The sequence below is a fragment of the Salvelinus namaycush genome, chromosome 24 (genome assembly GCF_016432855.1).
Source record: "Salvelinus namaycush isolate Seneca chromosome 24, SaNama_1.0, whole genome shotgun sequence".
Taxonomy (NCBI): Eukaryota; Metazoa; Chordata; class Actinopteri; order Salmoniformes; family Salmonidae; genus Salvelinus; species Salvelinus namaycush.
The window spans coordinates 1644034-1763823 of NC_052330.1; the positions used below are offsets into that span (position 1 = coordinate 1644034).

General features: G+C 41.8%; 2 protein-coding genes and 1 pseudogene across 10 annotated transcripts; 1 reads left to right on the forward strand and 2 right to left on the reverse strand.

Moving 5' to 3' along the window:
* Positions 1-5164: 5164 nt before the first annotated feature.
* On the reverse strand, positions 5165-67362 carry LOC120019590 (pumilio homolog 2-like). 9 transcript variants are annotated; one of them, XM_038962908.1, is made up of 23 exons: positions 67221-67362; positions 65078-65444; positions 54824-54892; positions 54589-54694; positions 53298-53485; positions 52503-52666; positions 51930-52239; positions 51730-51823; positions 51386-51493; positions 50629-50762; positions 50347-50464; positions 49403-49546; positions 48806-49087; positions 48389-48613; positions 47256-47523; positions 46936-47065; positions 42258-42392; positions 41707-41844; positions 41118-41243; positions 36406-36477; positions 27936-28057; positions 25223-25415; positions 5165-7763 (listed from the first exon to the last, which is right to left on the reverse strand). In XM_038962908.1, exons 2-23 carry the CDS (start codon positions 65429-65431, stop codon positions 7632-7634), a joined length of 3612 nt encoding a protein of 1203 aa, XP_038818836.1. In that variant the 5' UTR covers positions 65432-65444; positions 67221-67362; the 3' UTR covers positions 5165-7631. The 9 variants fall into 9 exon arrangements, with proteins under 9 accessions (XP_038818836.1, XP_038818835.1, XP_038818834.1 ...); XM_038962907.1 differs by having other exon boundaries at positions 50356-50464; positions 50629-50771; XM_038962906.1 differs by having other exon boundaries at positions 42264-42392; positions 50629-50771.
* Positions 67363-68364: 1002 nt separating this feature from the next.
* Positions 68365-70010, forward strand: LOC120019591 (rho-related GTP-binding protein RhoB). The gene has a single exon (XM_038962912.1). It carries the CDS (start codon positions 68555-68557, stop codon positions 69143-69145), a length of 591 nt encoding a protein of 196 aa, XP_038818840.1. The 5' UTR covers positions 68365-68554; the 3' UTR covers positions 69146-70010.
* Positions 70011-107295: 37285 nt separating this feature from the next.
* On the reverse strand, positions 107296-110922 carry LOC120019238 (annotated as a pseudogene).
* Between the last annotated feature and the right edge of the window lie 8868 nt (positions 110923-119790).

Genomic DNA, 119790 nt, shown 5'->3' on the forward strand with positions numbered 1-119790 from the left:
TTAAGACTCCATAAATCCACTAATTCCAATATATCCATGACATTCATGATTTCCTTAAGTGCCTGAGGGTGATAGTTTGTAGTGTGATTTCCTTTACACTCCATAGAGGTATTTAAAACCGTATTAAAACCCCCCACCATAATAATAGAGTCTAGTGTTGCTTGTAGAGTTGATAAATTCTTATATATATTTTCAAAGAAGCTTGGATCATCATTATTTGGACCGTATAGGTTAATAAGCCATATCTGTTTATTGTCCAATAACATATTTAAAATAATCCATCTACCTTGAGGATCTGTTTGGACAATTTGCACATCAAAATTACTGTTAATTAATATCATCACCCTTTTGAATTTCTATGCCCATGGGAGAAATATATTTCGTCCTTTTTCCACAAAACTTAATCTAAAATTGTTGAATGAGTTTCCTGTAAACAATAGATAGTATATTCATTCTCTTTTAGCCTGGTAAATACTGATCGTCTTTTCTTATTATCTGCTAAGCCATTACAATTATAACTGGCTATACTTATTTCACCACTTACCATAATGAGACACAGGTTTCAATTCTATTTATCAAAATATATGTTTGTAAACGTACCATTAAAAAGTAACATGATGATTGAGTATCTATATAGCTGTACCATGATATTTGCATTGCTACTAAGTTAACCTCCAATTTGTCCCCCCTATTCCACCCGCTAAAAGCCCTCCTCATCCCGAGTTGGGCTGTCATCCCAATGCCCGGCAGACCACCCCCGACCACCCGGATCCCATAGCCCCGGAGAGACCGGGACTCATCCTTCGAAAAGAGTACACAGTGCCACCCACAGAACAGAAGCAGATCAACCGCCAAATGCATTTCCATCGCCCTCACCTCGATTTGTACTATATATAATTATCTATTAATATTTGTAGTAATGTAGGCAATTCATGCAAAGGATTTTTACCTCTCACCAGTCTCGCCATTACCAAAATTACATTATGGCAAGCAATTATTATATTAGAAAACAATTATTGTGAATCATCCTATATTGTCCCTAACATCTTTTACTCCCTCGCAACAGTTGTGGGATACACACACACACACACCCACACACACTCAATCCCTTTTCCCCCACAACAACCATAGACTCAGATTCTCAACAGTTGCACCATCCCAGAGCCCAAATCAAGAAAGGTCTTGATTTACGAATGCATATACAGTTGCAGCTGTATGAGAAGGCCTGAAAAACTGCGCAAAAAAATGAAACGGGGAGATTTGATTAACCATTATCACGTCCTAGATGATGGAGGTCAGATATACTCCCACAACATGGTCCCAAGTAGTGACCATATTCCCAAGCATCTCTGTGCACTCAGACCTTTGATTTTGTACCAGGGCCACAATGATATGCCCCTTTCCTTTCTCATATTAGTCCTTTACCCCAAACGACAGATCAATTTATTGGAGGGGCAGAGGGACTGGTCCAACTCAAGTTGGGGACTGTGAAAAGACCCCTCGTGGCAGGGCTGGTGGGGTAAGTGTGTGTGTCAAAGCTGTGTGTAAACTGACTAGGCAAACAATTTGGGATTTTCAACATATTAATGCATCTTAAATAGGTCTTTCCTTGCAGCATTCGACCACACAACTGGACAATAATCAAGATCAGACAAAACTAGAGCCTGCAGGACTTCCATTTATTAAAGTGGCCAGTGATTGGGTCTCAATGTAGCCAGTAGCCTCTCTGAGTCAAAACAACAAACTTTCCAAAACAACAAACCGAGCTCTCCCTCGTTCTGCGTGAATGGAATCAATGGAACGGTATCAAACATATGGAAACCACGTTGGACAATTATCTGAACCATAGACGGTGGGATCTGAACGTGAACATAAGGGTCAGTATTCATAAAGCAAAGTAGGAGTGCTGATCTAGGAGGCAAAACTGATCTTAGATCAGCACTTCTACTCTGAGATGCTTTATGAATACGGGCCCAGACAGACACACAAAATGTGGGCTGCCAGACAGCTGTATTGTGCAATACCATAGCTTGCTGCTTTTTTCAACATATATTTTTATGTTCTTGAAAGCCTGTCTGAGAGCTGATCCTCCATATACTATCTCATAGGCCTAATGATAAAATACATAGAATTTCAATGGCCTACTGTGAATACTTATAAAAGATTAACAAGCAATCGATCACAAGGTATTTCATATTTCACACTGCATATATTTATGCTTAAGCCTATGTTCATTCAATGCAACGTCATAGCAGAGGTGACAGAGGAATGTCCACAGCTCAAATTTACATTCATAACATGTAAATCACTTTGGCTGCGTTTTTTACTTCATTTTAAAAATTTATTTTGACCAATCAGATCAGCTCTTTTGCCAATAATTGGGTACAAGATCAGAATTGGGCTGCCTGTGTAAACGCAACCACTGACATTCATGAGAAAAGTATCCCAGGCTACTCACCAACGTAGTTATTGCAGGTAAACATGCGGCTATGTTATACAGTGGGGTAAAAAATGAAATCATTATTATATGTCGTCTGCAGTGTTTTTCATACAACTGTAGCTCTTAAAGCATATTTTCCATCTCATAGTAGTACAGGTGTGAGGTAAACCTACCTGTGGCGGGATTCTTAAAGACCCGCCCTCTGTTTACAGAAGCACAGGCATACAGGTAACTGCCAAAATAATGGAAACACTTGGAGTAAATGAGGGAGTGGTGTGGTTAATTACGGCAGTTAACATCAAATCATGCTTAGGTTCATCCATAAAAATGCTGGGCAGGTCATTATTTTGGCCTGCCCACCATTATCTACCCACCAAAAAGGAAACGCTAATTACCTGCTAATGTGTTTATCATAAACTATAAAATGCCATGATCTGGACGAAACTGCCGAATCGAAGCAAAGGTAAGAATCTCTGGATGAACTATCTAATATTAACTAAATATAGTAATGAATAAATTGGTTACATTTCTTTAACTGGACAATTCTGTGAACTGTCTTGTGCAAGTTTTTAATTGACACAAAACCTGTTAGCAAAGGTGTCAGCTAGAGATGACGTGCAGGAGCTGGCAGAGATTTGTAGTTTTGCATGTTTACTTGATGCTAATTAGCATTTTCGAATCTGAAAGTAAATATAGCCGAATAGTTTGACAAAAATCACCTTGTCCAAGAGAGATTTACATGGTTATCAAAATGTCACAGCAGGGCAAGCCTACACGAAACACAGCCCCCTTCTAAAATCCCCAATGGGAAAAATGACTGGTGGAAAAACAATTGGAACCATGTACGTTTTTGATTTTATGGGTATAATGACACCTCCACTGTGGGTCTATGGGGCATTGAAGCCAAATGAAGTGGGTTAAGATTGCATCTCATGGCGACAATGTGCACAGTTTGAGCTACTCCAGGAAGTGACGTTGCAGGCTAGCTCAGTGACACTCCCCCCCTCAAATCAAATCAAATCTGCAACTGCATGATTGTCTTCAAATGTTTTATGTATTTACACAGAGATTGACATTTTTCCATTCACTACAATGGGGGATGTTTTCTGGAAACAACGTCTGCAGAACTACGGTCAGCCTTGAACTTCCGTGGCTTCAATGAGAGGGGGCAGTCTTCCCCCTGCTGTGCACCGATAGATGACAACGCTCACATCCACAGGGCACGAGTGGTCATTGAATGGTTTGATGAGCATGAAAACAATGTAAACCATATGCCATGGCCGCCTCAACCCAATTGAACACTTACAGATTCTAGACAGTTGCCGTATTCGAGAGGAACACTTTCGTCAAGTCGGTGACCATCTTTGGCCACCACCTTTCAAATAGTGATGGGTGAAAAAATAAATAGTTATATAAAATCGGGATATTATTTTTGACTATCGTTTTAATATTATTTGTGCATTAGTTGGCTGTACCTGCACCAAAACGACAATTTTTCCTTCATAGCTTGTTTCCCATCTTTTTAAAATAGGGGAGACAATTTGTTTCCAGCACTTTTATTTCCATGACTGCTCAAAATTAATGTCCTCATGCTCTCTTGTCCCTTTATAGAAGACATATGGTTAGCAATATGTTTGGGACAATGAATCGCAATAATCACAGTATACATATAGAATCGCAATACATATCGTATCGGCACATAAGTGTTGTGATATTTTTTCGTGAGGTCCTTGGCAATTCCCAGTCCTACTTTCAAAGTGTGTTGCATTATGGGAATAAAAACTGTCTGACCTTCACCTACATGTCAACTGCATGAACTTTACAAAAATCATGTGATCCAAGGTCATGTAGTATTGACTGCAAGTTTCTGCAGTAGCTCTTCAACTTCATCCTGCAGCCATCGCCTGCATTGTGTACAGCTCTATTGTCAACCAATCATTAGGGTGTTCGTTTGACCCACACGAACGTGACCAAAGACGTGACTGAAACAGGACCCAACTTTGCCCCAATTAGTGTATAGAGTATACTTACAAATGAACATGATTTGTGGCAGTCTCTCACCAACTGATTGTAAAACATTCATACATACAGTATATTTTCAGTTTGTTAGTGTGATATTGGGGGGGGGGTTTGAGGCACCGAGCCTTGCTGTTGGAAAACCGCATCAGTGTCAGACTGTCGCAGATGCACCTCCCCCAACTTCTCTACTTAGTTGCTTTCGCCTTACCAGTCAAATGAGTGCATCAACAAAATACCAAATGAAAGAATTTATCATGGAACAAAAGTAAAAAAAGGTACAGATAAAAATCTGTCATTCTGCCCCTGAACAAGGCAGTTAACCCACTGTTCCTAGGCAGTCATTGAAAATAAGAATTTGTTCCTCACTGACTTGCCTAGTTATGTTAAATAAAAAATAACTGTAGTACAGTGATCATGTCACCGTTATAGACACAGGGTGAGTCAGACAACTATTCTTCCTTGTAGATATAGGCTATATCGTGCAAATTAAAAGTCTGTTCTAGGGAATGTGAACATTCAGCAACCCGTTAGAAACTCCTTTATGAAACAACTGATAATGAAGTAGGCTAACTGGTGACAGACAAACAGCATCTGCTGCTCGAAACAGGTTCATGTCAAAACAACTTCAAGTCCAATTCATGTACTGCAGTTTGCACAACAACTTCAGAAACAAGATATGGAAATGAAAAGCACAGAACGAAGTTATCAAATGTTAGAACGGTTTAATCATACATAGTCACAATTCTGCTTCCCCCCAAAAAATGAGTATTTTTTTCTTCATCTAACATCTGGAAATGTACATAAGGCCACCTGAAAATGTACATGACTTTGACAGTGTGACAAAACTCATATGTTCATATTTATATAATTGACAATATCTTACATTTCTTTCACTTACAAGGTAGTAGCTGTTCCAAAATACAGCCCTCTTCTGTACAAAAATAATTCTGTCATATCCTGTGAAGTTTTCCATGGTAGCAGAGAGGACCGGAAGCAGCCTCATTTTAAGTACAGAGCATTGGTGTTCCTTTTAAACTGTCACATGTCAGAAAGACAATATCAACAGGAGATGTTATACAGCTCCGCATACAAAACAAGGCCAACCTTTTTCATAACAGATTAAAAACAAAAAACAAGTCAGATTGTGAAGCCATAAAAATAGTTTTAAAATAACGCTTGATCAAATAAAACTGTATACATTATATTTTAGGGGAAAGGAGTGATGAATATACACACATCAAAATGCACATTTTTGCAATTTTTTCCCCCCCAAAGTGTAAAAGACATCCCATTTACAGCATCAACGTTTACAAATGTACAACTGTACAGACGAAATAAAAGCATCACTACCAATTTAGCAAGGCCTGTCAAACATCACAACTATAATTTTTTTTGTCAACTAATAAACTTACACTTATTAACTGCACATATACTACATGTATTCTACAATTATTCATATGAAGCAAAAAACAAAAGCCAATACTACTAGTATTACAGATGAGTTGTATAGCTTTTTAGACGGCCCCAATACCCAAATCGCTTGCATATTCAGACTGCAAAAACCAAAAAAGAAGAACGAAATTAAAACCACCTCTATGACGGTCTCACAATCCTATAAACAAGGATCCTTTTCTCAGCTCATCCCCAAATCTATTCTCAACTTTACACACCTGGAATGAGCCACTTAAAAATAATAATAATAAAGTAGTCCTACTGCTCTGAACTGCAGGTGGTGAGGGTGCCATCATTAGGCCAAAGCCCCCTACCAAAAAAAGCAACAATTTAATATTTACTCATACATAAAGACGCTATACATTTTTGCTAAGCTACTTCTATGCAAGAGATGAATATTCAGTACATAAAGATACCTTTTCTAGGGCAGTGTTCATCTCAAACTACAAGATGTCCCACATAACATGATAAAGAAAAATCATTCCAAGTTATAAAAACCTGTCAAAGCATGCCTATGCTTAACCTGCTCCCACCCATAACCCCCCCCCACAAAGCCCCGCTACGGTCATTTCATGTAAATATTACAACCAGGTTAAACTTTCACTATACAACCCGACCTCATGCTTTGCTTCTGAAAAAGAATAAACGTCTTACGTAGCCGTGTCCGGTGTAGCCCCCAAGTAGCCATTGAGTGGGCGGCAAAACATTTTTTGCTTAAGACGGTATAGGTGGAGTATAGTGGAATCACTGCCTATGGATGCAACAGTGCATGTTTTGATTTCTCAAAGTACACCGTTTAGTAACGATGCCAGTCATCAACTGGAGCCAACTAATCAAATCAAGCCAACAGCAAGCTGTTCACCAACAGCGTGAGACGGAGAGTAGGCCTTACACCCCGGTCTGCGAAAAAACAGACGCAACAAAATCGAGACAATCACGAGCAGCCAACTGGATGACACACCCCCAAAAATGTAAGCACAGAGCTCTCCAAAGCAAAGTACTTTAGTTGGTCCAATACAGACCAATGGGTGACTAACTCATTGGCACGAAAGACATAGTAACCGGTGGGAAAGATCGGTTTCATAATCTATTCATACTATGCAGTGCTATAAGTAGAAATGGATCCATCAGCTGTTTTTGCATTGGGATCATTGTGTGGTAGTAGAAAGACACCTAGGCTTTTAATTAGAACAGCTAATAGTAAGTCTGGGTACAAAAACAAATGGAAAATTGTTTAAAAGGATCACTCAAATTTGGCCTTATAAAGTCACTTGCTGGTGTAATTGTAAGAATTGTACATTTTCAGCAAATGCGGTTCTCCTTTTTCCCTACAAAGGGATTTACAAAGTAAAAAAACAAAAATGTACAAGATTATATACCAAAAACCAGCCAGTTATATCTATTACATCATAAACAATGGGGGCGGGTTGTGCTTTACCCGCAAGAGATTGCCTGCAAGACAGTCTGCACCCCCCCTCCCCCCCACCGGCCACGTAGGGGACCAGCTCCGAGGATGGCATTAGAGTGTCAGGGTCAGATGTCACAACATTTCTTAGGTGAAGTTGAATAATTTTGAGTGGTAATTCCCCCAAAATGGGGGACACAAAGGGTATGTCAAAGGTCAGCCCTGATGGAGCGCCTCTTTACAGAACTAGAAAAAAGGGGGTGGGGGGGCTCCTACTGTGCTCTTTAGTCAAGGGACACGAGAGGGAGGATAGGTCTACATGAGGCCGTTGGTGGGCCCGCCAATGGGCCCCAGGTCAGAGCCACTCTTCATGTAGTACTTCTCCAGCTTGGCCAGGATGTGCTTGCCGTAGGTATATTTGCGCAGGGTGGCGATGTGGGGTCGGATCTGGGGTAGCAGAGAACAAAGATGAAATCATTAACATTTATAGTGGTACTGGCCACACAGGTTTAAAAAGTCCTTGTGAACTAAGCCACCTGCCTCCCACTTAAACATTGTCCTTGAAGGATTCTAAGAGATTAAAAAAGTGATTGGACAGCAAAAGTCAATCTCGCCAACATTCTACGTAACAGGACAACACAGACTGTGGATACACATTCTTATTAAATGGAGTATTGTACATTTGTAATGAAGGATCAATGTACATTTTCCGTGAAATTGTAATGTATTAACGGAGCAAATGTTTTTTGTGTTAGGACTAAACCAACCGATGTGGGACTTTCAGGTCTGTTTAGGGAGGCAAAATATTTCAGATTTTAGGGAGGCAAAAGTCACCAATTACACACACCAATATATATTTTTGTGGAATGAATATAAAAACCAAACTTCTTGTGCTTAAAGAATCAGACACTATAAATTATTTGTGTAAACTTGAGGTTTACACAATTAACATCAAAATACTTGTTCAGTTAGACAAATCTAAGGCTATCTATGTCAGTGGTTAAGAACGCAGAAGTGTTTGTGCTGAAGCACCACAAGTACACTAATAAACACGAGCTGAAGGAATTAAACTGTCTCAATCTGAAACTGTACAGCTCACAAATTCAAACTTTGCAGTGAAAAGCAGTTCGTAATGTCGCCACTCGATGTCCGTGTCAACATTTGTATTGATTCGACTCACAAGTGCTTTACAACAGCAAAAGGTAATGTATACATAACAAAAAATATAAACGCAACATGCAACAATTTGAGTTACAGTTCACAAGGAACTCAGTCAATTTAAATAAATGAGGCTGTAATCTACAGATTTCAACTGACTGGGCAGGGGTGCAGCCATTAGCTGCTGCCTACTCTTCCTAGGGTCCAGCAAAATTAAAGCATTACAATACAGTGTGCCCTCATGCTCCTACTCAAGCAATACCACATATCTACAATACAAAATCCATGTATACGTGTGTGTAGTGCGTATGTGATCGTGTGTATGCATGTGTGTGTCGTTTCAGTCCCCACTGTTACATAAGGTGCATTCAGATTTTTTTTTAAATCTAATTTTACTGCTTGAATCAGTTACTTGATGTGGAATAGAGTTCCATGTAGTCATAGCTCTGTGTAGTACCGTTCGCCTCCCACTGTCTGTTCTGGACTTGGGGACTGTGAAGAGACCTCGTGGCGTGTCTTGTGGGGTATGCATTGGTGTCTCGAGTTGTGCAGACAGACAACTCGGTGGATTCAACATGTCAATACCTCACAAATACAAGTAGCGATGAAGTCAATCCCTCCTCCAAATTGAGCCAGGAGAGATTGACATGCATATTATTGTTAGCTCTCTGTATACATCCAAGGGCCAGCTGTGCTGCCCTGTTCTGAGTCAATTGCAAAATTTTCCTAAGTCCCTTTTTGTGGCACCTGACCACACGACTGAACAGTAGTCCAGGTGAGACAAAACTAGGGCCTGCCATGTTACTTCTGTTAAGGTAGAGCAGTGCTTGTACCCATTGTTTTCGGTGCATGTGACAATATTTTTCTCTCCAAAAGTTGACTAAGGGTTGGCAACAGGTTGATTGGTCGGCTCGTTGAGCCAGTAAAGGGGACTTTACCATTCTTAGGTAGCGGAAAGCACATACTTTCTAGTAGGCTTAAATTGAAAATATGGCAAATAGGAGCGGCAATATTGTCCACCATTATCCTCAGTAATTTTCCATACAAGTTGTCATGGGTGGGCATAGGCCAACCCACTGGGGAGACAGGCATAGGCAATCAGAATGAGTTCTTCCCCACAAAAGGGCTTTAATACAGACAGAAATACTCAGTTTAAATCAGCTGGCAGGTCTGACGATCCCGCAGGTGAAGAAGCCGGACGTCGAGGTCCTGGGCTGGCGTGGTTACAAGTGGTCACAAGTGGTCTGCGGTTGCGAGGCTGGTTAAATTATCTGGAAACAACTCGTGGACATTCTTGCAGTCAGCTTGCCAATTGCACGCTCGCTTCAAAACTTAACACTGTAGCATTGTGTGACAAAACTGCACATTTAGAGTGGCCTTTTGTCCCCAGCACAAGGTACACCTGTGTAGAGATCATGCTGTTTAATAAGCTTCTTGATATGACACCTGTCAGGTGGGCGGATTATCTTGACAAAGGAGAAATGCTCACTAAAAGAGATGTAAACACATTTGTGCACAATTTTAGAGAAAAAAGCTTTTTATGCCAACGGAAAATTGATTGGATCCAATATTTCAGCTCATGAAACATGGGACCCACACTTTACACGTTGCATTTATACACCAGCCCAGGACCTCCCCATCGGGCTTATTCACCTGCGGGATCGTCTGAGACCAGCCACCCAGACAGCTAATGAAACTGGGTTTGCACAATTGAAGAATGCTTGACCGTTTGTACGGACAATCTATGGCAGTGGTTCTTAACCTGGGTTCGATCGAACCCCAGGGGTTCGGTGAGTCAGTCTCAGGGGTTCGGCGGAGGTCAAGATACACATCCGACTCATATGATTCGTGATGACACGCCCCGCTTGGCCATCATTGGCTGCAGGTGATCACGCTACATCACTTGGCCTATCTGTGCTGCAGGGAATTTGGTGCGCTCAGTAGTCGACTTGTGACTGTCGTGATGGTACGTCTTGTGATTTCTTTCTTAATATTTTAATCCCTTCATACTTACTATGTCGAGCAAAAAAAGAAAGTGGTCGGACGAATATGTACAATATGGATTCACATGTATAACGGAACGTGATGGGAGTCAGCGTCCTAACTGCATGATTTGCAATGCCAAGTTGAGCAATTCTAGTCTAGCACCTGCAAAACTAAGAGAACACTTCCTTAAGCTGCATGGAGATGGAAAATACAAGAACACAACGCTCGCTGAATTCAAGGTGAAGAGCCAGATTCGATGAAAAGGCTACTCTGCCTGTTCTCGGCTTTGTACCCATCAACAAACCGATCCTCACAGCATCGTACGAAGTTGCTTACCTGATCGCAAAGCAGGGCAAACCACACACCATTGGTGAAACACTCATAAAACCATCTGTGTTGAAGATGGCGAATATCATGCTGGGAAAAGAGGCTGAAGTTAAGTTAACCCAAATTCCTCTTTCAAATGACACCATCAGCGACAGAATAGAGGACATGAGCAAAGACATCTTGGCTCAAGTAGTTGCAGATCTGATTTCAAGCCCGGCAAAACTCAGCCTTCAACTCGACGAGACCACAGACGTTTCCAATCTAAGCCAGCTTGCTGTATTCGTGCACTATGTGAAAGACGACGTGATAAAGGAAGATTTTTTATTTTGTAAGCCTCTTACAACAACAACTAAGGCAGCCGATGTGAAGAAACTTGTGGATGACTTCTTCAAAGACAACAATCTTTCGTGGGATATGGTTTCTGCAGTTTGTTCGGACGGAGCTCCAGTCATGCTGGGAAGAAAGTCTGGTTTTGGTGCGCTAGTGAAAGCCGATGCACCACACATCATTGTTACGCATTGTTTTCTGCACAGGCATGCGTTGGCAACAAAAACCTTGCCTCCAAAACTGGCAGAAGTATTAAAAATTGTAGTGGAATGCGTGAACTATGTGCAAACTAGTGCTCTGAGGCACCGCATCTTCAGTGAGCTGTGTAAAGAAATGGGCTCTGAATTCGAGGTACTTCTGTACCATTCTAACGTTCGGTGGTTATCCCGGGGACAGGTGCTGAATCGTGTTTTTGCCGTGCGTGTGGAATTAGCCCTGTTTTTGCAAGAGCACTGTCATGCTCTTGCACTGTCATGCTCTCGCTCTTGTCATGCAGATTGCTTCAAAAATTCTGAGTTCATTCTCATTTTAGCGTACATGGCTGATATCTTCGCAGCTCTCAATCATCTCAATCAAAAGATGTTGAGTCAACATCATCGAAGCGGAGGAAAACCTGAAGGCTTTTCAAAAAAAGCTACCGTTATGGAAACGACGAACAGAGAACGATAACTTCGCAAACTTTCCCCTGCTGGACGACTGTGTAAGTAAGATCGAAGATGTATCTGGAATCGGAGACATTTCTGTACCCGCGGAACTGAAGCAAGCAATTGCCATGCACTTAGATGAGCTTGCAAAGTCTCTCGACGGATACTTCCCTACAAGAGAGTCATATCCAGCATGGGTGAGACAGCCGTTCACGTTTAGTGTTGAGACAACAGATGTCAATGATGAATACCTCGATGAAATCATTGAAATTCAGCAGAGCCAGGTTCAACAGCAACTCTTCAGAACAACAACGCTTTCAACGTTTTGGTGTCAACAAATGGTAACGTACCCTGTTATTGCTAAGAAAGCTCTGGAGATTTTCATACCGTTTGTTACAACATATCTTTGCGAGCAATCCTTTTCGAGGATGCTGGACATAAAAACGAAGAAAAGGAACAGACTTTGTTGCGAAAATGACATGGGAGTGGCACTTGCCAAGGTGAAGCCGCGCATTTCTGAACTGGTCTCTGAAAGGCAACAGCAGAAGTCACACTGATTTGCAGTAAATATTCATTATTATGTTTTTGTGTGAAAATCATGTTTTGATGATTTTGTTCTTTGAACACACGGTGATGTTGATGTTGATGCACGGTTCATTTTGTGCACCAGTAAAATATATACCTATGTTTTGAATTTGAAAAAATCATATTTTATTTTTCCAATTAAGAAGGGTTCGGTGAATGCGCATATGAAACTGGTGGGGTTCAGTACCTCCAACAAGGTTAAGAACCACTGATCTAAGGGAAGCTGATCTGTGTGCTAGTCGTCCTCACCAGGGTCTTGACCTGACTGCAGTTCAGCGTCGTAACCGACTTCAGTGGGAAAATGCTCAACTTCGAAGGCCACGCTGGAGAAGTGTGCTCGACACGTTTGAATCTTGGTTTCAAATGTACAGGCAAAGCGGTTTGTTGATGTCAACGTGGTGAACAGAGTGCCCCATGGTGGCGGTGGAGTTATGGGCAGGCATAAGTTGCGGACAACGAAAACAATTGCATTTTATGAATGGCAATTTGAATGCACAGAGTCGTGCCATTCATCCGCCTCCATCTAATAATGCACAGCCCCATGTCGCAAGGGATCTATCTGTACACAATTCCTGGAAGCTGAAAATGTCCCAGTTCTTTTTTGTATTTTTTAAATTACATTTTTTATCCAAAACATACAGTATACTTGCAGTGAAGCCACTCAACATCTACACCACTCATCCAACAGACTACCATTCAGAGCCACAAAGAAGTATGCAGGGTGAATGCCCTGCTCAAGGGCATGTCGATAGATCTCCCACAAGGCCAAAAACAGGGACGGGAACCCTCCAAGATCCCCACCCCACAGTTCCCCAATAGCTGCACCTCAAACATCTGTGACCCCTCCCCTGCAATTAAAAAAAAAGATTAACATTAATTCAATTAACCCCCAAGAACCCACCCCCCAATGCACCAACAAACAAGAAAAAAAAGCAACAAAAAAAACAAGGACATCAAGGACTACTACAATCATAACAGCAAGGCCAACTGTATATGTTTGAGTGCATGTCTAGCACTATCTACGTGTGTGTGTATTTGCATGAGTGTGTGTATATGCATGTGTACAAGCACCCGAACGGCATCAGCCTCAGGCAAACCTGCATTAGCAGTAAAAAAAAAAAAAAACACTTCCCCTCAGTGCCATTCAAACTTACTTTTTATACTTTTATCTTTACCATCAGACTCTCCCGGCCCAGCAACTCCAATTCCACATCCCAACCCTCACCCCATCCCACCTATCGCTGATGCCCACCCTCTTCGGATTTATACGCAACATATAACTTTCAACTATGCTGTGATGTTTTACGTACAATTTCAATCCATCAAATAGAATCCACAGATTTCAAGTTGAAGAAAAACATTTTTACTAAGAGTATTAGTATTTGACTGACCCGGTCTCTCCAGATTTCCTAACAGTTATTTCTAGGGTCAATTTTAGATACATGTTATGCATTTTCAGCCATTCCTGTACCTGAGAACAGAAACAGGCTACCTGAAGGCAACACCAAAATAAAATGGTCTATTGATTGTGTATCCTCACAAAATCTGCAGAAGTTCAATGATTTTATGCCCCAAATACTGAACATTTTGTTTGTGGCAAGAATTCTATATAATAATTTTAGCTGAAAAGCACGAAGTCTTGAATCTTGCATCGTTTTATATATCAGCTCATACATCCGGTGCCATGGAATCGGTACATCAAAAATCTCTTCCCAACCATTTTGCAATCTGTATGGCACAGTTGTCAACATCCTGGTCCTCAAATGAAACTGTTATACTTTTCTATTTATGCTATTTTTATTCCTCCGCAAGTTTTGATCCTTTATATTGAGCAGACAGACCAGTTCCCACCTCCTCCCGCTGCCACCTGCCTCCTCCATTTTTGGGGTAATGCTGTAATCAACTGGTTGTGCTCTTGGATTGAGCAGACCTTCCCGTACAATTCTGATAAATTATATTGTAATGTTGGAGTTAAGAACAAAATACACTTTAACATCTTTCCCATAATTACAGGTATTTTATCAACCAGCACATTTGAGATAACATATATTACAATAAATATTATGGCTTATCTTTTCAGGGGGATGAAATTGAAATTGTAGCCAGCTCTGCAATGCTTGTTTGAAAAAAAAGTATCCTTTTCATTAATTGAAAATCAGACATGGCAAACTGCACAAAGGATTAGCTTTTAGTAATCTACTTGAGAACCATTTAAGGAACAAGTAAAACTTTTGAATAAGTGAAGCTTTTAGAGAGAGGCTTAGTGCTTTTATATTTAATCTCAACCCACCCAATTCATATTCACTATATAGACAGGCACACTTTATTTTGTCTGGTTTAGCGTACCAGATAAAGCAAAATATTTTTTGCTCATATGATTTGAAAAACAAAAACCAGGAGTAGGCAGCGCCATAAGTGAGCAAACGGAGATATGACAGTTATTCAGGGACATTTTTTCCATAAGCAGACAGGTATTTCCCTCTCCATGGTTGCAGGATCTTCACTATTTTTTACAAGTTTTCTATTAAAATTCATTGTGGAGAGCTAATATATATCTTTGTGATATGAATACCAAGTACGTCTACTTCAACGTCAGCCCATTTTACAGGTAAACTGCAGGGTAATTTAAAAGTTAGATATATTAAAGATCCAATACATAATATGGTATACTTATCATAATTAGGTTTTAGTCCAGAGAGGCCAGAAACGTTATCTAGATCTTCAATGAGACATTGCAGGGATCTAGCTTGTGGACTTAATATGAAACTTGAGTCATCGGCATACACGGACACCTTTGTTTTTTTGCCTTGGATTTCTAATCCTCTAATGTTGTTATTGGATCTGATTTTAATAGCTAGCATTTCGATGGCCATAACAAATAGATATAGTGACAGCGGACAACCTTGTTTAACTTCTTTGGGATAGGGGGCAGCATTTTCACTTTTGGATGAATAGCGTTCCCAGAGTAACCTGCCTCCTACTCAGTCCCAGATGCTAATATATGCATATTATTATTAGTATTGGATAGAAAACACTCTGAAGTTTCTAAAACTGTTTGAATGATGTCTGAGTATAACAGAACTCATATGGCAGGCAAATACCTGAGAAAAAATCCAAACAAGGGGGAAATCTGAGGTTTGTAGTTTTTGAACTCAGCCCTTATCAAATACACAGTGGGATATGGGTTATTTTGCACTTCCTAAGGCTTCCACTAGATGTCAACCGTCTTTAGAACGTTGTTTCAGGCTTCTACCGTGAAGGGGGGCCGGATGAGAGCTGTTTGACTAAGGGGTCTGGCAGCAGCCTCGTTCTCAGTCACGAGCGTTTACATGAGAGGTAGCTCTCGATCCATTGCTTTTCTACAGACAATGGAATTCTCCGATTGGAACATTATTGAACATTTATGATAAAAACATCCTAAAGATTGATTCTATACTTAGTTTGACAAGTTTCTTCGACCTGTAATATAACTTTTTTAACTTTTTGTCCGACTGGACTTGAACGTTGTTTGGATTTGTTTACCAAAAGCCCTAAAAATAAGCTATTTGGACATAAATGGACATTATCGAACAGAACAAACATCTACTGTGGAACTAAGATTCCTGGGAGTGCATTCTGATGAAGATCATCAAAGGTAAGTGAATATTTCTAATGCTATTTTTGACTAATGTTGACTGCGCAACATGGCGGATATTTCTTTTGGCTGGTTTGGGCTCTGAGCACCGTACTCAGATTATGCTTTTTCCGTAAAGTTTTTTTGAAATCTGACACAGCGGTTGCATTAAGGAGAAGTTTATCTATAATTCCATGTATAACACATGTATTTTCATCAACATTTATAATGAGTATTTCTGTAAATTCATGTGGCTCTCTGCATGTTTCACTGCATGTTTTGGAACTACTGAACGTAACACGCCAATGTAAAATTAGATTACTAATTATTATTATTCATTAGATTAGATTTTTGGATATAAATATGAACTTCACCGAACAAAACATACATGTATTGTGTAACATGAAGTCCTATAAGTGTCCTCTGATGAAGATCAAAGGTTAGTGAATAATTTTATCTCCATTTGTGCTTTTTGTGACTCCTCTCTTTGGCGGAAAAAATGGATGGGTTTTTCTGTGACTTGGTGGTGACCTAACATAATCGTTTGTGGAGCTTTCGATGTAAAGCATTTTTGAAATCAGACACGGTGGCTGGATTAACGAGAATTTTATCTTTAAAATGGTGCCTAATACTTGTATGTTTGAGAAATTTGATTTATGAGATTTGTATTTGGCGCCCTGCAATTTCATTGGCTGTTGGCGAGGGGTTCGCTAGCGGTACGGGGTTCCCATTTCATAAAAGAGAATCACCGAAATTGAAAAAATCCAGGCACTTATAAATAAAATCCAGTCTTACTTTATCAAATGCCTTTTTAAAATCCACTATTAATACCATGTCTGGCTTAGATGTTTCATGATGTTTTATTATTTCTATTATTTGTAGTACATTATCTCCAATGTATCATCCATGTAAAAAAAAAAAAACTGATCAGGATGAACAATACCTGGTAAAACCATTTTTATTCTGAGTGCTATGCAGTTTGCTAGTATTTTGCATCACAACATTGAAGTGTAAGGGGCCTCCAGTTTCTTAGATAGCAAATATAAAGATCCTGTCTATCTGGGTCTTGTTTTAATAATAGTGAAATCAGACCTTCCTGCTGAGTACCTGGCAGACTACCATTTATATAGGAGTAGTTAAAACAATCTAACAATGGAGCTTTTAGTACATCAAAAGGCTATCAAGCCCAGGGGTTTTTCCAGACTGAAAGGATTTAATAGCCTCAGTTTTTCCTCTCTAATTTGGCCTTCGCACTGATCTCTGTACATTTGTTAATTTTTTGTATTATTTGGAAAGAATTCCTTACCGTGATCTTCATTCAGTGGGAGAGGATGAGACAAAAGAACACCTGCTTAAAATATTTAGCTTCCTCTTAAAATATAATTCGGAGAATCATATAAATGACTCCGTCTTCAGTAACGAGTCTCTGCAAATTATGTGTTAGCGTTCCTGTGTTGGAGACTCAGGAAGAATTGTGTGTATTTTTCTCCATATTCCATCCAGTTTGCCTAATTTTTGTAATTACATTCAATCGGTCTTCAATATGTCCCTCTAGTGCTTTGTTTTTCCTCTTATTTTGTATCTACCTGTACTATTAGTTTATGTATTCCCTTGTTAGTCCTGTCTGTCTCTTTAGCCAGAAACTGCCTTATTATTTATGAATATTGAATGACCTCTGGGATACCTTTAAATGTACCCTCAAACAATAAGGGGATTTTCTGAATCTATATTATACTGGAAAAATTCGGTTAAATTCTTTTGTCTTATTTTTAACTAAGTTACCCTCCAGTAAACTTTGATTACATTTCCAATATCCCTGTCAACGTGGAAATTCTATAGTTATGTGAAGCCAATTAGATGATCCGATCGCATTCGGTCACCTATTAAAACTTTAACCTCTGATGGAAGAGTGAGAGACAAGAAAGTAGTCAAAACAACTAGCTTGATTAAGTCTCCATGTATAGCTCACTAGGTCAGGGTTTTTTAGTATCCAAATATCCACTATTTCTAATGTGTTCATAATATTTTTTTAATTTCCTTAAGGGCAGGGTGACGATAGTTTGTAGATTGATTTATTTTACAGTCCATTGAGGTACTTAACACTTAGTCTCCCACCATAATGATTTGATAATTTGTTGCCTGTAAGTTAAAAAGAAATTGGTATGGATCATCCTGATTTGGAACATATAGATGGGCCAAATATTTTTAGTCCACTTTCATATTCAAAAAGATCCACCTTCCTCGCGAATCATTCAGATCAACATTTTTGTTAATTAATATCACACCTTTTGAGTTCTTTTGTCAATGACAAAATTATTTCACCACCCCATTCCTTTTTCCACGCAACTTCATCTAAGGATGTAGAGCGAGTTTCCTGTAAACAGTATACAGTGGGGCAAAAAAGTATTTAGTCAGCCACCAATTGTGCAAGTTCTCCCACTTAAAAAGATGAGGCCTGTAATTCATCATATGTACACTTCAACTATGACAGACAAAATGAGAAAAAAATCCAGAAAATCACATTGTAGGATTTTTAATGAATTTATTTGCAAATTATGGTGGAAAATAAGTATTTGGTCAATAACAAAAGTTTCTCAATACTTTGTTATATACCCTTTGTTGGCAATGACAGAGGTCAAACGTTTTCTGTAAGTCTTCACAAGGTTCTCACACACTGTTGCTGGTATTTTGGCCCATTCCTCCATGCAGATCTCCTCTAGAGCAGTGATGTTTTGGGGCTGTTGCTGGGCAACACGGACTTTCAACTCCCTCCAAAGATTTTCTATGGGGTTGAGATCTGGAGACTGGCTAGGCCACTCCAGGACCTTGAAATGCTTCTTACGAAGCCACTCCTTCGTTGCCCGGGCGGTGTGTTTGGGATCATTGTCATGCTGAAAGACCCAGCCACGTTTCATCTTCTTGCTGATGGAAGGAGGTTTTCACTCAAAATCTCACGATACATGGCCCCATTCATTCTTTCCTTTACACGGATCAGTCGTCCTGGTCCCTTTGCAGAAAAACAGCCCCAAAGCATGATGTTTCCACCCCCATGCTTCACAGTAGGTATGGTGTTCTTTGGATGCAACTCAGCATTCTTTGTCCTCCAAACACGACGAGTTGAGTTTTTACCAAAAAGTTATATTTTGGTTTCATCTGACCATATGACATTCTCCCAATCTTCTTCTGGATCATCCAAATGCTCTCTAGCAAACTTCAGACGGGCCTGGACATGTACTGGCTTAAGCAGGGAGACACATCTGGCACTGCAGGATTTGAGTCCCTGGCGTCGTAGTGTGTTACTGATGGTAGGCTTTGTTACTTTGGTCCCAGCTCTCTGCAGATCATTCACTAGGTCCCCCCGTGTGGTTCTGGGATTTTTGCTCACCGTTCTTGTGATCATTTTGACCCCACGGGGTGAGATCTTGCGTGGAGCCCCAGATCGAGGGAGATTATCAGTGTATGTCTTCCATTTCCTAATAATTGCTCCCACAGTTGATTTCTTCAAACCAAGCTGCTTACCTATTGCAGATTCAGTCTTCCCAGCCTGGTGCAGGTCTACAATTTTGTTTCTGGTGTCCTTTGACAGCTCTTTGGTCTTGGCCATAGTGGAGTTTGGAGTGTGACTGTTTGAGGTTGTGGACAGGTGTCTTTTATACTGATAACAAGTTCAAACAGGTGCCATTAATACATGTAACGAGTGGAGGACAGAGGAGCCTCTTAAAGAAGAAGTTACAGGTCTGTGTTTGTTTGTGCTTGTTTGTAGGTGACCAAATACTTATTTTCCACCATAATTTGCAAATAAATTCATTAAAAATCCTACACTGACTTTCTGGATTTTTTTCTCATTTTGTCTGTCATAGTTGAAGTGTACCTATGATGAAAATTACAGGCCTCTCTCATCTTTTTAAGTGGTAGAACTTGCACAATTGGTGGCTGACTAAATACCTTTTTTTTTTTTTTTTTTTTTTAATAATCTGCTAAACCATTACAATTATAACTGGCTATACTTATTTCACCCCTTACCATAACTATATAATATTCTCAGTCTAAATTGACCATAATTAGTGCTTGTAAAGTTACTGCCATCAGAGGTATTGACGGTCAAAATTAGAGCTTTCAAATGTCTGATATTTAGAATTGAAGAAATAGGTTCTAGCAATATTTGTTTTATTCTCTTGCCTGTTTGCCTGTCAGCCAATGCCACAGATGTTAGAAAATTTAGACAAGATGTGTGTAGTAAATCTGAGTAGGTTGAGGTGTATGACATTGGATGTGATTTAGTGAGTGTGTACGATGTCTCTATAAGAGTAAGACTATAATGTGTGATGTCCAAATAAATAACCCTGCCAATTTGCATGGTTGAGTGGCTGTGTGTAACATGTAGTGCGTATAGCCTTAATATTCATGATAATTGTAATCCATATCACCATCATAGTTGCATCATAATTACCTTTATCATCATCATCGAAAAACACATCCCAGCATTTCCATAACAATTTACGTTTCACATGATCATGAAAGAGACCTTGCATTACTATAGAGACGGCTTCGCTACAGTACAAACGTATCCCGTACAATGTTATTATTCCCCAATGTCCCTATTCTGATATCTTTCCCTTGCTTGTTGTAAACAAATATGTAGACAGACATAGACCAACAAGAAACATTCAATTATAGAACAGTTCGACTAGAGAGAGAGGGTGAGAAGACGAGAGAGCGAGATCAAGTATGTATGTGTAAGTCTGTATGTGTAAGCGAGCATGTAATGGAGTATGTGTGTTCCTGTCCACTTCATAGTGTTCAGATATTTTTAGTTCCCATACTTTCTTTTTTTCGTAACCTGAAGTCCCTGTAGAATTTAGTACAGCCATGGTGTTATGGAGCTGTCTATCTATAAAAAGAGTTTGTCCACAATGAGAAAGGCACGCTTACCCCTCACCCTCTTGCCTCTGTACAGGATACAGCCTCTTATGAAGTTCGTTTATCTCCCGTGGAAATTGGTAATTGAGGCTGAATTTGGTCCATTTAAGCTCCCTTCCCCTGCTTTTGATCAGCTCCTTTTGTTGGTATTGTTCAAATTTTGCGAAGATCGGTCGGGGACCCTTGGTCTTGAAACTTTCTCTAGAGACTAAACAAGGCGGATGCATGAATTCTCTGATCGCGCCCTCTGGATTATTGGATGCGTCCTCAGGATTCCCAGAAAATATTACATTTTTACGCATGCTACGGCTTTGTATGTCTAGTAGCAACTCCCTCATCACCCTGTTTTCCGTGAGGAGACAATCCATTTTGGAATCGTGAATTTTCACCTCGGCTGTGAGTGCCTTGTTCCCTCCTTGGAGCATGAGAATTTCACTCTGGAGTTTAGCCAAACTACCTCCTGCTACCTCCTCACACAACTTTCAGTGTTGCATGGATTCCAGCAAGAGCACTAGCCTCTACTTCAACGGTAAGTAAATCGTCTGTCGATTAATATCTTTTTTTTGTTGGATTCTTTTGTGAGGTAGCCGGATCGTTCCATGATGGAGTAGGTTGTTCCTCCAGAGCGTAAAGCTGTTGATACTCGTCGATTTCCCTCAGGATCTCCTTAGTATCCAGGTTGGCTCTTTACTGCAACCAGTTGTTTTTCAAAAGTGAAAGTGTCTTTCCCACGATGACAACCAGTGTCTTTGTAGTACAGCCACCTAGCACTGTTTGGTTAGCGGTGTTTCCTAGCTGTTAAAAGCTAACCACATCACGTAAATCCACAAAGTTTGGTATTCATATTTAATGCATAGCGGTTTGTTTTAAATCAAAAATAACAAAGAGTGTTCTCCAGCATACAGTGTTCAGCTGTGCACTCTGATGACGTGTCCCAGTTCTTCCATGGCCTGCATACTCAGAGACGTCAAATATTGAGCTTGCTTGGGATGCTCTTGATCGACAAGTACGGCAGAGTGTTCCAGTTCCTGCCAACATCCAGCAACTTCGCACAGCCATTGAAGTGGTACAACATTCCACAGGCCACAATCAACAGCCTGAACAATTCTATGCATAGGAGATGTCATGCTGCATGAGGCAAATGGTCACCTCATATATTGACTGGTTCTGATCTACACCCCTTCCATTTTTTTAAAGGTACACTATATACAAAGGTATGTGGACACCCCTTAAATTAGTGTATTCTGCCATTTCAGCCACACCCGTTGCTGACAGGTGTATAAAATCGGGCAGACAGCCATGTTATCTCCATAGACAAACATTGGCCTTACTGAAGAGCACAGTCAAATTTCAACGTGTCACCATCATAGGATGCCACCTTTCCAACAAGTCAGTTAGTAAAATTTCAGCCCTGGTCAACTAAGTACTGTTATTGTGAAGTGACAAAGTCGAGGAGCAACAGTTCAGCCGCGAAGAGGTAGGCCACACAAGCTCGCAGAACGGGACCGTCTGTCCTTGGTTACAACACTCACTACAAAGTTCCAAACTGCCTCTGGAAGCAACGTCAGCACAACAACTGGTTTGTTAGGAGCTTCATGAAATGGGGTTCCATTGCCGAACACCCGCACACAAGCCTAAAATCACCACGTGCAATGCCAAGCGTCAGCTGGAGTTGGGTAAAGCTCGTCGCCATTGGACTCCGGAAACGCGTTCTCTGGAGTAATGAATCACGCTTCACCATCTGGCAGTCCGACGGACAAATCTGGGTTTGGCGGATGCCAGGAGAACGCTACCTGTCCGAATGCAGAGTGCCAACTGTAAAGTTTGGTGGATGAAGAATAATGGTTTGGGGCTGTTTTTCATGGTACGGGCTAAGCCCCTTAGTTCCAGTGAAGGAAAATCTTAATGTGACAGCATACAATGAATGACATTCTAGACAATTCTGTGCTTCTAACTTTGTGGCAACAGTTTGGGGAAGGTCCTATCCTGTTTCAGCATGACAAAGCCCCCGTGCACAAAGCAAGGTGTATACAGAAAAGTGTTTGAGATCAGTGTCGAAGAACTTGTCTGGCCTGCACAGAGCCTTGACCTCAACCCCACCGCACACCTTTGGGATGAATTCGAATGCGAGCCAGGCGTAATCGCCCAATATCAGTACCGGACTCATTAATGCTCGTGGCTGAATGGAAGCAAGTCCCCACAGCAACGTTCCAACATCTAGTGGAAAGCTGTCCCAGAAGAGTGGAGGCTGTTACAGCAGCAAAGGGGAGGGACCAACTCCATATTAATGCCTATGATTTTGGAATGAAATGTTCGACGAGCAGGTGTCCACATACACTACATGACCAAAAGTATCTGTGACCAACAGATGTACAGTTGAAGTCGGAAGTTTACATGCACCTTAGCCAAATACATTTCAGCTCAGTTTCACAATTCCTGACATTTAATCCTAGTAAAAATTCCCTGTCTTAGGTCAGTTAGGATCACCACTTTATTTTAAGAATGTGAGTGATTTATTTAGGCTTTTATTTCTTTCATCACATTACCAGTGGGTCAGAAGTTTACATACACTCAATTAGTATTTGGTAGCATTGCCTTTAAATTGTTTAACTTGGGTCAAACGTTTCTGGTAGCTTTCCACAAGCTTCCCACAATAAGTTGGGTGAATGTTGGCCCATTCCTCCTGACAGAGCTGGTGTAACGGAGTCAGGTGTGTAGGCCTCCTTGCTCGCACACGCTTTCTCAGATCTGCCCACAAATGTTCTATGGGATTGAGGTCAGGGCTTTGTGATGGCCACTCCAATACCTTGACTTTGTTGTCCTTAAGCCATTTTGCCACAACTTTGGAAGTATGCTTGGGGTCATTGTCCATTGGAAGACCCATTTGCAACCAAGCTTTAACTTCCTGACTGATGTCTTGATATGTTGCTTCAATATATCCACAATTTTCCTGCCTCATGATGCCATCTATTTTGTTAAGTGCACCAGTCCCGCCTGCAGCAAAGCACCACCACAACATGCTGCCACGTGCTTCATGGTTGGGATGGTGTTCAGTTCGCAAGCCTCCCCCTTTTTCCTCCAAACATAACGATGGTCATTATTTCCAAACAGTTCTATTTTTGTTTCATCAGACCAGAGGACATTTCTCCAAAAAGTACCTTTGTCCCCATGTGCAGTTGCAAACAGTAGTCTGGCTTTTTGTGGCAGTTTTGGAGAAGTGGCTTCTTTCTTGCTGAGCGGCCTCAGGTTATGTCCATATAGGACTCGTTTTACTGTGGATATAGATACTTTTGTACCCGTTTCCTCCAGCATCTTCGCAAGGTCCTTTGCTGTTGTTCTGGGATTGATTTGCACTAAAGTACATTCATCTCAAGGAGACAGAACGTGTCTCCTTCCTGTGCAGTACGATGGCTACGTGGTCCCATGGTGTTTATACTTGCATACTATTGTTTGTACAGATGAACGTGGTACCTTCAGGCGTTTGGAAATTGATCCCAAGAATGAACCAGATTTGTGGAGGTCTAAAAACAATGGTTGATTTCTTTTGATTTTCCCAAGATGTCAGGCAAAGAGGCACTGACTTTGAAGTAGGCATTGAAATACATCCACAGGTACACCGCCAATTGACGTCAACTGGCTTTAGAAGCTTCTAAAGCCATGACATTTTCTGGAATTTTCCAAGCTGTTTAAAGGCACAGTCAACTTAGTGTATGTAAACTTCTGACCCACTGGAATTGTGATACAGTGAATTATAAGTGAAATAATCTGTAAACAATTTTTGGAAAAATTATTTGTGTCATGCACAAAGTAGATGTCCTCACCGAGTTGCCAAAACTATAGTTTGTTAACAAGACATTTGTGGAGTGGTTGAAAAACGAGTTTTAATAACGCTGTACATCTCTATACATCTCTTCAACTGTACATCTCTATTCCCAGTCATGTGAAATCCATAGATTAGATTAAGGCCTAATGAATTTACTTCAATTGACTAGTTTCCTTATATGAACTGTAACTCAGTAAAATCATTGCTCGTTGCATTTATATTTTTGTTCAGTGTAAAATACTTTTCACACCACATGGAAAGGAGACTGCTATGGGTAACAATTAGAATTTGGATAACTAGAAATGCTGTACCAAAAGTACCACCAACCTTTGGTTTTATAGCAATACCTGGCCTAAATTGAACTGATCTAAATTAACAAACAATGGGAAACGTTGGGTGTACTCACGAGGAACCAAACAGGCCAAAACAGGGAGGGACTAACCTGAAGTTCTCCAATGAGAAATAGCTGTTTATGTAGCAAAATGTTTACCGTGAATTCACTTGATGGTATATGTCAACCCACCTTGTGCATGATGATTTTGCGCTGGGCGGGCTCGGCCATGTCGATCATCCTCTGCACCACGTAGTTGGCGTACTGATCTTTCATCATGGTGTAGAGAGCGCTGTGGGGGCCGTCCTTCTGGCAGCACACCTCGTCAATCAGCAGGGCCCGCTCGGCACGGGATGAGTGGATCACACACTTCTCTACCACGTTACTTAGGGAGAGACGTGGGCTCAGTTAAAAAAAATATATACGGGCCGGTGTCCTGAACACAGTCTGCCTAGTCCTTAATTAAAAAGCTAAAGGCTGAAACATGACTATTTTCAGGAAACTAGGTGTATGTCACGCATCACTACTTCACAGGAAAGCCATTTGAACTATTAAAAAAAAATAAAAAATCTAAATGGATTTGTTCGCCAAAATGCCTTCTGGAACATGTGAACTTTCATGTGCCTTAACAACAAACTTGTATGCCATCTGTAAATAAGAATAAAATTGTTAAATTACGAGCCTAGTTGGTTTAGCCACGGAAAAAGGGCAGCAACCTTCCTGCTAGCCATGATTGGCTGAGATGAGTGTATACCGACACATGCAGTCAGAGCCGGCCCTAGCCTTTTGGGGGCTTTAAGCAAGATTTTGGCCTACATCATTCAAGAAGATAGAAATGCTAATTCCCATGAAACTGATTGGGATCAAATAGTCAGCATGCAGTTGCAGCATGGACGCTGCACCTGTTAAATGTGAAGAATTATCATTCACGATTGACAGTGATGATAGCATATCATTTTTTTTTTAAAGGTAGGCCTAATTTGGTGTTTGAGGATTTTAAAAATAGAAAAATGTATTTGAGCCATGTGTAGGAATAGGCAGTTATTATATTTTGGTGATACATTGCAGGCAATGTATATTATAAAATTACATAGTTCAATAGGTGACATAAAAATGCAGTGCTGTCCTTAAAAATATAGCACTAGATCACTGATTGTATGCTCAGAAAAAGCTAAAGACAAAAGCAAGAAAGCAGCAAATTTGGGCACGTGAAAAGAGGACAATATGGATTAACGGTTTTGCAGAAAGAGTTCGAGGTAAGAACAGCTTTAAATGCGACATGTAACCTAGCCCATCTTTTTGTGTGAGTGAGATTAACTTGAGGTAGGATGAACTTCAATGTTCCATGGGGGAAATTGTCTTAGACACACAGTACTGCTGTATACAAAAGACAATCAACATAACACATTACCCTTGTCATACACTTCTCATATAGCCACATACATAACACTTCGCATATTCCCTTATTCTGTCAGTGGCGTACTAACACGGCACAGCTTTACTTATTGCTGTTTAGGTATTTGTTGGACATGGGAAAAAAGAAATGCGTATACAGCTTACATGTGGGGACCTTATAGCATCTGCCAGAATCTTTATATTAGTTCCGAGTAGCTGATTGGCTGACGGTGGGACATGCTCGCATCTGCTCTGAGCACTGCTCACACTTGGCAATAATGGCTGAATATATTCAATATGTTTGAAAATCAGGACGCCCGGATCCAGCCATCAACCGCAAAATCGGGTAAGTGCTACACTTTATGGGTTGTGTCATTAAGTTTTACGTCGGGTTTGCTCTGAATCGGAAAAAATGCGCTGGGAGCTGATCGAAAGGCCGTAGATCGGGCTAAAAAAAACGTGTACCGTAATTTCCGGACTATAAGCCGCTACTTTTTTCCCACGCTATGAACCTTGCGGTTTATACAATGACGCGGCTAATTTATGTTTTTTTTTTCTCTCACAAGATTCACGCCGCCAAAAAACTGAGCATCGTCACATAATGTGACGTAAATCGAGCGCGCTCAAACTTCCCATCATTCTGATTACGGTAGTCATTTTGTCACCCTCATCATGGCAAAGACACGGAGAAATGCATATGATGCAGCTTTCAAGTTGAAGGCGATCGATCTGGCTGTTGGAAAAGGAAATAGAGCTGCTGCACGGGAGCTTGGCCTTAATGAGTCTATGATAACACGTTAGAAACAGCAGCGTGAGGAACGGACTCAGTGCAAAAAGACAACAAAAGCTTTCAAGGAAGAAAAGCGGATGGCCCGAACTAGAAAATGAGATTGAAGACTGGGTCAACACACAGAGAGCAGACGGCCGAGGTGTTTCAACTGTGCAGATCCGACTGAAAGCCAAAACAATCGCCACCGCAATGAAGTTTGACTTTCTTGGTAGGCTACTGTTTACTGCTATTTTTTTTATTTTTGTTACAAGCCGTGTTTCGTTAAAGCCTATTTATTTTTGTTACAAGCCGTGTTTCGATTAAAAGCCCATTTATTTTTGTTACAAGCCGTGTTTCATTTAAAGGCTGTGTAAAGTATATTTGTTTCAATGTACCGGTAGGCACTTGCGGCTTATAGACATGTGCGGTTTATTTATGTACAAAATACATATTTAAAAAAAATTCAGTGGGTACGGCTTATATTCAGGTGCGCTTAATAGTCCAGCAATTACGGTAATGTCCGCCCGGCTTAACTCAATGGAGCATCTCCATTGAAAGTCCGTGGGAAAATCTTCATTGGAAAACCGCCCATGAACGTAATTCGTCTCACTCAGTGGAGGCTAGGGTCACTTTAAAATTGGAGGTGGGCCTCATTGGAATGGCATAACTGGAAAGCACATCTTCACGAGTCTCTCTCACCAGCTATAAAAAAAAAAAAGGGGTCGATTTGTGTTGCCTTACCTCGCAAATTTGTGCTGGCTCAGGAGGAGCACCTTCCCGCGGACCTCTGCCACAATCTTGCTCTTGTCTTCGGGTCTGCCGTGCTCCAGGACGTGCTGGATGACGTAGTTGCCGTACTGATCCTGCAGGGGGCGATGGAAGCAAAAGACAGTGTGGGATCACATTTCCCATTCACACCAAAAGAAAAATAGTAAATTTCACCATCATGTAATATCATTTAGATAACCCACACTACGGATTCAATAATGTTCAGATAGTCGAGAGATTTTCCTTTGACACAGACATCTATAAATGACACCCCATAGTAGCAAAAGCCCTAATTATGTAGTGGCCAAGGCACCTTAGTAGCAACCTAAGCCGAGAGCTCCTGAAAATATGTGACCCGTCTCAGGAAGCTGGGCCTATATCGCACGTCATTACTTCACAGGATAGGCATTAGATGATGTTTTATACTTATCAAAATGCATGTGAACCCTCATGTGCCTTAACTTCTCTAGGGTAGGGGGCAGCATTTTCACGTTGGGATGAAAAGCATACACAAATTAAACTGCCAGCTACACATCCGCAGAAAATAAGATATGCATATTATTAGTAGATTTGGATATAAAACACTGAAGTTTATAAAACCGTTTGAATCATGTCTGAGTATAACAGAACTTATTTAGCAGGCGAAACCCCGAGGACAAACCATTCAGATTTTTTTTGTGTGAGGTCACTCTTTTCAATGAGTTTTCTTTGGGAAACCAGATTTCTAAGTAAGAGTCTAGCTACATTTTCAGATACTATACGTTCCTAATTTTGTCAGCAATTTTCTTCATTGCAAGTTAAAGCATACTGTTAGCTAGCGAACTTTAAGCGTATTATGTGTAGTAATATTATTAGAATCAGAAAACCATTTGCATTGCTAGTTATAGCCTAACGTTAGCTAGCTAACATTGAACCTAAACTCTGCAAAAAAAAGAAACGTCCTCGCACTGTCAACTGCATTTATTTTCAGCAAACTTAACATGAGTAAATATTTGTATGAACATAAGATTCAACAGACAAACTGAAAAAGTTCTACAGACATATGACTAACAGAAATTGAATGTGTCCCTGAAAAAAGGGGGGGGAGGGTCAAAAGTAAGTCAGTATCTGGTGTGGCCACCAGCTGAATTAAGTACTGCAGTGCATCTCCTCCTCATGGACTGCACCAGATTTGCCCGTTCTTGCTGTGAGATGTTACCCCACTCTTCCACCAAGGCACCTGCAAGTTCTCGGACATTTCTGGGGGGGGGGGGGAATGGCTATAGCCCTCACCCTCCGATCTAACAGGTCCCAGACGTGCTCAATGGGATTGAGATCCGGGCCCGTCGCTGGCAAAACTCTGACATTCCTGTCTTGCAGGAAATCACGCACAGAACGAGCAGTATGGCATTGTCATGCTGGAGGGTCATGTCAGGATGAGCCTGCAGGAAGGGTACCACATGAGGGAGGAGGATGTCTTCCCTGTAATACCCAGCGTTGAGATTGCCTGCAATGACAACAAGCTCAGTCCGATGATGCTGTGACACACCGCCCCAGACCATGACAGACCCTCCACCTCGATCACGCTCCAGAGTAAATGCCATCCTGTACCTGTCCTGCAGGTGTGACGTTCGGATTTACCGATCCTGTACAGGTGTTGTTACACATGGTCTGCCACTGCGAGGACAATCAGCTGTCCATCCTGTCTCCCTGTAGCTCTGTCTTACGCGTCTCACAGTACGGACATCGCAATTTATTGCCCTGGCCACATCTGCAGTCCTTATGCCTCCTTGCAGCATGCCCAAGGCACATTCATGCAGATGAGCAGGGACCCTGGGCATCTTTCTTTTGGTGTTTTTCAGAGTCAGTAGAAAGGCCTCTTTCATCTCCTAAATTTTCATAACAGTCACCTTAATTGCCTACCTGCTGTAAGCAGTTAGTGTCTTAACGTCCGTTTCACAGGTGCATGTTCATTAATTGTTTATGGTTCATTGACCAAGCATGGGGAACAGTGTTTAACCTGTTGATGATAGGGGGCGCTATTTACACTTTGGGGGAAAATCGTTCACAATTTAAACGGCCTCATACTCAATTCTTGCTCGTACAATATGCATATTATTATTACTATTGGATAGAAAACACTCTCTAGTTTCTAAAACCGTTTGAATTATTTCTCTGAGTGAAACAGAACTCATTCTGCAGCACTTTTCCTGTCAGGGAGTGAGATTTCAGAAATCGAGGTCCCTGTTCTGAGATCAGTTTATAAGTCCCCATGCAAGCTATGAGGGTACATGCACTGCACACGCCTTCCTCTAGATGTCAGTAAGCGGGGAGATTTTGAATGGAGTGGATTGCGCAATCTGGGACCTTTTATAAGACCGTGGAACGGAAGGACCGTCCTTTTCAACGGTGCGCTTGGCGCAAGGAGTCATCACAATGGCGTCCTGCAAACGCTTTCGTTTTAGTAGTTCTATATCTCCGGTCATGTTTTTATTCGTTATAGGTGTTAAAGACATCATAAGGTAGTTCATTTAAACCGACTTAGCAGTTTATAGCAGTTTATTGCGATTTTCTGGGATTTCTTTCTCATGCGTTTTCAAGAGTTGGACACCTCTCCAGTTGGTGGCTAACATTAGCAGCTATTTCGACCGGACAAGAGGACATCTTTCAACCCAAAGACGATTGTTCTGGAGAAAGGACACCTTGCCCAAGATTCTGATGGAAGCTCAACTAATAGTAAGCAGTCTTTATGCTGTTAATTCGTACTTATGTTGACAAATGTCAGATAATAATTCCGCCATGAATTATGGTGCGGTCTCGCTTTAGCGCACGCTGTATGCTTGAAGTAACGTTAATTTTAAAAATGTAACCCAGCGATTGCATTAAGAACTAATTTGTCTTTCAATTGCTGTCCAACCTGTATTTTTTAGTCAAGTTTTGGAATAGTTACTGATTAGATTAGGTGCCTCTTCAAAGATTTCTCCTGCCATTTTCTGGGCAGCTTTGCTACTTTTCTCATTGTATAACCACGATTTGTGCCGCTAAATATGCACATTTTCGAACAAACTCTATATGCATTGTGTAATATGATGTTATAGGACTGTCATCTGAAGAATTCTGAGAAGGTTAGTGAAAAAATTAATATATTTTGGTGGTTTATACGTTATCGCTATTTTTGCCTTGAATCAATGCTGTTGTGATGTTTGCTATTGTGGTAAGCTAATATAACGCTATATTGTGTTTTCGCTGTAAAACACTTAGAACATCTGAAATATTGTCTGGATTCACAAGATCTGTGTCTTTCAATTGCTGTACGCTGTGTATTTTTAAGAAATGTTTTATGATGAGTAATTAGGTAATACACGTTGGTCTCTATAATTGCTCTGGCTGCTTCGGTGCTATTTTTGACGGTAGCTCTGATGGTAGCTGCAATGTAAAACTGATTTATACCTCAAATATGCACATTTTTCGAACAAAACATAGATTTATTGTGTAACATGTTATAAGACTGTCATCTGATGAAGTTGTTTCTTGGTTAGTTTGGTTGGTTCTTGGTTAGTTAGGTTGGCTTTGTGCATGCTACCTGTGCTGTGAAAAATGTCTGTCCTTCTTTGTATTTGGTGGTGAGCTAACATAAATATACGTGCTGTTTTCGCTGTAAAACATTTTAAAAATCGGACATGTTGACTGGATTCACAAGATGTGTATCTTTCATTTGCCGTATTGGACTTGTTAATGTGTGAAAGTTAAATATTTCTAAAAAATATTTTTTGAATTTCGTGCTCTGCCTTTTCAGTGGAATGTGGGAGGAGTTCCGCTAGCGGAACGCAGGGGCTAGACAGGTTAACCTGTTGAGGATAGAGGGCGCTATTTACACTTTGGGGGAAAATCGTGCCCAATTTAAACGGCCTCGTACTCTATTCTTGCTCGTACAATATGCATATTATTATTACTATTGGATAGAAAACACTCTCTAGTTTCTAAAACCGTTTGAATTATATCTCTGAGTAAAACAGAACTCATTTTGCAGCAAACTTCCTGACAGGAAGTGGAAAATCTGAAATCGATGCTCTGTTCTAGGGCCTGCCTATAAATGTGCTTGATATTTATTAGTATACATGCACTTCATACGCCTCCCACTAGATGTCAACAGGCAGTGAGAGAAGAAATGGAGTGTATAACATGATCTGAGGTCGAATAAAAGCTCTTGGCATGACCCCAATTTCCTGTTTTCTGGAACGCGCGAGAAGTGACCTGGTATTGCCTTCTATAAAGCTGTCGTTATAGACGACTAATATATCCGGCTTTGATTTTATTTGATAGATGTGACAATATCATCGTAAAGTATGTTTTTTCAATATAGTTTTATTAGATTGAATTTTTTTCGGGACGTTAGGCGTGTTGCTTTGTCTGCGTTTGTTCAGGAAGGAGAGCTTTGCGCCACTTTGCTAGCTTTCCGTGCTAATTGACTGGAGAAGAGGACATTCTAAATCCAAACAACGATTGTTCTGGACAAAGGACCCCTTGTACAACATTCTGATGGAAGATCATCAAAAGTAGGACCCATTTTATGATGCTATTTCATATATCTGTCGAACATGTGAACTAGTAGTTTGCGCCCAGATTTTGGGCACGCTCTCGCCATAACGTAAACTGCATGTCGTAATGAAGTTATTTTTAGAATTCTAACACGGCGATTGCATTAAGAACTAGTGTATCTATCATTTCCTATACAACATGTAATGTTTATGAATAGTTATTTGGTCAGAATATGTGAGTGTCAGAAAAATATCCGGACGTTGTGGGTAAAAGATGCTACGTTAGCACAATGTATAACCACTGATTTCAGCTCTAAATATGCACATTTTCGAACAAAACATAAGTGTATGTATAACCTGATGTTATAGGACTGTCATCTGATGAAGCTTATCAAGGTTAGTCAAAAATTATATATCTTTTGCTGGTTTGTTACGATCGCTAACTTTTGCTGCTGGTAAATGGCTTGTGTTTCTGGCTATTGTGGTAAGCTAATATAATGCTATATTGTGTTTTCGCTGTAAAACACTTAAGAAATCGGAAATATTGGCTGGAATCACAAGATGCCTGTCTTTCATTTGCTATACACCATGTATTTTTCAGAAATGTTTTATGATGAGTATTTAGGTATTTCACGTTGGTGTCTGTAATTACTCTGGCTGCTTCGGTGCTATTTCTGACGGTAGCTGTGATGGTAGCTGCAATGTAAAACTGATATACCTCAAATATGCACATTTTTCGAACAAAACATAGATTTATTGTATAACATGTTATAAGACTGTCATCTGATGAAGTTGTTTCTTGGTTAGTTTGTTTGGTTCTTGGTTAGTTAGGTTGGCTTTGTGCATGCTACCTGTGCTGTGAAAAATGTCTGTCCTTCTTTGTATTTGGTGGTGAGCTAACATAAATATGTGTGGTGTTTTCGCTGTAAAACATTTTAAAAATCGGACATGTTGACTGGATTCACAAGATGTGTATCTTTCATTTGCTGTATTGGACTTGTTAATGTGTGAAAGTTAAATATTTCTCAAATATTTTTTGAATTTCGCGCTCTGCCTTTTCAGTGGAATGTGGGAGGAGTTCCGCTAGCGGAACGCTGGGGCTAGACAGGTTAAACCCTTTACAATAAAGATATTTTACAAATTATCTTTGAAAGACAGGGTCCTGAAAAGGGGACTTTGTTGTTGTTGCTGAGTTTAGTTGGTTCGCTTCAGCTACTTGCAGAGTCATACTACAGCTATGAACATGTTTATTCGTAGGGAGTTGGGATTATGCCTGTTCATTGTAGCTAGCTAGATTCCAGATGACCCATCAATGACCAATCAAGTTAGACAGGTGTGTATGGCCATTATTTTATTTCATTAACACGCGTACAATTTACACGTGTCGGGTTAGCGACATCTAATAATGATAAAATATTTCCATCTGGACACTTTGTTTTTGGTATTGCTGCTATGCAAGTAACCTTCTGTATCCTGTGCATGTGACAAATACACCTTGATATGGGGTGTGTTTACCAGAGACTAATGAGGTAATGGGAAGAACATGACCTGCACCAAAGTCAGATTAGGATATAGGCCAAGATAATGTATTTTTATCTGGAGTTTCCTTATTGTAGGCTACTACTTTTAGTCTTGAAATCTTTGGGTTTTTACTACACTACTCACTCGGTATAGCACATGGCCTCATGTGAATCCTTAAAGAGATGGGTGGGGCTAAAGCTTATGAGGGCGTGAAGGATGCTGAATGGGTGTAGATGAAGAGCTCTCCAGTCGATGTCCCAAAATATTCAAGGGCCATTTTTCTCAAAAGTGGGGTTACAGAGTTATCAACTTTCAAAGCAGAATTACTTCCCCATTTTCCCTAAACTGTAGTGTATGATACTATTTCTAGCGCTAAGTCTACTTTTATCAATACATTTTTTTATTTTAAGTACAATCAAATTTTGCTACATCGGACCGAATCCCGGTGATAGGTCACATACAGTGCATGCGGAAAGTATTCAGACTTTTCCCACATTGTTACATTAAATCTTTTTTCTAAAATTGATTAAATACAAAAAAAGGTAATCAATCTAAACACAATACCCCATAATGACAAAGCGAACACAGTTTTTAGAAATGCTTGAACATTTATATGGGGCGACAGGTAGCCTAGTGGTTAGAGTGTTGGGCCAGTGACCGAAAGGTTGCTAGATCGAATCCTAAACTGACACGGTAAAAATCTGTCGTTCTGCCCCTGAACATGAGTTAACCCACTGTTCCTAGGCCATCATCGTAAATAAGAATGTTCTTGACTAACTTGCCTGGTTAAATATATTTTTTATTTTTAATCAATATATATATTTTTTTTAATTGTTACATAAGTATTCAGACCCTTTTACTTAGTACTAGCAGGTGTCCACATTTAATTACTGGTAAGTGTTAAATTGTATGTTTTTTTATCAGCCATTTTATTTATTATAATATTTCTGGTGGTTGTTTGCCAGAATGTGCAGATTGACTGGCAGGTCAACACTTTCTGGCTTGGCTAGCTAATTGTTTTTGTTTGAATGATGCATCTGGACACGGTACCAGCTTTGTTTCACCTGCCTGCTAGTTCCTGACCGTTGAATAATTCAATTGAAAAGTCACCTGAAGCTTAAGCGGCATGGGAGATGCAGTAAAAGGAATGCAGTACGGAGGCAGAGGGCTCATCGTGAGGATGACTGGCTACTACTGTGAACTGTGTGTAGTGAGCTTCTGGGGCCCAGAGCTGCTGAGACGTCACCCAAGTGGGTGCTACACATTGTGACGGAGTAGAAGTCCAGTAACTACACAACTCCGGCTGGTTCTCTGAGTAGACCTCAACACGATCGTCACCAGACTCTTCATCCATCATCTCCCTGACCATCTTCCTCTGATCAAGACATGAACTGTCCCCCTCCATCTTTGGGAGGATGCACTCAGACTTGCCCTCTATTGGTTGACCCAACTACAGCTAGGCTACTCATGATGTATTGCTTTTCGACAAGCTTTGAGAACCTTATGAAAAGCACCATTGAAATGTTATAAAACTATTAAATATCACCGCAGATTGCTGAAGGTCAAACGACGAGAAAGACGCTTCTGATTTGCATTAGACACAGGCCTATTCAGGTCCATGTGGAACCAGCAGCATATTTGCCCCTTCGGGGACAGGTGATAAGACAGTTATGGGTGTGGTTTTAAGGAAAAATAACTTAATATACCTAAAGCTGTGCAGGAAAACGAACAAACTCACCTGACCAGATATCAATAGTGACTCGACAACATTTGACCACCTGAAATTAGTAGCATGCCTCATACTACAGATGTCCCCCTCCCAATTATTTGATTTGAAGCAAATTACATGATTTGATTTACAAACTTTGCCCAACCATTTTGCTTCATTGCTCAACATGGTCTAATGGACTTTAACCCTAAAATCCAGGAAACCACAGTAAGTTCGAAACATATGGGACAATGTCAATGTTGCGGGTCCAAATTGTGGCTAAAAAAAGCTCTTGACTTGGGGAGTCTTTCTAGCAAGTATTGATAATTAAAAATCAGAGAAGGCAGGCAGGAGAGAGGTGGGGGAAAAAAGACTTAGAATCAGGAGGCGTCTGTGACCAGAGGGATTATCCAAACAGAGCTGAGAAGCGGGGTGCTGCGAATCCTCTACGTGACAGGACAGAAATATTTATTCTAAACAAAGGGACAAGAAAAAGGAGGGGAGAGGGAGGCGGCGGAAGGAGGAAGAGGCGTGCTCTGAGTTTAGGAGGTCTGAAAAGAGGGAGAGAGAGTTTGGTGAAGGTAAAAAGCCTCTACAGTGTTAGAGCAGACTGGTTATTGAGAAAGAGAAATATGGAGGAGGAATAGTGAGGGAGGCGACACGAGGAGGACGTCCGCGTGGGAGGCGAATTGCTGACCTTGAACAGTGCATCGCTGGACACTGTATAGTATGTTTTGGGTGTCATCTCCAATGAAACGCCTTGATATTTCTAGATGGAATAAGTGGGGGCGGGGGGGTTAAATAAACATCATAGGTAGAAGTCATTGCCAGCATGAATATCATTAACCGTAGGATAAAAATGGACACTGAGCATGGTCATGTTCGTTAGGCACCACAGGGAAGAAAACGTACTGAAACAAGGGGCTTTCCTGACTTGTTCAATGAGAATAGCCCATTTTTCCCCCTTCCCCCCAGTCACCCTTTCGTGCCCTAATGAACACGACATGCTGCACAGCCACATTAACAATGAAAACATCACAAGAACAAAACATGCGCACACACATTCAGAAGTTTGGGGTCACTTAGAAATGTTCTTGTTTTTGAAAGAAAAGCACATTTGTCAATTAAAATAACATCAAATTGATCAGAAACACAGTGTAGACATTGTTAATGTTGTAAATGACTATTGTAGCTGGAAACTGCTGATTTTTTTATGGAATATCTACATAGGTGTACAGAGGCCCATTATCAGCAACCATCACTCCTGTGTTCCAATGGCACGTTGTGTTAGCTAATCCAAGTTTCTCATTTTAAAAAGGCTAATTGAAAAACCCTTTTGCAATTATGCTAGCACAGCTGAAAACTGTTGTTCTAATTAAAGAAGCAATAAAACTGTCCTTTAGATTCGTTGAGTATCTGGAGCATCAGCATTTGTGGGATCGATTACAGGCTCAAAATGGCCAGAAACAAAGAACTTCCTTCTGAAACTCGCCAATCTATTCTTGTTTCCAGCTACAATAGTCATTTACAACATTAAATGTCCACACTGATGTTATTTTAAAAATACAAGTGCTTGTCTTTAAAAAACAAGGATATATCTAACATTCAAACTTTTGAACGGTAGTGTACACACAACAGTCCCAGTCCTAAGTTTAGACACGCTTACTCATTCAAGCATTTATTTTTACTATTTTCCACAGTGTAGAATAATAGTGACGACATCAAAACTATGAAATAACACATATGGAATCATGTAGTAACCCCAAAAGTATTAAACATATCAAAATATATTTTAGAATCTTTAAAGTAGACACCCTTTGCCTTGACAGATTTGCACTCTTTGCACCCACATCGTCTCAATCAGCTTCACCTGGAATGCATTTCCAATAGTCTTGAATGAGTTCCCACATATGCTTAGCACTTGCTGGCTGCTTTTCCTTCACTCTGTGGTCCAATTCATCCCAAACCATCTCAATTGGGCTGAGGCCAGGTCATCTGATGCAGCGCTCCATTACTCTCCTTCTTGGTCAAATAGCCCTTACACAGCCTGGAGGTGTGTTGGGTCATTGCGCAAACCAGATGAGATGGCGTATCGCTGCAGAATGCGGTGGTAGCCATGCTGGTTAACTTCTCTAGGATAGGGGGCAGCAAATTCACTATTGGATAAATAGCGTGCCCAATTTCAACTTCCTTCTACTCATCCCCAGAATATAAGATATGCATATTACTAGTAGATTTGGATAGAAAACTCTGAAGTTTCTAAAACTGTTTGAATAATATCTGTAAGTATAACAGAACTTATGTAGCAGGCAAAACCCCCAGGACTAACCATATATATATATTTTTTAAGTCACTGTCTGTTCAATGAGTTTCCATTGGAATACTGGATTTCTAATCACTCGGTTTTCAGTTCCTACCGCTTCCACTGGATGTCACCAGTCTTAGGAAATAGGTTGAGGTTATTCATTTGTGCAATGAAGAAGAAGGCCATCAGGAAGCAGTGTAACGTCATGCGCAACTCTCAAACAGTACACAAGACTAAAAAAAGTAACGTTAGTTTGTTGCTCTCCTGTATTGAAAACAGATAGACCCGTCTTCAATTTGATCGATTATTAACGTTTACAAATACCTTAAGTTGTATTACAAAAGTACTTTGAAATGTTTTGGCAAAGTTTAGATGTAATTTTTTAGATATTTTGTAGTGACTTTGCGCAAATTGGAAGCTGTTTTTTTCTGGATCAACCGCGCCAAATAAATGGACAATTTGGATATATATGGACGGAATTAATCGAACAAAAGGAACATTTGTGATGTTTATGGGACATATTGGAGTGCCAACAAAAGAATCTCGTCAAAGGTAATGCATGTTTTATATTTGAAATATGCTACTCTCTCTTTGTTGACATTGTGCTATCATCAGATAATAGCATCTTATGCTTTCGCCGAAAAGCCTTTTTGAAATCTGACATGGTGGCTGGATTCACAACAAGTGTAGCTTTAATTTGGTATCTTACATGTGTGATTTAATGAAAGTTTGATTTTATATCATTTTTTTTGAATTTCGCGCTCTACATTTTCCCTGGCTATTGGCCAAGTGGGACGGTAGCGTCCCACATATCCTAGAGAAGTTAAGTGTGCCTTAATCTAAATAAATCACTGACAGTGTCACCAGCAAAGCACCCCCACACCTCCTTGCTTCGAGGTGGGAACCACACATGCTCAGATCATCCGTTCACCTACTCTGCGTCTCACAAAGAAACGGCAGTTGGAACCAAAAATCTCAAATTTGGACTCGGACCAAAAGGACAGATTTCCACCGATCTAATATCCATTGCTCGTGTTTCTTGCCCCAAGCAAGTCTCTTCTTATTGGTGTCCTTTAGTAGTGGTTTCTTTGCAGTAATTCGACCATGAAGGCCTGATTCACACTATCTCATCTGAACAGTTGATGTTGAGATGCGTCTGTTACTTGAACTCTGTGAAGCATTTATTTGGGCTGCAATTTCTGAGGCTGGTACATCTAATGAACTTATCCTCTGCAGCAGAGGTAACTTTGGGTCGTCCTTTCCTGTGGCGGCCCTCATGAGAGCCAGTTTCATCATAGCACTTGATGGTTTTTGCGACTGCACTTGAAGAAACTTTCAAAGTTCTTGAAATGTTCCATATTGACTGACCTTCATGTCTTAAAGAAATTATGGAATGTCGTTTCTCTTTGCTTATTTGAGCTGTTCTTGCCATAATATGGACTTGGTCTTTTACCAAATAGGGCCATCTTTGTATACCCCCCTCCCCACCTTGTCACAACTGATTGGCTCAAACACATTGAGGAAAGAAATTCCACAAACAAGGCACACCTGTTAATTGAAATGCATTCCAGGTGACCACCTCATGAAGCTGGTTGAGAGAATGCCAAGAGTGTGCAAAGCTGTCATCAAGGCAAAGGTTGGCTACTTTGAAGAATCTCAAATATATTTTGATAGAATTGTTTAACACATGATTCTGTGTTATTTCATAGCTGATGTCTTACTATTATCCTACAATGTAGAAAATAGCAAAATTAAAGAAAAACTCTGGAATGAGTAGGTGTCCAAACTTGACTAGTACTGTATATTATAATAAATAGTATTTGAGAACTAATGGCCAAAATAAAAACTAGGCAGTGAGAATCTATAATGTCATCAAGCCACCACTGATTGTTATATTTGAGTTACTCAGATAGCATAAGAACCCAGCATAAGCTATTGCAGGAAATTTGCTTTAAAGCAGCACACAAGAAACAAAAATGTCCCACCTGTTTTGGTAAAAAGCAGAGGGATGGGGTTGGAGAAATGTAACCTAAAGTTCATAGACAGCACTATGGATGCAAGGACTGATCATCCAGGATATCACTATTATAGTTTTAACTATGTTTTGAGGCTATATAGCTGAGGTACTCAAGTACTATTTGTGAAAGTCCGGTCACACAAATGTCCTAGGTGGCAAAGGTCCGGATGGATAATGTCATTTATCAGCATAGTAACAAACCCCCACCTCACAACCCATGCAACCCTAAACTTTTCACACCCTTCTTGTTGGCAGATTTAAAATGGCAACATATTTTCTTTTCCTGCAATTCTATGTATTATTCCATGTCTTGTGTGTTTATATGATACCAGGGGTCAATGTCCAACTGAATAAAAAATAACATTTTATTCCCCCCTCAGGACCTGCAGTCTGTATTGACCCTGTTCTGGGTCCGTGCAGTGTTCTGCCTGTTGAGTATGGGGTCTATATAGTGTATGTCAAGGAGGTTGGTGGCACCTTAATTGGGGAGGACGGGTTTGTGGTAATGGCTGAAGCGGGATAGGTGGAATGGTATCAAATACAAACATGGTTTCCATGTGTTTGATTCCATTCCATTCACTCTGTTCCAGCCAATATTATGAGCAGTCTTCCCCTCAGCAGCCTCCACTGGTGTATGTTTACAAACATTGGTGTGACACAAGTTAATATTTTGGATCCTGATTGGGTATGACAGTTGAACTAAGTTCAAGGCATTTATAATTTACATCCTTTAATAGTCAATGGGTACATATCATTAATTTATACATCCAGAAATTGACATTGTAACTGCTGATTTTTTTTCTCTCTCAGCTAGATGACAATTTGTAGAATTTCAGGTAACTAGCTTTAAACTGAAACTCTCAGCTCCATGGAGTAATAGGTAGAATTGCAGGAAATTGGCTTAAATATGAAAACATCTACACGGCCAAGATGTGGGCCTCTAAAATACAGCCACGGCCCATGCTATACCCACCACCTACGCCCCTTTTTGATCCAGCAAAAACCGTGCACAGCATTACATTGGCCATGTGTGAGCGACTGGGGTCTAGTTAGGAGTTGAGACTAGGGCTCGCCTGGCTGCATTTACCTGGCCAAGCTGCTCAGAGTGCTGGTGCAGCTCCTCCAGGATGGGCAGGGTCTGCTCCTGGGTGCAGTGCTCCAGGATCCGCTGGATCACCCTGCAGCCGTAAGGGTGGGTGGACAGCACAAACACCTGCAGGGGAGACGACACACGTCAACAAAATGTGTTAAAGATGTAATAAATAATAGGAATATGTGGATGTCAGGAAATGTTTGTACATTTTTTAACACTTGAAAAGGCTGGTCCATACATTGAATCCTGGGGGGGAAACTGAATAATATGTGCGTGTCTGGGTCGTTTTCAGTAGGTGAAAAACATTCAGAAAGGGGCAGGTACAGCTATTGGAACTAGTGCAATGAGAACATATATTATTGTTTCCCCGTTGGATACTGCTTTGATGCAGTGTGCCCTGCTGAACACAATGTGACTGGCGGTTGGGTTGATGTTTTCTGGGACGGGTACATTTTATCACTAAACATAAGGGAAAAAACTACGTAACAGGAAGGGACAACATGAAATTCTCCTATCAGAAACACATTTTCCTTTAATGTTGCAAACAGTTTTCCATTGCATGACCTAATGAATTGGCTCTCACCTGGCCCTGGAAGGCATCAATGATGAACTGCAGGGCCTGGGGCTGAACACACTCGATACACTTCTGCACCACATGGTTTCCGTTCTGATCTTTCACACACTTTAGCACGTGGCCGTCTAGCTCCCGCACGATGTCACTCTGAGGAAGGGGATAGAGAGCGGAGTAATTCATCCAGCTCTCCCTCCATAGATCTTCTGAACATTTTCAGCCAGTCTATGTTAATTCCATGGAAATAGAATGCCCAAGTCATTTCTACAGTACACATCCATTTTCCTTCTAATGGCTCGTTGATGTGATGATAGATTGTCTGTCACCCATAGTCCTCAATGTAAAGGGCAATTCAAAGAGGACGACAACAGGACCATAATACATAGGTATCCATCCCCCATGCTGGAGAGTACACCACACTCAGACAACCAGTTAACAATAATACCTAGGTAATATCTCAAACAGCACCCTATTCCCTTTATAGTGCACAACTTTTGACCAGGACCCATGGGGCTCCTAAAAGCCCCCCCAAAAAATCAGAAGAGAAGTGAAGATCCACTTACAATTACCTGCTGGTCGGAGGATATGGACTCCAGGGCCTTCTGGATCACTCGGCAGCCGTACATCTGCAAGGCCAGGGGCAGCACGTGGCCGCGGATTCGGGTGGCCAGAGCCAGCTTCTGATCTGCACTGCCAAACTGCACAGAGAACATTTCAATGATGATGCAAAATTATGACGACCTGTCCTCTCTGGCTCAGTTGGTAGAGCGTGGTGCTTGCAGCGCCACAATGTGGGTTTGATTCACAAAAATGTATGAAAGCATGATTAAGTCACTTTGGATATATAAAATAAAAAGTGTTTGCTGAATATACAGTAAGTCAAAATTTGACACCTACTCATTCAAGGGGTTCTTTATTTTTACTATTTTCTACATTGTAGAATAATAGTAAAGACATCAAAACTATGAAATACACTGCTCAAAAAAATAAAGGGAACACTAAAATAACACATCCTAGATCTGAATGACTGAAATATTCTTATTAAATACTTTTTTCTTTACATAGTTGAATGTGCTGACAACAAAATCACACAAAAATGATCAATGGAAATCAAATTTATCAACCCATGGAGGTCTGGATTTGGAGTCACACTCAAAATTAAAGTGGAAAACCACACTACAGGCTGATCCAACTTTGCTGTAACGTCCTTAAAACAAGTCAAAATGAGGCTCAGTAGTGTGTGTGGCCTCCACGTGCCTGTATGACCTCCCTACAACGCCTGGGCATGCTCCTGATGAGGTGGCGGATAGTCTCCTGAGGGATCTCCTCCCAGACCTGGACTAAAGCATCCGCCCTACTCCTGGACAGTCTGTGGTGCAACGTGGCGTTGGTGGATGGAGCGAGACATGATGTCCCAGATGTGCTCAATTGGATTCAGGTCTGGGGAACGGGCGGGCCAGTCCATAGCATCAATGCCTTCCTCTTGCAGGAACTGCTGACACACTCCAGCCACATGAGGTCTAGCATTAGGAGGAACCCAGGGCCAACCGCACCAGCATATGGTCTCACAAGGGGTCTGAGGATCTCACCTCGGTACCTAATGGCAGTCAGGCTACCTCTGGCGAGCACATGGAGGGCTGTGCGACCCCCAAACCGGTCATGCTGGAGGATGTTGCAGGCAGCAGAACGTTCTCCACGGCGTCTCCAGACTCTGTCACATGTGCTCAGTGTGAACCTGCTTTCATCTGTGAAGAGCACAGGGCGCCAGTGGTGAATTTGCCAATCTTGGTGTTCTCTGGCAAATGCCAAACGTCCTGCACGGTGTTGGGCTGTAAGCACAACCCCCACCTGAGGACGTCGGGCCCTCATACCACCCTCATGGAGTCTGTTGCTGACCGTTTGAGCAGACACATGCACATTTGTGGCCTGCTGGAGGTCATTTTGCAGGGCTCTGGCAGTGCTCCTCCTGCTCCTCCTTGCACAAAGGCGGAGGTAGCGGTCCTGCTGCTGGGTTGTTGCCCTCCTACGGCCTCCTCCACGTCTCCTGATGTACTGGCCTGTCTCCTGGTAGCGCCTCCATGCTCTGGACACTACGCTGACAGACACAGCAAACCTTCTTGCCACAGCTCGCATTGATGTGCCATCCTGGATGAGCTGCACTACCTGAGCCACTTGTGGGTTGTAGACTCCGTCTCATGCTACCACTAGAGTGAAAGCACCGCCAGCATTCAAAAGTGACCAAACCATCAGCCAGGAAGCATAGGAACTGAGAAGTGGTCTGTGGTCACAGTGTGAGCAGTGTAAAACATTGAATCATGTAGTAACCAAAAGTGTTAAATATCAAATACATTTTGATTTGTTTAAGATTCTTCAAAGTATCCACCCTTTGACTTGATGACAGCTTTGCACAGTCTTGGCCTTCTCTCAACCAGCTTCATGAGGTAGTCACCTAGAATGCATTTCAATTAACCGGAGTGCCTTGTTAAAAGTTATTTTGTGGAATGTCTTTCCTTAACCTCTTGACGCTAGGGGTCAGATTTATTTATTTATTTAAATAAATAACGTCCCCAAGGTAAACGGACTATTTCTCAGGTCCAGATCGTAGAATATGCATATAATTTATAGATTAGGAGAGAAAACACTCCAAAGTTTCCAAAACTGTCAAAATATTGTCTGTGAGTATAACAAAACTGATTCTGCAGGCGAAAACCTGAGGAAATCTAACCCGGAACCGATTTTTTATTTTTTTAATATATGTTTCCTTGCCCGTCTTTCTTCCATTTAAAGGAGTATCAACCAGATTCCTTTTCCAATGGCTTCCTCAGGCTGTGACCAGGCTTTAGACATCGTTTCAGGCTTTTATTTTGAAAAATGAGCGAGATTTTTCAAAACTAGTCAGGTGTCCTTTGATTAGTTCCTGCGCGCGAGAGGGGTAGCTCTCCATTTTCTTTCTCTCTTTTATTGAATAGGTTACGGTCGAAAAATATTATCGATTATGTTTGTTAAAAACAACCTGAGGATTGATTATAAAAAACATTTGACATGTTTCTACGAACATTACGGATACTCTTTGGAATTTTCATTGAACGGAACGAGGCTTTGGTTTTCTGAACATAACGCGCAACCCAAATGGTGTTTTTTTGTTATAAAAGTAATATTTATCGAACAAAAATAACATTTATTGTGTAACTGGGAGTCTCGTGAGTGCAAACATCCAAAGATTATCAAAGGTAAGCGATTCATTTTATTGCTTTTCTGACTTTCGTGACCATGCTAATTTGGGGCTAGCTGTTCTAGCATTGATTGATACACTCACAGATTTCTTTCGCTGCAAAGCATATTTTCAAAATCTGACACGATAGGTGGATTAACAACAAGCTAAGCTGTGTTTTGTTATATTTCACTTGTGATTGCATGATTATAAATATTTTTAGTAATATTTTGCGCCCTGCAATTCAGCGGTTGTTTAGGAAAATGATCCCGCTAAAGGGATCCGTAGCGCAGAGAAGTTAATGCGTTTGAGCCAATCAGTTGTGTTGTATTCACCCAAAGGGTTGGACAGTTGAACAGACAAAGACTTGTTTCCACCAGCACAAGTGTGTGTGTGTGTGTGTGTGTGTGTGTATGTATGTATGTATGTATGTATGTATGTATGTATGTATGTATATACACACCCCAATTTGGGTGAAGTATTCTCCTTCCCTCTAAACATTACATCTTTATTACTAAGCAGGAAGTTAAGTGATGCGGGCAATAAACTGTTCCTTCTCCCTTAAAGTGACCGGACCTCGGCCCCCATTCCCCACCATTATCAGTGACTGCAACCATGTGATTGCCTTTAAGCTTGCAATGTACTGAGTAATTGTCTCCACCATATACATTCCTCCTACAGATAACCATTAACTTCTGGTGTAGAAACCAGACAATGGCACTAATTTCCATAGGAGACCTGAATTAACAATATTTCTAGTTTAGGAGTCAGAACCCATTAGGGTGGTATTCAGAAGACAGCCCTATTTGGTAAAAGACCAAGTCCATATTATGGCATGACCAGCTCACATAAACAGAGAAACGAGAGTCCATGATTACTTTCAGACATGAAGGTCAGTCAATGCGGAATATTAAGAACTTTTAAAGTTTCTTTAAGTGCAGTCACAAACCATCAAGCACTATGACGAAACTGGCTCTCATGAGAACCGCCACTGGAAAGGAAGACTCCGAGTTACCTCTGCTGCAGAAAGCCTCAGAAATGAAACCACTACTAAAGGACACCAATAAGGAGAGACATACTTGGGCCAAGAAACACGAGCAATGGACATTAGACCAGTTCCAACCGCCGTGTCTTTGTGAGACGCGGAGTAGGTGAACGGATGATCTCAGCATGTGTGGTTCGGAGGAGGTGTGCTATGTGGGGGTGCTTTGCTGGTGACACCGTCAGTGATTTATTTATAATTTAAAACACACTTAACCAGCATGGCTACCACAGCATTCTGCAGCGATACGCCATCCCACCTGGTTTACGCTTAGTGGGGCTATCATTTATTTTTCAACAGGACAATGACCCAAAACCCACCTCCAGGCTGTGTAAGTGCTATCTGACCAAGAAGGAGAGTGATGAGTGCTGCATCAGATGACCTGGCCTCCACAATCACCCGACCACAACTCAATTGAGATGGTTTGGGATGAGTTGAACAGCAGAGTGAAGGGAAAGCAGCGAACAAGAGCTAAACATGTGGGAACTCCTTCAAGACTGTTGGAAAAGCATTCCAGGTGAAACTGGTTGAGAGAATGCCAAGAGTGTGCAAAGCTTTCATCATGGCAAAGGGTAGCTACTTTAAAGTAAATCAAATATATTTTGATTTGTTAAACACTTTTTTGGTTACTACATGATTCCATGTGTTATTTAAAAGTTTTGATGTCGGCACTATTAAAAATAGTAAAAATAAAGCCCCTTGAATGAGTAGGTGTCCAAACTTTTGACTGGTACTGCATGCATTTTAAAGCAATGCTCTCATCCACATTAACTTACAATAGGTGCATCCCAAGTCATTCAGACAACCACGTCATGATTAACCTTATTTTTTAAATATATATATATATATTAAAAAGATCGGTGTTAGCAAAATCAGACAAATACTGGTGGAAGGCACATTAAAAGTTGGTATGGTTATGATTCAATGATGACACAAGTATCCCAAGTACCATCAAATGTAACCCTACAACTGTGACAACAGTCCCCACCTCAAAGAACTTCTGGATGACGTAGTTGCCAAACACGTCGGTCATCAGCTGATAGGCCGCCTGCAGGATCTCCCCAAACACCATCTGCCTCTCGGCGGGGGTGGCCCTCTCCAGCTTCTGCTGGATGAACCTGGAGACAGACGGGGAAGAGGAAGGAGGGGCATGGGAAGGGAATTTTAGTGGTAACACAAACATCATATAGTGATAAGGAAGTGTCTCAAGCGCATGATAGGAGGGTGTAATATGCAGCAATGGATGTGTTTGTGTATCACTGTGTGTGTGTGTGTGTCCCCCCGTTGATCCGTACGTCTATCACCCACCTGGAGCCGTGCTGGTCCTGGGAGAACTCCACCATGTGGCCGGGCAAGTCACGCAGCTGCAGGTTGGGGAAGCGGTTGTTGCGGAAGTCCTCCAGCAGGCGGCTTCGCCCGCTGGGCATGACGTCCGATCGGCTGTAGCGGGGCCGCGACGGCGGGAACAGCTGGCTGCTGGAGCTGAACAGGCTGGAGGTGGCTCCTGCGCTGCGATACTTTGCCTCCGCACCCGGCGCTGCCGAGATGTAGCGCCCACTGCCGTTCGTCAGGCCGCCTGGGGGTTGGGGATGCCAGGGAGGAACAAAACGATGAATGGGTGTTGCCATAGAAATATAATTTTTCCACCCTCACTACGTTAACTTGAATTCAGACTCTAGTCCTATTTCTACAGATGTTGCATGTACAGCAGCAGTTACGCAAAGTAGTGGTTGAGTGAAGTTCATGTATAGTTTACTGCAAAATATATCGGTACCCTTGCACTTTTCTTAAATAATTCCATATGTGTCTAATAAGTTATCAAAGCAGTGGGTGTTCTTTTCTTTGAATGCTTCATTTGGTAAAGCCCACTGCTGAAGGAGACAAGAACTTCTCAAAAACCCACCTGAAGCTTAAATCCTGGGAAAATGTTCTGTGGATCCCAAACACACATCCAAAAGCATCCAGGAATGGTTAAAGAAACAAATGGACTGTTCTGAAATGGCCAGCAAAGCCCTATGGCAAGATCTGAAAACAGCAGTTGGTTAAGGGCACAGTTTGCTGCTGTTGAAGAGTAGACCAAATTGCCAGTAGAAAGGTGTAGCTAGGTCATTGATAGCGACAAGTAGTGCTTGTTTGCAGTTATTTTGGTCCAAGGCTGTGCTGCTCCCCTCTGGGGTGCACTACTTCCGCGGTGCCAATAATGTTATCCATGCCATTGGTCTTTATTTTCTAAATAAAAAAATAATTAACCCAAGTTCCCCCAAATACAATATGTTCCTGCAATATTAAATCCAATAAGGTGAGACCAAAAGTTTCTTCCAATTTCAACTTATTTGAGAAGTGAATTATTTAAGGAAAGTGCAAGGGTGCCAATATATTTGGCCGCAACTGTATATGCGCGAATAAAAAATAGATTTTTATTTTTAAACTTGCGGCCTTACCCAGGTGAAGGCTGGAGGAGGAGCCGTGAGAAGATGGCAGAGAGGGTGGTGGTGTGAGGGGGGAGTGGCCCGGAGTTAGGCCAATGGGACTGGGCGAGGAGGAATAGCCTAGGCTGTTGTAGAAGGGCTGGCCAATGGGGGTGAGGCTGCTGCCGCCACGCTTGTACAGGTCAGAGCTTGCCAGCAGGGAGTCCCGGCGAGAGACGCTGCTGGCAGAGCTCGACACTACGGGAGGGAGAGACAGATGAAGACTGAAATTACATTTCTCACTGTGACGAATGCATTATCTTGAAAAACTCAGTTAATTGCCAAGAGAAAAGTATACTTTTTTTTGTGGTGCATGGCATTACATTTTATGCATGCTTTTTGCATATGTACAATGATTAACCTGAAGCTGCAAGTTCCTTCTCCACTAACCTGAGGATCCGAAGCCTCCGAGCGCCGAGCCCAGGCCCACGCCCAGGGAGCCGCCAGTGCCACTAAAGCCCAGGGAGGAGGTGGGCTGCGGGGCCTGGGATGTGTGGGAGAACAGGGAGCTGCTCTGGGAGCTGGCCGGCACCGACGCAGTGCCATAGAAGGAGCTGGAGGGCAGGCCCTGGTTCTGGGGCGGGGGCTGCTGTTGCGGCATGGAGCGGTACAGGCCGTTGGGCTGAGGGCCCGACATGTTGTTACCCGAGCCGGACGCTGACGCCGCAGCGGCTAAATGGAGGGAGAGGGATGAAAAGAGATCAAAACTAGGTCAACACAGCTCAGTGTTGTGCCCATTGGGAGAGGACAGGAGGTGGGTTAGTGCCATAAAACTGTGGGACAGCACCATTGGCATTAGCAATTAATTCACGTCATTGCAAGTGTGAGTCCGGAGATTATAAAATCCTGACAAATTTCCACAAGCACAGTGTGTTCACACTAAATGTGGCACTCATTCCACTGGCTGCTAAGCCTCCTTTAAAAAGGCACCATTTCCCACACTGCAACATTATGAAAGCACGGGGCCAGACAACCCTTGGTACTCACCAGCCTGCGCTGCGGCCTGTGGGTTGATGAGAAGCGGGGTTTGGACCAGGCGGACAGGCCCTCCCAGACCGCCACGGGCTCCGGAGGCCATCACCAGGGTTCCATTCTGATCGTAGTAGGCGGCGGGGGCCAGCATCTGGTAACCTGGGTGGGCAGGAGACAGACACACTGAGGGGAAACGCACTTATGAAAACCAGCCAGGTGTGTGACCTACGAGAGGGAGCGTGAGGGCACTGAAGAGTAGCTATCTTATTGCACCATAATCATAAGCAAGAGAAAGGCAGGTTGAAGGAGTATGCACACAAAAGGTATTCCAACAGTATGAACGAATATTCTCAGTCTGGAAGCAAACAGGCCACCGAAAGCGAATAGTGGGCGACGTCATCAGAACTCATCCCACAAGTCTCCAGAAAATCTGTTTTGGGACCGAGAGGCACCTTTCATTATAACAAAGGAAATACGTTCCTAGCATGTGAGGAATGTGTTTGCTGGCCTCAAATGTGAGCCAGTTAGCTAATATTTAGAGAATAAAAAGTTTTGGGCTAGTTATTCTAACCCTTTTGCAATCCCTTTTATTGCTGCTTGCTGGCTAGCTTTAGAGGTTGGCTGGCTAGTAAGCTACAGTAGTTCGCTACTGCCATCAGTAGTTATGTTATTATCATATTTAGCCTATTACACCTTTTGTAGAATACATACGGGCATTTGAATATAGCGTGGGGAAAGGGAATCCGGACACACCGTAAACACATTTAAAATGTAGGTGTAGATGCATGACACGTTGGGAATTTCATGATCAGAATAATAAAGCTGCATGAACTGTCAAGTCTAGACACGGCCTAAGTAGATGCTTAACCAGGCCTGCTCAGCATAGCTTGGTTTGGCAGTGTTAAAAGCCCTTATGTCTGCTCCTAAACTAACGCTACTCTGTGTATAGTGTCACCGACCTGGCATACCAGCATAAGCGAGGGCCGGGTTCGCGGCGGCTGCTGCCAGGGAGTCCTGCTGGCTTTGCTGGCCCTGACCAGGGGTGAGGGGGCGTTGGTTGTTCCCGGCACGCATCACCTGGAAAGAAGAGCACCCCAACCTCATTAAAAAATGACTGCAACGACAAGATCAAATCAAACTATTTGTCACATGCTCCAAATACAATCATTATCCCTTTAAATTCTCCATCATAACTCATTGATACTTAAATTAATTCTCCAGTAAGTTGGTGAAATACTTACTTGTTGCTGTCCCGGCCCTGGTCCCTGATTGGATGCCTGCTGGTTAGCATTGTGACTGGCAGCCGCCGCCTGTTGCTGGAAGAGGTTGGCAGGGTACACGCCCCAAGGAACACCATAGTACTGGGGGGGAACCACTGTAGGCCCTAAGGGAAGGGAGTCCTCAGTTACTACTATCAAACCTGTGGCATGAACAATTTGATAAAATTGTTGCATTCATTAACGTAGAAGATTGTTACGTCAGTGCGGATCAAGAAGCTATTAACGGTACACATTGAGTGAAAAAGGTGCCATGTATGAGTACAGTGTATGTGTGCAGTGATGTAAAATACTTAAGTACTTTCAAATATTTAAGTATATTCAAATACTTAAGTATTTTTTGGAGGGGAGGGGGAGTACTTATATTTTTGACAACTTTTACTTTACCACATTCCTAAACAATATTATGTACTTTTTACTCCATTCATTTTCCCTGACACCCAAAAGTATATTACATTTTGAATGCTTAGCAGGACAGGAAAATTATTGTAGATAAAAATAGAAAATGTGGCAGTCTGCTTTGCTTAATATAAGGAATTTGAAATGATTTATACTTGTACTTTGATACTTAAGTATATTTAAAACTAAATACTTTTACCCAAGTAAGATTTTACTGGGTGACTTTCACTTGAGTCATTTTGTATGAAGGTATCTTTACTTTTAATCAGGTATAACAAGTGAGTACTTTTCCCACCACTGTATGTGTGTGTGGATTGCTAACCGGCAAGTGTAGCTGCTGCGGCAAGTCCTGCAGCGGTGTAGGGGTCGGCTCCGGGGGGTCCAGCGTTGATGATGTATGGGTTAGGCACGAACGCGGGAGCAAGGCCGGCTGGAGAAAACAGTTAACCATGCGTGCATATTGAATAACACATCAAACAGCCGTCAAACTCAAACTAGTATGGCATTCTGTAAATTTTTCACCTACAAAAAATTCTAACTATGACTACCAAATCTTGCACAAACATGCTCTAATCCTTGTACATACGTGTACCGTTTGGAGCCAAGTAGAAGTATAAATAAATCCACAGTACATACACTGTCTAAAGTAATAAAGCTACAACTTACCAAGGTGTTGTTGCTGGGCAGCAGCCAGGGCATACTGTTGCTGCTGGGCAGCAGTGAGCTGCTGGACAGTCAGATGGTTGGACCGCTGGAACAACTGGAAAACAGACATTAAAAAGTGTGTACTTGTTCTACGGCAGTTTCCACTCCTCAAGCAGGTTTATCTAGGCATTGATAAAAATCTGGTCCCTAGCTCAACCCACCTGCTGTTGGGAGTTGTAGTCAAACAGGCCGACGGGGGTGCCTGAGGAGTCCACCTGGATCTGGTTGCCAGCATAGTCGAACTGGAGGGACTCCACGCCCTGCTGCTGCTCCATGCTGCCTATGTTCTGAGTCTCCTGGCTCTGGAAGTCCTCCTGCTGCTGGGACTTGTTCTGGGCTGGATTCTGGGGCTGCATGGCATGGTGCTGTGCGTGGTGTTGGTGCTGAGTCATCATCTCCAGCCCGGCCTGGCCGGGACCCATCCTCTCCACCGCCTCAATCGGGGAGGCCTGGCGACTTCCTGGGGTGGGGCTGGAGAAGTACATGTGACAATATGGTCTTTGAGGCTTTGTTCACAACTGTCTCCAAGCAAAGTCTCAATGACATTGACTGCCTGAACCAAAAATAATACAGCTTGGAAGTGACTTGAATGTCTTATCTGCATAATTCAATTAAAATAGATTTCATTTTCCAGAGGAAACTACAAGTGCAGTGAAGGATTGGTAAATACATCTTATGATTCTTTCATGACCTCCCCCATTCACCCCCAAATAACCATTAACAGGGAACTGTACTTGAAGTCTTTGCAGTCTCTGTCCATGCCGTTGAGCAGGCCTCTCCCATTGGCGTCATTCTCCTCTCCCACTTTCATTTCAGGGCTCTTGTCCTCTTCGAACGGAGACGTCTTGTCTTGCGCGTCGCCCTTCTCCCTCCTGTCCGTGTCAACGTCCACTCCGCCCTGCAAAACCCCCCAAAATTGAGGCTTGTTTCTCCAAAGTGACGCAATACTCCATTGGAGAACATGAGGGTAGAGCCCAACACTAAGCAATAAGAACATTTGAAGCTTCATTTGAAGTTGCATTTCTGGAATAACTCTAAACAATTTTTGTATCACTATAGACTGGTTAGGCACAAAACCGACACGTGCACAACTATGGGGGAAACACAGATGAGGTTGGCTTAGAGATTGTTGACAACATTTATACTATATTTCGATTCCAATGTTTATTGAAAATAAATAAACATGCACACGTTGTCTCAAATACACCATTAGCGTGCCAATTTTGGCCCATATTAGCATAGATGTGACAGTCAAATCACCTGAAAACATGACATGGTATCAAGAACAAGATGGTATCAAAAACGAGCAGAAACAAGCCACCTACGATTTCCCACATGGCAGCTTGTCCTTGTTGCTAGCCATGTGGTCATCCATAATCATAACACACAGACTTCTGCCCCATTGAAGCAAGTACATAATTTGTGACAGTCAGCCAACACATCTATTGAGCCTGATGTAGGTATTCTCTTGGTTCTGTGTGGATCGGCAAAAAGGAAAGAGCAAAAGAGACCTTGGCAGAAAGACTTACATAGCCACCGTTCCTGTAGCGGCCATCCATCTTGTCACCGGGGGAGGAGCTCAGGACGTACTCCACCATGCTCACTCCCAGGCCTCCGCCCTCAGAGCGAGGGGACAGCACGGAGCTGGCATCTCCATTCCCATGGAAACCCTGTCCGGGTCGCCGCTGCACCATGATAGGCTGGGACACTGAGTGATCTGCTCATCAGAGGAATGGGGGTGGAGAAAAGAATAGAGACATCAAGGACTGAGACATGATCATAATAGGAAGATAGCGTTGACCAAGCATTCAACAAAAGGAGATATTGAGTTTCAGCATGTTTCTTGAAAAAGCTATCTGCATGGTCTTGATGGTACCAGTTGAACTGAGTAGTAAATGCAGTACTTCAATTTCACGCACTAAACTGTAAGGCTATTTGTTAGGCTTGGGCGGGGTATACCGGGGTATTTGGGAATAGACATGGGATGGTTTTTCCATATCATCAATACCGTTGAAACTATTTAAGTTTTTTGTAATCATTTGAATATTTTTTGCTACTTTTTAAGTAAATACTTGCAGTCAACTCATGGAATACATTAGGAGATAAAGCTGATCGTGTTCATTTCACTGGTCACAATTTTTTATTCTGAAGTTTACCGGCGGTCCCCAGTCACGTTTTGTTTACAAGCGCACAACGATGCAAGACCAGAGCCTTGTGAGTCACTCATGATTGTGCAGCATGCGCCAGGTGATCTAGTTAGAAGTATGGAATATTTTATTTACTTAGGCGCACGCATGCTCCTTGTAAAAAAGGTCACCATAGAGACCTTCAAATGCATATCTGGAACCATGAGCTGGATATGATTTTACACATAATAATAATAAATAATATTATAATAAGCAGTGGCGTAGCACACAAGCCAGCAAGGTATTGAAAATCTACAGACAGTGCGGATTGTAAACAGTGGCACTTGTGTTCAGTGCCGGTATTTCCGGATATCCCGGGACGGCACAAGGTCGGTAATGAAGGTATGACAAGCTGGATACGGGCCAAGCCTCCTATTCATTTATGCATAGGACATTTTGGGTTGAATTGGCAATTTTGGTACTACCTCCGAGTCAGATGAACTCATAGATACCATGTTTATGTCTCTATGTCCAGTATGAAGAAAGTTATGCAGTTTTGCGAGCCAATGCTAACTAGCGTTAGCATTAGTGCAATTACTTGCTAGCAGATCAACAGACTTCCAGTCACTGCGGTTCTCAAAAAACCTGAGGGTAAAACACAGACAGACCAGCAGAGGCACAGAAAACTACTCACGAGAAGATCCCCAGGCATTCACCCTCCACTCCTCTCCAAGGAGCATCCCTTTCCTTCCATCCTTGGCCAATTCATCCGAATCCCACAGTTTCTTTGCTGGCAGCATCTGTAAAGAGAAGGCAAAAAGGCAACTTGAACATTCAACATTCCGGAAGACTTCAATGGAAGATGTAGCACAGAACCTATCCTAAGTTTACGGGGGAAGAAACTTGCAATGTGGCAGATGTCAACCTACCTCACCCATGCCCCTGGACTCCAAAGCAAGGGCTTGAAAACCATAGTTCATCTCATCCACAGTGCGAACCTGAGATAGGGAAAAATATTTTCCTTTAGACAGTTACAGCACACACACACACACACACCACACTTCGACCCGGTGAATATGGTATCCTTATTCGTAATAGGCTAGTTTTGGTAAGACCCAGGTCCTAAGGGTGAAATGTTCAAAATCTCAATTTCTTTTCACAATTTTAAACCCTCAAAAAAACTGCTTTTTGGACCGATTTTTTCGTAAAATTATACATATGTAGTAATCGTATGGACATGTCTCTTATTTTATTGAGTTTGTCCATTTGCCATATATGATCATAGGAAGTCGGCTTCCGAACCCAAAAGTCAATGAACCATGTCCAAATGGCATATACGTTAATCCCTGAAATCAACCTAGAAGGTCTACTTGTCATGTTTGATCATAGGAAGTAAGAATTTCTTGTTGACTCAGCATGTCCATTTCGTAATGGGAACTCCTTATGGATATATATTGGCAATGGACACAGTCAACTTCCAGAAGAGCATGTTCACACTGACAACATAGCATGTGTGTAATGGACACTGTCCAAACCCTCGTTGGTGTTGATTTCAGCCTGTCCATTTGGTGATGGAAAATACCTCATTAATACATTGGAAATGGACAAATGTAAACTGTCCATTTGCAATGTCTTACAATGGGCATTTCCCTACACGAATTGGACATGCTCTAATATACTGCAGAAATGCCCAATTGACTGGCACGTTGAACTCGGGATGGCCTAGCAGTGATAGTGATTCCTCTCCATCGCTTGTTGGTGTTGATTAAAGACAGTCCATTTAGTGATGGTAAATCACTCATTAAATACATTGGAACTGTACACTGTCCATTTGGATTATAAAAATGTACATACATATTATACTGCCATCAAGTCAGCCAATAAGACATACTGACACCAAACTCACTTTGTCCAACTCTTTTAGAAGCCAACTCACATATTTCAGAGTCAGCCCACAATTCATAGCACCTTCTGTTAAAACCATTAAAAAAAAATCAAAGTTATTTATTTTCGAGCTGTGGGTCCAGTTCTGACATTGTGTGTAGGCCTAGCTGAGTCGACCCCGAATCCGGCGTGTCGGGTCAATAGGTCATTCGGAGCCCGAGCTGCGACCTTAATTAGTGCTGAAAATTCACTTTTTCCCAGGCGTTGCTTCGGGGTCCCTGAAAGAGCTATCGGACAGAAACTTTAGGGTCGTCTATTATGGGCCGAGGTGGTTTCAATGCACCTAGCCTTGTGATTCTGGGACTTTTCTAAATGTCATTCTCGCGTCATTAAAAATTATTTGAAGTTATTGCAAATGGACAAGGCTATTTCTCGGTCTGAGAACCTTCTAGAGCCACTTAACTCACCGTGCACAACCGACTTAAGGTCTAGAACAGGTTCATAAAGTTTCAGAGCTCTAGGTCGGACGGTTCTTTGATGGTTCAAACACAGGTAACTATTGCAGGCTCTGTGTCTGTAAGCCCCACACTGTGTCACTCCACATTGTGTGTGTACAGAAAATCACGTTGAGCTACGAAACCCACCTTAACGCGCCACAACTGGATCTATACCTCTTTTTTTGGGGGGGGGGGGGGACCCCCCAAAAAAACACTTGTTTAACAATTTTGCGTAAATTACGATAAAGAGAACCAGCCATTTATCTTTCCTTACATCGTAGGTTTATGTACTTTGACGTGAAGCGGTCAAATTAGTGCTGTATTACCGATTTCTAGCTTTAACTTCTTATGGCTGGGGGCAGTATTGAGTAGCTTGGAAGAATAAGGTGCCCAGAGTAAACTACCTTCTACTCAGTCCCAGTAGCTAAGATATTAGTAGATTTGGATAGAAAACACTGAAGTTTCTAAAACTGTTTGAATGATGTCTGTGAGTATAACATAACTCATATGGCAGGCAAAAACCTGAGAAAAAAAATCCAACCAGGAAGTTGGAAATCTGAGGTTTTGTAGTTTTTCAACTCATCGCCTATCGAATATACAGTGGGATATTGGTCATATTGCACTTCCTAAGGCTTCCACTAGATGTCAACAGTCTTTAGAACCTTTTTTGATGCTTCTACTGTGAAGGGGGGAATGAGGGCTCTGAGTCAGGCAGAGTGCCATGAGCTGACCAGGCGCATTCACGTGAGAGTTAGCTTGCGTTCCATTGTATTTCTGAAGACAAAGGAATTCTCAGGTTGAAACATTATTGAAGATTTATGATAAAAAAAACATCCTAAAGATTGATTCTATACATCGTTTGACATATTTCTACGGACTGTAACGGAACTTTTGGGCTTTGTCTGCTCACGCCTCATGAATTTGGATTACTAGGCTAAATGCGCGAACAAAAAGGAGGTATTTGGACATAAATGTACTTTATCGAACAAATCAAGCATTTATTGTGGAACTGGTATTCCTGGGAGTGCATTCTGATGAAGATCAAAGGTAAGTGAATATTTATAACGCTGTTTCTGACTTCTGTTGACTCCAACATGGTTTTGTTGTCTGAGCGATGTACTCAGATTATTGCATGGTTTGCTTTTTCGGTAAAGTTTTTTTGAAATCTGACATGGCGTTTTTTTTAAATCTGACATGGCGGTTGAAGTATATCTTTAATTCTGTGCATAACACTTGTATCTTATATTAAAGCTTATGATGACTATTTCTGTAAAATGTGGCTCTGCAAAATCACCGGATGTTTTGGAAGCAAAACATTACTGAACGTAACGCGCCAATGTAAACAGATCTTTGAATATAAATATGAACTTTATTGAACAAAACATAGATGTATTGTGTAACATGAAGTCCTATGAGTGTCATCTGATGAAGATCAAAGGTTAGTGATTAATTTTGTCTCTTTCTGCTTTTTGTGACTCCTCTCTTAAGCTGGAAAAATTGCTGTTTTTCTGTGACTAGGTACTGACCTAACAATCGTTTGGTTTGCTTTCGTCGTAAAGCCTTTTGAAAATCGGACACTGTGGTGGGATTAACAACAAGGTTATCTTTAAAATGGTGTGAAATACTTGTATGTTTGAGGCATTTTAATTATGAGATTTGTTGTTTGAATTTGACGCCCTGCACTTTCACTGGCTGTTGTCAAATCGATCTTAGCCATAAGAGGTTTTAATGTGCTTTGTTTATACAAGCAATTTGACTTTGGTAAAAAAAAACTGACACGGGTCATGTCCTTGTTGGTGCGACCAAATCATGTGCTGGTGCCATCAACTGAAAGTTGGTAGCACCAGTGGAAAAAGTTTGTCTAGAACCCTGGTAAGTGATTTCTATATTACTTTTCAATGAACAGGTTAATTTATTTAGACTCTTAATGTTGACTTATGTTCACCAATAAAATGTCAATGTGCGACATTTTATAGGAACCTTGCAAGTGCTACAGGAGTTTGCATCCATTTGCCTTCTTCCAATTTTGTTATGGTGTCCTACATAAGGGACGCGAGTGGCATTTCCCGTATGATTGATTGAAGATCTCCATATTGCAAATGTACGGTCCCTTACTAGACGTCCGCGGGTGTTATTAAAATAGGCCGACGGCCTCAGGTTGTCCCCCAGGGCCCAGTCTTCTGGGAAATCATCAAATAAAGTCTAGGTCATTTAGTTTCCGCATTACACATTTTTATATTTTGAAATGTTTCTGCTGTACCGGAAAAGGCTGTATATTGCAAATGACATGGCCGTTTTCTCAAACGGAAAAGACTTTGAAGACAAAACTTGGTGAGCACAGGTTTGGCCAAATGTACTTTTAGCCCAGAAACAAGATGGAGGTTGTCTCAACGCTCTAAGTTAATCACATTTTCTGGGATTAATATTTAATGCTAATCTGTATTGATAAACTGGGTAAATCAAGATGAAACTTAGCCAATTCACAATACCGTAGAATGCATATTCAATACGAGTGTGCATGCATCAAGTTATTTTGCTTGTTTTGGCTGATTTCATGGGGCTACAGATGTTCCCCTTCCATATGGGACTTATTGTACTGATCAACATTTCTTCATATGAAGCAACCACATGTTTTATAAAAAATAAAATAAAATAAAGTGTTTGTCTCGTTAAGACCTAATGATGTCCTTCACAGTGAGAGAAGTGACTTGAGGGAGACAAAGTGAATGACTAAAGTTAATTGCAATGACAATCAGCTTTGAAATCACTATATTTTGAATTATGTATATTATCAAACAAAGTACTAGGGTAGTGAATTGATGATGGCTTCAGCTGAAACCTACTAAGGTAGGTAAGTCTACAAAACTGGAAGCTACTGGTATCTTCTTGCATTGTAAAGTGTTCAAGCCTGTAAAGAATCTAGTTTTGCAAACAGTAATTAACATTTGCAACATTTCTACATGCCGCGTTGCATTATTCAAGCAGGGCTCTGCGCACACAAATAAGTTAAGGAGCACAATGAAAAATATTTGAGATAAAGCACTGCATAAATAGGTCAGATCAATAACCATACTTCATGCTCTATAAAAAAATGTATAAATGTGAACAAATAAATTGGTTATGTCACATTGTTACTCTTTAGAGCATAATATACGGTTATAAATGATTTGTGAGGAATCTGTAGTTCTTAAAAAGCCTTCAAATAAAGCGAGATGGAATTTCCTTCACATTGTTATGGTTGGATTTTGGCTACGCTACTTTGAAGCAAAGCAAGGCTCATTATCTGAAGGTAAATAACCATTTTTTTTTTTTTTAAGATTTTATTTTCTTAATCAGTTTTCAAATGACTAATGCCTCAAGCTCACATTGTAAAGTGGTGGGTGACGTGCTGATAGTCAGCGGTAGGCAGGCTATAGCCTATGCACTCAAATGGCGAATGGGAAACACGCTTTAACTACGAGTTGAGAAATAAGCTTTAAAAAAATATTGCGATTCCATTGGGATTTGTTATTTGTTGTGCAATGACTGGGCTTTTAGAAGCACATTTCAATTCAGTACCAACTTTGAGGATGCTTTCGTGCTGTCAACACAAGTGATAGGCCATTCCCCTCAAACTAGGCTCTATTTACTGTGCGCGTGATAAATAAGATGCATGACGACTAACGAAAACACACGAAGCAAATTAATTCCACTAAATTGTGCAAATTAAACTATAGACCGATAAGCGGTTAACATCCCTAAACACAATAGATGTTATTTTCCCCTTTGTAAGTCATTGACATTATACCCTGACTAAACCAAAATAAATTTGGGAATATGTTATTCAATTATTACGCGTGCGCCAACGAGCGTCTGCGTTGCCAAGGGCTAAAATAGAAGTCATTCCAATTTCTGCAATTCCTGCCTCTCCCATCTCCTCATTGGTTTATAGAAGCAGGTACCCACGTGCCATCTCCTTATTGGTTATACCCACGTGGGTTATTGAAAGACGAACTGTTTTGCCGGTTGTCGTGGTAATACTATGAAAGTGTAGATGCCAATCACCATATAAGTTCAAAGATGAGAAAGCCTGGAAGGAGGAGAGATGACTAGAAACAATTTGGTTGGCCGTTTTATGTGTGGATTAATTGTTAGAGTAGATGACCTTGTGTATTTCAGGTAAAATAACTCAATGTTTAAAACCCAGGACAAATTAGCTAGCAACAGCAAGCTAGCTAAATAGGACAAATTAGCTAGCAAGTGCAAGCTAACTAGCTAAATTGCCATACATGTTTAATAATGCTTTTCGACCTGTCCCCAAATTAAATGTCATTGGTTCAGAGTTTGTTTTGATATTTTAACCTGCGTGCCGTGATCGCGTTTGGTGTAGGGGGACAAAATAAATTTGTGCAGCCGGTTTGGGTTCCGTGTTAGATATAAGCCAAGCCTATACCCTTGTGCAAGAGATCACTGACTGAGACCCCCCCCCAACTTTACACACAACCCAAGTCAGTTATCTACAAGTTGGGTGTTTCCTGGGAATGGAACCTAAACTTTTAAAAAATTGCACTCAACTTTGAAAAAGATTTTAACTAGGGATGCAAATTTCAGTACATTTTTCTGCCGACTAACCTAAACTTGTTAACCGGTAATTTTTTAGCAAATAGTAAAATAATGTGACCAATTGAAAACACTATGCATACATACAAGGAATTTAACATTTTCAGAGGTTAATTGAAACATGCAGTGGCAAGCCAATCGTCTCACAGCCAAAAGGATTTATTATGGAATTTACAACTATAGTAATGAAGCAGCAAATGTAAAAACATAATTTCAAACATTTGCCAAAATGCAATTCGCAGGAAAATACCTTTCTATACAGTGCCTTCAGAAGGTAATCATACCCCTTGACTTATTCCACGTGCTACAGACCGAATTCAAAAATGATCCAAGTCGATCTCCCCTCTACACACACACACACAATAACGAAGTGAAAACCTGTTTAGAAATGTTTGCAACTGTACTGAAAATTAAACAAACAAATCTCCTTTACATAAGTATTCACACCCCTGAGTTTATATACAGCAGCACCAGTCAAAAGTTCAGACACCTACTCATTCAACGGTATCTTTATTTTTACTATTTTCTACATTGTATTATAGTGAAGACATCAACAGTATGAAATAACATATGGAATAATGTAATAACCCAGTGTTAAAATTAAAATATATTTTGTAGTTGAGATTCTTCAAAGTAGACACCCTTTGCCTTGATGACAGCATTGCACACACATTCTCAACCAGCTACACCTGGAATGCATTTCCAACAGTCTTGAAGTAGTTCCCACATATGCTGAGCACCTGTTCGCTGTTTTTCCTTCCCTCTGCGGTCTAACTCATCCAAAACCATCTCAAAATGGGTGAAAGTCAGGTGATTGTGGAGGCCAGGTATTATGATGCAGCACTCTGTTACTCTCCTTCTTGGTCAAATAGCCCTTACACAGCCTGGAGATGTGTTGGGTCATTGTTCTGTTGAAAAACAAATGAAAATCCTACTAAGCGTAAACCAGGTGGGATGGCGTATCGCTGCAGAATGCTGTGTTAGCCATGCTGGTTAAGTGTGCATTGAATTCTAAATAAATCACATACAGTGTCACCAGCAAAGCACCCCCACAGCTCCTCCTCCATGCTTCACAGTGAGAACCACATATGCAGAGATCATCTGTTCACCTACTCTGCATCAAAGACAGGGTGGTTGGAACCAAAAAGAAAAAATTTGGACTCAAACCCAAGGACAGATTTCCACCGGTTTAAATGTCCATTGCTTGAGTTTTGGCCCAAGCAAGTTTCTTATTATTGTCCTTTAGTGGTTTCTTTGCAGCAATTTGACCATGAAGGCCAGATTCACGCAGTCTTCTCTGACCAGTTGATGTCGAGATGTGTGTTACTTGAACTCTGTGAAGCATTTATTTGGCCTGCAATTTCTGAGGCTGGTAACTAATGAACTTATCCTCTGCAGCAGAGGTAACTCTGGGTCTTCCTTTCCTGTAACGGTCCTCATGAGAGCCAGTGTCATCATAGCGCTTGATGGTTTTTGCGACTGCACTTGAAGAAACTTTCAAAGTTCTTGAAATTTTCCGGATTGACTGACCATGTCTGAAAGTAATGGCCTGTCATTTCTCTTTGCTTAGTTGAGCTGTTGTTGCCATAATATGGTCTTGGTCTTTTACCAAATAGGGCTATCTTTTGTATACCACCCCTACCTTGTCACAACAGCTGATTGGTTCAAACACATTAAGGAGGATAGAAATTCCACAAACTAACAAGGCACATGTTAATTGAAATGCATTCCATATGTGAGATTAAAATTAGAGGGGGAATCTAAAGATGTAACAAAAAGAATAACTAGAATTGTGCCTTTTGCTTCTGGATTCCAGGTGACCACCTCATGAAGCTGGTTGAGAGAATGCCAAGAGTGTGCAAAGAAACATCAAGGCAAAGGGTGGCTACTTTGAAGAATCTCAAATATATTTTGATTTGTTTAACACTTTTTGGGTTACTGCATGATTCCATGTGTTATTTCATAGTTATTGATGTTGTCACTATTATTTGACAATGTAGAATATAGTAAAAAAAAAAAAAAAAAAAAAAACTTGAATGAGTAGGTGTGTCCAAACTTTTCACTTGTAGTGTATGTTAGAATCATCTTTGACAGTGATTACAGCTGTGAGTCTTTCTGGGTAAGTCTAAATCCTTTGCACATCTTATTGTACAATATTTGCACATTCTTTTCAAAATTCTTCAAGCTCTGTGAAATTAGTTGTTGATCATTGCTAGACAACCATTTAAGTCTTTCCATAGATTTCCAAGCAGACTTAAGTCAAAACTGTAACTAGGCCGCTCAGGAACATTTCCTTTCTTCTTGGTAAGCAACTCCAGTGTAGATGTGGCCTTGTGTTTAAGGTTATTGTTCCGCTGAAAGGTGAATTAATTTGTGTGCCTGGTAGAAAGCAGACCTAAGCAGGTGTTTGCCTGTGCTTAGCTCCATTCAGTTTTTTGTTCCTGAAAAACTCTCCAGTCCTTAACGATTACAAGCATACCCATAACATGATGCATCCACCACTATGCTTGGAAATGTAGAGCGTGATACTCTGTTGTATTGGATTTGCCTCAAAAATAACACTTTGTATTCAGGACAAAAGGTAAATTGCTTTGCCATTTTTTTTTTTAGAATTATTACTTTAGTGCCATGTTGCAAACAGGATGCATCTTTTGGAATATTTGTACTTTAGACAGGCTTCCTTCTTTTCACTCTGTCAATTAGGTTAGCATTGTGGAGTAACTACAACGTCGTTGACCCATCCTCAGTTGTTTTCTCCTACCATAGCCATTATACTGTTTTAAAGTCACCATGGGCTTCATAGCGAAATCCCTGAGCGGTTTCCTTCCTCTCCGGCAACTGAGTTAGGTAGGACGCCTGAATCTTTGTAGTGACTAGGTGTATTGATACACCATCCAAGTTGTAATTATTAACTTCACCATGCTCAAAGGGATATTCAAAGTCTGCTTGTTTATCAACCTACCAACAGATGCCATTCTTTGCAAGGCATTGGAAAACCTCCCCGGTCTTTGTGGTTGAATCTGTTTTTGAACTGTACTGCTCGACTGAGGGACCTTACAGATTGTTGTATGTGAGGGGTACAGAGATGAGGTAGCCATTAAAAAAAAGTAATGTTAAACACCATTATTGCACAGATTGAGTCCATGCAACTTGTGAAGCAAATTTACTCTCCAGAACTTATTTAGGCTTGCCATAACAAAAGGTTTGAATACTTATTGACAAGACATTTAACCTTTTCATTTTGGGGGGGGGGGGGGGGGGGGGGTCTAAATACACATTTCTAATTTGACAATTGAAACAATTTTAAATTCAGGCTTTAACAAAATGTGGAAAAAGTCAAGGGTGTGAAAACTTTGAAGACACTGTAAATAGCGCACCTGATGCAAACAGTTCCATATATGGGATTAAAATTAGATGGGGGAATCTAAAGATGCAACAAAAAGATTAACTAGATTTGTGCCTTTGGCTTCTGGACAACAAAAGAAAGTTGATATGAAAACCAATAGAACAGGAGATAAATGCTGGTTTGAATGGCAAATGAGGAAGTCTTTATAAAATAATTGACTCCATGTTTCTGTCATGGGATTTTGGCTCATCTACTTTGGAGCAAGGTAAGACATGCCTCATAATATGAAGTAAAAAACATCCAGGTTTCAAACAATGCATACTCCAATTGCAAGGTGGTTGGTGACGCGCTGGTAGCCTACCTACCGTATTCATTGCCTAGGCACTCGAATGGAGCACGGGCTTCAATTAGGAGTTGAGAAATAAAAATAGTAGCATTAGAAAGCTGAGATCCTCTTTTTAGCCGTGGCCATCAAGTGTTAACACACGATTGCATTTACAATTTGCAGCGCAATGACTGGGTTTCTAAGAGCACGTTCCACTCAAGCAGCAGCTCTCGCTGTCTGACAGGTGATATTATTCTGCTCAAACTAGGCTCTAAACGCTGTGCATGTGTGATAAATAAGACACAGGATAAAGTAACGAAGATGCACGCGTGCCAACTTAATTGCACTCAATTATGCAAATTAACCTGTAGACATAAGCATGACCGGTGAAATTTCTGTCATGCTTGGGGCTGAAACGGCATAAGGTCTCTGCGGTGGTAAAGTCGTTTCTAAAAGGTTTAAGGTTTGCTTCATTCAAATATTGTACCTTCATCAAACAGAAAGCAGTTTGGCCCTGGCAAAATCCTCGTACCTGGTCAATGTGGTTCCCATCTCCTGTAGGCCAACGGTGCTTGCTAGGGGTGCAACCTCCCAACTGCTCACCAGGTTGCCTCTGGAAGAAGTAGCCAACTGTGGCATCGTCCTGAGAGCGCCCACTCAGTGGAGGCTGTGGGGTGCCTGGGGTGGGGTTGGGGCCCCTATCCATGCCCTGCAGAGGGTGTGGACCTCCGGGACCCTGCCCTGCTCCCCCTATGGCTGCCAGGGAACCCCCTCCATGAACTCTGACGACCCCAACTTCAGGGGCACCGTTTGTGTGCAGCATCCCACCTCGTGTCTCCTGCCAGGCCACGTCATTCATACCTAGGATGCTGCATGGAATGCTCATTCCACGAGGAAGCCTATGGAAGGGGAAAATAATCGAACATGTCAGAGGGTTGCTTTACATTGGTTATGGATAGCACTAGTCAAACATTAGGCTGAGGTTTCTGATATTGAATGTAAGCTTATTGAACCAACCAAACATACACGTGTATTAACTGTAGCTAGTAAAATAAATATCGATATATATATACTGTTTTGGTCCCTAACGTTAAGACAGTTTCCGTTATTTTATTTGTTTAATAAATTAGCTGAAATGTCTGCAGAACTGCAGCAGAAGCACTGTCAGCGTCATAAATAAGCATCGTCTCTAGCTAGCAACAGCAACATAATCTTCTCTGGGGACGTTACATGCCCCTGCTTTGACTTAGCTACCTGGCTATCTAGACAACTTATTTATTACATTGCTAACATTAACGTATTTTAAGCTAAATTAGCTATGAAAAGTTAGCTAGCTAACTCCATTACGTTGCGGAAGTGTCCCGAAAGTCCGTGTAATATGCGCTTTGGCCTTCTTAGCCAAACAGCTAAAGTTAACGAACTAACATCAATCGTGAACATACGCTACCTACATCACAGACAGTAGAAACCAATGTAACGTTATGGATATAGCTAGCAAAACAATGTTAGATCGATGGATAGCTAGCTAGCCTACCGTTGTTAGCTAACTAGTTAGCGTAGCCAATCGAACAATGAATGTCTGGCTGGAGTGTTCAAGTCGCCGTTGTCGGGTGTGTGTGTTTTGCTAGTTAAATAAATATTACACACGGTAGTAGTGTATAAAGCCGGTGTACCTAGTTAGTAGCTAGCTAACGCTAGCCACATATTGTATATAGTTCGTTAACGTTAGTTTAACTACCTACCGTTAGCTAGTAGTAACGTCATTCAAACACGTTTTACGCGAAATTGATAACATTCGCTAGCTAGCTAACGTTAGCTGGCAATTTCGGCGCATAGAGTCTCTAGATTACTAGTTAGCGGACGTTAATGTTGGTTGTCTGGTTATTGCTTTCACGAAAATGTTGAATACCACGAGTAGTTAGGTACCTAGCTGGCTACTTTAACTAGCTAGCAAAACCAACTCTACAAACGACGTCCACTGTATAGCTTGCAGACTCGGTTAGTTTAGCATGAAACTGACGTCAGAAAAACAGTTAACTACAGTAGCTAGCTACGTCCACGATTCCCCTGTTCATGACAACTGGCTTCATAATTCAGACCACAGTCATTGGTTCAGACTGGAAAAACAACCGTTCGTGAACTAGTTAGATAACTAGATAATTAGCTATATTAATTAGCTATAATGCCTAGCTACCTGGCTATCACATTTGTTCGTTAAACTAACAGTAGACAGAAGCCAAATTAACTAGCTAACGTTGCCAGTTCACTTGCAAATCTAGCGTCAACGTTTAATTTGTTTGTTAGCTACTAGCTAGCTAGGCAGAGTAAGGGAGGCCCCTTACCTTTTCAGTTCGATAAAATCAGCGCTGTAAAATTACTAGTGTATTTTAGTAACTGCATACAATGAAGGCATAACTCTCCGTTGTGCACACTCCGTTGAACAGTAAGCAAACCTTGTTAACCGAGTGAAACATACAAATGCCGTCTGGTGAGCTGTATTAACAAAACACCATTGCTGGGTAACTAGCTACACTAACAACATGGCCCCCCTCCAAGTTCCAGAGGGGCCTTACCCGCTAAACAAAAGGGGAAATACTCAACGACCAAGACAATAATCCACACTTAAAATAGTGAGAATGCGTAATACATCGCATTATATAAACTTAGATACTCACGCGCTGTCTTTTAGAGTGAAGAGCGATGTTTGTACAAAATGTCAGTGATTGAAATGTATATTGTTTTGTTTCCGTGGAGATCGGTGTTTTAATGATTAGCTACGATTGAACGTGCAATGAAGGAGTTTGACTACCACGCTAGTGCCCTCCCTGCAGTCTATATGCATGTTGTACGTTAGACCTGCGCACTAACATGTCAAACAAGCCAATATTTGCGATTATAATAAAATAGACTATGAAAAATGACCCACTCATAGTTTCTCAATTATTTACATGTAGTATGCATGATTTCTCTGTATCAATGAAAGTCTACTAGGGAGTCAGTCCAGTGTAAAATTTCAGTAATGCTGATCAATATTTTTCATGATGTTTAATCAATATGACTAATTCCATAGGTGTAACAAAAACCAATTAAGACTCAACTTCATATGCTCCTATCTCAATCAATTGTACTTAAATCGCAACAATATGATGTATATGCTAGGCATTTTGGAACGCCAACATGATTATTGTGAATGGGAACACATCATGGCACGCGCAGTAGGGGAAACATACACTACATGAGCTAATTTCAAATAGTCCTATTGGTTTGAGCAATTTTGCAATATTTTATCATCTTTGTTTCATGGGGAGAGAAAGCAAGTTGTTTCATGGGGGACATAGGCCTGCCCGTGCGTAGGCCCTGGAAAAAAATGTCGCATTGGGAATTGTTATCTTGTTATTTGATGGCCAGCTGCGACACACAATTTATTGAAATATAAACATATTTTTTTTGTAGGCCTAGAGCTGGCTCTACTTTAGTATAGGCCTTATGTGTTTCTCAGATGGTTAGTGGCATATAGGCCTATGTCAAATGACTAATCATACATGAAGTTATGTGATTGCGAATTAGGAAACATTTATTGAAAAAAATGTAGGAAATATTCCAAAGACATTGCCAAATTAGTTGATCCCAGGTCGGTATCTGGGCGAGACATGATCCTCGTGGTACACTACCCTCCCCTACCGACAAAGCAGGACTGGGATCCAATCACCTCCTTTTTTCAAAATGACGATATCACCTCGGTAGTTACGATTGGATTGCTATATTAGGAAAGCGCCGTGCTCTTTATAAAGCAAGCGCTTCAGTGGTTGGACAGGGATAAATATTTGGGAATGATCGAATCGAGTGGCTAAACGCACTAGCATACATTCAGGGAAGTTTAACAAGACTCATAGCCAGAATCCGTAGCTAGCTAACACAAAGACAGCTGATACATAATTATTTTCGAATGTCATATTTGTTTAAAAGCTAGAATCAAGGGAAAGTGGTCTATCTGTGTCAAAAGCAACAAATGGCAGAGATACGAAAAAAGCTGGTCGTCGTCGGTGACGGCGCGTGTGGGAAAACCTGCTTGCTGATTGTATTCAGCAAAGACGAGTTTCCTGAGGTCTATGTGCCAACTGTATTTGATAACTATGTGGCGGACATTGAAGTGGACACCAAGCAAGTCCAACTAGCACTATGGGACACGGCTGGACAGGAGGACTACGACCGCCTTCGCCCGCTGTCCTATCCGGACACCGATGTCATCCTGATGTGCTTTTCCGTGGACAGCCCGGACTCCCTCGAAAACATCCCCGAGAAATGGGTGCCAGAGGTTAAGCACTTTTGTCCCAACGTGCCAATTATTTTAGTTGCCAACAAGAGAGACTTGCGCAACGACGACAATGTTAGGACCGAGCTGTCCAGAATGAAACAGGAACCCGTGAAAACAGAGGACGGGCGCGCCATGGCCGTGCGCATTAGTGCATATGACTATTTGGAGTGTTCTGCTAAAACAAAGGATGGTATTCGGGAGGTGTTCGACACTGCGACACGTGCAGCTTTACAGAAGAGATCAAAACCCTCCAGCGGTTGTGTAAACTGCTGTCTGTTGTTGTGATTGAATGAACGGCTGACGTAAGCGATAATATAGCCCCACGGCTGCCAACACCATCAAGACCTGTTGTCCTTGTGCTTGAAAAGTAAAAATAAATAAAAACTCCGTGCGTGTCTCCCATTAAAGACTTTCTTGCGAGCCAGTAGCATAATGTTCAAAATAAATGATAATCCGATTATGGATTATCATCTGGATCTATTCTGACCAATTTACTTTATTTGACTCGAATATATAATCAAATACAAGTACAACGGACACTCCCTGTGATTTATAATTTACTGAAAAAATACGTTTGTCAAATATTCAAGATGCCTGAAATGATGCTGTAGTCTTTGAGGATCTTGTTCCAAGTAGCCTACTTGAGTGTCGGGGGCCAAGGCTTGTTGATATGCAACCAGTGTGTTTGGCAATTTATGGAATCTGTGGAGGGAAATATAGGCCTATAGCTGAAAGCAGTGCTCAAAAGGGAAAAGCAACGCACAACCTCGAGTTTTAGTGAACGCTTTATCCCCTTATATGGTCACATTGCATTATTAATGTGAAAGAGGTTATTGCCCAGCTTTCAAGCCAAGATTCTACTTGCTCAAAGTGTTGGAGCCTACATGACTGTTTTGAAGTGTAAGCCTTAGACTACATTTTTTTGGGGCCAAGCTGCTCTCATACTGATCAAAAGGACTGTGTGTAAATTGTTGACATTGCATTAAGATGGCAGGGTCTGCAGCACTATGTAAAGAATGAATGCAATTATTTCGCATATTGTATATGGAGTTTCAAAAAGACCCCACAAGTGCAATATGTTTTTATGTCTTCAAGTTTGTGTCACTGTTATTTCTATTGTTTTTAAATAAAGATATGATCATAATGTATAGCCTACTGCCAGTTGAATTCCATTTGTTTGGCCTCTGCTGGGGATGTAAACTGTAAATGCACATGGGTAAAACCTCATTATTTTACTTTTGTGTATAATGGATAGGGACAGTTTCATAGTGGATCATCATAGCAAGAATTAACTCCAAAGTCAGGAATTTAACATCACCAGCAATATAGAGATACAAATATATATATATTTCAACCCTGACATATGTGTCTCCTGTTCCTCAGGGTCACAAAGCAATCCACTTATGTAATGCAACTATAGCTTACTGCTAGCAGCAGCTCACCCACATCATGCATGTTTTCACTCCAGCCTTGTTTAGGATAAATGGCAACACAATTCAGGACACCACCAACTACCCCTGATGCAGGAAGGGGTTAGGTGGTGTGGAAAGCTATCAAAAGCAAGAGGAGAAATAAAACAGAAAAAAACAACACTGGAAATAGTATGACAGCACAAAAAGAGGAAATGAGCTCAAAGGACAGAAAACACATATAAAGACAGGGCAAACAGGATGACTATGGAGACTGCTTTCCATTACACCCCAACTACATAGAAACGACTGGAAGCACTGGTAGGCCTACTAAATGTGAAGGTGGTCTGCAGTGGTCAGCTTAGTGGTTTAAGACAACAATGACACAATTCTTTCCCCTTCTACTGTATTGTGTACGTTATTGGCTTAAGCTGGGGAGATAAGATAGACAGTTTTTGTTTCTAAAATGGGGATGGTTCTATCAAGAGAACTGTCAGGATATTACACAATAATTGTAAAACAACAATACATTGTCTAGAAACAGGTGCAGTGGAGAAAGAGACATGAAAAACATGATGCAGGAACAACATAGAGGGGGGACTTTTTTTGTAGGACACAGAAGTTCTTGGATGCCCAGTCAGGTTATATACAGTTGAAGTTGGAAGTTTACATACACTTAGGTTGGAGTCATTAAAAATCATTTTTCAACCACTCCACAAATTTCATGTTAAAAAACTATAGTTTTGGCAAGTCGGTTAGGACATCTATTTTTTACATGACACATGTCATTTTTCCAACAATTGTTTACAGACAGATTATTTCACTTATAATTCACTTTATCACAATTCCAGTGTTCCAGAAGTTTACATACACTAAGTTGACTGTGCCTTTAAACAGCTTGGAAAATTCCAGAAAATGATGTCATGGCTTTAGAAGCTTCTGATAGGCTAATTGACATCATTTTAGTCAATTGGAGGTGTACCTGTGGATGTATTTCAAGGCCTCCCTTCGAACTCAGTGCCTCTTTGCTTGACATCATTGGAAAATCATAAGAAATCAGCCAAGACCTCAGAAAACAAATTATAGACCTCAACAAGTCTGGTTCATCCTTGGGAGCAGTTTACAAACGCCTGAAGATACCACGTTCATCTGTACAAACAATAGTACGCAAGTATAAATACCATGGGACCACGCACCGTCATACCGCTCAGGAAGGAGACGCGTTCTGTCTCCAATAGATGAATGTACTTTGGTGCGAAAAGTGCAAATCAATCCCAGAACAACAGCAAAGGACCTTGTGAAGATGCTGGAGGAAACAGGTACAAAAGTATCCATATCCACAGTAAAACAAGTCCTATATCGACATAACCTGAAAGGCTGCTCAGCAAGGAAGAAACCACTGCTCCAAAACCGCCATAAAAAAGCCAGACTGTGGTTTGCAACTGCACATGGGGACAAATATTATACTTTTTGGAGAAATGTCCTCTGGTCTGATGAAACAAAAATAGAACTGTTTGGCCATAATAACCATCGTTATGTTTGGAGGAAAAAGGGGGAGGCTTGGAGGCCGAAGAACACCCTCCCAACCGTGAAGCACGGGGTGGCATCATCATGTTGTGGGGGTGCTTTGCTGAAGGAGGGACTGGTGCACTTCACAAAATAGATGGCATCATGAGGCAGGAAAATTATGTGGATATATTGAAGCAACATCTCAAGACATCAGTCAGGAAGTTAAAGCTTCGTCGCAAATGGGTCTTCCAAATGGACAATGACCCCAAGCATACTTCCAAAGTTGTGGCAAAATGGCTTAAGGACAACAAAGTCAAGGTATTGGAGTGGCCATCACAAAGCCCTGACCTCAATCCTATAGAAAATGTGTGGGTAGAACTGAAAAAGCATGTGCGAGCAAGGAGGCCTACAAACCTAAAAATGGCGCCGGAAGAAATGGCAGCAGTATTACGGGCGCCCAACCAATTGTGCTAAAATGTGGGGGGTTTTCACGTTATTTGTAACTTATTTTGTACATCATGTTTCTGCAATCGTAGCTTACAGCAAAAAAGAGCTTCTGGATATCAGGACAGCAATCACTCACCTCGGATTTGACAAAGATTTCTTCTACAACAAGTACGACGCACAAGACATTCTCCAAACACCCCACAGGGCCGACATCCCCGTTATTTGCAAGAGGAAGCGACGCAGGTACAGAGGACAAAGAGCCGGTGGCCTGGTCAAGACCCGGAGAAGGCGACTGGGAAAGCTGCCGTTACTGTCAATACTACTCGCCAACGTGCAATCATTGGACAATAAATTAGACGAGGTACGATCAAGAATATCCTACCAACAGGACATCAAAAACTGTAATATCCTATGTTTCACGGAATCGTGGCTAGCGGGATATACACTGCACCGGCAAGATAGAACAGCACGAGGGGGGGGGGGGGGGGGGGGGCAGTCTGTGTATATTTGTAAGCAACAGCTGGTGCTAGAAATCTAAGGAAGTCTCTAGATTTTGCTCGCCTGAAGTAGAGTATATTGTGATGAATTGCAGGCCACACTACTTGCCTAGAGAGTTTTCAGCTATACTTTTCGTGGCTGTTTATTTACCACCACAGACAGATGCTGGCACTAAGACCGCACTCAGTCAGCTGTATAAGGAAATAAGCAAACAGGAAACCACTCACCCAGAGGCGGCGCTCCTAGTGGCCAGAGACTTTAATGCAGGGAAACTTAAATCAGTTCTATCAAATTTCTATCAACATGTTAAATGTGCAACCAGAGGGGAAAAAAATTCTAGATCACCTGTACTCCACACACAGAGACCCGTACAAAGCTCTCCCTCGCCCTCCATTTGGTAAATCCGACCACAACTATATCCTCCTGATTCCTGCTTACAAGCAAAAATTAAAGCAGGAAGCACCAGTGACTCGGTCTATATAAAAGTGGTCAGATGAAGCAGATGCTAAACTACAGAACTGTTTTGCTATCACAGACCTGAACATGTTCCGCGATTCTTCCGATGGCATTGAGGAGTACACGACATCAGTCACTGGCTTTATCAATAAGTGCATCAAGGACTACGTCCCCACAGTGACTGTACGTACATACCTCAACCAGAAGCCATGGATTACAGGCAACATTCGCACTGAGCTAAAGGGTAGAGCTGCCGCTTTCAAGGTGCGGGACTCTAACCCGGAAGCTTACAAGAAATCCTGCTATGCCCTGCGACGAACCATCAAACAGGCAAAGCGTCAATACAGGGCTAAGATTGAATCATACTACACCGGCTCTGACACTCGTCTTATGTGGCAGGGCTTGCAAACTACTACAGACTACAAAGGGAAGCACAGCCGCGAGCTGCCCAGTGACACGAGCCTACCAGACGAGCTAAATCACTTCTATGCTTGCTTCAAGGCAAGCAACACTGAGGCATGCATGAGAGCATCAGCTGTTCCGGACGACTGTGTGATCACGCTCTCCATAGCCGACGTGAGCAAGACCTTTAAACAGGTCAACATACACAAGGCTGCGGGGCCAGACAGATTACCAGGACGTGTGCTCCGGGCATGTGCTGACCAACTGGCAGGTGTCTTCACTGACCCTGATTGAGTCTGTAATACCAACATGTTTCAAGCAGACCACCATAGTCACTGTGCCCAAGAACACAAAGGCAACCTGCCTAAATGACTACAGACCCGTAGCACTCACGTCCGTAGCCATGAAGTGCTTTGAAAGGTTGGTAATGGCTCACATCAACACCATTATCCCAGAAACCCTAGACCCACTCCAATTTGCATACTGCCCAAACAGATCCACAGATGATGCAATCTCTATTTCACTCCACACTGCCCTTTCTCACCTGGACAAAAGGAACACTTATGTGACAATCATTTAACATGTACATTTAAGTCATTTAGCAGACGCTCTTATCCAGAGCGACTTACAAATTGGAAAGTTCATACATATTCATCCTGGTCCCCCCGTGGGAATTGAACCCTGGTCCCCCGTGGGAATTGAACCCACAACCCTGGCGTTGCAAGTGCCATGCTCTACCAACTGAGCCACACGGGACCACAATGCTATTCATTGACTACAGCTCAGCGTTCAACACCATGGTACCCTCAAAGCTCATCACTAAACTAAAGATCCTGGGACTAAACACCTCCCTCTGCAACTGGATCCTGGACTTCCTGACGGGCCGCCCCCAGGTGGTGAGGGTAGGTAGCAACACATCTGCCACGCTGATTCTTAACACTGGAGCTCCACAGGGGTGCGTGCTCAGTCCCCTCCTGTACTCCCTGTTCACCCACGACTGCATGGCCAGGCACGACTCCAACATCATCAACAAGTTTGCAGACGACACACCAGTGGTAGGCCTGATCACCGACAACGACGAGACAGCCTATAGAGAGGAGGTCAGAGACCTGGCCGGGTAGTGCCAGAATAACAACCTATCCCTCAACGTAACCAAGACTAAGGAGATGATTGTGGACTACAGGAAAAGGAGGACCGAGCATGCCCCCATTCTCATTGATGGGGCTGTAGTGGAGCAGGTTGAGAGCTTCAAGTTCCTTGGTGTCCACATCAACAACAAACTAGAATGGTCCAAACACATCAAGACAGTCGTGAAGAGGGCACGACAAAGCCTATTCCCCCTCAGGACACTAAAAAGATTTGGCATGGGTCCTGAGATCCTCAAAAGGTTCTACAGCTGCAACATCGAGAGCATCCTGACTGGTTGCATCACTGCCTGGTACGGCAATTGCTCGGCCTCTGACCGCAAGGCCCAGTACATCAATGGGACTAAGCTGCCTGCCTGCCATCCAGGACCTCTACACCAGGCGGTGTCAGAGGAAGGTCCTAAAAATTGTCAACGACCCCAGCCACCCCAGACATAGACTGTTCTCTCTACTACCACATGGCAAGCGGTACCGGAGTGCCAAGTCTAGGACAAAAAGGCTTCTCAAAAGTTTTTACCCCCAAGCCATAAGACTCCTGAACAATGGCTACCCGGACTATTTGCATTGTGTGCCCCCCCCCCCCCCCAACCCCTCTTTTTACGCTGCTGCTACTCTCTGTTTATCATATATGCATAGTCACTTTAACTATACATTCAGGTACATACTACCTCAATTGGGCCGACCAACCAGTGCTCCCGCACATTGGCTAACCGGGCTATCTGCATTGTGTCCCGCCACCCGCCACCCGCCAACCCCTCTTTTACGCTACTGCTACTCTCTGTTCATCATATATGCATAGTCACTTTAACCATATCTACATGTACATACTACCTCAATCAGCCTGACTAACCGGTGTCTGTATGTAGCATCGCTACTTTTAAAGCCTCGCTACTGTATATACCCTGTCTTTTTACTGTTGTTTTATTTCTTTACTTACCTATTGTTCACTGATAAAATAATTTCATGTTGAAAGATAATGATGAAATAATTCACTCTGAAACCTTATAATTGTATGAAATGGATTAGAATCATAACATTATTATTGATGTGTGTAGTTTTAGTCAGTTTAATTATAATTCATGTGTGTAGTTTTAGTCAGAATTAGAGTAAAACAATATATCTGTACAATATATCTTTATAGTATCTTAAACACAGACTGTCTGTGCAAAATTCGGTGCCGACCTGGCTAGGCCTCTGAGAGATTTGGGAGGAGCGGGGAGTACTTCTCACGGTCGCCCTAATCTTTGTCGGCTGGGTAGTGATACAGTATGTGCGTAGGATACCTGCTGTTTGTGTGTGAAGGTATGTGCGTAAGGAGCCAGTATAAAATGGATGGTTTTGTACAACGGACTAGGACGTCCTCGTGAATAAACATTCAACTATTGTTGGCTGGGCCATTTCAACTGGTATCTTATAAATTCTGGGTTGCAGACAGTAGTTAATTGAGGTTCAGTTTATGAACATTGAGAATATAATTCTCATAACGTTCACCTAACACCTTTTTTGCACTATTGGTTAGAGCCTGTAAGTAAGCATTTCACTGTAATATCTGTTGTATTCGGCACACGTGACAAATAAACTTTGATTTGATTTGAAACCTGACTCCGTTACACCAGCTCTGTCAGGAGGAATGGGCCAAAATTCACCCAACTTATTGTGGGAAACTTGTGGAAGGCTACCTGAAACATTTGACCCAAGTTAAACAATGTATAGGCAATTCTACCAAATATTAATTGAGTGTATGTAAACTTCTGACCCACTGGGAATGTGATGAAAGAAATAAAAGCTGAAATAAATAATTCTCTCTACTATTATTCTGACATTTCACATTCTTAAAAGGAAGTGGTGATCCTAACTGACATAAGACATGTACTTTTTACTAGGATTAAATGTCAGGAATTGTGAAAAACTTAGTTTAAATGTACTTGGCTAAGGTGTTTGCAAACTTCCGACTTCAACTGTAAGAGGTGAAATGTGTTCAGTTGAAAGCAACAAAAATGAGTTACACAGTGAATGTTTTTCGAAGGTACTCAGTTAATTGCAACACGTCTTGATATGATGTGGTCTTTGTCAGAGTGTCTCAATAAACTCTGTGTTTTATTGATGTTTTTGGAGCCCTACCTTTACAGTACCACATTAAAATTGCCTGTGAATCAACATACGGCTGATGGGTGGGATTTATGTTTTTGCTGTTTTATTCCCAGTAATCAAAAGTTGGAGCAAACTATATGAAATGTAAAAAAATCTTAATGTCAACATGTGTAATGTCTGAAATGATGCTTGGGGTCAACTAGTGTATTCACATAAAATATTAGTTAGTTAATTGTTATTACAATATGGTAACTACAGTGGGTATCATAGGTATTCACCCACGTTGGATTTCTTTACATTTTATTGTCTTACAAAGTGTGATTCAAATGGATTACATTTTTTGTCAATGATCTACACAAAATACTCAGTAATGTCAGTGTAAGATTTTTTTTTAAGATGATAAAAAATAAAACAATAATATACCTTGAATAGATAAGTATTCAACCCCCTGAGTCAATACCGTAAGAAACACCTTGGGAAGCGATTACAGCTGTGAGCCGTCTTGGGTAAGTCTCTAAGAGCTTTGCACACCTGGATTGTGCAATATTAGCCCATTAATATTTTCAAAATTCTTCAAGCCCTGTCAAGGGGTTGGGGATCCTGGCTAGGCAGCAATTTTCAAGTCTTGCCATAGATTTTCAAACAGATTTATGTCAAAACTTTTGGCCACTCTAGTTTCCAGTTTTTATTGTCACCTACACAAGTACAGTGAAATGTCTTTCTTGCTTGCTCTTTCCCAACAATGCAGTCATCAATATCAGTAGAACTATACAACATTTATAAAAAAGTAAAGTAGAACAAAAACACACAATAAATAGAAATAAGATGAACACGAGAAAGTAAGTAAGCTACTGTATATACAGGGTGAGTTCTAGGGTCAGTGTCAATACCATATTTATAACATTCATTGGGTTAAATATGCATAGGGCAGGGATGGGCAACTGGCATCCCCTTTTGAAGTGCCAGCGGAACAATTTCCCTCCCAAAATATATATATATTTTTAAGGGAACGCCGTCGGGGTCTCAATTTACTGTTGAGAGTTAAACAAATACTCATTGTTGGGAAAGATGCACAAGGTGCAATTTAGAAATTTGGTTGTGCATCAGCAGTCACTCAATTAGCCCATGTCAGCCAACATTTTTTAGATTGGTAAGTTAGTCTAGCGGCCAGCTATCTAAACTTGTAGTAAGCATGGTCGAATTACCTACCGGCGTGGTGTCAATGGTATGCATACTGGGAGCGGAGTCAGATGCAGGAGAGCAGGGAGTTGTGAACAGGCGCACACTTTATTGAGGCAGGAGAAACCAACAGACGGACACCACTGCGTCGAAATCTCCAGCCAAGAGGCAAAAGTGCAAAACGCGCAAACAGTTACAATAATTAAGTTCAAACAAATAAACATACCTCGTGACAAAACACGGAATAAACGAACACCAGTCTAGCACGTCAAAATTGACACGTAACACAAAACAATTTCACACAAAGACATGAGGGGGAACAGAGGAATAAATACATGTAGTGTGATTGGAGAATGAAAACCAGGTGTGCAGGGAACAAGACAAAACAAATGGATAAATGAAAAATGGAGCGGCAATGGCTAGAAAGCCGGTGACGTCGACCGCCGAACGCCGCCCGAACAAGGAGAGGGACCGACTTTGGCGGAAGTCGTGACAGTACCCCCCCCTTGACGCGCGGCGACACCGGCCTCGTTCCATGTGTCTCTCCTCAGGCCGGTGGTGGTTGGTCCGCTCCAGGAGTCTGAGGTGCGGGAGGTTCCTCCGCCCCCTCTGGACATCGAGGGGGCCCCGGCGTACTCCGTCCGTTCCATCCTTGATTTGAGGCGTCGGGCGAGGGGCCTTCAGTACCTCGTGGAGGGGTTAATATGGTAATCGGGGCTGTAACCTGTAACTTGTAACATACCTCGTTCACTCTCCTCAGGACTTTGAATGGCCCCACAAACCGCGGACCCAGCTTCCGACAGGGCAGGCGGAGTTGCAGGTTTCGGGTCGAGAGCCAGACCAGGTGTGCAGGGAACAAGACAAAACAAATGGATAAATTAAAAATGGAGCGGCGATGGCTAGAAAGCCGGTGACGTCGACCGCCGAACGCCGCCCGAACAAGGTTAAGTCGTGACACGTGGAGCCCATTGATCATCAGTTATCATATTAAAAACTGCAAACATTTGCCTCCACCCTATGGCAAAATGTATAGAATTGCAGGAAATTAGCTGTAAAACTGAAAATGTTTCTCTCTGCCCCATGGCAAAATGTGTAGAATTGCTGGAAATGAACTTGAGCCACTAGACTAATTTACTAATCTAAAAACAATTGCTGACATGGGCTAATTGAGTGACTTGAAATTGCACCTTGTGTATTCTATTATTCTAACTTTCAACAGTAAGTTGAGACCACAACACCTACTCATTCCAGGGTTTTTCTTTATTTTTACTATTCTACATTGGAGAATAATAGGGAAGACATCAAAACTATGAAATAACACATATGGAATCATGTAGTAACCAAAACAGTGTTAAACAAATCAAAATATATTTTATATTTGAGATTCTTCAAAGTAGCCACCCTTTGCCTTGATGACAGCTTTGGACGCTCTTGGCATTCTCTTAACCAGCTTCATGAGGTAGTCACCTGGAATGTATTTCAATTAACAGGTGTGCATTGTTAAAAGTTAATTTGTGGAATTTCTTTCCTTAATGAGAGAGCCGTGCCTTGATTGTATTACTGTTGATGATATCTGGAAATGTGCATGTACACCCTGGCCCATCTACTGTTGCTAGCCCCAATTCTGAATTGTGCTCTGATATCTGCTTCACTGATTTCTGCTCTCATAAAAGCCTGGGTTTTCTGCACGTTAACACTAGAAGCCTATTACCTAAAATGGATTTATTGAAAGTGTGGGTTCACAGCTCCAATCCAGATGTGTTGGTCATTACTGAGACGTGGTTAAGGAAGTGTGTTTTGAATACGGATGTTAACCTTTCTGGTTATAACCTTTTTCGGCAAGACAGATCTTCCAAAGTTGGGGGAGTGGCAATCTTTACCAAGGATCACCTTCAGTGCTCGGGGTTGTCTCCACCAAGTCTGTCCCCAAACAATTTGATTTGCTGGTTTTAAGCATTACACTTTCAAATAGCTCTTCGTTGACTGTTGCTGGGTGCTATCGTCCTCCATCAGCACCGGCCTGTATCCTACCTGCCCTAAGCTCTCTCCTGGACCCTTACACTAAGTCTGAATTTGTCCAGCTAGGTGGGACATACCTAAACTGGGACATGCTTAAACCACCTGACCAGTTCCTAAAGCAATGGGACTCCCTAAATCTTTCTCAGATTATCACCAATCCCACAAGGTGTGACTCCAAACACCCAGAAAAGGCTACTCTCCTCGATGTTATCCTCACAAATAATCCTGATAGGTATCAGTCTGGTGTTTTCTGTAATGACCTTAGTGATCACTGTTTTACAGCCTGTGTTCGTAATGGCAGCTCAGTGAAATGATCTGTCCTGATTTGTCATAGACGCATGCTAAAAAACTTTAATAAGCAAGCCTTCCTTCCTGAAATGGCCTATGTAAAATGGTATAGAATTAGCTTGATCCCCTCTGTCGAAGATGCTTGGACCTTCTTTTTTGATATTTTCAGTGGTATTATTAACAAACACGCCCCCATAAAGAAAATGAGAATTAAAAACAGGTTCAGCCCCTGGTTCGACCGTGATCTTGCAGAGTTGCTCCACCTCAAGAATTTCATTTGGCGAAAGGCTCAGCACACGCATACTCAGGGTGACTGGCTATCGTTCAGGCAAATGAGAACTAAGTGCACTCAGGCTATCCGGAATGCCAAAGTTAGTTACTTGAAGGAGCAGTTCTCTCTCTGTGGGTCAGATGGTTTAGACCCTTTCTTCTTTAAGGGTGCTGCCGCTATCATCACCAAGCCTATCTCCGACCTTTTTAACCTGTCTCTCCTTTCTGGGGAGGTTCCCATTGTTGGAAGGCAACCACAGTTCGTCCTTTATTTAAAGGGGGAGATCAAGCTGATCCTAACTGGTATAGGCCTATTTCTATTTTGCCCTGTTTATCAAAAGTGTTGGAAAAACTTGTCAATAATCAACTGACTGGCTTTCTTGATGTCTACAGTATTCTCTCGGGTATGCAATCTGGCTTCCTCTCAGGTTATGGATGTGTCACTGCAACCTTAAAGGTCCTCAATGATGTCACCATTGCCCTTGATTTTAAGCAATATTCTGCTGCTATTTTTATTGACTTGGCCAAAGCTTTTGATACAGTAGACCATTCCATTCTTGTGAGCTGGCTAAGGAGTATTGGTGTCTCTGAATGGTCGTTGGCCTGGTTTGCTAACTACCTCTCTCAAAGAGTGCAGAGTGCAAAGTCAGAAAATGTTCTGTCTCAGCCACTGCCTGTCACCAAGGGAGTACCCCAAGGCTCAGTCCTAGGCCCCACGCTCTTCTCAATTTACATCAACAACATAGCTCAGGCAGTAGGAAGCTCTCTCATCCATTTATATGCAGATGATACAGTCTTATACTCAGCTGGCCCCTCCCTGGATTTTGTGTTAAATGCTCTACAACAAAGCTTTCTTAGTGTCCAACAAGCTTTCTCTACCCTTAACATTGTTCTGAACACCTCCAAAACAAAGGTCATGGGGTTTGGTAAGATGAATGCCCCTCTTCCCACAGATGTTATTACTACTTCTGAGGGTTTAGAGCTTGAGTTAGTCACCTCATACAAGTACTTGGGGGTATGGCTAGATGGTGCACTGTCCTTCTCTCCGCACATATCAAAGCTGCAGGCTAAAGTTAAATCTAGACTTGGTTTCCTCTATTGTAATCGCTCCTCTTTCACCTCAGCTACCAAACTAACCCTGATTCAGATGACCATCCTACCAATGCTAGATTACGGAGACATAATTTATAGATCGGCAGGTAAGGGTGCTCTCGAGCGGCTAGATGTTCTTTACCATTCGGTCATCAGATTTGCCACCAATGCTCCTTATAGGACACATCACTGAACTCTATACTCCTCTGTAAACTGTTAATCTCTGTATACCTGTCGCAAGACCCACTGGTTGATGCTTATTTATAAAACCCTCTTAGGCCTCACGCCCCCCTATCTGAAATATCTACTGCAGCCTTCATTGTACACATAAAACACCCGTTCTGCCAGTCACATTCTGTTAAAGGTCCCCATGAAAGCCTGTCGATCCCACTGAGGCGTGAGAGCCCGATGAGCCGGCTGAGTTGTAGATGCCTGGCGAGCCGGCTGAGGTGTATAAACCTGACGATCCAGCAGAGGCCTGACGTCGGATGGGCGCCTGCTAAGCCAACCAGGGCAAGGAAACCTCTCGAGCCAGCTGGGGCGTGGAAGCCCAACATGCCGGCTGTGGCACCCTTGGTTCCATCGGCGGCGGCCCGCGGACCCGACGTCACCACCAACCGACAAGCTAGCACTCCCTGATACTTCATTTGGTGGCTTCAGCATTCTGTTAGAACCGACGCTGTAGTAGAGAAGCAGGTACAGAGAGTGAACATTTAATTTTGCACAGACATAGAACAGGACAGGAACAGCGTCAGAACCTGGTAACACAACGGCATACAACAGTTAATGCTGAAGCGGGGAACAGAGCTGGGGAACAGACAGATATAGGGGAGGTAATAACACAGGTGATTGAGTCCAGGTACGTCCAATGAATCATCGTGACGAGGGAAGCAGGTATACATAATGATGGTGGCAGGAGTGCGTAGTGCAGGGCAGCCTGCCGCCCTCAAGCACCAGAGAGGCAGAGCGGGAGAAGGCGTTACAGTATCTCAAAATCATGGTCTGTGGTCCAGATTCTATCTAAATCTAAGTGAAAATGATACAAATCTAAAAGTAAATCAAATCAAAATCAAATCAAACTTTATTTGTCACATGCAAATACAACAACCTTACCGTAAAATGCATACTTACAAGCCCTTAACCAACAGTGCAGTTCAAGAAGAGTTAAGAAAATATTTCCCAAACTAAAGTAAAAAATAATAAAAAGTAACACAATAAAATAACGAGGCTATACAGTGGGGCAAAAAAGTATTTAGTCAGCCACCAATTGTGCAAGTTCTCCCACTTAAAAAGATGAGAGGCCTGTACTTTTCATCATAGGTACACTTCAACTATGACAGACAAAATGAGAAAAAAAATTCCAGAAAATCACATTGTAGGATTTTTAATGAATTTATTTGCAAATTATGGTGGAAAATAAGTATTTGGTCACCTACAAACAAGCAAGATTTCTGGCTCTCACAGACCTGTAACTTCTTCTTTAAGAGGCTCCTCTGTCCTCCACTCGTTACCTGTATTAATGGCACCTGTTTGAACTTATCAGTATAAAAGACACCTGTCCACAACCTCAAACAGTCACACTCCAAACTCCACTATGGCCAAGACGGTGTCAATGTAAATAGTCCGGTGGCCATTTGATTAATTGTTCAGCAGTCTTATGGCTTGGGGGTGGAAGCTGTTAAGGAGCCTTTTGGTCCTAGACTTGGCGCTCTGGTACTGCTTCCCGTACGGTAGCAGAGAAAACAAAGAGTCTTTGACTTGGGTGACAGGAGTCTGACATTTTTTGGGGCTTTCCTCTGACACCGCCTATCATATAGGTCGTGGATGGCTGGAAGCTTGGCCCCAGTGATGTACTGGGCCATACGCACTACCCTCTGTAGCGCCTTATGGTCAGATGCCGAGCAGTTGCCATACCAGGCGGTGATGCAACCGGTCAGGATGCTCTCTAACTTTTTGAGGATCTGGGGACCCATGCCAAATCTTTTCAGTCTTCCGAGGGGGAAAAGGTGTTGTTGTGCCCTCTTCACGACTGTCTTAACTTATTGCCATCTATGTAAAATAGCCTACATAAAGCCAACACAAAACATTGCATCCTGCAGGTAGAGAATATCTTGGTAAAAATAAATATCCTATAAATCACATTGACTAGGCTTGGCATGTCTGCAACAAACTTTAAATATTATACCAACTATCAACTGGGACGGCTTTCGTGATAGCAAACTTGAAACATTGTATAATATATTCTGGGCCCTCAAGAGTTTCCTGCGCCAGTGACCTCAGGACAGACACAGCTGTAGGTTATTTGTGCAAGGGATAAGAAGTAATCAGATATTTTGCAGTGGATCAAAGCATTACATTTTTCCCTTTCATGCCGAGTGGTTATCGAAAGGGTGATAACCACTCGGCATGAAAAGAAAAATTTAAATATTGTTGGAAAGCTGGAAATATTGTTCAAATACTGGAGGATCTGTTGTCATTCTCAATTGATTCTAAAAACAGACTTTGTTAACTTGCTGTTTGAGTTAAAGAAAAAATACTTTTGAGAAGCTCCACAGCTCATTAGTGGTGTTAATTATCAGACATCCCCAAATGGCTGGGCACATTCGCAGGCCATGTAGACTAGTCCTACTTCTATATGCATAATCATGTGCTGGGTCCTTACTCAATATTGACAGGAACGTTTCAAACAAGATAAATTGACAAAACTCATAAATGGAATGAAAAACAAAAACGTGTTTCTCACAAGTGTAGCATAGGTTGTGAGTTCAGCAAAACACATGTCCACTCTGACAATGAGAACTGTAAATGACTGTTACGCACACCTCTGTGAAGAGGGAACGCAACACCCTGCTACAACTCAACTCTCCATGAAGCAAAAGAGGTATGGACTGTAGGTGCGAGTAAGGATGACAAAAAGGCAGAATTTGACCGTTTACTAGGATTTTATTCCTTTACACGGTAATATGGGGAAAAGGGGCTGGACGGAACCAAAGCAAAGAAAGTAAATATCAAAAGCTCCCCCTCTCCTATCTAACCTGCCTACCCACTACTTACCTAATTTAGCACCGCCTGGTGCACTAACCAAAATACATGGGGTGGTCCACCCAGGTCTTACCTAGTGTGCCTAGACAGTGAATATACTACGGGTATATGTATGCCCACAGGCCTCTTAACTAAGCACTCCCTAGGTGCCTTCCCCTTCCCCCCTGGGAACAAATGAAACAGAATATCAAACGATACTCAAACAAACTAATAAACAAAGGACATAAAATAAGCTCTAGCTGAGCAACAATCTCACACAGAACATACCAACTGCTCCCAGAAACAATTAACACAGTACATACCAAACACTTTCTGATAAACAACCAACACTATATCACAATCAAATTCTCCAGCAATGATCTCAGCCTGCCTATGATCTCTCTCTTCTGAACAACAGAACACTGGCTTTTATAGCTTCAGGTGGCAATGTTAATTGGAGACAGCTGCGTCTTGACGAGGGGGCGGGGTCAGCTCTCCAATCATCAATTGGGGCCGACCAATCAGCTGCTTGGGGAGAATTTCAGGAAGCCATCTCCTGAAACACACACACTCAAATACAAACTCAACACAGAAACTGGGGAACGTAACAACTGTAATAATAATACAGGTCCTAAAATTAACACCTGCCAAATGCTGGTAGATTTTGGCATTGGCGGGTAAGATTTCAATTTCACCAGTTACGTTGGCTGTTGGCCAGGGGTCCACAGTGCGAGCATTTCACTCGCATTTATGAATACAAGTATGACCACATAGCAAAGTAAAAGCTGCTGTAACTGTTTTCAAAGTATCTCTGCCGTTGTGTTTCATAACTGTTAAATTAATCGTACAAAGTCGAATAACTACAAATCTTATAGCCTATCCCACCCCGAGCGCAGGTCTGCCTGGCTAGTGGATGTGCGCGTTCACGTGAAATATTCATTATTAGAAGCGCTGTGCACAGCATAACAGTTGGTAGAACAGTTGGTCTAATTTACTTGAAACGAAAGTCTATTGAGAGAGTTTGTCCTTGTGTTTCTTGCCTATTTACATTGTTTTGTTCACAAACTAGGTTATTATTTAACATTTGCGTTTCAACTGCTAGGGAAGAGAAGACAACGCAGCTATTAGTCAGACTCAATCTCACAGGCACATGACTCTTGAGTCGCGTTACCACGGTAACCCCCGCCCTTAAAGGGGCAGGTGAACATTTTTTTGACTGATATTTTGTGATATTTTGGTTAAAAGACCACAAAAAATCTAAAATTAAACAACATACCACATAACTTCTTACTAGTAATACATTTATAGTTTTAGAAACATTACAAAGCAGGTAGATTTTTTTTTAAATCTACCTGACACAGCGGCTGGTGGACCAAAAAGTTAATTTTAGGCCCTGATAATATATTGAATGCATTAACAGAAATGACCGTAACCAAACAAACATTGCAGATTAGACATTATGTGAATTAATGGCAAATGTAGGCTACTACTTGTGATATGTAATGGGGAATTGATACACAGCAAACAATGCACACAATTAAGTTATGAAACAATGAATACCCACAAAATGGCTTGAGAGAGGTTAAACAGTTTCTTCTGATAAGTCTCCAATATTAACATTTCCAAGCAAACAAAAACGGAGAATCTGTCGACATGCTGAGATAAAATAACATACTCGATGCCTGATTTCGGCCAGCCTTCACAAGATCATAACATGCATATATGTCCCCTTTTGTGTTTTACACCTTGAGCAGAGGAATTACATTTCAGAGTGCATGATATTCAGTTTCACTCGCATATAGTATGTTCTATGAATGGTCTTAAACTGCACTAATATAATATATTACTGCAGTTTAAAGACCATCCATAGAACATACTATATGCCAGTGAAACTGAATATGTCTGAGATTATATATATATATTTTTTATTTAACCTTTATTTAACTATGGGAAAGTCAGTGAAGAACAAATTGTTATTTACAATGACGGCCTACCCCGGACGACGTTGGGCCAATTGTGCGCCGCCCTATGGGACTCCCAATCACGGCCGGATGTGATACAGCCTGGAATTGAACCAGTGACGGTAGTGACGCCTCTTGCACTGAGATGCAGTGCCTAAGACTGCTGTGCCAGTCGGAAGCCCCCCTCGGGAACATAAGTGGGCATTCAAACATATCTGTATCCATTCATCATCATCAATAGTGTCTCCCAGGTCTTCCTCTATCAACCTTTGATACAGTTTGGAGATGCAACTTAAGGGTTGTCAGACTGCCTTAAAATAGTTTCAGTCTTGTCCAGTGTTTGCTGCACTGTTTGCTGTTTGCTGTGTTGCATCTGCAAAAGTTCACCTCAGCGCCGTCACAGACTGGTATTCCCCTGGTTGCCTGACCCTGCTGAGACCGCTGTCACCATCTTTTCCTTCTCAGATGAGGAATGACAAAGAATTACCTTGGTGTACATTTATACATTATATTATCCAATAATATAATCAATGGTTCAATAATTGAAATGTCCATTATTCCCAGACGCCGGAATGTAGCCTACCCATCAACTCAAGATGGAACTTTATATCCATTCAATGATTAATATAATATACTGCAAAACTCACCTGAGCTCCGTAGACTGGTCTTCACTGACTGTCTGACCCTGCTGGGACACCTGTCACCATCTGATCTTGCTAAGACATGATGAGCATAGTGTTGTGTACTGACTGTGCACCATGACAATGTAGCCTGTAGATATGTTTATACCGGGTCAGTGTGAAAAGTAGGGAATTAGTCAGTAATACTGACTAATAAAAGCTCACATTGCGCTGTCAAAACATTTCTGAATATCTTTCTTCAATCGTTTGGCTGCTGGTTTTATCATTTGATACAGGTCTAGTGTGATTGAGGCAAAAATAATAGCTAAAGTTAATGAGCTAGCTACCTAAGAGGTTTTTTGGGGTATCTGTACTTTACTTTACTATTTATATTTTTGACTACTTTTACTTCACTTCATTCATTTAGAAAATATTGTACTTTTTACTCCATACATTTTCCTTGACACCCAAAAGTACTTGTTACATTTTGAATGCTTAGCAGGACAGGAAAATAGTCAAATTCATGCGCTTATCAACCGAACATCCCTGGTCATCTCTACTGCCTCTGATCTGGTGGAGTCACTAAAAACAAATGCTTTGTTTGTAAATTATGTCTGAGTGTTGGAGTGTGCCCCTGGCTTTCCGTAAATAAATAAAAACAAGAAAATGGTGCCACCATTTGCTTAATATAAGGAATTTGAAATTATTTATACTTTTACTTTTGATACTTAAGTATATTTTAAACCAAATACTTTTAGACTTTTACTCAAGTAGTATTTTACTGGGTGACTTTCACTTTTACTTCAGTCATTTTCTATTAAGGTATCTTTACTTTTACTCAAGTATGACACTTTTTCCACCACTGCTGACAGATAGCTAGAGGTTAGAGCTGAATTGGCTGTGGTAGCTTTTAGCTAGCTAGTTCATTCTCTTCAGCCAGAACTTCAGTCGACAGGGGATGAATTAAAAAAGCCTGTCACGTGACTATAGAAATTGAAACATTGTGATTTTAGAGACATAAATTAACAATAGCCTATGATTAAAGGGTTAGGCTATACTGGGCTCTCACCATCATCATTATCATTATTCACATCATTCCAATTGAATCAAGTCACAATTACCAGTTTTGGTATTTACCTCAGTGAGTAAGCCTACCAAAGAAAAACGTCTGAAAACGAAAATGACTATGAATTTCCAGCCACAGAAATCCAATGTTTATAGAAAATGTCTGCCTTGACCCCTCCATTATTTTTTATTTTTTTTAAATGTTCTATTTTATTAGTATCCCCATTAGCTGTTGTGAAAGCAGCAGATACTCTTCCTGGGGTCCACACAAAGCATGAAAAAATACAGAACATTAATAGACATGAAAAGCTCAAGGACAGAACTACATACATTTTAAAAAGGCACATGTAGCCTACATATCAATAAATACACACAAACTATATAGGTCAAATAGGGGAGAGGCATTTTGCCATGAGGTGTTGCTTTATCTTTTCAATTGAGCAATATGAGATGGAAGGGAGTTCCATGTAATAATGGCTCTATATAATACCGTACGCTTTCTTGAATTTGTTCTGGATTTGGGGACTGTGAAAAGACCCCTGGTGGCATGTCTGGTGGGGTAAGTGTGTATGTCAGAGCTGTGTGTAAGCTGACAATGCAAACAATTTGGGATTTTGGGGTTTCTTATAAAAATAAGAAGTGATGCAGTCAGTCTCTCCTCAACTCTTAGCCAAGAGAGACTGGCATGCATAGTATTTATATAAGCCCTCTGATTACAATGAAGAGCAAGACATACTGGGCCAGCTGCAGCTTAACTAGGTCTTTCAAATCAAATTGGATTTGTCACATGCGCCCAACAAAACAGGTGTAGACCTTACAATGAAATGCTTACTTACAAGCCCTTAACCAAAATAAGTGTTAAGTAAAAAATAGAAAATAAAAGTACTAAATTATTAAAGAGCAGTAAAATAACAAGCGAGGCTATATACAGGGGGAAGCGGTACAGAGTCAATTTGCGGGGACACCGGTTAGTTGAGGTAATTGAGATAATATGTACATGTACAGTTGAAGTCGGAAGTTTACATACACCTTAGCCAAATACATTTAAACTCAGTTTTTCACAATTCCTGACATTTAATCCTAGTAAAAATTCCCTGTCTTAGGTCAATTAGGATCACCACTTTATTTTAAGAATGTGAAATGTCAGAATAATAGTAGAGAGAATGATTTATTTCAGCTTTTATTTCTTTCATTGCATTCCCAGTGGGTTAGAAGTTTACATACACTCAATTAGCCTTTAAATTGTTTAACTTGGGTCGAACGTTTCGGGTTGCCTTCCACAAGCTTCCCAGGGTTGCCTTCCACAAGCTTGAATTTTGGCCCATTCCTCCTGGCAGGGCTGGTGGAACTGAGTCAGGTTTGTAGGGCTCCGTGCTCGCACACACCTTTTCAGTTCTGCCCACAGATGTTCTATGGGATTGAGGTCAGGGCTTTGTGATGGCCACTCCAATACCAGCCCCTCCTGCAGCAATGCACCCCCACAACATGATGCTGCCACCCCCGCACTTCACGGTTGGGATGGTGTTCGTCGGCTTGCAAGCCTCCCCCTTTTCCCTCCAAACATAACGATGGTCATTATGGCCAAACAGTTCTATTTTTCTTTCATCAGACCAGAGGACATTTCTCCAAAAAGTACGATCTTTGTTCCCATGTGCAGTTGCAAACCATAGTCTGGCTTTTTTATGGCGGTTTTGGAGCAGTGGCTTCTTCCTTGCCGAGCGGCCTTTCAGGTTATGTCGATATAGAACTCGTTTTACTGTTGGTATAGATACTTTTGTACCTGTTTCCTCCAGCATCTTCACAAGATCCTTTGCTGTTGTTCTGGGATTGATTTGCACTTTTCGCACCAAGGTACATTCATCTCTAGGAGACAGAACACGTCTCCTTCCTGAGCGGTATGACGGCTGCGTGGTCCCATGGTGTTATTACTTGCGTACTATTGTTTGTACAGATGAGCGTGGTACCTTCAGGCGTTGGAAATTGCTCCCAAAGATTAACCAGACTTGTGGAGGTCTACAATTTGTTTTCTGAGGTCTTGGCTGATTTCTTTTGATTTTCCAATGATATCAAGCAAAGAGGCACTGAGTTTGAAGGTAGGCCTTGAAATACATCCACAGGTACACCTCCAATTGACTCAAATGTTGTGAATTAGCCTATCAGAAGCTTCTAAAGCCATGACATCATTTTCTGGAATTTTCCTAGCTGTTTAAAGGCACAGTCAACTTAGTGTATGTGAACTTCTGACACACTGGAATTGTGATACAATTATAAGTGAAATAATCTGTCTGTAAACAATTGTTGGAAAAATTACTTGTGTCATGCACAAAGTAGATGTCCTAACCGACTTGCCAAAACTATAGTTTGTTAACAAGAAATTTGTGGAGTGGTTGAAAAACTAGTTTTCATGACTCCAACCTAAGTGTATGGAAACCGCCGACTTCAACTGTAGGTAGAGTTAAAGTGACTATGCATAGATTATAAACAGAGAGTAGCAGCAGCATAAAGGAGGGGTCTGGGTAGCCCTTTGATTATCTGTTCAGGAGTCTTATGGCTTGGGGTTAGAAGCTGTTAAGAAGCCTTTTGGACCTTGACTAGCCGCTCCGGTACCGCTTGCCGTGCGGTAGCAGAGAGAACAGATTACGACTAGGGTGGCTGGAGTCTTTGACAATTTTTGGGGCTTTCTCTGATACCGCCTGATATAGCGGTCCTGGATGGCAGGAAGCTTGGCCCTGATGCTGTACTGGGCCGTACGCATTACTCTCTGTCGTGCCTTGCAGTTGGAGGCCAAGCAGTTGCCATACCAGGCAGTGATGCAACCAATCAGGATGCTCTTGATGGTGCAGCTGTGTAATCATTTGAAGATCTGAGGATCCATGCCACATCTTTTCAGTCTCCTGAGGGGGAATATGCTTTGTCGTGCCCTCTTCACGACTGTCTTGGTGTGTTTGGACCTTTCTAGTTTGTTGGTGATGTGGACACAAAGGAACTTGAAGCTTTCAACCTGTTCCACTACAGTCCCGTGCTCGGTCCTCCTTTTCCTGTAGTCCACAAACATCGCCTTTGTCTTGATCACGTTTAGGGAGAGGTTGTTGTGCTGGCACCACACGACCAGGTCTCCGACCTCCCTATAGGCTCTCTCATCATTGTCAGTAATCAGGCCTACCACTGTTGTGTCACCGGCAAAGTTGATGATGGTGTTGGAGTCGTGCCTGGCCATGCAGTCATGAGTGAACAAGGAGTACAGGAGGGGACTGAGCACGCACCCCTGAGGGGCCCCCGTGTTGAGGATCAGAGTGGCGGATGTGTTGTTTCCTTCCCTTACCACCTGGGGGTGGCCTGTCAGGAAGTCAAGGATCCAGTTGCAGAGGGAGGTGTTTAGTCCCAGGGTCCTTAGCTTAGTGATGAGTTTTGAGGGCACTATGGTGTTGAACGCTGAGCTGTAGTCAGTGAATAGCATTCTCACATAGGTGTTCCTTGCAGCTCTCAACCACATGACTGGACAATATTCAAGATAAGACAAAACTACAGCCTGCAGGACTTTGCTTTCTGGAGTGTGGTGTCAAAAAAGCAGAAAATCTCATTATTACGGACAAACCTCTCCCCATCTTTACAACCATTGAATTTATATGTTTTGACCATGACAGTTTACAATCTAAGCTAACGCAAAGTAATTTAGTCTCCTCAAGTTGTTCAACAGCCACACCATTCATTACCAGATTCAGCTGAAGTCTAGAATTTAGGTAATGATTTGTACCAAATACAATGTTTTTAGTTTTAGAGATGTTCAGGACCAGTTTATTACTGGCCACCCATTCCAAAACAGACTGAAACTCTTTGTTTATGGTTTCAGTGACTTCATTAGCTGTGGTTGCTGATGCGTATCCCGTTGAATCATCAGCATACATGCACACACGTGCTTAGTTTAATGCCAGTGGCAGGTCATTGGTAAAAATAGAAAATAGATGGCCTTGAGAGCTGCCTTGTGGTACACCACACTTTGCATGCTTGACATTAGAGAAGCTTCCACTAAAGAAAAACCTTTGAGTTCTATTAGATATATAACTCTGAATCCACGATATGGCAGGGGTTGAAAAGCCATAACACATAAACAACCATTCAAAAGTCCTTGTTTTTGAAAGAAAAACACATTTTTTGTCCATTAAAATGACATCAAATTAATCAGAAATACAGTGTAGACATTCTTAATGTTGTAAATGACTATTGTAGCTGGAAACGGCCGATTTTTTGATGGAATATCTACATAGGCGTACAGAGGCCCATTATCAGAAACCATCACTCCTGTGTTCCAATGGCACGTTGTGTTAACTCGTCAGTCTATTCTTGTTCTGAGAAATGAAGGCTATTCCATGCGAGAAATTGCAATAAATTGAAGATCTTGTACAACGCTGTGTACTACTCCCTTAACAGAACAGAACAAACTGGCTCTAACCAGAATTGAAAGAGGAGTGGGAGGCCCCGGTGCACAACTGAGCAAGAGGACAAGTACATTAGAGTGTTTAGTTTGAAAAACACTAGTCTCAACGTCAACAGTGAAGAGAAGACTCCGGGATGCTGGCTTATACAGCAACCCCTCTCCCATAAGCATTTATGTCTCTTCTATAGATATTATATCCTTGTATTGCTACTGGTGGATCATCAAATGAATTATCTAAGTGAGTCTCAGAAATGGCTAATATATGAATGTTATCTGATGTTAGCAAGTTATTGATTTCATGAACCTTATTTGTAAGGCTACATATATTTGTCACGCCCTGACCGTAGAGAGCCTTTTTATGTCTCTATTTGGTTTGGTCAGGGTGTGATTTGGGTGGGCATTCTATGTTCTTTATGTCTATGATTTTCGTTTCTATGTTTTGGCCGGGTATGGTTCTCAATCAGGGACAGCTGTCTATCGTTGTCTCTGATTGGTAATCATACTTAGGCAGCGCTTTTTCCCACCTGTGATTGTGGGTAGTTGACTTTTGTTAGTGGCACTTAGCCCTCGTAAGCTTCACGGTCGTTTATTTTGTTTCTTGTTTTGTTGGCGACATTTTAAAATAAAAGGAAATGTACGCTTACCACGCTGCACTTTGGTCCACTTCTTTCGACGGCCGTGACAATATTAATATGGGCTATTTTCAGCCCTTTCCTGGGTAGCTTATCAGAGATATACATAATATGGAAAAGAGCAAACAAAGCAAGAAAAAATAAAATACATTCAGCAGTCCATTAATCAGTTGGTGTGTGTAAGTGTGTGCGTGTGCTGCGGGAGTTGAAGCTACGAACCCATAGGCTTGGCCCTCTCATCTTTTTCAGACTTTTGGGAGGGAGGGTGGACAATGAGCCTGTCATAGCGGATGTAAGTAATGTCCCCACGCGCTCTGACAGCTTTCGTGGCTTGGATAAGTTCTTTCCTCTTCTGGTGTACAGCTTCAGGATAGTCCTCGTTCCTCTTAAGTTCTTGGCTCTTTCCAGAACAGCTGCCGTGTCCTCAGGAGCTTGACCACTATCGGCCTGGGCCTGTCACCTGGGCTGGTGGTGGGTTTACCAGTTCTGTGGGCTCGCTCTCCCTCAATCTTCCTGTGGTCCATCTTCAGTTTCTCAAATGTCATTTCCCTCAGTTTGTCCTCACACTCTGTCCAGGTCTCATATGAAGACTCTGCAATTCCTTCCACAACCATGTTGTTCCACCTTCAATGTCCCTCAAGATAATCTGATTTCTCCTTCATGGATTCACATACAGAACTGATGTCCTTTCTCAATGACTTACAGATTGCTGCCATCTTGGTGTTCTCCTGTTTAAACTCATCGAGCTGACCCTGGGCGAACTGCCAACTGTTCTTCATGTCCTGAACCTCTCTGGTCATGTGGTACATTTTTTTAAATACATTTTTTGTTGACTCCACCAGTATTTGGACAAAGATTTAAAGATAAATGGCCAACCTCATCGCGGGCTGCGTTCAAGCCCTCAAGAAAACCCCGCTAGCTTGATAGGCACCTAGCTAGCAGCTAGGCTTGCTGCTACACCAAACAGCTCCTCAGACCCGGCCTTGTTCAGCAGAATCACTGGACAGATAGTAGTAGTCCCAATAACAGATGCCAACCACGTCGCGGGATCCAAACTCAAAAGGAGGCTAGCTACTAAGAAACTTTTCAATATACTTTCAAAACCTTCCAAAACAACAAACCGAGCTCTCCCTTTTTCTGCGTTCAACATGAAGTGACGTGAATTAATGTTAGCAGTATAATAAGTCAAATTAATATAGGAAAACATCACCAAATCCATTTGGCCTATTTCCTTTAATTTAGTCTCAATATGATATGGAAAATGTAGGCTATTTTGAAAGAACAGAATTGACTCTATAGGCCAGGGATGGGAAACTCCAGTCCTCTGGGGCCTGATTGGTGTCAAACTTTTGCCCCAGCCCCAACTAACACATCTGACACCAATAATAAACGAATCATGATTTTCAGTTCAGAATGCAGTTAATTTAATCAGCTGTGTTGATTAGGGATGGGGAAAAAGTGTGACACCAGTTGCCGATCCCTGCTATAGGCTATACTGAAGATCTACCCAAGGTTGAACTTTAAGGCAAGGGCATCTTTTAAAACTATTTTGATATTCACCTCATGTCTTGATAATATGAATGAGAATTGTTCCCATTTTCAATAAAAAATATACCTGAGAGATTCGCAAGAATATAACATTGGAATGTTGTAAAGTGCTGCCCTACCGTGGCTGGTGAGGACACTCAGGTGAATAATAATAGGCACACAAACTGAACAAGACCATTTTAGTATTTTATTAACTTAAGATTCTCACCAGCCAGGCAGACCAACAAACAGTACAATAGGCTATACATTGCACAAGAAGAGTATAGGCTATTTTAAGATATTTAAGAGAATGAATGCAAACGTATGTTGCTAATGAACAATAACGAGGCCCAATCCATTACCTTTGAAACTATCCTCTTTGAACTGTCAGATCTGAATAAATGGGTTGGATGGATAGTGTCGATTGTCCAGCTATCAAATTGCAAGTAGTTCATATGCTAATAATCCAAATAATCTGCTTAAAAAGACCTTGCACTGCTACCCTCAGTATTCATTATTCTTACAGGTAAGCTGTTATAATTCTTACAGGCTGATGAGCTGTTCTAAGTCTAATATCTAGAAAAACAAATTTAAGAGGGACCATCCTACTACTCTCCTCAAATCACAGTATTCTACTTCTCTCATCACCAATGGGAACTGTCGACACGACTGGCTAGCCTATCTTCCAAGGAGCATCTTCAGTAGAAGATGAACAACAGTAGAAGGCGGGAAAGGGGAGATGCCTTTCGGACAATCAGAGCCATACAAGCGAAATGCTGAAAGGCCAACAACCTTCCTAAGGAGGGCTGGTTCCGACAGAGATAAACAGCGATCGAAGGCAGTCACACGTAAATACATTCATGATTTTCTTGTGCAAAGTATATGATTACTGTGAGAATAGTTTCTAAAGTGTATCAATGATACGTGTCTCTTTCTATCTCCATGTTGTTGTTTAAAAAGCCACCATATTGTGTCAGTCCGTGTGTATGTTTATTCTGTGCTATTATTTAGTTAGCTAGTAAATAAGTAATTAACCAATTTGTGTAGTACTGAATCATAAGTCAGGCTGGGGCTTTTGCAGATCCAAGAAGGTTACGACTGTTCAGAATGATGATATGATAAGAGGTTATGATTTGATACATTGACTGTATAATGGATGTGATAGGTAAAGACCTGAGAGTTTAATTCGGGAGATGGTAACTCTTTAACAACCACTCTCGTTGTGCCCCAAATTCCTAATGAGTTAATTGTTACATTAACAATTAAACACACAATACCGGTCAAAAGTTTTAGAACACCTACTCATTCAAGAGTTTATTTATTTGTACTATTTTCTACATTGTAGAATAATAGTGAAGACATAAAAACTATGAAATCATGTAGTAACCAAAAAAGTTTTAAACAAATCTAAATATATTTTAAATTTCAGATTCTTCAAATAGCCACCATTTGCCTTGATGACAGCATTGCACAGTCTTGGCATTCTCTCAACCAACTTCACCTGGATTGCTTTTCCAACAGTCTTAAAGTAGTTTGCACATATGCTGAGCACTTGTTGACTGCTTTTCCTTAACTCTGCGGTCAAACTCATCCCAAACCATCTCAATTTGGTTGAGGTCGGGGAATTGTGGAGGCCAGGTCATCTGATGCAGCACTCCATCACTCTGCTTCCTGATAAAATAGCCCTTACACAGCCTGGAGGTGTGTTGGGTCATTGTCCTGTTGAAAAACAAATGATAGTCCCACTAAGTCCAAACCAGATGGGATGGCGTTCACATAAACTACTGGCAGAAAAGTATCAAAATGAGACTAAAATGAGATTCCAAGCACTCTCGGCAGCCAACGTGCGAAAGTCCACCGCGTAGTCTGCCACACTACGGGAGTTTTGACTTTGACAAGCAGTTTGCTGGCTGCCTTTCTCCCGGATACAAACTTTTCTCACCTCTGCCATGAATTTCTCCAAATTACAGCAAATGGCAGATTGTTGTTTCCAAACTGCCGTAGCCCAGGAGAGCGCCCTTCTCAACATTAGCGTAATTATATACGCTATCTTCGATCGGTCTGAAGAAAACAAAGATGGCTGTAGCTCAAAAATAAGCGATCACTGAGAAAGAAAACCCGGCAGCTACCAGGATTCCCAGAATATCGCTCTGGAGGAGGTCAGCAGGGTTCACAGGGAGTTGGGACAGGCTGTACAAACTCAACACAGACAAGAGAATAATTACTGGGTGATCTGGGTTTTTCAGAGGTGGCAGACAGTCTGAGCTAACTCCCTGATTTGCTCCATAATAGCCTTTAACCCATGGTCGTGGCGTTCCGTCAAGGAACTGAGCCCCTTCCAAAAGGCCCTGTAGCAACTCCTGATGTCTCCCAATGGTGGCTCCCTGCAAGGAGACAGCGTGGCGGAGCTGGTCCAAGTCTGCCTTGTCTGTCATTGCCAGTTCGTACTATCATGACACAAGGTGAGACCCAGATGCAGACACAGGAGGCAGATGGTTGGAGTCTTACAATATTTATTAATCCAATAGGGGAAGGCAAGAGAATGGTTGTGGACAGGCAAAAGGGTCAAAACCAGTTCAGAGTCCAAAATGTACCGAAGGGCAGGCAGAATCAAGGTCAGGGCAGGCAGGATGATCAGGCAGGCGGGAAAGTAGTCCAGAGTCAGGCAGGGGTCGAAACGTGGAGGACTATCAAAAAGAGAATAGCAAAAAGAGTACGGGGAAAACATGCTGGTTGACATGACTAACATACAAGACGAACTGACACAGAGAGACAGGAAACACAGGGATAAATACACTGGGGAGAATAAGCGACACCTGGAGGGGGTGGAGACAATCACAAGGACAGATGAAACAGATCAGGGCATGACAGAATAGTTATATTTATCCTACAGCTATTGTATGCAGTAATCATGAGCCTATGAACCAGAGTTACACTGTTAGCACTGAGGCGGTCTGCCCTTAGTAGGAAGACCACTTTGTGCAGCTCACCCTGCTCTATCAGCTCCAATATAAATAACATGAGTATGTCTACTTCTTCCCAGTAAAGCATTAAAAACAATCAAGCAACCCAGAAATGTGCTATAAATATCCCATATTAACATATGCAGCCTGGGAAACAAGGTCCATGAAGTCAATAACTTGCTTGTAACATTCATATTCTGACTATCTCTGAAACTCACTTAGATAATTCCTTTGATGATACAATGGTAGCAATACATGGTTATAACATCTACCGAAAATGCCAAAGGGGCGGTGTTGTGGTCTATATTCAGAACCACATTCCTGTAAAGCTTAGAGACGATATAATGTTAAATACTGTTGAAGTATTATGGCTACAGGTTCATCTATTTCACCTAAAGCCCATTCCTGTGGGAAGCTGCTATAGACCCACCAAGTGCTAACAGTCAGTATCTTGATAATATGTGTGAAATGCTTGATAATGTATGTGATATCAACAGAGAAGTATATTTTCTGGGTGATTAAAATATTGACTGGCTATCATCAAGCTGACCACTCAAGAAAAAACTTTAAACTGTAACCAGTGCCTGCAACCTGGATCAGATTGTCAGTAAACCTACCAGGGTAGTTACAAACAGCACAGGAATTAAATCATCAACATGTATGGATGTCACGACTTCCACCGAAGTCGGTCCCTCTCCTTGTTCGGGCGGCGTTCGGCGGTCGACGTCACCGGTCTTCTAGCCATCGCCACCTTTCATTTTCCATTTGTTTTGTCTTGTTTTGCCGCACACCTGGTTCACATTCCCTCATCAGACTAAATGTATATTACCCTCTGTTTCCCCCATGTCTGTGTGTGCAATTGTTCTTTGTGTAGGGTGTTACTCTACAGGCTGGCTTGCGCTAGGTTTGTTTCAAACCTAGGTTTGTTTTGTTTAATCCGGCTCATGTTACCGTGGTTGTGCTTTGTGCTGCCTCGCCTGTGCCTTTGGGCCAGGGTGTATATTAAAGTTCTCCTGTTATCACCCATCTCTGCTCTCCTGTGCCTGACTTCCCGGCAACCAGTCACTTACCCCGTTACAATTGATCACATCTTTACTAATGCTGCAGAAATTTGCTTTAAGCAGTATCCAAATACATAGGATGTAGTGATCACAATATAATAGCCATATCTAGGAAAATCAAAGTTCCAAGGGCTGGTTCTAATATAGTGTATAAGAGGTCATACAATAAGTTTTGTAGTGATTCATATGTTGATGATGTAAAGAATATTTGCTGGTCTGTGGTGTGTAATGAGGAGCAACCAGATGCTGCACTTGACACATTTATGAAATGGCTTGTTCCAGTTACTAATAAGCATGCACCCATTAAGAAAATGACAGTAAAAACTGTTAAATCCCATTGGATTGATGAGGGATTGGAAAATTGTATGGTTAAGAGGGATGAGGCAAAAGGTATGGCAAATAAGTCTATAAGCCCAACTGATTGGCAAACGTTCTGCTAATTAAGAAATCATGTGACTAAACAAAAAATTAAGAATAAACTATACTATAAAACAAAGATAAGTTATATAAAGAATGACAGTAAAAAGCTTTGGGGCACCTTAAATAAAATTTGGGCAAAAAAAGACAACTCGGCTCCATCATTCATTGAAACAGATGGCTAGTTAAAGTGGCAAGTGATACATTTTTTACATCAATTTTTCCATTATTAAAGTGGCTGGAGTTGAGTCAGTATGTTGGCAGCAGCCACTCAATGTTAGTGGTGGCTGTTTAACAGTCTGATGGCCTTGAGATAGAAGCTGTTTTTCAGTCTCTCGGTCCCTGCTTTGATGCACCTGTACTGACCTCGCCTTCTGGATGATAGCGGGGTGAACAGGCAGTGGCTCGGGTGGTTGTTGTCCTTGATGATCTTTATGGCCTTCCTGTGACATCGGGTAGTGTAGGTGTCCTGGAGGGCAGGTAGTTTGCCCCCGGTGATGCGTTGTGAAGACCTCACTACCCTCTGGAGAGCCTTACGGTTGTGGGTGGAGCAGTTGCCGTACCAGGCGGTGATACAGCCCGACAGGATGCTCTCGATTGTGCATCTGTAAAAGTTTGTGAGTGCTTTTGGTGACAAACCAAATTTCTTCAGCCTCCTGAGGTTGAAGAGGCGCTGCTGCGCCTTCTTCACTACGCTGTCTGTGTGGGTGGACCAATTCAGTTTGTCTGTGATGTGTACGCCGAGGAACTTAAAACTTACTACCCTCTCCACTACTGTCCACGGCCCTGCAGCGCCCCAACACACCCCACTCAGCTTTAGGATCTTAGTCAAACATTCTTTATTGGTTTCAGGTGTGTTATGCCAAGGCCAGTGTCAACCAAAGGTACGGCAGACCCCTAAGGTTCAGGACTGAGCTGCCCAACAGTTAGGGATTGCTTAAATAGATATCTCCCCTTTTCAATACAGACTCCTTTTGTCATAGTGTATTCCACATAAGGCATCCAGACCTTATGAAAGTTGCACAGTATAACATTAATCTTGTAATAAATCAAATGGAGTGATACATAACTTAACATTCATTTCATCCATTGTGGGAGGATAACCAACCTTCCAATTAATGGCAATGCATTTCTTAGCCGCTGTAAATGCTAGGTTACACAATTTCTTCTGATAAGTCTCCAGTATCAACATTTCCAAGCAAACAATAACAGGGAGAAGGGAGAACCTGTCAACATCCTGTGATAAAAGAACATACTCTTTGCCCGAATTCAGCCAGCCTTCACAAGACCATAACATATGCAATTATGTCCCCTTTTGTGTTTTACACCTCTAGCAAAATAATTACATTTCTGTGTGCATGATATTCAGTTTCACTGGCACATAGTACATCCTATGGATGGTCTTAAACTGCAGTCGTTTATGTCTGAGATTATATGAACATGAGTGTGCATTCTAACATATCTGTATCCATTCATCATCAATAGCGTCTCCCAGGTCTTCCTCACATTTTTGTTTGACATGTTTTGTGTCATCGGGACTCTATCAACCATTGATACAGTTTTGAAAACAACTTTAGAGTTTTGTCAGACTGCTTTAAAATAGTTTCAATCTTTGAATCTCCTTGCTTGTCCAGTATTTACAAATACAAAAATTCACCTCAGCTCCATCACAGACTGGTCTTCCCTGGCTGCCTGACACTGATGAGACCCCTGTCACCATCTGATCCTGCTCAGATGATGCATGACAAAGATTTACATTGGTGTACATTTATACATTGTATTATCCATGAATAGAATGAAGGGATCAACAATTTAAATTACCATTATTCCCATACCCCAGACTATAGCCTACCCATCAACTCAAGATGTAACTTTAAAACCATTCACTGATTGTTATAATATACTGCAAAATTCACCTGAGCTCTGTAGACTAGTCTTCCCTGCCTGTCTGACCCTGCAGGGACACCTGTCAACATCTGATCCTGCTAAGAAATTATGAGCATAGTGTTGTGTACTGACTGTGCATCATGACCTGTTTATACCGTGTCAGTGTGAAAAGTAGGGAATTATCTACGGAAACTGACAGATCAATAATGTTACATTGCTATACTAACTAATAAAAACTCACATTGCATTGAAAAAAGGTCAGAATATCGGTCTTCAATCTTTTGGCCGCTGGTTTCATCGTTAATTCAGGTCTAGTGTGATTGAGGGTAAAAATAGCTAAAATAGCTAAATAGCTAAAGTTAGTGAGCTAGCTAGGTAACGTTAGCCAACTTTTGGCTAGCTCTGCTAGCTAATGGTACAATAGTACATCATCAAATGTACTTGTGTTGAAATGGGAATAAACAAAGGCTACAAAACATTTCTATACACAAAACAGCTGTTGCTAGAGGATAGCTAGAGCTGAACTGGCTGTGGTAGCTATTAGCTAGCTAACTAGCTGCTAGTAGTTCATTCACTTCAGTCGAGAGGGAATGAAACATTAGCTAACGTAACAAGTCAGTTATACTACTAGCTCAGCACTGAGAATACTATATTTTTTTCTGTCAAACAGCAGTTACCTTGCCAGCTAGATCAGTCAACTAAAGAGTAGCCAGTTTATGCTCTGCGAGTTTTTACAACTTGACAGCAGCTGCCTCTGTTCATCCGTCCCGTGCTGGTATTATACGCTAGCCTTTAAGAAGCTTTGCCTTCACACAGCCTGTCAGCACGCTCTGTGGTGTCTGTGTGGTCCTAAATCCAGGCGGATTCTTCTTCTTCTTTGGGATTTGCTTGGCAGATCGCATCCAACTTTTAGGTGCATATACCGCCACCTACTTTACTGGTGTGTGAGTTCAGTTATGGCCTATCTACGGTACATTAAATTATTAGATACAATAATACAAAATAGGGAAAAAGGAAAATTACGCTACCACTTATTAAAATGAATAGAATGCTACTCATTGACTACAGCTCAGCATTCAACACCATATTGCCCTCAAAGTTCATCACTAAGCTAAGGACCCTGGGACAAAACACCTCCCTCTGCAACTGGATCCTGAACTTCCTGACGGTAAGGGTAAGCAACAACACAACCGCCATGCTGATCCTCAATACAGGGGCCCCTCAGGGGTGCGTGCTCAGTCCCCTCCTGTACTCCCTGTTCACTCATGACTGCATGGCCAGGCACGACTTCAACACCATCATTAAGTTTTACAATGACACAACAGTGGTAGGCCTGATCACCGACAACGATGAGACCAGGAAAGCAACCGCTCCCTCAACGTGATCAAGACAAAGGAGATGATTGTGGACTACAGGAAAAGGAGGACCGAGCACGGGACTGTAGTGGAACAGGTAGAGAGCTTCAAGTTCCTTGGTGTCCACATCACCAACAAACTATCATGGTCCAAACACACCAAGACAGCCGTGAAGAGGGCACGACAAAGCCTATTCCCCCTCAGGAGACTGAAAAGATTTGGCATGGGTTCTCAGATCCTCAAAAAGTTCTACAGCTGCACCATTGAGAGCATCGTGACTCGTTGCATCACTGCCTGGTATGGCAACTGCTCGGCCTCTGACCGCAAGGCACTACAGATGGTAATGCGTATGGCCCAGTACATCACTGGGGCCAGGCTTCCTGCCATCCAGGACCTCTATACCAGATGAAGGAAATTTTTCAAAGACTCCAGCCACCCTAGTCATAGACTGTTCTCTCTGCTACCGCACGGCAAGCGGTACCGGAGTGCCAAGTCTAGGTCCAAAAGGCTGCTTAACAGCTTTTACTCCCAAGCCATAAGACTCCTGAACAGCTAATCAAATGGCTACCCAGACTATTTGTATTGCCCCCCTCTTTTACGCTGCTGCTACTCTCTGTTATTATCTATGCATAGTCACTTTAATAACTCTACCTACATGTAAATATTACCTCAATTACCTCGACTAACCGGTGCCCCCGCACATTGACTCTGTACCGGTACCCCCTGTATATAGCCTCGCTATTGTTATTTTACTGCTGCTCTTTAATTATTTGCTACTTTTATTTTAAATTAAACACTTATTTTTCTTAAAACTGCATTGTTGGTTAAGGGCTTATAAGTAAGCATTTCTCTGTCGTATTCGGCACATTTTATTTTATTTGATTAGGCCTCCCCCCCCCCAAAAACACCCATTCCACTATTTAAATCTTCTTATGGCTAGGGTCCTTTTTTTCTCAATTTCCGCCTGACTGACTTGCCCAAAGTAAACTGCCTGGCCCTGAAGCCAGGATATGCATATAATTGGTACCATTGGAAAGAAGACACTCTGAAGTTTGTAGAAATGTTAAAATAATTTAGGAGACTATAACACAATAGATATGGTAGAAGAAAATCCAAAGAAAAACCCACCAGAATTATTTTTTGAGAGCCCATGCTCTTCTAATGGAAAGTATAGGGAAATAATTAAATCTAACTCCCAGCATGCAATTCCTATGGCTTCCACTCTGTGTCAGTAGTCTTTGTTCAAGGTTTCAGGCTTGTTTCTTCCAAAACGAGTAAGAATAATGAGTTTTAGTACAAGGACACCTGCTTGGAAATTCATGTGCGCACGCAATGAAGACAACGCGCACCTGCTAATATTAGTTTCCTACTGAACATACTTCTTTCCGTATGAAATATTATAGTTTGATTACATTTTAGGGTATCTGAGGATTAAATAGAAATGTATTTTGACTTGTTAAATCAAAGTTTAGGGGTAGATTTTCAGATTCCTATCTTGGCATGTTGAACGAGTGGATTACTCAAATCGATGGCGCCAACGAAACTGACTTTTTGGGATATAAAGAAGGATTTTATCGAACAAAACGACACTACATATTATAGCTGGGACCCATTGGATGACAAATCAGAGGAAGATTTTCAAAAAGTAAGTAAATATTTAATCGCTATTTGTGAATTTATGAAACCTGTGCCGGTGGAAAAATATTTTGATGTGGGGCACCGCCCTCAAACAATCGCATGACATGCTTTCGCTGTAAAGCCTACTGTAAATCTGACAGTGCAGTTAGATTAACAAGAATTTAAGCTTTCAACCGTCATAAGACACTTGTATGTACCTAAATGTTCAATATCCATAATTTTTATGATTATTTATTTGAATTGTACGCCCTACAGTGTCACCTGAAGTTGTCCCGCTAGCGGGACGCCTAGCATTAAGAAGTTTTAACCCTACCTAGTTCTACTCCAGACCACTCAACACCCCCTGCAGCTGTTCAGCAGTAAATCCTCACAATCCCAAGTACTTCTCTGCCACTGCCACTACAACCTCTATTTTCGGTGACTTTTGATTAATTTCTGCAGTACAATTAACAACCATGGCTATAAATGCTAAAAAGCCCACCTTACTGAAACACATATTCTTCCCTTCACTCTATCGTGATCAACACTGAAGCGCATATTCTTCCCATCACTCTCTCTTGATCTCTGCCTACTCACAGGAATCCTCTCAGGATCCCTCACCCTATACCCATCTTCCTCTACCACTCTTCACTGCTTCGGCTTATGAAACTTCCTGTATTACTCTAACCCTGGCAACCTCAATCTGCCTTTCTCTCACCGGACACCTCCGATCTTCAGCCCCATGATCACCCCCACAACTAACATACACAACTTTCTCCACTGATACCACACATTCCTTCGTCTCATGCCCTCCTGCACACTTCTCACATCTTGGCATCTCTCTCCTACACACTGCTGCAATGTTCCCATAACCTTGATACCTAAAACACTGTAATATTTTTTGGATAACTGACACTTCCTATCTTGACCTTGTCTGGTAACGACTCTGCATCAAAACTCAGCATGACATATAATGTCTTCTCAGTTTACCCACCAGATCTACGTTTCATCAAACGGCAAGCGTTACAGACACCCGGAATCTTCAATTTCAACTGCTCATCCTCAAGACTTTTGCCACCCCTGTTATCACTCCTTTCAACAGCACCCTGCAAAGCACGTCACAATTCTTGTTCCTAATCTCGTAATCCAGAGCGCCCTCTGCCTCTGGGCAGAGAAAACACAATAAATAATCACGAGTCACTGCGAGTTACCTTCACCAACTCAACAGTCCCCAACCTCTCCTCCACCCAATCTGACACCACATATGGATCTACCAAACAGTAAGGATCCATTCCCTCTACAAATCTCACTCCCACTGGGCCAAAATCATCCTTATCATCCTTGGGATGAGGCCCGAACTCGGCGATCCTCGTATCCCTGTTTTTGCACTTGACATCCACCTTCCTCACCTCACTACTTCCCTCTACACTCAACTTCTTCTCAGAAGTCATCACTGCACCTGCCACCACATTTAATTCATCCTCACACTCATCCTGTCCCATTTTCTCCTCAATCCTTTCCAAAAGTTCTGTGCGATCCTCCAATCTATATTCATTCAAAAAATATTCCATGTCTCTCCTTTTTTCTTTTCCATAATTTTCTCCTTTACCAGATCTTGCCATGTGTAGTCCAAACTAGTTGCATTGTAGTTGGGACTACACATGGCAAGGAATGATTATTGTTACCATTTATTTTTGGAGGTGGAAAGTCCACTGGACTTCTTTTACAACAAGTGTGGAACACCTCAGTGATATCTCAGATGTATTCTAAGGTTATCGCCGTCGAGGAGCTTGTCCGCTCCTCTTTGTTCTCGTGGGGAAGTTTACAACTTGATTTGTTTCCTGATCGGGCAGCCTCGTACAGTGTTCGATCCCCCCACATTGTCTCGACGAGGCTCATCATGGGTCTGGGATAGTATTCCCCCCTTTGTGTCTCAGGACCTCCCCCCCCCCCCCCACTAGTGGTTGGTGTTGGTGTCAGAGGCACAAACGAAAAGGTCAGACCCTTTATATGAGTTGTCAGCAGCCGCATCACTAGTAGATTGGCTGTAACCTTTCAACCAAATCTCCTGGTGTTTGTGCTTCAAAATGCTCAGTGGCTGTCATGGCCTGCCAGTCACCATAGCGTCCGCGTGTGGCAACTGTTTCAGTACCTGCGAACTGAGACCAGGATATTCTAATGGAATTATAATGTTTGTGATTTTTTTAAGCCCATACCATGTTAAATAGAACCAATGAATGTTGAACATGATTTTCTGTTTAACTAAACTTAAGGCTACAATTTATTGTTCTCCCGATGGAGTTTTCATTGATATCCCAAAAGATGATTTCTAAACCAATTTGTGAGTAGGCAAAATGGAGACTGCATCTGTTTCCCTGTTGTCTCAGGTGCCAGACTTATTATGGACGGAGAGCGACATCTACTGGGGACTAAGACAGTGCAAACTCAGTTCATACATATTGATCCCTCCAAAGTATTACATATGAATATTACAATAATAGACATTTAATCTAACTGCACTGTCCAATTTACAGTAGCTATTACAGTGAAAGAATACCATGCCATTGTTTGAGAAGAGTGCACAGTTATGAGCTTAAAATTGATTAAGACACCAATTAGGCACATTTGGGCAGTCTTGATACAATATTTTGAAGAGAAATACAACGGTTCATTGGATCAGTCTAAAACTTTGAACATACACTGCTGCCATCTAGTGGCCAAAATCTAAATAGCGCCAGGGCTGGAATAATACATTATGGCCTTTCTATTGCATTTGAAAGATGATGGTACAAAAAAAATACAAAACAACGCATGTTTTTTTCCTTTGTATTATTTTTTACCAGATCTAATGTGTTATATTCTCCTACATTCATTTCACATTTCCACAAACTTAAAAGTGTTTCCTTTCAAATGGTATCAAGAATATGCATATCCTTGCCTCAGGTCCTGAGCTACAGGCAGTTAGATTTGGGTATGTCATTTTAGGCGAAAATTGAAAAAAAGGGGCCGATCCTTTTAACTAGGCAAGTCAGTTAAGAACAAATTCTTATTTACAATGATGGCCTACCGGGGATGAGTGGGTTAACTGCCCTGTTCAGGGACAGAATGACAGATTTTTTGCCTTGTCAGCTCGGGGATTCGATCCAGCAACCTTTCGGTTACTGATCCAACGCGCTAACCACTGCCGCCCCTAGTTGACTGGTTTGGTGGTCAATATTATGACAGTCTGTTTCAGAGGATGTTTATACATACTTCAAGGTCTCGGGGTCATTGGAGTGGATGATGTTGTAGATGTGAGAGGTCACAAAGGCCTTGACCAGCGCATTCTGCTCCTGGACCTCTGGTTTCTGCTCCTGCATCGATGCCTTCAGTATTTCTTCACCAGCTCCAGGTCACTTGCCTCAGGTGTCCTCATCAGAATCAGGTAGGCTGCCAGTCTCTTCTGCACGGCACCCTTATCGTATAAGCTCACTCAATGGAGGTTAGAGCAAACCTGGAAATGAAAACAAAATGGCAGCTAATAAGTCAATGCATTCGAGAAAGGAGAATGTGTGCTACAGTATATCAGTGCAGAACCCTTATTCACAAAGAGTTTCACAGTAGGAGTGGTGATATAGGATCAGTTTGCCCTTTTAGATCATAATGAATAACATTATATGGATAAGGGGGTATGTGATCCCAGATCATCACTTTTCTCAGAGACATTTTTTGAATACAGGCCCATTTTATTGATATTTTTTGCATATAGTTTACCTCATCGGTCACAGACAGGCGTCTGAAGGCCTCGACGGCAGCGAGCTGCACCTGCAGGGTTGTGGCGGACTGTCTCATGCACTTCAGCAGGGTGGTCTTCATGATGGCGTCGGCAGCCTCCATGGCCTCTCCAACGTTTCCAACAACCTGGACGCCATTACATAAAGAAAGATTCAGATAAACAAGCAATGATGTCGAACTTTCCATGCCATGTGATTAGGTGGGAAGAAGCTGATTGGTTGAGCAACAACATACCCTCAGGGTCAGGAATGTCAGATCCTTCTCTCCAGTGCATTCAGCAGCCAGAAGGGAGGCGAGGAACTCAGACACAGCTGCGATCTTGGGGGTGACTTTGCCCTCAGCCTGGTAGAGCATAGTAACACAAAACAAGAGGGTGGCAATGAACATTTTGACCACAATGTTTATTCAACTAAACTGAAACCATAAGTCATTGTCTGTCACCATCGTTAACCAAGTACAGTATACATTTTGGACTTACTTTCTGACAACGTTTCCTAGAGAAAACATGATGGGCTTGCTCTGTTTGTACTGAGCCATGCTGAGCATGTCTTTGACCAGGAGGCGGGAGGGGTGGGGCAGGAGTCCCAGGGCATAGACGGCAGTGTCAACCTCAATAGGTTCAGTCCCAAAGGTCCTAAGGGGCTGGAGCATGGCGCTGCTGCACTCGGGGGTACCACAATGAGCCAGGGCCTGCCAGGTCAGGGTGTGCGACACGGACACCATCTCGGGGACGGCGGGGCTCAAAGTGTCACCCTTCAGTCCACGGAGTTCGGCCACGAGTCTCTGGAAGGTGCTGTCACGCTGGTGGCCCTGGTTGGTCTCGGACATGGGTGTTCAGTTCCCTCATGGTGGCAAGAGCAGCATTTCCGGTTTGGACGACAGCTTTGTCCTCAGCAGCCTCCATGGGCAGACCCTTGAGGTTGGCTTCATCTTCAGAGAGTAAAATAGAAGAAATGTTGTAATGGTCGCCTGGTACAGTACACATACTGTTCATCATTTTGGTAAAAGCTGAGTTGTGTCAAGTTTTTAAGGTTGAACAGTAAAAGGAACTATGAGAGGAAATTCTCACTGTGGTTGAAGACTCTTTCGTTGATCTTGCTAGTCTCTAGGAGAGTCAAAGTCTGTTTCACCAGTGTTGACACTCCATACTCAGTCCTGCATTTGGGAAAGAGGATGGAAGAACATTTGATGAATGACAAACTGGCCAGGATCATATCTTGGCTACCATTATTGCAGACTCAGTATACTATTCACTGGAAAAACTGAGTTTTAATTGTCTGGACTTACTGGTGGGAGAAAGGCAGGAATATGTGCTTCTCAGTGCGGGATCCAGCAGTCATGTGCTTCTTCTGATTGTCAAACTTGTAGTTGCAAGTCTGGGTGCTGCTGATCAGCTTGGACAGTGGGTATTGCTGTTGATGGGGAACCAGAATCAAACACTTTGTCAGGAACAACAATCATGTTGGGTTTATGGTGTAAATTAATACAACTATTATATTCTATTCAAATGTAATGCTTAATCCAATAATTACCAAATGGTTTTTTGTAAAGGATCGCCATCAAATTTGTTTTTTTCCCCTCCTCTTACCATGCCAGAGATGATAGCCAAGGGGCTGGTGTGATCTTTCTGGGCAATGAAGCTGTCGCATTTGGACAGGTGTCTGGTGACGGTGACGTCAGTGGCTATGTCTTCCCTGGAGTTAACGGCGAAGTCGGTGTCACACTCCGCGAAGGTTGGCCTGAAAGTTGTGAGAGTTTTTGTAAGAGTGAAAGATTATTATTTATTTTAATAACTTTGATTTATTCAGGGGAACCCAATTGAGACCACGGTCTCGTTTACAATAGTGCCCTGAGGACACAAATGACATCAATACAGCAACAACAACAAAAATATATATAAAAAACTACAAGAAAGCTATAAATACATTACATCAGGTAATTACAACAAGTTATAATAATCAATTGAAACAACACACTTCAGTGAACTCCTTTAGCAGTTTTAAATTGCCCCATCGGCACTAGGCAATCCAGGTGTCATTTGTTTTGTAAGGTATTCCATAACTGTGATGCATTCAAAATAAAGGCGGATTTACCAAATGTTGTGGCGACAAGCGGGACCTCAAGAGTTGACAAACACTGCGAGGGGGGTTGGCATCTCATATTTTATATTTCAAAAGGGAAGTGAGGTATGATGGAAGCTTGTGGAACAGAGCTTTGTAAACAAGATGGTAAATGAAGTGAGCTACAGGACTTCAGCGAGGTCCATACATCCATTTCAGGAGAGGAAGTATCGATTATTAGGTTTACAAAATGTGCTTTGGTATCTGTGTTTCCTTTTCACGACTGTTACTAAAAAGGCTATAAATAGTATATAGATCCAGAATGGTCAACTCCATATAATAGATAGAGCACAGGAGGAGCCATTCTGTCTTGAGACAAGGCTATTAAGGACTTTGACCTGCAGCTTTAGTGTCATTCTAACAACTTGTTGTTTGGTATTTATCACCCTGATATATCACACACAAAATCCAATTGCCTTGATGACCAGACCTATATGGACCTTATGACTGTTATGTTAGGTCACTGAATAATTGGCAGGTGAGGAAATTACTGTTGTCAGCTCTTACCATGTCCTTGTTTTTCTCCTCCTCCAAAGCAGGCACGATTAAGGCAGAGACAATTCCTCTTTTGATGTTCAAGATGGTGGTGGTCTCATCCTCCTCAGGGAAGAGTTTCACACCTCTGTCCCTCAACCATGACCTTCAGGGAGTTCCTGTTCAGGAAAGGGGAGATCATCTTGGTAACTACTTATTTCGTATACTTTGCCTGGAAAGCCTCAGCACCAGCAGCGGGCGTGAACACAGGGGAACCCTCTGTGTCGACGTCAATGACTTCGCTAAGGGAGCGCTCTGTGGTGCACATCGATTTCGAACAGTGAGAAGAAGGAGAAAAGGAATGGTCAGAGGACTGTCCATTTAATGTTCCATTCTATACGGGAGGAATGGAAGTTGAGTGAAAGCACTGAAGAGTTGATTGAGGGCTCTGGGCTCAGCTGTCTGTCACGTACCTTGCAGATGACTTTTGAGCCATTCTTGAGGCTGGTAGATCCATTTACACCATTAAAACTCTGAAAATAAAAACTTCTAAACATTTAATTGGTGTGACCCTTAACGTACACCCTCTCTAACCTGTGAAAAACCCACTAAAACCAAATGAAAAGACCCCATACAATAAATCAAACATGGTATTAACACTACTAACAAAGCTTTCATAACAGGCTGGTTGTGTGTGTGTGTGCTGGTGTATGTGTGGTAAAACATAGGACAAAAACAAACAAATGGCCAGGCCTTACTTAATTGGGAGCTCCCTTTATGACCAGATGTGGGTACCTTGATGCCTAATAGAACTGCAGAATTTCACTAACTGCTCTCCCAAGGCAACAGCCTCCGGAAACATTTCAAATGGAGAGATAGGGACACCACATCCTATCCTAAAGAGAAAATAAACATTTCGTGAAATCTTAATCAGTCTAAACAATTCAACATTGTAATTCTTACTTTCCATTTTACTTTCCAACTAACTTCCCATTTCCTTTCTTTCACACTTTCTTTGTTACTTTCACAAGTCTACATATCTGTTTACTTTAACTCAGAAGCCCTCTCAATCACCATAACCCGGTACATTTCTCTTCCACTCAAATACTTGTTTCCCACTACAATCTCTCCGTCGAACGTTACTTTACCAGGTGAACAAAACGTTTTCAATTATAGACAAAACAAAACATGTCACTTCTGTTAACAAGGAGGCCACAGTCCTCCCTCCACTCTTTAATAATTAGTGTCTATTATTTTAAGATGAACATGTAATGCGCCAAATTTATAAAATACATTTGCCAATTTCAGAAGGGAAAATATAAACTTTGGAGGGAGCTTTCTAAGGTAACTGGCTTTGCACTGTCCATCAGTCCCCTGTAGATGGTGCTCTTTGTCCATAATAAGTCTGGTGCCTGAGATGGCGTAGACAGGAAATCAGACACTTTCCATTTTGCCTACTCACAAATTGATTTAGAACGTCAACGTTTGGAAAATAAACAAAAACTCCCTCGGGAGTACAATACATTTTAGCCTTAAGTTAAAAAACAAATCTCTACATGTTCAACATTTAACAGGGCATATGTTTTTTCAAAATGTGTTATCAGGACGGAGGAAATCCCATAAGCATTTATAGTTTTATTGGTTAGGGGTATGTGCAAGTTTGCATATTATTGTTATTATTATTACTTCATCATATCTCCAGTAATCGATTATACACGCATACAATAAAAATAAAAAATCTTCATGTCTTCACAGAATCCATATATAACATTATAAATCTTAGCTACTCACGTCAACACAACTCCATGTGCATTCCAATGACTCTCCGCTGCTGCAAAGTTTGAGCTTTGTAACCATAATTCCCCCCGGAACCCAAAGACTTTGGTTTCCCGGACGTTGCCCGGCTGGTCATCGGAATAATGCACCACGTACCTTGTGATATTACTAAAATGGACAGTGATGGATGGAAACCCCTAGATAACCATTATATATAAAAACGTATTATCCAAATTTCAATCAGTTTATTATGCAAATGTAAATCTCTTGTTATCCAAAATTCAAATTCTCTCCAATTCTCTCACATAGTACTGTTCCCAAAACACACTAATCAATTTGTTGTTATATACAATTTTTTTTATATAACCAGCAGGAATATTTTCTAATTTCTATCTCAGGGTTAGTTCCTGGGATACCGTAACTCATTTTTTACATTACCTACATTTGATCTAATTACTGATAATATCCTACACCCTAGAGTTTTAATCAGTATCAACATCACTAGTCATAAACCCTTATGAAACAATTCACACCATAGGCTTTTGGCTTAACCTCACTAGTCATAAATGTTCACAGAGTAGTCTCACTAGTCAAAGACGTCCCTTTTACAAAACTCTAGAACTCTGGGGGACCTCTGTCTAGTTCCCTGTAAGTTACAAGAACGTCACTGAGGACTATTTCAGGATCTTTTGTGGACGTTCTCAGGACATGAAATTTACTAGTCCTTAGGATGGTCCCAAGGGAACGTTCTCTGAGAGACCTTTGTCTAATTCCCAGTAACTTACCAGGATTTCACTGAGGACCATGTCAGGACCTATTGAGGACAATCTCAGGACTTTTATTTTACTAGTCCTTAGGACATTGAATGATGGTCCCAAAGGGAAAGTTCTCTGGGGGATGTTTATTTATTTCCCTGTAAGTCAACAGCATGTCACTGACAACCATGTCAGGACATTTTGAGGACGTTCTCTGGACTTAAATTGTACAAGTCCTTACGACGTTGCCTGATGGTCCCAAGGGAACATTCTCTGAGAGACCTTTGTCTAGTTAAATGTAAGTTCACAAGACATCACTTAGGACCATGTCAGGACCTTATTAGGATGTTCTCAGGACTTTCATTTTACTAGTCCTTAGGTCGTCGCGGGATGGTCCCACGGGAACGTTCTCTGGGACCTTTATTTTGTTCCCTGAAAGTCACCAGAATGTTACTGAGGACCATGTCAGGACCTTTTCAGGACTTTCTCAGGACATAAAATGTACTAGTCCTTAAAACGTTGCGTGACGATTCCAAGGGAACGTTCTCTGGGGGACCTTTGTCTAGTTCCCTGCAAGTTACCAAGATGTCACTGAGGACAATGGGAGGATCTTTTGAGGACGTTCTCAGGACATAAAACGTACTAGTTCTTAGGACATTGCGTGATGGTCCCAAGTGAATGTTCACTGCGGGACCTTTGTCTAGTTCCCTGTATGATACCAGGACGTCACTGAGGACCATGTCAGGACCTTTTGAGGACATTCTCAGGACTTTTATTTTACTAGCCCTCAGGACGTTGAGTGAAGTTCCCAAGGGAATGTTCTCTGGGATACCTTTATTTAGTTCCCTGTAAGTCACCAGGATGTTACTGAGGACCATTTCAGGACCTTTTGAGGACGTTCTCAGTACATAAAATGTACTAGTTCTTAAGATGTTGCTTGATGGTCCCAAGAGAACGTTCTCTGAGAGACCTTTGTCTAGTTACCTGTAAGTTCCCAAGACGTCACTGAGGACCATGTCAGGACCTTTTAATGATGTTCTCAGGACTTTAATTTTACTAGTCCTTAGGATGTCGCGGGATGGTCCCAAGGGAACGTTCTCTGGGGGACCTTTGTCTAGTTCACTCTAAGTTACACGGACGTCCCTGAGGACTATGTCAGGATCTTTTGTGGATGTTCTCATGACATAAAATGTACTAGTCCTTAGGACATTGCGTGATGGTCCCAAGTAAACGTTCTCTGTGGGACCTTTGTCTAGTTCCCTGTAAGTTACGAGGATGTCACTGAGGACCATGTCAGGACCTTTTGAGGACATTCTCAGAGTTTTATTTTACCAGTCCTTAGGATGCTGTGTGATGGTCCAAAGGAATATTCTCTGGGGGCCTGTGTCTAGTTCCCTGTAAATTCAAATCCCAGGTGAGGACAAATAAACTTAAAAAATGTAATTATGTACAGTTGAAGTCGGAAGTTTACATACACCTTAGCTAAATACACTTAAACTCAGTTTTTCACAATTCCTGACATTTAATTATAGTATATATTCCCTGTCTTAGGTCAGTTAGGATCACCACTTTATTTTAAGAATGTGAAATGTCAGAATAATGGTAGAGAGAATGATTTATTTCAGCTTTTATTTATTTCATCACATTCCCAGTGGGTCAGAAGTTTACATACACTCAATTAGTATTTGGTAGCAGTGCCTTTAAATGGTTTGCTTTGGTCAAATGTTTTGGGTAGCCTTCCACAAGCTTCCCACAATAATTTGGGTGAATTTTGGCCCATTCCTCCTGACAGAGCTGGTGTAACTGAGTCAGGTATGTGGGCCTCCTTGCTCGCACACACTTTTTCAGTACTGCCCACAAATTTTCAATGGAATTGAGGTCACTCCAATACCTTGACTTTGTTGTTCTTAAGCCATTTTGCCACAACTTTGGAAGTATGCTTGGGGTCATTGTCCATTCAGAAGACCCATTTGCGACCAAGCTTTAACTTCCTGACTGATGTCTTGAGATGTTGCTTCAATATAGCCACATAATTTTCCAACCTCATGTTGCCATCTATTTTGTGAAGTTCACCAGTCCCGCCTGCAGCAAAGCACCCCCACAACATGATGCTTGCAAGCCGAAGAACACCAACACTTTATATGGCCAAACAGTTCTATTTTTGTTTCATCAGACCAGAGCACATTTCTCCAAAAAGTACGATCTTTATCCCCATGTGCAGTTGCAAACCGTAGTCTGGCTTTTTATGGCGGTTTTGGACCAGTGGCTTCTTCCTTGCTGAGCAGCCTTTCAGGTTATGTCGATATTGGACTCGTTTTACTACGCATATAGATAATTTTGTACCTGTTTCCTCCAGCATCTTCACAAGGTCCTTTGCTGTTATTCTGGGATTGATTTGAACTTTTCGCACCAGAGTACGTTCCTCTCTAGGAGACAGAACGCGTCTCCTTCCTGAGCGGTATGACGGCTGCGTGGTTCCATGGTGTTTATACTTGCGTACTATTGTTTGTACAGATGAACGTGGTACCTTCAGGTGTTTGGAAATTGCTCCCAAGGATGAACCAGACTTGTGGAGGTCTACAATTGTTTCTGAGGTCTTGGCTGATTTCTTTTGATTTTCCCATGATGTCAAGCAAAGAGGCACCGAGTTTGAAGGTAGGCCTTGAAATACATCCACAGGCACACCTTCAATTGACTCAAATGATGTCAATTAGCCTTTCAGAAACTTGTAAAGCCATGACATAATTTCTGGAATTTTCCTAGCTGTTTAAAGGCACAGTCAACTTAGTGTATGTAAACTTCTGCACCATTGGAATTGTGATACAGTGAATTGTAAGTGAAATAATCTGTCTGTAAATAAATGTTGGAATATTGCTTGTGTCATGCACAAAGTAGATGTCCTAACCAACTTGCCAAAACTATAGTTTGTTAACAAGAAATTTGTGGAGTGGTTGAAAAACGAGTTTTAATGACTCCAACCTAAGTGCATGTAAACTTCCGACTTCAACTGTATATCAAAGTGTGTAAAGTATGTAAGTTGTTAAAAGCACTGTTTGTGTTACGACAACTTAGAACCTATTTTAATGGGATAACTGGGAAGAGGGCTGCAGTAAAAAGTATTTAGTCAGCCACCAATTGTTCAAGTTCTCCCACTTAAAAAGATGAGAGAGGCCTGTAATTTTCATCATAGGTACACTTCAACTATGACAGATAAAATGAGAAAAAAAAATCCAGAAAATCACATTGTATGATTTTTAATGAATTTATTTGCAAATTATGGTGGAAAATAAGTATTTGGTCACCTACAAACAAGCAAGATTTCTGGCTCTCACAGACCTGTAACTTCTTCTTTAAGAGGCTCCTCTGTCCTCTACTCGTTACCTGTATTAATGGCACCTGTTTGAACTTGTTATCAGTATAAAAGACACCTGTCCACAACCTCAAACAGTCACACTCCAAACTCCACTATGGCCAAGACCAAAGAGCTGTCAAAGGACACCAGAAACAAAATTGTAGACCTGCACCAGGCTGGGAAGACTGAATCTGCAATAGGTAAGCAGCTTGGTTTGAAGAAATCAACTGTGGGAGCAATTATTAGGAAATGGAAGACATACACTGATAATCTCCCTCGATCTGGGGCTCCATGCAAGATCTCACCCCGTGGGGTCAAAATGATCACAAGAACGGTGAGCAAAAATCCCAGAACCACACGGGGGGGCCTAGTGAATGATCTGCAGAGAGCTGGGACCAAAGTAACAAAGCCTACCATCAGTAACACACTACGACGCCAGGGACTCAAATCCTGCAGTGCCAGATGTGTCTCCCTGCTTAAGCCAGTACATGTCCAGGCCCGTCTGAAGTTTGCTAGAGAGCATTTGGATGATCCAGAAGAAGATTGGGAGAATGTCATATGGTCAGATGAAACCAAAATATAACTTTTTGGTAAAAACTCAACTCGTCGTGTTTGGAGGACAAAGAATGCTGAGTTGCATCCAAAGAACACCATACCTACTGTGAAGCATGGGGGTGGAAACATCATGCTTTGGGGCTGTTTTTCTGCAGAGGGACCAGGACGACTGACCCGTGTAAAGGAAAGAATGAATGGGGCCATGTATCGTGAGATTTTGAGTGAAAACCTCCTTCCATCAGCAAGGGCATTGAAGATGAAACGTGGCTGGGTCTTTCAGCATGACAATGATCCCAAACACACCACCCGGGCAACGAAGGAGTGGCTTCGTAAGAAGCATTTCAAGGTCCTGGAGTGGCCTAGCCAGTCTCCAGATCTCAACCCCATAGAAAATCTTTGGAGGGAGTTGAAAGTCCGTGTTGCCCAGCAACAGCCCCAAAACATCACTGCTCTAGAGGAGATCTGCATGGAGGAATGGGCCAAAATACCAGCAACAGTGTGTGAAAACCTTGTGAAGACTTACAGAAAACGTTTGACCTCTGTCATTGCCAACAAAGGGTATATAACAAAGTATTGAGATAAACTTTTGTTATTGACCAAATACTTATTTTCCACCATAATTTGCAAATAAATTCATAAAAAATCCTACAATGTGATTTTCTGGATTTTTTTTTCTCATTTTGTCTGTCATAGTTGAAGTGTACCTATGATGACAATTACAGGCCTCTCTCATCTTTTTAAGTGGGAGAACTTGCACAATTGGTGGCTGACTAAATACTTTTTTGCCCCACTGTAACTCACATTACACCTCGTTACTGTTGCCAAGCCCATCAAGGACCTGATTGGTGAACCTGTCTATTGGCAAGGTAAGGGATACATACACACAGTGCTTTCATCTTACATATTTTACACACTTTGACATACATGATTACATTGTGCATGTTCATTTATACAGTAATTATGATTCAACACGTCTTCACCTGGGATTTGAACTCACAACCTCTTGGTTCATGGCATTCAGATCTTCCTGCTACACCACCATGTCTGTTAATTATCAGTTAAAAATGGTCTATTGACGCACCCAAGCATCAATGTAAGTTACATAATAAAAAAATATGCATCAAAATCCTTCGATTTAAGCTGGAGATATGTTTTTTTGCATGGCCTACGTCTCAATCCACCACATCTGCCTATGTTGGCCTTCCGCATCTGAGGTGGAAGGTGGACGAGCTACAGCGACACAACAGGTCTTTGTGATGTCAAAGAGCACGAACACGTCCCCGGATGTTAATGTTTTACTTAATTTTCTCTGTTCATTCAAACACGGGAAAAAAGTGATTCAAAGGCTTAATGCTCTTTTTACGACACTATTTTGGGAAACAATGCAAAGAAAGGTTGCCAAAGGAGAATGTGGGAAACCTTTTTATAAAAGTAGTTTCCGTGTAACACTAGGTTTATTACTCCTGTATTACTCCTGGTCCATACATGGCCCTATTAGATGTTTGAAGGGATACAGTTCAGATTATATATGAATATGCATGACTTGAGACTGATGCATTTATTTACTGTGTTCTATTAGGTCTAGATGCACGGTCGAGAGTGCTTGCAGAGGATGAGATAGACATTTGGAGAGGAAGAACCCGATGGTCACTCTGACGGAGCTCTAGAGTTTCTCTGTTGAGATGGGAGAGCCTTCCAGAAGGACAACCATTACTGCACCACTCCACCAATCAGGCCTTTATGTGGCCAGACGGAAGCCACTCCTCAGTAAAAGGCACATGACAGCCCGCTTGGAGTTTGCCAAAAGGCATCTAAAGACTCTCAGACCATGAGAAACAAGATTCCCTGGTCTGGCAAAACCAAGATTGAACTCTTTGGCCTGAATGCCAAGCATTACATATGGAGGAAACCTGGCTCCATCCCTAAGGTGAAGCTTGGAGGTGGCAGCATCATGCTGTGGGGATGTTTTTCAGCGACAGGGACTGGGAGACTAGTCAGGATCGAGGCAATATGAACGGAGCAAAGTACAGAGAGATCCTTGATGAAAACCTGCTCCATAGTTCTTGGGACCTCAGACGGGGGCGATGGTTCATCTTCCAACAGGACAACAACCATAAGCCCACAGCCAAGACAACGCAGGAGTGGCTTCGGGACAAGTCTTTTAATGTCCTTGAGTGGCCCAGCCAGAGCCCGGACTTGAACCCGATCGAACATCTCTGGAGAGACCTGAAAATGGCTGTGCAGCAACGCTCCCCATCCAACCTAACAGAGTTTGAGAGGCTCTGCAGAAAATAATGGGAAAAACTCCCCAAATACAGGTGTGCCAAGCCTGTAGAGTCATACCCAAGAAGACTCAAGACTGTAATTGGTGCCAAAGGTGCTTCGACCTAGGTACTGAGTAAAGGGTCTGAATACTTATGTAAATGTCATATAACATTTTTTTCATTTTTAATACCTGTTTTTGCTTTGTCATTGTGTGTAGATTGATGAGGGGGGGGGGGGGGGGGGGGAATTTAATCCATTTTAGAATAAGGCTGTAACATAACAAAATGTAGAAAAAGTCAAGGGGTCTGAATACTTTCTGCACTGTACCTATCCAGGCGTTGTAAGATCTGGCAGGTTTCAGGGCCTGGGCAGCGGAACACCCCAGTAATTCTGCTCATAGATTATGCATGAATGAAATACACATTGACACAATCACCCAGCCCAAAACGGGAGGTTTAAAAAACACTGACGTAGTTTAGCACAATTTTCCAAA

Bases quoted from the DNA above. Each gene is read 5' to 3' on its own strand.
- LOC120019590 (XM_038962902.1), bottom strand. From the start codon at position 65,431: ATGAGCATTCCATGCAGCATCCTAGGTATGAATGACGTGGCCTGGCAG. The intron at 47,524-48,388 runs GTAAGGCCGCAA...CCCAACCCCCAG, and splicing joins CTCCTCCAGCCTTCACCTGG to GCGGCCTGACGAACGGCAGT. The intron at 36,478-41,117 runs GTAAATGCAGCC...TATTCCATCTAG, and splicing joins ACTCTGAGCAGCTTGGCCAG to AAATATCAAGGCGTTTCATT.
- LOC120019591 (XM_038962912.1), top strand. From the start codon at position 68,555: ATGGCAGAGATACGAAAAAAGCTGGTCGTCGTCGGTGACGGCGCGTGT.